Below are 144179 nucleotides of genomic sequence, written 5' to 3'. Positions count from 1 at the left end.
GATAATGTAATTACTATATAGTTACCAACCATTGACATTATTTTTTATTACAAACATTTACGCTGAATGTTATAATGTAAATATTTTTTAAAACTTTATCTCAACTGCTCAATTGAACAATGTAAATACTGTATAGTTACCAACCTTTGACATTATTTTTGGTTACAAACATTGACGCCGAACATTACACCTTTTCTCCCTTAATTGTTACAATGTAAATATTTTTAAACTTTATATTTTCCTATGATTGCATCAACTGTTCTCCAGAGCACCACTGCCGAACTCTACTTTTTAATTTTACGCATTGGTGCTGACTTTTCATCTATAAACCCATATGTTCAACCATCACTTTTGTACAACTATTTCCCATACTTAATTTTTGTATGTGTATTGATAATATGTGTTATTTTGTTCATGTCAACTACTAACCAAGTACCTGATTTTTTGCCTCGAGGTGATAATTTGACTGATGATGCCCTCAATGAAGGGCGAACATGTCTCAAGTGGAATCAATAATAAATTCCTAATTTATAAAATTTATATGTATTGAATAGGTGATAAAACAAACCTTTTAGCATCCTACATACCACTTAGTCGAGCAGCTCTTCTTCTTTCTCTCAATTCTTCCCAACCCAAACATTGCAACATTTTTGTAACGCTACTCTTCTGTCGGAAATCACCCAGAACAAATCGTGCTGCTTTTCTTTGGATTTTTTCCAGTTCTTGAATCAGGTAATCCTGGTGAGGGTCTCATACACTGGAACCATACTCTAGTGTGGGTCTTACCAGAGACTTATATGCACTCTCCTTTACATCCTTACTACAACCCCTAAACACCCTCATAACCATGTGCAGAGATCGGTACTCTTTATTTACAATCCCATTTATGTGATTACCACAGTGAAGGTCTTTCCTTATATTAACACCTAGATACTTACAATGATCCCCAAATGGAACTTTACCCCCAACAATGCTGTAATTAAAACTGAGAAGACTTTTCCTATTCGTGAAACTCACAACCTCACTTTTAACCCCATTTGTCATCATACCACTCCCTGCTGTCCATCTCACAACATTGTCAAGGTCATTTTGTAGTTGCTCACCTACTCTATTTTCTAGAAATATAGCAACCCATTCAGTCACTCTTTTGTCTAGTCCAATTGCACTCATTTTTGCCAGTAGTCTCCCATGATCCACCCTATCAAATGCTTTAGACATGTCAATCGCGATACAGTCCATTTGACCTCCAGAATCCAAGATATCTGCTATATCTTGCTGGAATGCTACAAGTTGAGCTTCAGTGGAATAACCTTTCCTAAAACCGAATTGCCTTCTATCGAACCAGTTATTAATTTCACAAACATGTCTAATATAATCAGAAGGAATGCCTTCCCAAGGCTTACATACAATGCATGTCAAACTTACTGGCCTGTAATTTTCAGTTTTATGTCTGTCACCCTTTCCTTTATACACAGGGGCTACTATAGCAACTCTCCATTCATCTGGTATAGCTCCTTCGACCAACAATAATCAAATAAGTACTTCAGATATGGTACTGTATCCCAACCCATTGTCTTTAGTATATCCCCAGAAATCTGATCAATTCCAGCCGCTTTTCTAGTTTTCAACTTTTGTATCTTATTGTAAATGTCATTGTTATCATATGTCAATTTTATTACTTCTTTGGCCTTAGTCTCTTCCTCTATCTCGACATTTTCCTTGTAACCAACAATCTTTACATACTGCTGACTGAATACTTCTGCTGTTTGAAGATCCTCACATACACACTCCCCTTGTTCATTAATTATTCCTGGAATGTCCTTCTTGGAACCTGTTTCTGCCTTAAAATACCTATACATACCCTTCCATTTTTCACTAAAATTTGTATGACTGCCAATTATGCTTGCCATCATGTTATCCTTAGCTGCCTTCTTTGCTAGATTCAATTTTCTAGTAAGTTCCTTCAATTTCTCCTTACTTCCACAGCCATTTCTAACTCTATTTCTTTCCAGTCTGCACCTCCTTCTTAGTCTCTTTATTTCTCTATTATAATAAGGTGGGTCTTTACCATTCCTTACCACCCTTAAAGGTACAAACCTGTTTTCGCATTCCTCAACAATTTCTTTAAACCCATCCCAGAGTCTGTTTACATTTTTATTTACCGTTTTCCACCGATCATAGTTACTTTTTAGAAACTGCCTCATACCTGCTTTATCAGCCATATGGTACTGCCTAACAGTCCTACTTTTAAGACCATCCTTTCTATCACATTTATTTTTAACTACCACAAAAACAGCTTCATGATCACTAATACCATCTATTACTTCAATTTCCCTATAGAGCTCATCTGGTTTTATCTGCACCACATCCAAAATATTTTTCCCTCCGGTTGGTTCCATCACTTTCTGAATCAGCTGTCCTTCCCATATTAACTTATTTGCCATTTGTTGGTCATGCTTCGTGTCGTTCGCATTTCCTTCCCAATTGACATCTGGCAAATTCAGATCTCCCACTACAATCACATTTCTTTCCATGTCGTTTCCCACATAGCTGACTATCCTATCAAATAATTCCGAATCTGCATCAGTGCTACCCTTTCCCGATCTGTACACTCCAAATATATCAAGTTGCCTATTATCTTTAGAAATGAGCCTTACACCTAGAATTTCATGTGTCTCATCTTTAACTTTTTCGTAGCTTACAAATTCTTTTTTCACCAGAATGAAAACTCCCCCTCCCACCTTTCCTATCCTATCTCTACGATACACACTCCAGTGCCGTGAGAAAATTTCTGTATCCATTATATCATTTCTCAGCCATGATTCAACTCCTATTACAATATCTGGTAAATATATATCTATTAAATCACTTAATTCTATTCCTTTCTTTACAATACTTCTACAGTTCAACACTAACAATTTTATGTCATCCCTATTTGATTTCCAGTTCCCTGTTCCCTTATCACCGCTCCCTAGGCTATCCCGTTTCCCTGAATGTACCTCCCTATTACCCTTCCAAACAAATTTCCTAACTTATATGTACCACTGCGGTTTAAATGAAGGCCATCCGAGCGCAGATCCCTATCTCCTACCCACCCATTAGGATCTAGAAATTTCACTCCCAGTTTCCCACATACCCACTCCATAGTCTCATTTAAATCCTCAATCACCCTCCAGTCAGTATCCCTTCTATACAGTATGCTGAAGACATTGCAGACGTGAAAATTGGTACTTTAAGTCTCCTTTAAAAATAAACAAACATGTATTTTTTGTTTTTGGAAAATCCACTTGAGTGTGGGTGGGGGAAGGACTGATAAAGGGGTTGAATTATTTTTTATGGGGATACTTTCATCTCAAAAACTGAGGATGTTACAGATATGGAAATAGGTATTTGGAATCTCCTTTAAAAATAAAGAAACTTTTCATTTTTCGACTTGAAAGAAGACTTGATATAGGCTTTTGGGCTTATACAATGTCAAGGAAATAAGGTGAAATTCTACACATTTTGCAGAGAACTTTGCTCTAAGTATTCAGAAGAAAATCTTGACTGTTCACAAGAGAGGCTTCTCAAACAATGAGGTTTGAATTTTGACATTATAATAGAAGTGGAAGTGGTATGTTAATTTGTCACCAGATAGCTCACTAGACGCGGTACAGCACTAGCATTGAAAGTGGAAGCTGACGGAACCATCAAGGGGTTGGGTGAATGAATTGGAAAATTAGTTGAATTCTTTAAATGGAGATACTATTACTTTTATCAATTTATGAAATCCATGTGAGCGAAGCCACTGGTAACTGCTAGTCATTCATATGAAGCCATGTACTTATTTTACAAATCCTTCCAGGAGAAAATTCAATACGTCCTGTATTCATAATGAATCATTTGCAACAGAGTTCTAATTAAATATTCTAGACCAGCTATGCCACAATCTGGTCTACACAAACTATCCAGAACTAGAATTGGCCATACTTCAAAATATCAATACAGAGGAAGTGGAGAAAACAGTTGGCTTTGAAGAAAAGAAGAGATGATACTGGTTCAGTGATCACCATCATAATCTGCTCAACCCAAAGATATGTGGGCAATGTGCAAGTAATGTATTGGCTGTGTTCTTTCAGCCATTATTTTGATTTCATGATAGTTATCCTTGTCTAATGCTCTCGAGGAATGCTGCTCCAGGTCTTCCTCCGAGTACTCTGCCTTCTTGACATCCTTCCAGTAGTGTGGTGCACCATTTGGAGTATCTTATCAGATGCCCGATAAGTTGAAGTTTTCCTTTTCTCAATGGCAATGAGGCTGAACCTCTCTTGTATTAGAAAAATACTTGTTTATTCTTTTTTTTTCCATTCTATCCAAGGTATACATCACGAGAACCACTTCAGATGCTCTTAGTCTGTCCTCCTCAGTTTTCCTGAGGGGTCCATGTTTCCAAGGTATATGAAGGACCACGTATATCTCTTCCATGTTGTTATCGACATAGTTTTAGATGACAGTAAAATGCTTAAATGCTTGTCACCCCCTCCAACCAGATGTCAGATTTGATGATGACAATGAGAAAATCTTAATTAAGCCTTATTAGTGCTAATGATAGGATATCTACTTATCTCTTGTTGCCGGGCTGAGTGGCTCAGAGGGTTAAGACGCTGGCCTTCTGACCCCAACTTGGCAGGTTCGATCCTGGCTCAGTCCGGTGGTATTTGAAGGTGCTCAAATACGTCAGCCTCGTATCAGTAGATTTACTGGCATGTAAAAGAACTCCTAAGGGACTAAATTCCGGCACCTCGGCGGCTCCGAAAACCATAAAAGAGTAGTTAGTGGGATGTAAAACAAATAACATTATTATTATTATCTCTTGTTGAATATCCATCTTCCAAGAAGAAAAAAATTTATGTCTCTTAGAACTAAAATGGAAACTGAGAACAACTGGTGGCAACAAAAAGCAAAGAAACTACAAACCTTGTCACATGCCAGGAACCTACAGAATTGTTGTGCAAGCTAAAAGAGTTGTATGGACCTGTTCGTTCCTCTACAGGAACTCTGAAAACTGCGGATATACAGACAGATAAGACACCTTAATGCACAGGAAAGAATATTTTAGTGCACTTTTAAACCATAGTTCCACTGCTGCTGATGACTTCCTTATAAATATCTCACTATATCCTCTACAACATTGGATGGTAGCCCCATCAACTTTTCTGTGATTACAATAAAGCCCTTCCTAGACTGAAATTTAAAAAGGGCTCCCAGACCAGACAGTATTCCTCTATGACTCATCCTAGGTGGAGGCTTACCTCTGAAAACCAGGCTCATTTCCCTGATTCTTTTATTATGGCAATCCAGTATCTAACTACTATATGAAGAATTTCACCACAGTCACTATCTTCAAAAAAGTGGTCAAAGCATCTGTGGTAATTATCATGGCATCTCCATGCTCTCCATAACAGGAAAAATGTTTGCTACAATCCCATTGAATGGATTTCAAACTATCTGAGAGAAAATACTTCCTGAATCTCAGTGTGGGTTTCATACATCTAGAAGCACCATCAACTTGATATTTTTTGCAGGACATCTGCAAGAGAAGTGCAGGGTGCAACAAAAACCTCTGATTTCATTGTTCTATGACTTGGAAAAGGACTTTAATACTGTGCCTAGACAAGCTGTTTGGATTGTTTTAAAATGCTTTTGCTGCCTTGAACATTTTGTAGGACTAGTCACAGCACTTCATAATGGTACAGTTGGACAGATTCTGTATCAAAATGCTACATCAAGAGAATTCTCAATTACTAATGGGCTTAAGCAAGGCTTGTGTCCTTCCTCCTGCTCTTTTTGCCCTGTTCATTACAGCCACACTGTATGAGATATCATAGACTAACTACATAGGTGTGGAAATCAGATATCACTTTTATGTTGAGAACTTTTAATCAGACCAGACTCCATTCAAACCTAACCAAGGTTGTCCAGGTAACTGAATTACAGTATGCAGATGGTGTTGTTTCTTCAGCTCGCTCACCTACGGAGCTGTAAATATCAGTCAGCTGCATCAAGTGTGCATATGAATGGTTTAGACACTCAAAAATCTGAAGCACTTACCGAATCTGCCCCCAGAACTTCTTTCCAAAATCTTTTTGTTACCATTTCAAGTACCATATATACAGAAATAATCCTCACTGCTGAATAATTTTAGGAAGGGAAATTTTAAAATTTCATTTTGTAGTCATATAGCTTTGTTAACACATGGGTGACAGGCCCTGAGAATTCTCGTAGTTTCTTGGGCGACTGTACGTGATGGGCTACGAGAATTCTCATTTTTATGGACCTACAATCTGGCGGTGAAATTATAAGTTTTAAATGGTGTAGTCATGGAATACATAGTATAAGGCTACTATTGCTCCATCAACTTCTTTTCTTTAAACCTTCATAACAAAATAATATCAGAAATGTGAAGCAATTCTTTGGGGTTTCAGTGCAGCTGTCAACATGGCGTGGCACATGCAGTTGCTAACAGATATGGATATTTGTGATGAATTATGTGCAGAGCGGTTATCAGATATACTTATGGTTATCAGATGTAACTAGAAACAGTGAATCAGATATTTCTAATTATGTGAGTGATTCTGACAGTGCTTTTAGTCCTTCTATGTCAAATCATGGGCAACAATCTTGTGTGTTGGAATATAGCAAAGACTCAGATGCACACAAGTCAAGTATAGATAGCACTTGTATGTATTAGGTATAGACACAGTTAGCAGCTTCTCAAAAGAAAATCCAGTTCGTAATTTAAAAGTCTGAGGTCGATATCTAGAATAGTTTTTGCTTTACATGAATTTGAGTACAGCTGTGTAAATTTGTTCTTGCAGGCTTGAACTATCCGGTCAGCAGGGTGTAGTAGCCTCCATTCAAACCCAGTCACCAATGTGTTAAGTATACAGTTCAAAAAAATTAGGGGAACATGTTTTGTAACGTCTGGTATGTGAACGTTAATGTGAGATGGAGTTCCAGTTGTCGTACAGCATACCTTGAGAACTTAGCTACTCAGTGTATGTCAAATCGAAGTTATACTCCATGCATTAAACTGTCAGGTTACCCCTCAAAACAAAGTGAATAGCGGTGCGTCCTTGTGTCATTGTGAGGAACACAGACTACTGCAGTCATTTGAGCACATTGTACGTCAACCAGCACATCCCATGAGGCATCTTAATGAGGTTCATGTTGCAAGGACCGTCACTGTGATCCAGGAAGGATGGACACTGTGTCATATTGCTGTGGATCTCAATGTCTCTCAGTCAGTTATTCAACGCTTGTGGAATTGCTACAGTGTGACAGCCCAGTTCACAAGGAGGGTTGGACAAGGTTTTGCATATGGTGTTGGCCCTGAATTTGTACTCGTGCATGACAATGCCAAGGCTCATGTAGCGCATATCACCATAGCTGTCTTGCGAGAACTGGACATTCAAGAGATGAAGTGGCCAGCAGTGAGTCCTGACCTTAATCTCATTGAGCATGTGTGGGATAGGCTTGATAAAAGTGTTTGTGGGCGTCCTGTTCCACCACTGACTCTCCAAGACCTTGAACAGGCTCTCATTGAAGAACGGGACATGATACCGCAACGTGACGTCCGTCAACTTATACGGAGCATGCCACGTAGGTGCCAGGCTGTGATAAATGCTTGTGGAGGACATGCACCATACTGAAGCTCTCCAACTGTGATAAAAATCCACCCTGGAGGACTGTTATCTCTTTGTTTTCGACTCTATTTGGACATTTCCTTTTATGTTCTGAAAATGAACACAAATCCATCTATGTTCTTTTGTATACTTCAAAGGTACAGAATAAAGGTTTAGTTGGTAATATACTTGGGTGGGAGGTATTGTTTTGTGGAGCCTGGCATATGTTCAAAAACATGTTCTCCTAATTTTTTTGAACTTTGTATTTATATTAAAAACTGAAAAAAACTACAGTACAATAAATTATAAAATTATGATACATCTCATAATGTCATAATCTTCAAAATATACTGACATCTGGTCTGCATTACCAATTTGCAAGAGTACACACAAATTTCTCTCGTACAAAGTGACAGGAAATCTGTGGAAACTCACAATCGCTTCTTCATAATTAGCTGGAAGATGTTGTGTAATGCTACTTTCGCTAAAAAATTTAAAGTTATTTTGTTCAAAAACACATGTGAGCCATCAACAATTAGCCTTAAAACCCATCATTTTTAACTGTCATGCTATAGCTTTCAATGGACACATTTTACTTATGACTGCATGTCCAAACTGTCTTCTTTCAGTCACATATTCACATATCCTGTTTTAGATTTCTGTAAACTTTCTCCACTAAATGCCTGGTGGTTACCGTTTGTATGTTTTATTTTCTTTCAGTCACATACTGCAGCTCTTGTCCACATTGTACTTTCTTCCCACAGTGCAGTTATCAGTTTGTTCTGTCTCTTCAATAAAGTTAGTTTTCCTTGAGCTCTGAGCAACTTCTACTTAAAATAATGCCATACAAATAACAACAGTATCTTTATGACACACTTCTTACCTGTGATGGGAATAAAGTGGACAGAAAGTATCACCTTCCAGAATTTTGTATGTTGGGAACACTGTACGAACCTTGATGCAAATAGTACCCACACCCCAACTTTTCACCACAGGATTTTGAAAAATATGTGTGGGGATTGTTTGCATATATAGGGCATGTCTCCAAAATAAATGAAATACTTCTATCTTGGAAGTATCCTCTCCAGTTGATGTACTTGGGTGAAGGATGTGGCAAACAGAATCCACACTGCTGATTGCAGCTTTTGGACATCTTTTCCATTGGGTTTTTCTGAATAAAAAACTGATGATATGCACTAAACTAATCGTGTATCAAGCTGTTTCCGAAGGCCCATTCTGCCCCACAACCTGGTCTACACAAACTATCCAGAACTAGAATGGGCCATACTTCAAAATATCAATACAGAAACAGTGGAGAAAACAGTTGGCTTTGAAGAAAAGAAGAGGCGATACTGGTTCAGTGATCATCATCATAATCTGCTCAACCCAAAGATATAGTGGGCAATGTGAAAGTAATATATTGACTGTTTTCTTTCACCACAGGATTTTGAAAAATATGTGTGGGGATTGTTTGCATATAACCATTAATGTTTTCTTTCAGCCAATATTTTGATTTCATGATAAAGTTATCCTTGTCTGATGCTCTCGAGGAATACTGCTCCAGGTCTTCCTCTGGGTACTCTGCCTTCTAGACTTATAGATTTGCTGGCATGTTAAAGAATTCTCTTTCAGAATAAAATTGTAGCATTCCAGTATCTCTTAAAACTATCAGCAGTTACAAAAATGTTAACTCCAATGAACGGGGCTTATAAAAGTACAACAGAAAGTGTTCATGACATATGTACAATTAAGAGGATTGCATTTCCTATCAACTTCAACACATTTTAACTAACTTATGATATACCATTAGTTTTATATCACACTCACTGCTTTTCGTATTGACTGCAGGATTCCACGTGACATGCGCTCAGTGGTGTACTGTATGGCCATCAAGCATGGAGGTGAACAGGAATGGAATTTTGCATGGCAGCGTTACCTTAAAAGCAATTTAGGTGCGGAAAAGCTGTCACTACTGAGCAACTTAGGCTGCACCCGTGAAGTCTGGTTATTGCAGAGGTAAGCAAAAACTTTTTTTTTTTTTCTAAGAAGTTTGGTATTGATGATTTTAAAGAATTGATCACATTAAGTACTTACAAAGTTTAGCTGTCACTTAAATGAGTTGTTCTGACATTAAGGTAAATTTATTATAAATGTTGCATGGTAGACTTCTTTCAAACTTCAACAAGACACTGTTTTATAAATACAAGGTTTCAAGATTCCTTATCTTTGACATCTGGGATATATTTTAATTTAAAGTATTTCTGAATCATGCTGCATGTTGGGCAATTTGCATTTTCCAAATTAATTATGTATTCAGTTTTAATTTGACCACATTATAGCTACTTTCCATTAACCTGGACACTGTCTAGGGTTGGAAATTTCACCTGGCATCAGGAAGGACATCTTGCCATCAAGACATTTTGTAGTCAAAATAATTCTTTAACATTATTTTCATCTCTGTATAACTGGAATCATCAATCAACTCATTCATCAAAAGAGTATCTCTGATCCATTTTCAATCACTCTTGGTTTGAAACAAGGGTGTGTGCTTGCTCCAACACTCTTTACCTAGCTGTCATGCTATATGGAACATTTACAGACAACCAAGGTGTAAAGGTCAGATATCACTTCAATGGTGGACATTTGATCTGGCTATGCTTTACTCCCAAAAGCTCACCAAGATTACCTTTATTATGGAATTGTAATATGCAGATGACACTGATGCACCTGCTCTCACAACCAAGGAGCTGCAATAGTCAATCAATTGTTTCAAGAGTGCTTGCAGTTGTTTTGGTCTCCAAAGCTAGAACGCTTCCATCTGCAAAAAATTAGATCCATTTCGAACATCAAATGGGAGGACCGTGTCATAAACTTTGCAGTTCTTAAGAGAGCACATGCTATAAGCATTGAGACTACCCTCACTGGCCATCGTCTCAGGAGGATAAGGGACGTCTGTCAAGTGACTGATACCAGGCTTCCTTATCAACTCCTGTATGGTGAACTCTGCTCCGGCACAAGACTTCATGGAGCCCCTTTGAGGCAGTTCAAGGATCAGCTAAAGAAGATTATGAAAAGAGCTGGAATTAACACTCAATCCTGGGATACGCTTGCTGAGAATTGTACACTTTGGCGTCACACTGTTTCTATATTAGTTACTGTGTTTGTAGAGGAATGACATAGACATGAAGGGGCTAAACGACAAGCACGGAAGCTCCATTAAGCTCATCCCCACCCTCCCCCAGCCATTCCATGAGATTTGTGTGGACATATGTTTCATGCCTAAGTCATAGGAAACATATTCACAAAGCACTGCAAGTGTGAAAATGTAAAATGCTGATGCATATGTTTACTCAGATACGAGTTGCAGCCAGCAACGATAACTAGCATCAACACTGAAGAGTTCTTAAATGTTTCTGAACCTTACATAAAAGTGTTCTTTGAACAACCAGAAAATATTTCATCTTCATGAAATAGAACATTTTTAACCACATGACAAATACTCAGGAAAATTGTATTATCATTACTGCAGAAGAAGATATAAATGTTATTGCCCTTGTTCAATAGACTACAAATAGTGTCATTTGAAGTATGAAATTCATGGAGTTACATTGTCCATGAGAACTCATGAGAATCACAAATGAAAAAATAAATTGAAAACAGTTGCACACTAAAATGAATTCAGATAAAGGAATAGAAAACTTACACTCCACATGAGAATAAATGATATTTAAGTTCATTAAGTCCTTTGAACTATCAGCAAAGTTAGTCAGAAAGCACTCTGCTGCTGTAGGTTCAAACAAATAACCAAAGTTTCATGTGAACATCGTAAAAACAATATGGAGACTGAAAGGAGCATGAGTTGACTAAGCATATCCTTTGTGGTTTCTTTTGCCTCAGAATCTCCTGAAGAAAATCAATTAGATATTGAAATAGACAGGTAGACTATAAGACTTGTATGAAGTTACTAAAATGCAATGAGTTCCATTAGGGTAACCTAAGAGGTACTAAATGGGACTGAAGTGTCTTTTTGAAATGAAAATATTATTAGCAACCTTAATTTCTCAAAGCTTCAAGACCAGCCAACATATAAGATTGTATCCTACATGTGAATCTTCCATGGTCTATCGAATTATTTAGTTCTTCTTCCAGATTGAATAGTGCTGTTTTTTGTAACTTCAGAACCCAAGAAGAAAAGTTCTGTCAGTTTTGGAAAACTGTACGGATCATAGAACAAAACATGGTTCAATCTGGAAGAACTAAATAATGTAAAATTATATTTTAGTTTTGAAATAATTTGAGTCGAGCATACCCTTTTAATATAAAAAGCACCATGATCACTGAAGATACCAGGTAGAATAATTTCAAAGGAAAGATGAGTTGTAAAATATAGAAACTGAGCTGGAAAATAATACAGAAGAGTAATATAGATACATGTGAAAATCATCTTGGAATAATTCTATATTCTCTGCTATAGCACCATTAACTAGAACCAGGGTTTAAATAGAGAAACATGTACTTAATACCTACTGAAGTTATTTTTCAGTTAGCACGAAGAAGTCCATTCACTACTAGTATATATGCCATGTGAAAAATAGACAGCAAAACATTCTGTCTGGATTACACATGTGTTAACTAACTTCTTTTTATTTTTAAATCTACAGTAGAAGTCCGCTATAGCGAGTATGGCATATAACGAGAACTCTGTTATAACGACGATATTTTTCTGTCCCTTCAAAATTCCTATATTAAACTATGTATCGTACTTCGGTTACAGCTGGAACCCTATCACTGGTGCATCCGTTATTACGAGCGATTAAGCGCGCGCGATTTTTTCCGTTACCGATATTTATGCACCCCAGCGATGATATTGCATGCGATCGATTACCTTCGGCATCGTTTCCTCGCTATGTGCACTAGCAATTTCTCTCGTCGACATTCGAAGGCGATGTTGGAGTCGATTAGTAATATCCGTCGACAGTTGTTCTGTAAAGAAAATTCGAAATGAAAGAGAACATATTTTCGTAATAAATGCATAAATAACGTGTCCGATAACAGTTGTTAACTCGTTAACATTAAGGCTGACTAAACGACCGCTTAATTTTGAGGCTAAATACTGCAGTTAAGTAAGAATGGGATATACCTTGAGATATGGCAGAGTGCTTAATTGATTTCAGAGGTTAGTTTATATTTTGTCGCGTCTGGTTAAATTACGGAAAGGCTATTGTGAAAATTTATAACGAGAAAGGTATTTCTCTACTGGCGCTTGAAGTGTGTTTTCATCATACGTATAGTACGGTTAAGTTAGGATACGTGACGCTGTTTGAATAAGAAAATTGAAACGTTTGCAACAAAATGCCATCGATCATCTTCGGTACGGTATAGTTTTCTCACTTTGTGCATTTGCGAGCTCTCTCGTTGACATTCAAAGGCGATGTTGGAGTTTAGTAATGACTGTTGTTATCTAAAGAAAATTCGAAATGAAAGAGGAAAACACGTTTTCGTAATAAATGCGTAAATAACATGGCCGATAGCAGTTGTTAACTCGTTAAAAATAAAGACTGACGTAAACGATATTTTAATTTTAATGTTATATATACGGAAATTAAGTAAGAATGTGATACAGCTCAAGATATGGCAGAGTACATCACTGATTTTAGAGGATATTTCACATCTTCTCTCGTCTAGTTACGGCTATTTACATGTAAATTTTTCGCGAGGAGGTTATTTCTCTACATGCGTTTCAAATATGTTTTCATGATAGGCTACATATACGGTTAGGTTAGGTGACGCTGTTTGAAGAAGAAAACTGAGGCGTTTGCCACAGAAATCTCTGGAGTGATACCGTATTTCTCCGAATCCAAGACTTTTTTTCTCAGAGTCTAATGCGAAAACTCGAGGGTTGTTGCATTCGCGGCCTAACAGGAAGTTAATGGATACCACTGGCAACTATCGCGGTAACCACGCTGCTTCTTTTCACACGCGCACAGAACTCGTTGACAATAAACGACCGCCTCTTTACTACACATCGCTAGCCGCGACAACCGGTTGTACAGAGCCTGTGTGTTTCTCAAATCTGCAGAATGGCATCAAAGCATGCGACCCTACTAATTCTTAGAAAAGCCATGGCTACTCAGTGGCAGAGTCATAGCGCTTCTATTGTACTTGACGCTTAGTAAAATTAAGGTTTATAGACAGCAGGAATATTTTAGTGATGAATAGTCGTATTGTTAAGATACGTGGAAAAGGTATTGCCGGCAAATTTTCAACGGGTTCTAGTCGATATTATGATGCCAATTATAAGTTAATGTTTATTAAACACACGGAAATGTAGAATAATTGTGCAGCCGCAAGAAAATGCTGCATAGGCCTAACTAAAGCCAATATTTGGCGTTAGCGTGAAGACAAAGAGCTAAAAAATGCGTCCTGTACAAAAAATGCATTCAGTGGTCCGCAACAAGGACGCTTTAAAGAAGTCGAAGATGAAAAATGTGAAATATCCTCTAAAATCAGTGATATACTCTGCCATATCTTGAGGTGTATCACATTCTTACTTAATTTCCGTATATATAACATTAAAATTAAGATATCGTTTACTTCATTAAAGTGTTGTTCGAGAGTTTAGACATATTTAATTGTGGGACAGTACCGTATAGTCATAGGCTATGTGTCTTGTATTGCAGGTGCTATTCAAGGACTTAGACATATTTAATTGTGGGCAGTAGAGTCAAACATGTTTCATATAGTACCAGCATGGTATTTTCAAAAATTTGGCAACCCTACAAATCAAGGTAAAATATTTGAAAAAAGAATTAGAGAACGTGTGGAAATACAACTTCAAGAAAAAGAGTTTGAGATGAGGGATGCAAACGCAAGGCGGAATGGCCATACCGTGGCGCAATAAACTCGTTCGTTGACATTCAACGTTCGCGATTAGGCCAATACATCGCTAGCCGCTGAATTTGGCCGAACCCGGCAAGCGAGACGTGCGTGTAGCGGCAGCCGGTTATATCTGACGCTGCGTAAAAGTAACAGTTTTATAGACAGCAAGAATAATTTTCTGATGGATCGTTGTAGAGACGCATGGAATAGGTATTGCCGGAAAATTTTCAACGAGTACCCTTCGGCATTATGATGTCAATGTTGAGTTTTTGGTCCTTAAACCCGCGGAAATAAATAATTGTGCAGCCGCCAAAAAAAGAAATACGGCGTGACGAAAGTCAATGTTCGGCGTCTAAAAATCGTCTAAAAATGCGTAGGCCTACTGTAAGACAAGGCATTCATATGATTTTACAAACTTCTTTTTGAGTCTGATTTACATTTTTTGAAGGAAAAAGTGGGGTTCATCTTGGATTCGGAGATATACGGTACTATATTTTTTTTAGAATGAAATTAAACATTCACGTAGTATCGGATTATGAAAAATAACAAACAAGTAAGCCGTAGTGTGGATATCATCTACGGAAACGCAAGTTTTGAACAAACTGATTGACGTTTCATACTGATTTTAAAGTGCATGAAGGGTTTTCCAAATTTTATACAAAATCGGATATAACGACAATCCGTTATAGCGAGTAAATTTTTCGATGTTATGAATTCTCGCTATAACGGACTTCTACTGTAGTTAGATCACTTCAGTTACAGAGTCAAATCCTTTCAGTCAAATTTTCTGACTCTGTAACTGAAGTACCTGTACTTCTTATTCTGTTAGCAGTAAATACAGTAAATATTTCTGTAAGGATTAACTTCACTATCTTCTAGCTTCACTTCCACTATCTTTTTAAGTATAAGGAGTGCCAAGAAATAACTTGACCACTTGTGTTACTTGAGGATTTTGGCTTTCTTCATTAAAATTCAATCATTAACACCTCAAAATTCAGCCCACTTTTCATTTCTTTGACAGTTTGTTTAGTAAACTCAAAAGAACTCTATTAAGTTCATTGCTATTTTTTAGGCAAATTTGATTTTCATGTCCCTTATGTTTTAATACTGGAAACCTATTGCCTGTCCATTCCAGTCCTTAATGCCTGTGTGGGGACAGAAATATAAATAGAGGGACAAAAGTAATAGAAGTTCAAGAGAACTCATGAAAGCAGGGATGCAAGTTAACTTGAATTTTAGTTATAGCATTATTTGAAATAATTAAGGCAGATTCAGCATTGTTAGGTATTGCTAAAAAGAAACAAAATATGTATGATATTCATAACAGTTTATGTATCCACTCTTCACCAAGAGTCAACAACTTTATTCTGTCACTAACAGCACTACAGCACTTACAGCTAAACATAAATTATTAATTTAAAATTATATAGTTTCTTGTCATTAAAGTGTTGTTCGAGAGTTTAGACATATTTAATTGTGGGACAGTATAGTCATAGGCTATGTGTCTTGTATTGCAGGTGTTATTCAAGGACTTAGACATATTTAATTGTGGGCAGTAGAGTCAAACATGTTTCATATAGTACCAGCATGGTATTTTCAAAAATTTGGCAACCCTACAAATCAAAGGTAAAATATTTGAAAAAAGAATTAGAGAACGTGTGGAAATACAACTTCAAGAAAAAGAGTTTGAGATGTGGAAGATCAAAAATGGAACATAGTTCTCTAATTTGAGATAATTCACTGACTTAGGACCAGAATGGCATGTCTACAATAATATTATTTTTCAGAAAGCAAGAAAAACTGAGTAGTTTACTATTGATTTGTGTATAACTCGTTATATATATTGATTTGAAAATCACTCATTTTTTTAATATATCAACATATTCCCAAATAATGTTATGTACTTATTTCTTACATCCAATGTTATATTCTGTAATATAGAATTTTTTTAATGACCTACAACAGAGATAGGCTTCTTTGGCTCTAATCATTTTTCAATTAAAATTATTTTACACTAGCGTATGTAAGACACGTAATCATAAAACAATCAAATTCAGTCCAAGTGAACATTTATTATGAATTATTTTATAACCACAAAGTATCATTTGACATTGCCTGTTAAAATTGCAAGTGTAATAGGTATCAAATCAACAGTGCATCAGCAAATTAACTACAATGCTGAGCGCAAATGTATTGTGTATGTCTTATTATTTTCCAAGGATAATCATTAAAAAGACACATTATTATGCCAGTATGGATTAATTTATTCACCAGCATCACTCATGCAGTCAGTTATGGCGTAGGCTGAAGTGATCTGTAGAATGGGTGGTACTGCGCTCTGATTATTCCATTGTCACATAAATCAATAAGATCATTGTACTTATCTGTTGAAATGAGAATTAGTCCTTGATACGATGGCTTCAGTTTCCAAGTCATTTAATGGGACATTACATACTCTCCTAATCACTTTTATTTTTTTAACTCCTCATCACTTATGGCATAATAAAAAGATATATACTCTGGATCAACCTTTCTAAATTGCAGCCATGTACCTTTTAGCCAATTAACTTCCTCTCCATTGGTGTCAATCTTGCTGTTTTTCACCATTATTTTCCTCAACAGGGTAAATCTATAAATTTGTCTTGGTCCATCTCTATTACTTTAAAGGGGTTATTCTTCCGAGCCAATCTGATTAAAGTGTAAAATCCTGAAGGGTCAGATATGTCAACAGCACTTTTTTCCTTCTCACTCTGTGCATGTACACTATCAGCCTCCATATGCGAGTGTCCTGATTCAGAAAACTTATGGTTAATAACAGGAATGTCAAAACATTGCACACAGTACATCAACAAAGTAGAAATATTCATATTTCTGTTCTGACCACCACATGTATCAGACATCAATGGAATTCCTTTTCCATCAGCTATATTTTGAATTTTATGGATCAAATCAAATCAAAATCAAAGACAGGACCCTACTTCACTTGAACCTCTCTTTGCCAACCCTCATGCCAGCAGTAGCAATGTGCAATGCACGTTATTAGAACCCAAATCCAACACAGTCAAGTTGTGCAGAGGCAATAATCGTTTATAAACAAGCACCTTTGCGTTAGTTGATGGACAGTAAATCAAATTCAAGAAAATGCTCCTGCCTTTGTCGGGTCCTCTTCTTTGCTTCATCCCTGTGTTTCCTAGAAAGGTCCTTGTTTTCCAAATGTTCTTCATGGATTGTTTAATTCTCATCCTTTTCTGCTTCACTCATGTTTTCGTAAATGTAACAGGTATCACACATATCCTTCTTTTACAAATGGAAAGCTATGTTGAAATCGGTGTTAATTACTCTGTAAAGCCATTTCTTTTCACACATGTAATTTTTCTCATTGCATCATTCAACATACAGGTCATACATTTTTGTCAATGATAGCTCATTACTTAGATATTCTTTTTTCGAGTCTCTTCTGCAGTAGTATGAAGAGACCCAAGGGAATGTATTTATATGGTCATGAATCAATTGTTTTTCATCCTCTAGTCTCATGTTTGGTGGTGTACGCTATCATCTTCTTTGTGAGCTATGTTGACCGTATTTCTTTTACTCAGTGCAGTTTTCACAAACATTTCACTGATGTTTAAAGTTGCTTTGAAAAATACTTGGCAAACTTGTAACCGGATGTTATACTTAATCAAGTGATAAAAGAATGTATTTTGCCTTCTCGGTTTTCCTAACACTACAGTCATCCTCTGAGTACATTTTAGTTTCACATCAACTAGGGACATGATGTTCATACATTGATTATGTACATCCAGTAACTTCAAAAATGAGGAAAATATTTTTTGTCTACTTTCTTCATCAAAGTTACTTGTACACTTTCTAAGGCAACTCGAACTGTCTTTTCATTTTAAGAACCTACCTTGTTGCTTGTAGTTTAAAGGGGCCTAACTTCTAAGGTCATCGGCCTTAAGAAACTGCTTGGTTTCAGAATGTTCCCATCACTTTTATAGTGCTGTCCACTTTGCCTGTTCATTTTTTGTTTGTTCTTCTTCCACCCAGTTGGTTGAGCATATTTTCTTCTCATTTTTTTCACAGTTGTATTGCTGTCATAACTTTCTGTAGTAATAGTCTGTTCCTTAATTAGACGTACATTTCTGTGAGTGCTAATTGTATCACATCTCCTACTGGCCAATGCAACATCAGTACTGATTTTTCTTTTCCTCTTAATAGTGTGGTCTTCCATATCATAAATTTCATCATCTGTTGTAATACCATCAGAGGATGATGACGCAAACACATCTTCTGAAGTTTCTGATGTTTCACCATCACTTTTGTCACCCAAATCAATAATAATCCCTTCTTCAGCAGTGATTTCTCTCCCTTTACGCATTGTTGTTCTTGATCTGGTAACATTTTGAATTTTTTTAGCTCTACTGTAATTGTAGACTTAAATATAACACACAAATTTCATTCCACATCTTCAGAAGGGTGATTTTTTTTCTTCACCAGAAACATTGTTGAGTTCAGCCAAAGTTTTCTCATGGAATTAAGTTCTGATTCTGTATCACTTCCAATCTCACCTTTGCTATCCATAGGCACAGGAATCACGAAATGCAGCTCTGGAAAAAGATACCAACATGATTTTTAGTATAGTCATAGCCTTTTAGAATAGCATACATTTTATAATTTAGTGATAGCATTAATAAAGATCCAAGATCACTGACTTTACCTTCCTTCATCTCAATTATAGAAACCCAGTACGCAATGACCTGGCAGATTCAATGCAACCATAATGCTCTCAGCATGGCTTAAATAGATCACAATTATTTAAACTTCACATAGTAATGAGCAAACCCGCCAACAACAGAAAGAGACTTAATTCCGTTCCTAGTGCTCCAGTTTCATGACTCGCCTGCTGTGCTGAACTTTCCAAAGAGCTTTTTCACACACGGTCATTAGAAGTGTGTTGACGGAAATGTTGAGGAATCTCATGAAACCACGGTGCATTACCAGTTCCCACAATTCAGCAAGCTGTCAGCATTTTGTTGACAATCTTACATGTGTGTATTTCTCAAGCAGACATAGTTTATAAACATTCCATTCAGGTTAGAGATTATTTATAATCGAGCTCTCATCGTGTCTCTGCTTATCGCGGAGAAGTTTCGCAATGTTTGAAAGAATGTGAAATTGGAGTATGTTAGAAATTAGGGAAGCTAGTACTGTATTTACTATCTAGAGGTTCAGAATAATATTCTGATGAATGTAGTAGTGATAATCAATCCGAGAATCACAAAAACGTGAACAAATATTGTGTGAAGACCAAGGGACAGGGCTGCAGAGAAATATTACTAGTAATATCACAGTTATATTTCTAATGAACTGGAAATATCGGAAAAGAAAGCTGGTTCAAATTATCATTTACTTTCAAGTTCAAAAAAAAAATTTCAATTACTTGCAGGATGAGAATTTTATGAGGTTGTAGTAATGCAGACTAATATTCACAAAAATAAAGTGGTGCTGTTGATACCACTTGGAAAAACATTATGCTGATATATGGACAGGCAATGACACTGAAATGGTATAGGAAACTTAGACAATATTTAGATTCAAAATTAAGGTGAGTACAAGATAATATAAAACGACTGAGCATTTAGAAGCAAAATGCAAAAGAATATTACATTTGTATCTTTATTCATTTGACTAACTACTGTGTTGTTTTCTTTAATGGGTGACGTTTATACTGCTGCATCTATTGGGATTTAAATGCACCTGCCAAAAAACACGGTAATTCAAGCCGTGCAGCTAACCGTAAATGGGGAACGGCAAAGGGTTGACACTACAGCATTATTGTAGTAAGGAAAAAGGTGGCAAACATAACAACCATTTAGTGCACACCAACAATTCAGTTAGAACCCAAGTAGAATATCTACACTTACGCTAATACTGCTCTATAATTTTCTCATATCCCTTAGCAGCAAAGCAACGTATCTTAGATTTTTAGGCTTAAACAATATTTTGCACAAGTTAGTTACGCTAGAGGCTCATTTTGAAAAATATTAAAATTACACTTATGTTGTTTTGGCTGTAAATAATTTCATTCTGAATAAGAAAACCCATGAAATATGCCATTTTAGCTATTTTTGTAGATAGTCTATTTTGGTCCTAAGCCAGCAAATTGATTGTTGTTGTAACCACCGATTAGAGCTTGTACACACATAAATAATAATAATAATAATAATAATAATAATAATAATAATAATAATAATAATAATAATAATAATAATAAAGGTAAACTCGTGTCCTCATCCCGAGGTGGTGCAGCTCTTTTCAGGCACACCACCATTGGAGGTGAGCTGCATGTACCATTTCAACCACATACCAGCCCTCCTGCCAGTCTTAAATTCCTGACAGTACCGGGAATCGAACCCGGGCCCCCGAGGACAGCAGCTAATAACACTAACCATTACGCTACAGAGGCGGACATAATAATAATAATAAAAGTTGACATAAAATGTGAATCAACAAATAGTACAATGATGGAGTGGTGGTGAATTCACATCAGAACATGGAAACGTGACGAGTATCTTTCGATACGCAATATTAAATTAAATACAAGGGAACACTTACAGGTCTAAAAATGACAACTAAGAGAGGAGAGTGGAAGATGCTGGAAGCCCTATGAGGTCCATGGCAATGTATGACGTTATGGGGTAGAAAAGACTTACAATAATACACCCAACAGACAAATAATTATTGAAAAAATGAACATACAATTATAAATCAACACATAAATAAACTGCGGATTAACTGATACTTGAGACACAAACAAAGGAGTGTAAGGGAAACAATTAAGCTCTTTGGTCATGAACAAACCTTGGCATAGAGGTTCACATTAAAGTTAAATTTACGGAATGAACAACTTTGACATAGAGGTTCACATTAAAGTTAAATTTACAGAATGAAAGGAGGCAACCTCAAATGAAACAAATTAATTACACTATTCAAGAAAGTGTTACAGTTACTTACAATTACAACTAGAGTTAAAAAAGAAGGACTGCCTCTGAAAACAACACGTTACGCACTAGCATAATCGCTAAGTCATATAAATGCTCTATTTTGTAAAATGTGGAAAACTAGAGGAAACTCCAGCACACAAGATGAGATTCTACATAATTACTGAAGTTACATTAAGTGGGAAAGGTCCGAAACACAAGAATGCATTTAAATAACATCAAGCAATAACATAGCGCTTACCTTTGCCGGCTGAAGACGTGGACAAATTAACTCGCACACGCGAGGAGCCGCAAATAGGAAATCGAGTGATTACAAATAACCAATAGCAACACTCCTGTTTGCCACATTCACCAATTAAAAATCCTAATATACTGGCCAATAAAAAACATTTGTATTTTTGTATTTTGGCCAATGAAAATATACTTCTAGAATAATCCTTTCTGCTGAATTCGCATATTAGATAATATTACAAAATGACAGGAAAGGGCCACTTACACGTGGCACACCCTGCCCCACAACTCATGTATAAAAATGCACATCCCTTTCTATACTTTACAAAATATTACAATTTAAATCAGGAAATGTAAAAGAAAATAAATCTTCTTTATAGTCCATTTCTTCGTAGGCCTAAATATTTAATAATTTTTAAATAAGAAAACTACATACAATAATTTGCTTTGCATAAACACTTCAGTTCTTTAAATGTTTTTCTTTACCCAGCATGATGACAAGACAAAATTAAATGATAACAAGGACATCTGTTGCTTCACTGATTTCTTTTCATTGCTGTTCAACAACGGCCACAGTTGTGATTGTTGTTTCAAGGAGCAAAACAATGGGATTATCAGCTGTTAGTCATGAGACAAAATATGGTAAAGCAATAGTAAAATGGGAAGGATCTCATAATAGATTATATTGATTTGGAAAGCCATTTCAATTCAGTTACTATTGATCTGCATTTAGGGCAGTCGCCCAAGTGGCAGATTCCCTAGCTGTTGTTTTCCTAGCCTTTATTTAAATGATTGCAAATAAATTGGAAATTTATTGAACATCTCGCGTGTTAAGATATTCCAATCCCTAACTCCCCTTCCTATAAACAAATATTTGCCCCAATTTGTCCTCTTGAATTCCAACTTAATCTTCACACTTAATCTTTACTTAATCTTCCTACTTTTAAAGACACCACTCAAATTTATTTGTCTATTGATGTCATTCCATGCCATCTCTCCACTGACAGCTCGGAACATACCACTTCCCAGCCCAAACTTTGCAACATTTTTGGAACTCTACTCTTTTGTTTGAAATCATGCAGAACAAATTGAGCTGCTTTTCTTTGGATTTTTTCCAGTTCTTGAATCAAGTAATCCTGGTGAGGGTCCCATACACTGGAGCCATACTCTAGTTGGGGTCCTACCAAAGACTTGTATGCCCACTCCATTACATCTTTACTATAACCCTTAAATACCCTCATAACCATGGGCAGAGATTTGTACCCTTTATTTACAATCCCATTTATGTGTTTACCCCAATGAAGATCTTTCCTTATATTAACACCTAGATACTTACAATGATCCCCAAATGGAACTTCACCCCCAACAATGCTGTAGTTAAAACTGAGAATACTTTTCCTATTCGTGAAACTCACAACCTCATGTTTAACCCCATTTGTCATCATACCACTCCCTGCTGTCCATCTCACAACATTGTCAAGGTCATTTTGTAGTTGCTCACAATCTTGTAACTTATTTATTACTCTATACAGAATAACATCATCAGCAAAAAGCCTAATCTATGATTCCACTTCTTTACTCATATCATTCATATATATAAGAAAATATATAAAGGTCCAATAGGCCTAATACTGCCTTGAGGAATTCCCCTCCTAATTATTACGGGGTCATTAAAATCATTTGCAAGTGGTAAACCTCGAGGTCAAATCTCTTCTTGATATAGACATATGCAGTTTACATACAGTGAATTGAGCCATGAAAACAGGGATCTCCAAAATTGACTGGGACCTTTCTAATTTTTCAGATCTCAGCACAATCTTTTTAAAGATAGCCCTGCTTGACATGCTAAATATATAGACATAACATCAAGAACTGCATTTCCTTACATTTCCAATAAGTTGGAAAATGGATGCTGTGTTGATCAAGCTCTTAAAATACATGGTCACATTGACATATCTGTGAAAGAGTACACTGAAAGAAGAAAAAAAACATTCTCCTCTCTTAAGCGAATGATGAAATACATCAACAGTTCCTTTTATAGGCCTCAGTCGCTCCTCTCTCATGTTCTTCTCATCTCACGGTTTTTGGAGAAGCTGAGGTGTCAGAATTTAGTTCTGCAGGAGTTCTTTTACGTTCCAGTCAATCTACCAAATGAGGCTGACGTATTTGAGCATCTTCAAATACCACCGGACTGAGCCAGTATCGAACCTGCCAAGTTGGGGTTAGAAGGCTAGTGCTTCAACCGCCTGAGCTATTCAGCCTGGCAGCCGTAATTTTAGTTTTGTTGTACACTCACAGATTAATCTCGGAAATATTCATCCTTGGTTGTAGACGTTGTACCATATTATGAAAGGAGAATGAACCCTACGAGGAACTTTTTGTAAAATGGTTAAGTTATTTTGTACTGATTTGTATTCTACTTATTCTACTTTGGTACTTTTGAGGCGTGAACAAAAATGTTGCTGTGAACCCCCTGAAAATTTTGTCATGAATTACCACTGCTTTTAAAGATCCTCGCATACACACTCCCCTTGTTCATTAATGATGCCTGGAATGTCCTTCTTGGGACTTCTTTCTGCCTTAAAGTACCTATATGTACCCTTCCAATTTTACCAAAATTTGTATGAATGCCAATTATGCTTGCCATCATGTTATCCTTAGCTGACTTCTTTGCTAGATTCACTTTCCTAGTAAGTTTTTCTCCTTACTTCCACACCCATTTCTAACTCTATTTCTTTCCAACCTGCACCTCCTTCTTAATCTCCTTATATTTCTGTTATAATATAGTAGGACTTTGCCATTCCTTACCACATTTAAAGGTACAAACCTGTTTTCACATTCCTCAACAATTGCTTTAAACCCATCCCAGAGTATGTTTACATTTTTATTTATCATTTTCCACCGATCATAGTTACTTTTTTTTAACTCCCTTATGCCTGTTTTATTAGCTGTATGGTACTGCTTAATAGTCCCTCATTTAGAACCTTCCTTTCTATCACATTTATTTTTAACCATGTCAAAAACAGATTCATGATCACTAATACCATCTATTACTTAGGTTACTCTATAGAGTTCATCGGGTTTTACCATCACCATGTCCAGAATATTCTTCCCTCTGGTTGGTTCCATCACTTTCTGAATCAGCTGTCCTTCCCAGATTAACTTATTTGCCATTTGTTTGCCATGCTTCCTGTCGTTCGCATAAACTTCCCAATTGACATTTGGTAAATTGAGATCACACACTGCAATCACATTCCTTTCCATGTCGTTCCCCACATAGCTGATAATCTTATCAAATAATTCCGAATCAGCGTCAGTGCTACCCTATCCCGGTCTGTATACTCCAAAGACATCAAGTTGCCTTTTATCTTTAGAGATGAGCCTTACATCTAGAATGTCATGTTTGTCATCTTTAACTTTCTCGTAGCTTACAAATTATTTTTTTCACCAGAATGAATACCCCCCCTCCTACCATTCCTATCCTAACTCTACGATAAACACTCCAGTTCTGTCAGAACATTTCTGCATCCATTATATCATTCTCAGGCATGATTCAGCTCCTATTACAATATCTGGGAAGTATATATCTATTAAATTACTTAATTCTATCCCTTTCTTTACAGTACTTATACTGTTCAACACTAACATTTTTATGTCATCCCTACTTGACTTTCAGATCCCTGTACCCTTATCACTGCTCCCTACACCACTCCTTTTCTCTGAATGTACCTCCCTATAACCCTTCTAAAGAAATTTCCTAACTTATAAGTACCACTGCAGTTTAAGTGAAGGCCATCTGAGCGCAGATCCCTGTCTCCTACCCACCCAGGATCTAGAAATCTAATCCCAGTTTCTCACATACCCACTCCATCGCCTCATTTAAATCCCCAATCACCTTCCAGTTAGTACCTCTCCTATACAGTATTCCACTGATAACAATCTCCTCTTCCTTAAAATTCACCTGTGTTGCATTTACCAGATTCCACACATCCCCAACTATGTTGGTACATACCTGCTTGCCTTACATTGTTTGTATGAACGGGAAACACTCCCACCTTCTCCTTTCACTCCTCCTTCTCTTCTATTTTCTTGAACATCTACCTTAACCTAATTCCTGGATAACACTCTACCCTGGTTCCCATTCCTCCATACACTTTCCCCACATGTCTAACAATGTAATCCCCCATGGCCAGAGCCTCAAACCTGCCCACCTCATGGTGGTCTATGATAGAGTCCCTGGAACAAATTTTCGGGGAAGTCACGTGCTGGAACATATTAGAAAGGAAATTATAAAGTTTTAGAAACAATGTATTTTAATTGCTGCAGTTGTGCTGTTTCAAATGAGCAAAATAGGGAGGTTTATTATTAAGTTTATTACTTGTAACAAAACAGTGAAGTCTGATAGTGAAACTGGACTGGGATTGCTAAGTATTCCATCACCTATACGGTACTGTTTATAACTAAAATATGAAGACAGTAAAAGCAGCATATGGAGATTTCATCTGATGATACTGTGATGTCGAGAGGAAAGATGAAGATTGAGAAATCTTGAAATCGAGAGTCAATATTACAAACACAAGAAAGACAAGAATGATGACAAGAGGATGAAGGGAAAGAAAAAGAGCTGTAAAATTCAGAGACTATGTTTTTTTTTTTAATTAACTTGCAAAGTGAATTAATGGAAAATTCAAGACTGGATATGGAACTCAGCAAAAGGATATATCTTACGAGTGTTTTTTAGGGCTGCCGCAAGGACAAAGCATAACAGAGGCACAAAATATGGTTATACAATTGCTGGTAAAAGATAGGACAATAAACATTATTAATTTTTTTTAATATATCATTCGCTGGGGCCATCAAGGACCACATTAAATCTTGTTGCATTTGACACTGTCTTTTCTTCGGTTGCTCATCTCGATTTAGCCCGTTCATCAATATTTTCTTGCAGAAGTGATCTCTGTTAAGGGCGTCTTCAGCTGAGGTCTTCTTTGGTATTATTATTATTATTATTATTATTATTATTATTATTATTATTATTATTATTATTATTATTATTATTATTATTATTATTATACGTGAATGGTCCCTTTTGGAACGCACGAAGCTTTATTTATGATTTTGTTTGCGGAGGATCCAGGATGCTTTCATCTGTTGACTAAAGATCCTTTTCCGTTCTTCCGTCCACTTGGTACCTGCTCTTTTTGGTACTTCATTCTCTGGAGTAACTTCCCACTTGTCAATTTTCTTTCTATATATATTTTGATTCAAAATGTCTTCAGGTTGAATTTGTGTGTTCTTCATGTCCACTTTTGTTTGTTGTATCCAAGGGAAATTCTTCAGTTTATCAACTCTTTCAAGAACTTGGTGGGTTAGTCTATTTTCTGGAAGCCTCTTAACATGTCCATAAAATTTCAGCCTTCTTTTCCTGAGGTCTGCCGCAATATTAGATAATTTTTCTGTGGATTTCCGGGTTAGGAGGCGGTACCCTTCTGCTGTGTGTATCTTGGTCCTAAAATTTTCCTCATGATTTTTCGCTCTTCTTTTAGGATATTTTCCAGCTCGCCCTTTCTATGAAGCGTTAGAGTTTCCCCTGCATACAAAGCCTCAGGTTTGATTACAGTATTGTAATGTTTAATCTTAACGTGGAGAGACATACATTTTTTGTTGTAGATTTCTCTTGTTCTCTCATAAGCTCTTCTGAGTTTTTGGACACGGTTGTTTTGGGCTATTTTCTCTTGTCCGGTTGGTTCGAGAATTTCGCCCAGGTATTTGAAGTGAGGGACTCTGTTGATTTTTCCGTATTTTGTATTGAGACTATGGATGTCTAGTTTTGCACAGAAAAATTCCGTTTTCTGGAAGGAGATATGAAGTCCGACCTTTCTGGCACATTCTTGGAGAATTTCAACTTGCTTTATTGCTGTGACTTCATCGCTGGACAAAAGGGCCAAGTCATCCGCGAAGACTAAGCATGGAATTTCAAGCTTGTTTTTTTGTGTCCCGATGTTTACTGGGTTCCAGCTACTTTGTGCTTTCAGTTCTTTTTCCCATTCCCTCATCACCTTATCTAGGATGAGGTTGAAGAGGAGGGGTGACAGTCCATCTCCTTGCCGGACATCAGTTTTTATCAGGAATTCGTCTGAGATTTCTCCCATGAATTTCACTCTTGACTTTGTGTCAGTGAGGGTCTGTTTGGTCAAGTTTAGTGTTTTGGAGTCTAGTCCCTGTTCTTTTGGAATGTTGAACAGAGATTGACGATCAATTGAATCATAAGCCTTCTTGAAATCTATGAAGGTACAGATGATTGGAAGGTTTCTGAGGGCCCTGAATTTTAGAGCGGTTTTGAGGTTGAAGATCTGTTCAATGCATGAACTGTGAGGGCGTAACCCAGCTTGATATTCACCAATCTTATGCTCTAGTTGTTCTTGTATTCTTTTCAACAGGCATGCAGAGAGAATTTGCAGCCAACTTCAAGGAGGGAGATTCCCCTATAGTTGTTCACATCAGTTTTGTCTCCTTTTTTGTGCAGTGGGTGAATTAAGGCACATTTCCAGTTTTCTGAGAGTTTTTCGTTTTTCCAGATTTTCTGTATGATTTCTGTAAGTTCTTTGAGTGAATTTGAACCAAGATTCTTAAGGAATTCTGCAACAATCCCGTCTCTTCCTGAGGTTTTGTTGTTCTTTAGTCGTTTAATGTGGCTCTGAATTTCTTCCTGGTTTGGTGGAGGTGATTCTGGGTGAGTGAAACTGGATGCTTCTTCAAGAAATCTTTCAGTGGGTTCGGGGCAGTTAAGATGTTCTGAGAAGTACCGTGCAAGTTCTTGGCAGTTTTCTTTATTAGTAAGCGCCAATTTTCCGTCTTGTTTCCTGAAACATAAGTTCTGTGGAATGTATCCTCGGATTTTTTCTGTGAATGTTCTGTAGAAATCCCTTGTGTTGTGGTTTCTAAAGTTTTCTTCAATTGACTCCAGTTGTTCTTTCAGGTGCTTTCTTTTCTCTTGCCTGATGGTTTTGGATACTTGTTTTCTGGTCTCATAAAATTCTCGTTGAGTTTTCTGGGATTTTCTACTGTTGTATTTCTGAAACGCAGATTTTCTTATCTCTAGGGCTTGGTTGCATGTTGAGTTCCACCAGGGGTGTTTTGTATTCCTTTTTAAAGGTACCATTTCTCGTGCGCATCCGGGAGATAGTAGGTTCGAATCCCACTACCGGCAGCCCTGAAGATGGTTTTCCGTGGTTTCCCATTTTCACACCAGGAAAATGCTGGGGATGTACCTTAATTAAGGCCACAGCCGCTTCCTTCCAACTCCTAGGCCTTTCCTATCCCATCGTCGCCATAAGACCTATCTGTGTCGGTGCGACGTAAAGCCCCTAGCAAAAAATAAAAATTCTCGTGCCTTCTGTATGATTTTGGTGTGGAATTCTTCCCATGTTTTTGCTGGCTGATTTTCCCACGCTTCTTTCAGATCCGTAACAGGAATCCATTTTATGTCAAATTTCTGTTGTTGGATTTTCTTGGGGTGGTATTTTCTTGGAGTAAATTTTACTTTAACTCTTGTGAGATAGTGATCAGAGTCGATGTTTGCTCCTCTTCTCACTTGTACATCATGTACCTCTTTCTGTAGCTGATACGAGATAGCTACATGATCAATCTGAAATTCACCAATGGATTCAATGGGGGACCTCCAGGTTTTTTGTTTCTTGGGATGCTTTCTGAGGGATGTGGACATGATTTTAAGGTTGCACTGTTGACATAGTTCAATGAGTCTTGAACCGTTTTTGTTGGTAAATTTGTGCGCCGGGTAGAGTCCGACAGTTTTTCCGTGTTCCTTTTCTCGGCCGATTTTTGCATTGAAATCGCCTAAGAGGATTTTAATGTCATCCTTTGGAATTTTTGACATTACTTTTTCAAGTTTGTTCCAAAATTTGTCCACGTTTTGGGGATTCTTCTTGTTGTCTATATTTGTAGGGGCGTGTGCATTTATTAATGTATATTTTTTATTTGCACACTGAATCCTCATGCGATTGCTGATGGAATTAACTTCCCGGATCAAGTTCAATATACTTTTATGTACTACGAAGCTCATACCAAATAAAGGGGTCCTATTTAGATCTTTTGGTGTGTTTTACTTTTGAATATATGGTAATTTCCATAATCCATGGTGGCATCATCAGTAAATCGAGTTTCCTGCAGGGCAAGGATAAGAATATTTTGCCGATCAAGTTCTGTGACTAAATTTAGTAATTTTCCAGGTTGTATCAAAGTGTTGATATTGAATGTACCAATGTATGTGGGGGTTTTGTGGAATAGTTTACCAGAGAGCTCCGACTCTCTCCCATGTTTTCGTGGTTGTCCAGGCTCCCCAGAATCCGAAAGCCTGGTTGCCGTCTCATTACGACTGGTGGATTGGATACCACCTGGGGTAATGTTGTTACTACGCTCACGAATCATGTTTGGCTTGTAATAGGAGATCCAGCAGTGCTGGGTGCTTAGAACCAGGAATTGTTAGTTCCTGGAGCTTGGTATTGCCGCCGCACCTACAAGGTGTCAGATGCGGACCAGAAAACCAGTGGATACCACTCAGATGCACCTGGATTTTAAACAGGCTTTTTATTACTATCCCAAAAAGCAAGGGTGCCTCCTCCGCCAGTTCCACTGTACCAATGATCTTCATCTCCGCCTTCACTGCCGTTGCGGTCTTCACTCGTAACGCTGATCTGGGACCCTTACCAGATGATACACACGGGTTAGTGTGCTCTGAGACTCACATAGACATGGGGCGCCACTCCCTGGGCAGGGCTGCCTCCGAAGAGGGTCCCTACCTGCTACCTTTTTATTATTATTATTATTATTATTTATTTATTTATTTACATTTTATGGCCTTCATTGGACCACTCTCATCATCATCTTCATTTCCCGTTTCCAGCTTCCTGGGTAGGGTTGTGAATCAAGGACCTCCATCACTGCCTGTCTCTCCACCACTCTTCTCCTTTTTAAAGTACATCTTCTGGTTTTCCTCCCCTCTTCTCTATGCACTCCCACACTAAATCTGTCCACCTCTTTTGGGGTCTTCCTTGTGGTCTCTTTCCTGTTAGCTTCTCTGAAAAAGCTTTTTTTGGCACACTCTTCTCTCATTCTCATCATATGCCCATACCACTTTAGCTTTGTTGTTTCTGTCCTGTCTTGAAGTTCAAGATTCCTGTCCTTTTCCTTATCTCTTCATTTCTAATTCTATCCTTTCTGGTCTTTCCCTAGATACCTCTTAGGAATTTCATCCCTGCTGCCTGTATTCTACTCTCCTCTCGTTTTGTTGTAGACCACGATCCAGCTGCATAGGTCAGTATGGGTTCATAATAGGTTGAATATAATACTTTCTTACATTTTTTTGGGACATCTTGGTTCCACAAAATACCCTTTACACTCTAGTAGAAGCTGTTTGGTTGTTGTGTTCTTTCCCAATTTCCTTGGTTATCTTTCCATCTTCTGTGATCACACTTCCTAGGTACTTGAAACTTTTAACCACTTCCAGAATTTTTCCATTCAGTTTTATGTTTCCTTATTGTTTTACTTTTCTCTGTGCTTACTTTCATCCCTAATTTTTCTCTCTCTTGATTCCATACATCTACTTGTTTTTGCACTTCCTTGCACTTCCATTTCATCCTCACCCCATAGCATCAATATATCATCTGCAAACAACATAGCTTTTGTTGCCTGTCTTCCCAGTCTCTGTTTAATGTTCTTATGAATTTCATCCATGACTATGATGAACAGTATGGGGGATAGTACACTTCCCTGTCAGAGACCAGTTTCAACTTTAAACCATTTTGTTTTTTCTATACTAGTCTTCACAGTACTAAAATAAATTTTTGTACAAAGCTTTTTATCATTTGCACTTCCACAATGTTAACTTTTTTTTTCCCTTAATGTGTCCCATACCAACTGTCTGGGCATACTGTCCTAAGCTTTCTCAATGTCAATAAATGTCATCACTATGTCTTTTCCAAACTCTAATTTTTTTCTCCATCATATGTCTTAATGTAAAGATCAGGTCAAACAATAATCTGTCTTTCCTAAAACCATGATGTTCTTCTTTAATTTCTCCTTCTAGCTTCCTCCTCAGCCTTCCTTCCAATACTCTCTCAAATATCTTAGCTACATGGGCAATAAGTGTGATTTCTCTGTAGTTATTACATTCCTTTTTATCACCTTTTTAAAATATCAGGATAATTAAACCCTGTGGGAGTGGCAAACCCATCGTACAAACAGCCTAAAAACTGAGTGTGAGTAAATCAAGGCCTCATTGGACCACTCTAGCCAACTTTATACAAAGAATTTTTCAGTTTTCTGTCAGCCCAGTACTTCTTCATTCTCTCGGATCTTATCTTTCTTCATTGGAAACCACCCTTCCTATTGTCTGTTCATTGATTCTGATTTACTGTCTGGTTTGTTTGTGAGTTTCCTGATTTTTTAAGGTTTTTTTTAAGGCCTTCCACTGTAATTTATAGTTCATCCATATCTTCCTTGATTTCTGTAATCCACTTAATGTTGCACTTACTATTCCATAATTTTTCTATTATTCTCCTGATGATCCCTGTTCTCTGGTGTCCTGATTAGATGTCCAAAAAATGAAATGCATTTCTTCCTGATTGTGGTCATTACTGGTTCCAAGGGCGCCCATACACGGAGGCAAGTGGGGCTGCGACCCCCCTCTAGCTCTCAGGGAAAGACAAAAATCTAATGTAGTCAGGTGTTTTCCTTTCAAGAAAATTATTTAAAAGTCAGTATTACATAGAAGTGGTATTACCGTCTCCCACCAATAGGCAGGGTATACCATGGATTATTCTACCGCAGAATAAAAGTCGCCATTTATCTTCCATAATATTAAAAATACTACGAGCCCCCAGGTCTAGGCCCCCCACTACAAACTGTCATATGGGCGCCCATGACTGGTTCTATTTCTTGTAGACTGTTTCATTATTATTATTATTGTGATTATTAACACTAGAATGCCTGGGGTTTACAACTTCCTATAGCGCCCAATGGGAGCCAGTTGGGCTCTATGGTCGATTTTAAGCCAGTTGATATTATATGAATGCAATTATTTGCTTTTTCTGTTTTATATGATGTTTTTGGAACTTGGAAATTCATTGGACACAATATCCAAGTCAATTGTTGTAACAATTATGGGAAAATTGGAAGAAATAGTGCAAACAATCAAATAATGAAAAACCATTTTATTTTATTTTATTTTATTTTATTGAATATATATACCGTAAATGTTAAAATATGAGTTGCATGAATAACGTTTGCGAGTTTCTATGGAATGAAGACTACTTGTAAGCATTGTTACACATTTTAATTTTCATTGTTGAAAGGAATGAAATCTGAGTAGTTCAATGCACAACTAGAAGCCAATGCATTTCTTGCACTTTCCAGTACAGCTGGCTGAGAAAGAACCACAGGCTGCTTTATTGCATGAACATTTTCCCTCTTTTCTATTTTGTTTGCAGCTGTCCTTGATTTGACAGTATTTCGTCAATATCTCACCATCAGGCTGTTCCCCTGGGACAGCTGTTTGGCTGATTATGTTAGTGCTTGCCAACTCTTTGACTAGCTTCCAAAGAAATCATGATCTTGTTATTCTCTCTGATGTATCCTTGTAAATGATCCAAGCCTTTATTGCAGCTAGATCGAAAGTGTTAGAGCCTTGTCCCTGTTCTGGTAGAATATTTATGGGCCATCTGGTCAACTGCATCAACACCATACTTTGTTCCATTATAACACTCCACTATTGAAGGTGTTTCCTTTCATTGTCAGAGATGTCTACATCTGGGTGGAGTGTCCTCAGAAGTACCACATTCTTCCTCCGCTTACCTTGATACACAGTTAGGGTTATATCATCCTTCTTGTAGACTTTTGTTGAGTACAGTTCATTTTTCATAGTTTTGACTCCGGCTGGAATTTCCAGTCTTACTTTGCTTACTGTGCCCAAAAGGCTACTGTCTTTCAGCGTTTTTGCAAGCATAAAATAATTGCCTGTAGTAACGTTATGACCTTTTTTTTTCAAATATGAGCCCATTAGCTTCATAACAACATATTCTGATACACGCTTATCACCAGGACGAGAGTCATCCCTGCCAACATACGGGAAACCATTTGTTAGATATTTACTGTCTTTATCTACTGCAAGCTGATATTTTTGGCCATATTTATCAGGTTTAGTCGCAATGAACTGAGTAAATGGATGCCTAGATTTACTGGGAAAGAGCTGCTCATCAAATGTGATAAATGGCGCAGGTCGATAGCAAACAATTGAGTTCTCAATGAATTTGTTCCACACAGCCGAGAATAGAGCAAATTTATCAGTTTACAATCATAGAGAGCAGGTGGATTTTTCATCAAATCATAGGAAACATAAAATTGCACAGAACCTATTCCTTAATAAAGCTCTCGTGCATAAGGGTACATCCTAATTTTCCTCGCACAAGGCATGAAGATCCAGGCTGTTCTTTCTGGCGACACCTCTAGCATACATCATCACTCGAAAAGCCTCTAATTCCACAGCAATAAGAGAAAAATTAGTACCTTCAACCTGCTTTTTGGCTTCATCAGTTTTGCACTTGATTATATGTTTTAGAATAGAATTGTCAATCATCAGCCTCCAGGCAGTTGCTGGGCTGCCGGCCAGTACTGATCATTTGGCATATCCAGTAGGACACGGTATTTCTCTCAGCACATTCTTTTGAGTTTGACGACCTTTCACATGCTCTCCAGGCTTCATAAGAGCCCACTCTGTACTATCGCTGGCCACCAAAACCCAATTCTCACCTTCTTCTCCACCTCGGCAACATTGTAAAGCATCAGCAGTTGCAGTACAATGAACATGCCCCCGAGAAGCAGATTCTCTTGTGAACCTTGGGCATTTTCTCTCTTACTGACTCCTCCCGTGGCCTCATTTACTATAAACAAGCCTTGTCAGTGTTTGTATACATCAGTTATACAAGTGCAAATAAAATACAAGAATACTTATGGTGTATCCCGGTATTGCTATCTGGCAAAATTGTTTCATGTTCACCATCACTGTCTGGTGAACTTGATATCTCAATTTGCAGTAAAACGAAGTTTTCGTTTGAGTCACGGTCACTATTCTCAGATTCGGATATATCCTCAGGAATATCATTCAATTAGGCAACTATTTTCTGTGATTCCAATTTTCGTTGGAGCAACATTATTGAAATGTGAGGTCTTTTCAAAACAGACTAACTAACCCAATTCACAACTTGGACTGAACTTGGCAGGTCGATACGCGCTCGGTGGTACTCAGGTCACCAGTCACTGGTAGTCCCGCTTGGATGTAGCAGATATGGTTCACGAAGAGGACTAGACTGCACAGTTCTTACTTTCAAATTCTCCTGACACATTGTTGAAACAAATTACTATCACGTCACCCAAAACAATAATGCAACTCGGTCGTTTATGTGTTGCACCCTACACAATTATTGACATGTTATGTAAGACGAAGTAACATGACAAAATATATTACTTGTAAGCATAAAACTCTAGGAGTCAAAATGACTCCATTTGGGCATTTAAGGTAAATTAAAAAAATACAGGCATAATTTTTAATGAAGAATAAAATACAAGGTTTGTGTAATTAAACTCTTTATGAATGATGAAAAGTCATGGAACAGATTTTTTGAATTCAGAAAATTAAAAGCTACAGCAAACTTAGAAGTAGGCTGAGGAGTCAAAATGACTCCATTAGGCATTCTAGTGTTAAACAACTTCCATATACATCGACCAGGACTCAAACCAGTCATAACACAGTGATAACACAGCTGTTATGTACCTAAGGCTAGAGAGATCATGTACAAGGTATACCCGGGAAACTAGACCAGAGACAAGGAAGTATTGAAATCAGATAGAAGCACAAAAATAACATTTTTGAAAGTATGTTACAGAGATATCATTGCCATTCGGCCTTTACAGTTAAAACAATTATGGGTGAAGCTGCAGCAGATAATTCTAGTTATATTATAACGGTTGTACAAATCTGAATGAAGTGAACTTTGTTTCTATAGTCCCTGTGGACTGTGTTACTATGATTGTATATACCTATGCCCACTGTTTTTAACTCTTCACTAGTTGAATTTTAGATGTGTGTTAATAAAATGCCCTTGAATATCTCATCCTATTTATATTAAGTTTAATTCATTCTTAAAATTTACAAGCTTTCCAGTCTGTCTAACAATATAAAATAATCTCTCTCTTAATAATGGGATTTATAGTTACCCTGCGTACCCTTTTCAAGGAAAGATGAGGAATTTTATCATTCTTCAAACTACATAGATGAGTTCTTTTGTCTTCATTGAAGTACAACTTATAAGTTAAACTCAAGATGCTACAATGTTCTTAAATAAACATAATATTACTTTATACCAGTAAAATATTTGGCATATTTAGATAGTAGACTCTCTGAACACCACACGAAAATTCCACATTCACTAGTAATGTCTTCATATGACAGCACTGAAAAAGGATTGCTTAATAAACCACTAAATTCATGGTAATTTACTGCACCCCAAAAAAGCTCATGATGTGTGTTCAACCCATAACAACAAACTAAACCACTGACGGGTGCTGTGAAGAAAGAGAATTTGTGGATTCATTCCCTGAAGATATTTACAGTTAACTGATAGCCTGTTCTAACCGAAGAATATCACGAATGGCCATCTTATGGCTGCATCTCAAATAGGATTTTCTTCCACTGATATTCTGTCTGCTCAAGGCAGACAAAGCCGTGCCAAACAGAACTCAAAGGGGAGTTTCCGCTGACTAAGGCTGAAACCATAGATATTACTTTAGTGCATACAGTAAAACCTTGATTATCCATCCCACGATTAACCATTCTGCGGATTATCCATCACCAGAAAAGAAATCTTGATTTTATTAAAAGCAATGTACAGTCGCTCCAAAACTGAATGAGAGTACTCTTGATGTCAATAATAATAATTTTATTGGCTTTACGTCCCACTAACCACTTTGATGGTTTTCGGAGATGCTGAGGTGCCGAAATGTTGTCTTACAGTTTTTTTTTACGTGCCAGTAAATCTACTGACACAAGGCTGACGTATTTGAGCACCTTCAAATACCACCGGACTGAGCTAGGATCAAACCTGCCAAGTTGGGGTCACAAGGCCATCGCCTCAACTGTCTGAGCCACTCAGCCCGGCTCTTGAAATCAAGGTATCTTGATACAGTATTCTGTTTTGGAGCTACTGTACATTGACTCTCCAATTCCTGAGTCCACGATCATAACGTACAGTAACTACTGTACGTACACACGCATAGACCGGAAATCGGCATTGGAGACATGACTTCATACATTTTTTACTACGTAATTTTATGTTGTGTAAAATTATTGTACTTTTAACTGTTACTAAAGGAGAGGGGGTGCTATTCAAATTCAACAGCCATAAACTTTATTATCCATTCCATTGTTGACGAATAACATACTGTAATATGCTCTCTCCCAGCTCACGGAGTGTAGAGTATGGTATGCTGGTCATTTCTACTTCAGAATGATACCTACAACTTATTTGGTAGCGTGTAATATCTCCGAGTACCATATGTAGATCTTTCCTATCATTCTCTGTCAAGGTTAAATATTTTCACCACAGGCTACTGCATCGTAAATATTTCACAATGCACAGGAATCGGAAACCAGCCTAGCGGTCCGTCATAGTCAGCCTCCGGTATTAGTAGACAGGTAGGCTACATTCTGTATTGTAGTGCAAAGTAAGGAAATGTGAGTGTGACTGATAAAGTTGAACATTTATTTTCTGTTCTAACAGCCGGGAAACGTTGAGATTGAAATCAAAAAGAAACATGTAGTTTTAACTGTACAAAATAAAGTTAATATAATCAAACTGTTAAAGAAAGGTGAACTAGTCTCAAATTTAGCATCAGAGTTTGGTGTGGGTGTGAAAACAGAGAGGGTCCTAATGAAGAATAAAGACAAAGTGTTGCAGTTTGCAGTGAGTTCTGACAGTTTGCATGGTCTCGCTGAAAGAAAAACAATGAAAGCATCATCTTTAAAAGAACTGGATGCTGCGTTATTCATGTGGTTTCAGCAAAAGAGAGGCAAAGGTGTTCCTATTAATGGTCCTATGATAACAAGGCAGGCACAAATTATTCATGAAAAGATAGGACTCTAAGGATCCTCACCAGCGTCCAATGGTTGGCTACAGAAATTTAAGGACAGATGTGGCATTCGAGAATTAAACATTGAAGGAGAAAAACTACTGTAAGTGGTGACAGCAGTGCAGCAGAAAACTTTAGAGTGAGTTCTGACAGTTTGCATGGACTCACTGAAAGAAAAACAATGAAAGCATCATCTTTAAAAGAACTGGATGCTGCGTTATTCATGTGGTTTCAGCGCATAATTGAGGGATACAATTTCATTCCAAGTCAAGTGTACAATGCCGATGAAACTGGACTTTATTGAAAGTGCTTACCCAGTAAAACTCTAGCAGCTGCTGAAAAGAAATCAGCTCCTGGTCACAAATCTAGTAAAAGAGCACTTTACCATCTTGTGCTGTGCAAACACTAGTGGCGACCATAAATTAAAATTAGCTGTTGGTAAAGCAAAAAATCTGTGTTCGTTCAAAGGAACAGTGATGAAATATTTCCCAGTAGATTATTGTCATAACAAATCTGCATGGTTAACACACGATATTTTCAGGACTTGGTTCCAAAATAAGTTCGTTCCGCGGGATTGAGATTTCTTGGCGTCCAAAGACTTGCCAATAAAGGCCGCCCTTTTTCTTGATAATGCAGTCTCTCACCCTGTTGATACAGAGTTGAAATCAGAGGATTGGAAACATTTTTGTGTCCTATTTGCCACCTAATGTAACTTCATTAATTCAGCCGATGGACCAAGACACCATCACAAACTTCAAGGTGCATTGTAAGCGGGAATTGCTAGGCCTCTTACTTTCCAAAGAAATGTTGATGGTAGAGGTCTGGAAAAAAACTCAGTCTTAAAGAAGCACTTTATCTTGCCCAGAAATCATGGGATCTAGTAACCACTCAGAACATTGTGGAGAAAATCATATGTTGATGTTGAAGAGCTTGTCAATGAATTTCATGGGTTCACTGATGAAGATGAAAATAAGGGATTGATGATCAAAGATATCCTGAAGACTATTGAAAATAACATTCAATTTGGAGAAGTAGATGAAAGTAACATTGAGGAGAGGCTTCATAGTGACGATGTATTGCCTGGGCATCACATTTTAACTGATGACAAAAGAGTAAATAAAAGCGTGAATGGGAACTTGGCAGTCAGCTGCCAAGTGATGAGCAAAAGTGAGGGGGATGGGGAAGAAGAGTGTGTCACAAATAATCGCGTACCCCTTCAGACCGCACTGGAGTCGGCTGAAATGTTAATGGAATTCTTGGAGCAAGAGGACGATACAGATTTTTCAGACATTCTTGTAATTAGAAAGCTCAGAATGGACATAAAGAAGGAAATAAGTTTTAAGAGAGTGCAAAAAAAGAGTTATGGAATTTTTTAAAGCAGCTTAAATGACACCAGGCAAATTAATTATTTATGGTCTGCTGGTATTTTAGGTAAATATTTAGTATGTATTGTTGTAGCTTTGACTACATTTTAAAGAGGGTTTTGTGCACTGCATTTTAAGGTTATATGGTATGTATTTTATGTACCTATTTTAAAGTCCATTAAAATTAGTAGTATGGATTATCCGGGTTTTTTAATAACCGTTCACCCCTTCCCGGGCATTAGAACGGATAATAGTGGTTTTACTATATATGCATTTGGTGAGATATTTTAATGTTCCTGTCTCTTTTGGAAGAGAACTCTTTTGGAAGAGAAGTTTAACTATTTGACCATTTTTATAACTTAAAGCATAGGGCCATGGCATGGCAGCACTGCCACTGAAGCCACCACTGAGTTGTGTTAGCTGAGTCAACACTGAAAGGAAACAGCTTCATTCTTAATAAATTAATTCATTTTGTCATTAGCTGTGTTAATATAGCACACAATAACTATTTAGTATTGTTTGACCTGCATTATGTACAATTGAGGACAGAAGAGTGCATTGCAGTAGTTATCTGTTTGGTCCCAACTTTGACTCTCAGGAATGTGGTCAACTTATATAGGGTTGTTCATCTTCCAGGTTAAGGTTATATTTTGATGAGTGCCAATTTTTCACTTAGGCCTATGTAATACTGTAATTTAACTATGGTAAAGTCTTCTCTTGGTAGTGAATACATTACCGTATGTAACTTTTCCAAACATTGATATTTTACATCCATCAGCATTCCTATCTTTGCTAATTTTAGTTTCTTGTGTTTGTTTCTTTTTATATAATATTTATACTCACATTACAGAAAATTGCTAAATGGATTAAAAATCATTTTTAAAATTCACTTAAGCAGATGAATGAAGTGACTAGAAACTTATACTGCCAATCTTCTAATTTCTTCCTCTTTTGATGTAAATAGTCTGGAACCATAAGAGGTAATTGATGGGTGAAATTAATTATTTTAATTGAAAACATATTTCATAATGTCATAATAATGATTAAGTTATACTCCCCATTTAGCTGTGGATAGACTTATGTTTCAGATAATACAAAATTGTGTACATTTATTATTAAGCTTAAAACTAAACTTCATGCATGTTCAAACATTTTGCTGAAATGTATACCAATAATATTGAAACAAAATGTGATGACTAAATGTATGCATATTGAACTAAAAAAATTACAGGATAGTTGCATTTCATTGGTCCAGTGGAATAAGACACAGGGAGAATACTATTACCGGTATGTCCAGGTTATCTCAGTTTAGTGCATTTTCAGTTATTATAATGGATCTCTTCTTCCCCAAGGGAACTATTCCCCAGTTTTTCCTGACGTGGTAGCAAAACATATTACTGTTATAAGTCCTTCAAGATCAAATTATCACCTGCATAGTCAAGTATTCAGTAGCAATACTTTAGTGTCATTTATACAGTATACATAGCACTTTGCTCATGTGTATAATGATAAGCATATTCTAAACATCAAGTTCAGTAACAAGTTTAAGAAGTACCGTACTACTGTAGTAGAAGAGGAAGCATCTACTGTATTTGGAGGAAGTGACCAAGTGAGCTGGGGGTGTGTAGCTGTTAGCTTGTATTCAGGAGACAGAAGGCTTGAACCCCACTGTCAGTAGCCTTGAAAATGATTTTCCATCAATTCCCATTTTTACACCAGCCAAATGCTGGGGCTGTACCTTAATTAAGGCCATGGTTGCTTCCTTCCCAGTTCTAGTCTTCTCCTAACCCATTATCGCCATAAGATCTCTGAGTTGGTATGATGCAAAACAAATAGCAAAAATAAAAGGAAAAAGAAAGAAAGAGTGAGAGAGATAATGGAGGAGAAGAAGAAGAAGAAGAAGAAGAAGAAGACATCTGCATACAAGAACTAAGAAGTGAACTCATGTAGAAGGTCAGTGGAATAAAATAGACCGATCAGCTTAGTGGAAACATCATTAAGCAATAATGCTAGAATGGTCATAGTACATATGTACTGCCTAGAACAGCCAGAGCAAGCATTTTGACCATGTACAGAATTCATAATACTGTAATATTTGTATATCATTGCCAAAATTACTGAAACCAGTGGTTTCCCTGTAAAACTGACATAGAATAATAATAATAATTATATGATTAAGTTATTATATTAATTGGTACCATATATTCAACTAAACACAGCAACAATAACATAGACTATTCAACGAAAGAAACATAAATTTCTAAAACTCTTATCAGTCAGTGTTTCCTACTTCCATACAAGTACTGGACAGAAAAGTCTTTACACTCTTTAGTTATTTACCTACAAATATTTCACATTATTCTATAACATTCAGATATCATTAAGCCTATATCATTCCTGGATAAGTTGGTTATATACTATGGGTTCTGGAGAGTAAGCTTGCATATGGAAAATGGTGGGTTCAAATTGCACCATCAGCAGCTCTGAAGAGAGCTTTCCACAGTTTCCTGTTTTCACAGCACATGAAATGCCAGGACTGTTCTCTATTAAGGCCATGGTTGCTTCTATCCCAGTCCTGGTCCTTCCCATCTCAATGATACCAAAAACCTACTTGTTATAATGAGACGTTAATCAGGTAGCAAAATTACATATATAATTTGAAAATATAGCATGACAAAAGTGTATTTCATGTTATATAATCTTGTCAGAGCAACAATATTGGAAGACTAGTGAACTCATTATTAATTATCAATAATAAGCACTTACTTACGGCTTTGTGCACGTTGAATTCTTTCCAGTTTGGTTTGAATTTCAAATAATATTACCTCATGTTGGGTTTTCCGTAAGACAGCGGCGGTGCTTTAGCTCTCCATGTGATTAGTATGTGAAGACTGTCAGTGTAAACGTAGCTGGCAGAAGCAACATGTATGTCAGTCCCTCGAGCAGATAGTTAATAGAAATATTAGGAGGTTTGAACCTTGTAGTTGTAGGTTATCTTTCACCGCCCTTTGCCTCCCTTGCTATGCAGTACCGCAGAAGGAGTAAAACCCCCTTCTCTCCTACCCTTTAGCTAAACACAAGCAATCTGAATTTGCTGTAGAAGCAGCATGAGTTTATTACTTGAACAATTCCTAAAGCGACACTACTGATCAAAAACACATATTGTAGCATAAATGATTGATCATTATTTAATTCTACTGCTTACAGTGTAATCCATTTTCTGAAATGCTTAGGTTTTTTTTTTTCTTGCAATATTGGACCATGTATTTTACCAACAATTCCTCAGACTCCATGCTGAATTTGCAGGCACCTTGAGCCACAAGCTCAAAATACTCCTATAACACATAAAAATTTAAATTTATGAAAAACCATTAGATGTATAAAGAATGCGCATATGAACATTAAATAGGAAAATCAATAGTAAATCATGTAAATGTGCTCCTTTTGTTTGCAAGACTAACAGTTTACTGGTTTAGATTTTATCAGATTAAGCATGTGCCAAAACACAGAAGAGCAGTTGTTCCTGGAAAACTGCTGGCATTAATAAAAAAAATCATAAGAACTTATTTTTAGAAAATTGAATTGTAAATACTGCACACTTGGTGGATTATATTTGTGAATAGGGCTGGCTGTTTAAGTAGCATATTCACTTTTAAGGGCCCCAGGTGCACAATTTTTTGAACTGCTCTACTTTCTTTAAAACTACTTCCTCCCCAGATAAGCTAGCATGATCATACACTGAGTGGTCAAAAGTCATGGGAAGACACTGAATGTGATGTTAATAATGAGTTGCTCCTCTGTAAGCCCCCAAAATGGCAGCAATGCAGCAAGGCTTTGACTCTACAAGGTGTTGGAATCATTCTGGAGGAATCTGGACCCACACATCTTGTACTACTACACACAATTGGTCTTGTTTAGTTGGCACGGGCTTCATGGAGCGTACACCAGCATCAACAGCATCCATAAATGCTCTATTGGATTAAGATCGGGGAATCTGGAGTGCCAATCCATGGTCGTAACTTCACTGGAGTGTTCCTCCAACCACCTGCGTCCCACCACGGAGCGGTGACATGGCGCATTGTCCCGTTGAAACATGGCATCTCCATCAGGGTACTCTAGGGCCAGAAAGAGATGCAGATGATCTGAAAAATGTCCACATAATGTGCACCTGTCAGCACTTCCTGCAGCCAGACAATGGGACCTAATTGCAACCATGAGAACACCACCCAGACCAGAACTGATCCACCTCCTGCCTGGACATAACCTTGTTGACACGCAGGGTCCATAGCTTCATGAGGCATACACCACACTCTCACATGACCATTGGCTCGATACAACTGGAACGGGATTCATCGGACCATATCACACACCGCCACTGTTCTGTGGTCCACTGCCTACGTTTGCAGGCCCATGCATGTCGTTAAGCTCTGTGTCGAGGTGTCAGCAAAAGGACATGAATTGGTTGTTGGCTGGAGAAGCCTATGCGGTGCAGTTGCCTCCTTAAAGACCTGGTAGAAATGGGTTCCTGACTCCCAGCATTCAACTGAGTGGTGATCTGACTCACAGTAGCCTGTCAAGCACCCAGTATGGTTCTGCGAAGGTGACATGATGCGGCGGTTTACACAGTCGGTAATATACTTTCTGCGATATTGAAGATCCACCCTCGACACTGCTGACCTCGAAAACCCGAATTTGTGTGTACTCTCTGCAATACTATGACCCATGCGCCATGTGCTGATGATCATCCAACGTTCAAAGTCGGTTAACTTGTGACGTGTTGCCATCTTCATGACACTGGTGTCTGTAACAATATAGTTGGTCTGTTATTGGACATTATTAAATTTTCCAGCTAACTCATTCCTGGTTGCCAGCGTTTCGCCCCACGGTATGCACTTGCCATGTGTCTTGGTAGGTAGGCTATTTACTTAGCACACTTAGCTGGAAAATGTATAATGTCCAATAACGGACCAATTATATTGGTATTATTACTCATTTGGGACAAATATTTCAGGTTCCCTATGGGAAACAACATCTGTATCAACTGGTGTCTGTGACAGAAGCTGCAGCTAGCTGCAACTCTCAGGGGTCATATATGGCACATTTTCTAAAGGGGGCACCCTTTCCCATGACTTTTGCCCACTCAGTGTGTATAGCTTATAATAAGCTTTCTAGTGGTGAAAGAATTACTGAAATCAGTTGGTTGGTTCCTGAGATTTTCCCACATATACAACACATTTTCTCTGTTATATTAGTACAGTTGAATTAGCAACTCCTCAGTTATCACTGCAGCAGTCTTCAGCAAGGAAGCAGCTATACTAAGAATGTTGCATTGTCTGTTCTCACTGTGTAGACTATTTTTGTCAACTTACTTCATAAGCAGGCATTGTTTCACAAGTGGCTTGTTGGAAAGATAGGAGCATTAGACTTATTAGGCAGTACATCTATCAGGAAACTGACCTTGATATTGAAGCAGTTGTAAGTTGATTTGCTAAGAAGACTCAAAGATGATTCTAACTTGATTTATAAATATACAGTACTTAAGTTGTGAATTAAATGCCACCTGAATTTTTGAAGCATTGTTTTCCTATATTATTCTCAGACCATCATACATCCTGTACATACTTGAATCAGATGTTATGAGACACGGCTCATCTTCTTACTTATCGGAGAAGGTGAAGTTTAGTATACAGTGAACATGACCATGTAAAAGTAGGGGCCTAATTCCCACAAAAGAGATGTATACAAGAGACAATAAATAGGATAATAGTTATATGAACACTAACAAAGAAGATGACTTTCTGGTGTAGCAAGTACATAGAATGCCCTAGTGTTTTGATGAACTAGGTACTTAACTACTACAGGATTAACAGTGGAGAATTAGTGATTCAGGGATTTTAAATGTTCAGAATTGTTTTAATAAATGGTATACCTTTATTCCATGAGTGCACTAGATCCAGTCTGTGCCAGTGGATGGATTATTTAAAATACAGCACAGTTCATTTCAATGTTTTGTCCTCTTCAAGATTAGAAAAAACTCATTTAAGAGATCCAGTTGCACAACCAGAAGCTTAATAATAATAATAATAATAATAATAATAATAATAATAATAATAATAATAATAATAATAATAATAATAATAATAATAATAATAATAATAATAATAATAATAATAATAATAATAATAATAATAATAATAATAATAATAATAATAATAATAATAATAATAATAATAATAATAATAATAATAATAATAATAATAATAATAATAATAATAATAATAATAATAATAATAATAATAATAATAATAATAATAATAATAATAATAATAATAATAATAATAATAATAATAATAATAATAATAATAATAATAATAATAATAATAATAATAATAATAATAATAATAATAATAATAATAATAATAATAATAATAATAATAATAATAATAATAATAATAATAATAATAATAATAATAATAATAATAATAATAATAATAATAATTGTTCCGAGGTATCTGTGGAACAGCAGAGGTGAAAGAAGGTGCGGGCTGGAATGGGTCTAACTACAAGTCCAAAAGATGAATTTTAAAATTTAAATAAAGGTTATATTTTCAACTGATAACAATTTTAACAATTAACAATTTCCACTAGGTGAAACACAGAAAATCAGGTACAATGCAACTTTACAAAGAAAGTACCAGTTAAGGGGTCTTTACAAATTCTGGGCTACGGGTCCACATTCATCAATCCTTGAGCTCTCAGCTCACAACCACAAAATACCAAAGGGCAGAAAACCCATAATTACATGGAGCTCTTGCTCCCGCTTAGTAATGTCAAGCCTCCTAGAGGCACCTTCCAAAATATCAGAAAGAGCTGACCTGCTCTCAATTTTACAAGCCTATAAAAGGCCACAACAAACTTTACTTCTAACTGCCCTCAAGGCACACTTACAAAGAAACAGGGGTATTTGTACCTAACCTACAGGGCCTTTGCATGAAGAAAAAAAACATCAGGTTAAGTTACTGGCCCAAAGTACAGAAAGGACTGGAGGCGTGAACTTGCACCCCTAAATACACATTTAAAACCTAAGTGGCACAAGGCCTATACACAGGGGCTAATCCCAAGCTAGGGAGGTGACTCGTATGAGAAACCTTAATACATTAAGGAAGAGAAGAAATGGTCACGAAAACGTAGTCACCTCAATTTCAAATGAAGGGGAGCTCGAGAGGGTAAAGCACTCTCTATCCCCGAATTAAAGTTCAAGAAAACTGAAGTTTACCAGGAAAAGGGTTTACATGTTTAATAGTTTACATATTAAAGGTTTCGAACCTTCCCCGAGAGTTAAACTGCTGAGCTAGCAAGAAATAAAGATGTTAAAAGGCCATTACCTTGTTGAAGAGCTGCTGCCTGAAGGAAGAGGCGCTTCCCGCCCCCTGCTACATATTCACACACTGAATTAGATGTTATACGAGTGGCCTGGAGACAAGAAAATCAGCAGTTTTATACCCTCATGGAAAATTCGAGACCTTTCAGGAATGAGTAGACACACCCACTCAATTTTTATTAGTTGACTAAGAGTTACACATGGAAATTCGGAGAAGAAAGCTATGATTGGAGGAAAATTAATTACAGAAATTACTGATTGGCTAAATTCAAAACAGGCAGAAGGAAAGGATTAATATAGCCAACCCAAAAACCACAGAACAAAATTTAGTAAAGACAAAACTTATGAATACAACATTTCTCCAAGAAGGTTCATTCCTTTAGACCAAAGTGCGTTATCATAGTTTTTGGTAGAAACATCTGTTAGAGAATGTCCACACTTCTTGATCAATGAAAAACAAAAGCAAATCAAAAACACACAGTGACATCTTCTGATAACCAGTAGAGTTGATTCCTTTTTTAAAGTTCAGAGCTTCTCCTGTAGAGGAGTTTCAATTGGTGCAAGATTTGAACTTGCATCGTAGAGGTGTACTGCCCGGTACAATAATAATAATAATAATAATAATAATAATAATAATAATAATAATAATAATAATAATAATAATAATAATAATAATACCATTTTACATAACAGTAGAGAAGAATAAACAAAACAAAACACACTAAAAAGAAAGTTCAATGGAGTATAAATAGAAAAATATGTACAGATATATACACAGGTTATATTACAGTAATCACAGGAAAGTAATAGTCAATTGTGGAGATTATGTAAGTGATTTCTCAATTTTGACAATGAGCAGTTAAATACATCAATATCCACTTTGTTTAGAGATCTTGACATTCGTTCAATTGGCCCATTGAATGCGTAGTTAGTTCTATGCCAGTTTGTAGACAACGTATTCTTGAACCTTGTGCGTCTGTCTGGTACATGTACGTTAATTTTTGCAAGGAGTTGTGGACAATTCACCAAGGAATGAAGCAATTTAAAAATGAAGAGTGTATCCAATAATTCACAGTGTTGTGACAGGCTACGCAGATTTAAGGACTGTTGTAAGGATGTATAATCAACATTATCATATCAGAATCCTGCTCTAAATGAATATAAATGAAGAAATTTATGTTGTACTGAATCTAATCTATGGATAGAGGTCTGATGAGAAGGGTTCCAAACAGATATACAGTATTCTAGTATAGGGCGTACCATAGACACATACAGCAATCGATAGGTAGCTAAGTTTGAAAATTCTCTAGAATATCTAGTAATACAACCCAATCTTTGAAATGCTTTCTTACAAATATTTTCAATATGTTCATTAAACGATAGGTCATAACTGAATAAAACACCAAGGTCATTAACTTGTGAAACAGGAGTTAGAATGTTGTTATTACTAAATTTGTACTGAAATGATATTTTCTTCTTGTTTTTAAAAAACGATATTATTTTACATTTCTCATGATTAAGTTTCAACCCATTTTGAATACAGTACTTTTCCAGATGATGCAAATCTTCTTGAAGTTTTAAACAATCAAGTGGACAATTAATTTGCATAAAAATGTTTGCATTGTCAGCAAACAAAAGCAATTCAGAATTCTTAAGTATATTTTTAATGTCATTTATGTAGAGAGTAAAAAGTGAGGGTGCAAGGTGAGACCCTTGAAGAACTCCACAGGTAACAATAATAGGCGCAGAAAAATGATTCCTTATTTTACCAATCTGCAGGCAAAGGGGAAAGTGATAATCAATGTCATAATAAATAAACTTATTTTCACTATTCAAAATCTAAAAGAAAACTTCTGAAGAAGAGGCAGCAGATTTAGCAGGATTTGTTGGCATTTGGAACAACTACTTCTCAGCTCTAGCTATCTGTAAAAGTTATATCATCTTACTGTCATTTATTCACATCAGTTGGAGGAACAGGAGTTGGTTCAATAAGCTTCTCTGTTAAAGAATTGATGGGCTCATAAGTAGGGCCAACATCACTATCAATCTAGTTTTTATTTTTACATTCCATCTTTCAGGTTGTTGTATAATTCACTAATATCACTTTCTGCAGAACTTCAGTACTTTTTATCCAATTCTGGTAACCACTCAATAGTTCCATTTTTATTGCTTTATTTCACATTACTATCTCGTGGAAGAAACTTTAAACTACTACACAGTCATAAACATTTATGTCTGAAACAAATTGCTTCATGTAGGTCAATAAAAATTACCCAGAAACCAGCATTATATTGACTGATTATATGTAATTATATGTAATACTTATTTGATTATTGTTTGGTTGAAAGAGCTATACCAAATGAATGGGGAATTGCTATAGTAGCCCCTGTGTATAAAGGAAAGGGTAATAGACATAAAGCTGAAAATTACAGGCCAGTCAGTTTGACACGCATTGTATGTAAGCTTCGGGAAAGCATTCTTTCTGATTATCTTAGACATGTTTGTGAAATTAATAACTGGTTTGACAGAAGGCAGTTTGGGTTTAGGAAAGGTTATTCCACTGAAGCTCAGCTTGTAGGATTCCAGCAAGATATAGCAGATATCCTGGATTCAAGATGCCAAATGGACTGTATTGTGATTGACCCATCTAAGGCATTTGATAGGGTAGATCATGGAAGACTACTGGCAGAAATGAGTGCAATTGGACTTGACAAAAGAGTGACTGAATGGGTGGCTATATTTCTAGAAAATAGAACTCAGAGAATTAGAGTAGTTGAAGCTTTATCTGACGCTGTAATAATTAAGAGGGGAATTCTTCAAGGCAGTATTATTGGACCTTCATGTTTTCTTATGTATATCAATGATATGTGTAAAGAAGTGGAATCAGAGATAAGGTTGTTTGCAGATGATGTTATTCTGTACAGAGTAATAAATAAGTTACAAGATTGTGAGAGGCTGCAGGGTGACCTCGATAGTGTTGTGAGATGGACGACAGGCAATGGATAAACGGGGTTAAAAGTCAGGTTGTGAGTTTCACAAATAGGAAAAGTCCTCTCAGTTTTCATTACTGTGTTGATGGGGTGAAAGTTCCTTTTGGGGATCATTGTAAGTATCTAGGTGTTAATATAAGAAAAGACCTTCATTGGGGTAATCACATAGGTAAATATTATTGTTAATAAAGGGTACAGATCTCTGCACATGGTTATGAGGGTATTTAGGGGTTGTAGTAAGGATGTAAAGGAGAGGGCATATAAGTCTCTGGTAAGACACCAACTAGAGCATGGTTCCAGTGTATAGGACCCTCATCAGGATTACTTGATTCAAGAACTGGAAAAATCCAAAGAAAAGCAGCTCAAATTTCCGACAAAAGTGTAGCGTTACAAAAATGTTGCAAAGTTTGGACTGGGAAGATTTTTGGAAGAAAGGAGACGAGCTGCTCAATTTAGTGGTATGTCATTACATGTAATAAATATCATTTTTGATCTGTAATGATGATATTTGATTAGAATAATAACAGTAAGTTATTTATTAAATTGACCACCTAATCAATACAATAAAATACATAATTAAGTGGTATGTTCCAAGCTGTCAGTAGAGAGATGGCGTGGGAGGACATCAGTAGATGAATAAGTTTGAATGGTGTCTTTAAAAGTAGGAAAGATCACAATATGAAGATTAAGTTGGAATTCAAAAGGACAAATTGGGGCAAATATTCGTTTATAGGAAGGGGAGTTAGGGATTGGAATAACTTACCAAAGGAAATGTTCAATAATTTTCCAATTTCTTTGCGATCATTTAAGAAAAGGCTATGAAAACAACAGATAGGGAATCTGCCACCTGGGCGACTGCCCTAACTGCAGATCAGTAGTGACTGATTGTAATGTTAGAAGAATACTGAAGAGGCAACTGTATCAATGGAATTACTTCAACTGCATGTGCAAAAGTTGAATTTTTCATATTTATGAATCATGAGTATATGATTTGATTCACCTTCATCTACAGAAATATGCATAGAGACTAATAATCTCATAGTTTTCGCACTTAAAGTGACAAACACCACCTTCATCAAAATTCAACCTAAAGAATTATGAAAAGTATTCAGAGTGCATGAGAAGAGATTTGAATAAAGTTTCAAACTTGCTAAAATATCTTCAGGCCATTACATTACATATGTACAATTATTGTTAACATAGCTACAATATTCCTAAAGAGCTCCAAACTATTGCAATGAATGTCATGTTGCTGACTTACAGATAGAATGATAATAATAATAATGGCATGTGACCTCCACTGAAGACGGCAAACACACACTCACACGAACGCACACACAGCTCCTGAACCATCGGAATTAACCAATGAAGGTTAAAATTCCATACCCATCTGGGAATCGAACCCAGGACCCCTTGGACCACTAACCATTTAGCCATGGAGCCAGACAAAGTAAATTCCTGTCCTCATCCCGAGGTGGTGCAGCTCTTTTCATGTACACCCCCAGTGGAGGTGAGATCCAAATGCCATTTTAACCACATATCTCCCGTTCTGCCATTCTTAAATTTCTGGCAGTACCGGGAATCGAACCCAGGCCCCCAAGGACAGTAGCTAATAGTGCTAACCATTAAGCTACAGAGGTGGACGATAGAATGATGAAAAAAGGATATATGCTCTTACAGTTGTATTATCACACAGCTGTTTAGACTTATAAGTATTAGATGCTATTTGAAATTTCTCATATAGTGTATATATAGAGGAGTCAAAATAATGTACCTTTGGCTATTCTAGATATTGCAGTACTTCCGAACTTATGAAAATATGGATACAGGTATTTAATATTTATATAAGCATAAGTTATCTGTGATGTAAAACTCGGTAAATAGTAGACAATTTAAAGAAATAATAGAACATTCAAACTGATACCTTGGCCATTCTAGTGTTTGCTTGGAGTGATGGATATAATGCAGTACCTTACTGAGGCATGGTATACTACACACATCTAAAACAGAAATGCTTTACAAAGATTACCAATTTTCAAAGAGTTCAAACAGGCTAAACTATATTCAGTCATATGAGAACATGCTAAATCAGTTTTCCACAACCTCCTTCCCTTCATGGTATACCATAAGTTTCCTATAACTTACCATAGCACATAAGAATTGTAATTCTCTTAAGAGCGTACTAGATTCTGATACTGTTGCTAGAAATTTGTTACAAATATGAATATTAGTCACAGTATCAGCTCTTAGATGATGATGATCTTCATTAAATAGAAATCAGCACATGCTTTTATTTATATTTTACAAACATAAGACCAGTGTAAAATGTACAAAATACAAGAAAATATGATTCCCAGATACCTTTCCCAATTTATTTTACCCATAGGAAGACTTCCCAAAACAGTTTTTCCAAAACATCATGCCCAGTGTAGTTTCTTCTAATTGTAATGTTTATCAGTCTGCATATTCCATTTACAGAGTTTTCCTTCCCCACAAATAATAAATAACAGGAACCCTAAGAAATTATTATCTCTTGTTATTTATTCAGGAACAGATTATTTTAAATGTACAGAATTACAGAGTAAAAGTACAGCATTTATTTGTTAAATAATCAGAAATTCTGATTTCATAGTAATTAATCTAATTCTTTTCTTGCATCCTCAACAATTTGTTTTCTGGCTTTTCTCCTATAACTTGGCCGAGAGAACTGTGAAATGGCTGTTTCTATATCATTCTGTTCATTTTGAAATTTGTGGATGGCTGAATAATGCCAGAGGTGATGTGTCTTGACAGCAGTCTGAAATAAGATGTCACCCCTCACTTAAGTTTTTGGTATGACGCTGTCCTGTTAAGGCTGCATCATTCATGTTCCATCTCTCTGGTGGACACCGTGGCTGCACTGGATGCATCCTTCCTTGTCGTCTACCTAACTCTCTCATAATATAAGCATCATTATCTGGCATGGTCTGAAGTACTAGGCGTGATCATTTTATGCCATTAAAATAAAATAAACAGTGGAACCTAGAGTGCTGTCTGGTGAGAAATGAAAGTACTATTCCCTCAATCGAATAAGTGATGCGTATTTCAAACTTTTTGACATTACTAGAACCATCATTATTGACTTCAAACAATGCAGAAGATTTTTTTGTGAAATGTTAAGTTTCCAGCTATTTGTCTTATTCCACTCAGCAGAAACACAAACATCTATCCTGTCTGATAATGATGTAGTAAAAAGACTTCGACAAAGTTGTGAGGTGGATTTTCACCAAGAGGAAAAGTCCTCTCAGTTTTAATTACTGTGTTGATGTAGTGAATGTATCTGATGGGGATTACTAAGTACCTAGGTGTTAATATATGAAGATACTGTAATCACATTAATGAGGTTGTAAATAAAGATTACAGATCTCTTTATATGGTTATGAGGGTATTTAGGAGTTGCAGTAAGAATGAAAAGGGGAAGATAAATGTAAGTCACTGGTAAAACCCTAATTAGAGTAGGGTTCTAGTGTATAGGAACCTCACTAGGATTATTTTTCAAAAACTGGAAAAGATCCAATGGAAAGAAGCATGATTAGCTTTGGGTGATTTCAGACAACAGAATAGCATTACAGAAATGTTGAAAAAAAAAAAGCTGGAAAAACTTTGGAGTAAGTAGACAAGCTGTTGGACTGAGTAGTATGTTCTGAGCAGTCAGTGGAGAAATGTCATGGTATTACATTAGTAGACAAATAAGCTTGAATGGAGACTTGAGTAGGAAAGATCATACATGAAGATAAAAATGGAATTTATCAGGACAAATTGGGGAAAATATTAATTTATAGGAAGAATTAGGGAGTGGAATAATTTACTAAGTACTAAGAGAGATGTTTGATAAGTTTCCAACTTCTTTGAAATCGTTTAAGAAAAGATTATGTGAACAGTTGATAGGGAATCTGCCACCTGGGTGACAACCCCAAGTGCAGATCAGTGGTGAGTGATTGATGATATGGTAGCTCACTTAAAGTTTACTCCCTGAGTAAATCACATTCCACATGAACCTAGATATTATAAACATTTGTCCTGCAAACCGGCAAACTCTCTTCCCTCATCTTCTCTTAATGCTTTGCTTTTAAAATACTGTAGTAGAAATAAATATATATGGTGTACATTTATGTCTTTATGAAGTTTAGTAGACAAAAGTATATTAGGTAATTATGTATAGGTGTGTGTTGTTCCTGCCTCAGAAAGTAACTGTTCCTTCTTTGTTATTTCGTTTAACTTGTAAGTCCATTTAATTTCTCTAATAGATCTTATAAAAAATTTTGATGGAAAGAACTATTCTTTTAACTTGATAGCCTATTTCACACAACTTACCAGTATTACATTCTTGGTTTTTACAGTAGTTGTTGTGGTGGTGGTGGTGGTGGTAGTCATAATCTGGGAAGTGAATGATGATAGAAGCAGAAAGGAAAAAACAGCTGCTACAAAATATGAAATGGTTAAGAAGAAAGATCAAGAATGGAAAAGTTTCCCCTAACACTAAATATGAGTTCTTATCTTAGCATCTGTGTGTTAGTGGGTATGAAGAATAACTAAACATTACTACAGCCTGGAATAAACTTCTTAACTCTGGATTTTTAGCCCTCTAGTGAAACTTACCTTAGAAAACATGGCTATGGAGGTAGGTAGAAGAATACCAACTTCGTATTGGAGAAAAAACAGATATGATTGAAGTAATTCATAAATTGTTAATCTTTTTTTATACCTGACAGCAGCAAGCCCACTGAATTATTTTGTTTCATTCACACATCCTTAAGCTAGTTACAGTCTAGATTCCTGTTTCTTTCAACACCTGCTGGTGAAGCAATATCATGACTGTTTAACTGTTTAAACATTGCCACAGTCTCCTGGTCATTCCTTATTTTCAAGTCAAATAGATTCCAAGAGTCCTGCACGGTCACCAATTTTATCATTCTCAATATGATTTTATTTTGGTGTAAATAAATATCGCAAGAGATACATTCACTTCCTTACATAAAACCACTTTATTGCCGCCATGTCCATTCCTTAAAAACACCCATTGGTTCTCCGTCTCATAGAGGGGGTCCCACTAGCTGCCTCCGTCTCCTGGCATATTGTCTGAGCCTCCTCGTAGTTCTGTTTCATGCCAAACATCTTCCCTGGGTGGATTTCGGCACCATGGAGCTTACTGTAGCTATCCGCCACCTCGCGCTTTGTGTCATACTGGTACAGCCCATCCACAGTCGCGTCACCTGGTCATTCAGTCTCGGTGTTCTATCGGCACGCCAAGTCCTCTCCTGCAGCTGGACTCGGTAGTTGGCTCTCGGTTGTCTACAGTTGCATCACCTGGTCGTTCAGTCTCGGCGTTGAATACCCACAACGTTTTATTGGCGTGCTGAGTCCTCTCCTGCAGCTGGACTTCGTAGTTGGCTCTCGGTTGGTGGACGCTGCTGCGCCCGTTGAATTCCCCTACAGTGTCCTCGCAGGTCGAACATGGCTGGGGGCTCCATCATACTTCCACCTCCTGCCCACTTAGTCTGGCAATCGAGTATTCGGCTCCCTCTTCTGACATTGATCCGGTCTCAAACTGGGCCCAGCATTTTACCCAGGAAGTGATCCTGTTGTCCCGTGGAGTTGCCATCTTCACAACGCCGGAGCCACCCTCACTGCTTGTAGGCTTACCTCATGTCTCCGTGGCCGCCGTACTTTTATGTAGGGCACTCGGTTCCTCTGCTGGGCCTTGAACTCCAGACTTCACAACCGCGAGCATCACTTCGGACCACTTCCCATCCGGTTTGTTGTCGTCCTGCGCGTTCTCGGTGATCACCTTGGTTCCGAGAGAGTGCACTTTGTTGTCCAAAGAACTGATTTGGTTCTTTATTTCTTGAAAATGGATCTCAATTTTTTCATCGAGTTTTTCGTACTGGGTCTGAATCAAGGAAACAGTCCTCTGGTCATTCCTTATTTTCAAGTCAAATATATTCCAAGAGTCCTGCATGGTCACCAATTTTATCATTCCCAATATGATTTTATTTTGGTGTAAATAAATATCACACATGATATGGTCACTTCCTTGCATAAAACCACTTTATTGCCATTATGTCTATACCTTAACAACACAGGGTTATACACAACACTACACTATTAAGGGAAACACACTGAAGCAATTTACTATTGATTCTGTCAAGTACAGATATCAACAAGTCTATACACTGGTTATTCACTTTGACATTACAAGGCAAGACTGACTACCCTCTCACTCAAGTCTATTCTGACAGACACAGATATCAACTCCCTCTAACCCACACTCTACATTCTCTTACTGCACTGCCCCACTGACTGACTTCACCACGGAGTCCAACACTGACTCCACCATGCAGCCCAACTCTGACTGACTCTCCGAGTCCAATACTGACTGATTGTCGGTGTTTGCTGGGGGAGAGAGGGATGGCGAAGCCAGCTCATGCCATGTGGCAATCAACACTAATCTACATTGCCTCCAATTTGCTATTATTCCTAAGGAGAAAAGAGATAGCAGGGAAGAGTGGGAAAGAAGTACTTGCCTGTTTGCACATCAGATGCGTTACCAGGCAAGGTTTGTGTTACCAATATAAATGGTCTGTTATTGGACATTATAAATTTTTCAGCTAACTCATTCCTGGTTGCCAGCATTTTGCCCCAGTGTGCTAAGTTGGGCTCATCAGTTGGTAAATAGCACACCCACCAAGACGAATGGCTAGTGCATACCGTGGAGGCCCACTGGCAGTGCCAATGCACTATGAGAGACTTCTTCTCATTACCAAAAATTGATGCCTGTCTGGCCATCAGATGATATAGATCTTGATTCCCATAGGGAACCTGAAATATTTGTCCCGAATGAGTAAATTTATAATACCAGTATAAATGGTCGGTTATTGGACATTATAAATTTTCCAGCTAACTCATTCCTAGTTGCCAGTATTTCACCCCAGTGTGCTAAGTCTGGCTCATCAGTTGGTAAATAGCACACCCACAAAGATGCATGGCTAGTGCGTACCATGGAGGCTTTTCTTTTCAAGCTTTCATTCCCTGCCGGAAGGGTAGGGCGGGCCCCCTAGATCGTTATGCGATCTCTCGGGCCAAGAGCAGTGAAAAGAGCAGTGTGACACTTGTAGATTTAGGATATAGGTAAGCAATGTGAAGATATTATAAAGGAGTAGAAAAGATGAGGCCTCTTGGCTATGGTAAGTTGCGAGGGAAAGGAATAAGGTTATACAAGCGTGCCGGGGTGTAGCTTATTGGAAAGGAGTGTGGCGGCTATCTGGTTTAATGAAGTGGTGAAGAACCGGAGGAGGGCAGCTTGCAGAGTTAAGGGGAAGAAGGAACTAATGAATGGAGGTGGTGGGCAAACAGTATAGCTAGACTGAGGAGGAGGGGCTGGCCGGTTGCGACGTCGTATGTGTCTTGGAGATGTGCGAGGAGGGGAGCGGGAGGGTTCAACTTTATGGCAATGGCTGAAAATGTAGACTGTGTTGAGAAGAAGATGGTGGACGTCTGCTTCCGTAGGTAGTTGTAGCCGGACCGAGAATGTAGGTCCAGTAGAATTCTTGATTCGAAAGGCTCTGTGTGCCAGAATGCGTGCAGCGTGGAGTTCTCGTAGTATGGTTGATACAGAGATGCCAGGGTTGACACCTCGGATGACACAGCTATACATTTCTGGAGGAGACTGAGATGGCGCTGGCAGTGATGGTAGTGGTGCGTCGGTGATCTGAACTTGTGGTGTAGCTGGTGCGTCTTGAAGTGGCTGACGTTGCAGATGAGGGGGACGGTCCAGTGACATAAATAAAAAGGAGGACATGATCGGGGAAGGATGAGAAGACATAGTCGTGGTGAGAGAAGCAGAAAGATGGACGTGACTGGAGGTTGTGGTTGTAGTGGTGGTGGTGGTGGTGGTGGTGGTGGTGATGGTGGTGGTGGTAGTGGTGGTGGTGGTGGTGGTGGTGGTGGTGATCATTGTGGTAGGAAGGAAAAGATCGTAGATGGGGAGGCCAACTACCAGTGCAGAGTCAGCCTATGTGCTTTCTTGGGTTCAGCGAAAGCTGCAATTAAAGATGAAGGGCCACCCGGCCGAGCACGGTACGCACTGGCCATGCATCTTGGTGGGTGTGCTATTTACCAACTGATGAGCCCGACTTAGTACACTGGGGCAAAATGCTGGCAACCAGGAATGAGTTAGCTGGAAAATTTATAATATCCACTAATGGACCATTTATATTGGTATTATAAATTTACTAACTTGGGACAAATATTTCAGGTTCCCGATGGGAATGAACATCTATATCATCTGATAGCCAGGCAGGCATCAATTTTTGGTAATGAGACAAAATCCCTCATAGTGCACTACCGATGGCTCTAAATAGCCTATGCAGTGTGTGTTGGTAAGGTGGAATTGAGGCATGGTATTAAGGGTCAGGGGAAAACCACATAGGCGGAAAAAGAGCCTACATGTAAAACCTGACAAATTGTGACAGCACATGCAAGGATGTGGTTTCTGGATAACAATATTTTAAAAATTAAGAGTGTTCCTCCTATTCAATACAAAGATATTTATTAATGTGAAAGAATCACATATCGTTCAAATGAGGTACTAGTTTCGGCACCAGATATGTGCCATCATCAGCCACAAAGTCAAATCGGGCAAACACAATAAAACCCTAAAACAACTTTATACACACTATAACATCTGCATGGGTGAATATGAAATATAACTTTAAAACAACTTTAAAAACACACTATAACATTTGCACAGATGAATATAAAATAAAATATGGTAGATGAAATTGCATTCCATTTTAAAATCCGTTAAAATAATGACTCCGTTGTTGTACACCCATGGCGGTTTGTCCAGCTTATATACAACTTTAGTTTTCTAAAACTGTTAAATTATGCTTTTATGTTTTATGTTTTAGAAAACTAAAGTTATATATAAGCTGGACAAACCGCCATGGGTGTACAACAATGGAGTCATTATTTTAACGGATTTTAAAATGGAATGCAATTTCATCTACCATATTTTATTTTATATTCATCTGTGCAAATGTTATAGTGTGTTTTTAAAGTTGTTTTAAAGTTATATTTCATATTCACCCATGCAGATGTTATAGTGTGTATAAAGTTGTTTTAGGGTTTTATTGTATTTGCCCGATTTGACTTTGTGGCTGATGATGGCACATATCTGGTGCCGAAACTAGTACCTCATTTGAACGATATGTGATTCTTTCACATTAATAAATATCTTTGTATTGAATAGGAGGAACACTCTTAATTTTTAAATATTGTAATCCCACTTCAATACGGATCATGAAATTTCTAAATATTAATGGTTTCTGGATAGATCCAGATGGTTGTGTTAGTAGAGTAAAGGTATCATATGCCAGCCATGATCCATATCCTCGCCAGTCCAGTTATCAATGGATCATTCTGTCTGGGCACTGCCATGACTAGCGCGGCCCTTGCCAGTTGCTGAGTGAAGCGTCAACAGCCAGTAGGGCCCGCCGCACAGCGCTGCCCCCTTGGGGTCCTTCGTACCCAGTCTCTGATCCCAGAGAATGAGGCCAAGCCTGCCTGGGCAGGGGCCTCTTGGATGGAGGTGGGTCATGACGCCGAGCTTCCTTCCTCTCTGCCCATGCCATGGCCCGGTAAACAGGGCAATTGCGATGAGAGGCTGGGTGGCCCCTCACACAGTTGGTCCATACCGGCGCCTCTTTTAGTGCTGCGCATGCCGTGTAGTGGTGATCACGCCACCAACGGTTGCACCTCACTAAGAGCTCACACCAATCCTGATCGTAGTCCCACCTCAGGCAGTGGAAACACTGCAAGAGCTGCCGAGGTGGATGTTTTGGTCTCACCTGATTGACGTTTTTCGCTGAGATCCTCTTCTGATTGGCTGCTTGGTCGAGTGCTGTCCTGGGAGCAGTCCTGAGCTGCGGCTGGGTGGCCGTCTCCTGGTGGGCCGGTGATGTATTCTTCTTCTTCTTCTTCTTCTCCATCTTCTTCTTCCTGGTGTGAGGACGGCACCTTCTTCCTGGTGCAGGGGTGGCACCTGCTTCCTGGCTGGGGCAGTCTCCTCTCGGCTGGGGAGGAGGCTGGTGGCCCTCCTCCCGGCCTGGCGACGCTGGGCTTGCAGGTGGCCTCGCTGCAACGCCAGTTTCTCCCTCCTCCTGGCTGGTGGTGGCAGCATCGGTCATTGCTGACACCTGATTGCGTTCCCTGTTCTGTGGGGCACACATCAATATCTGCAACATGACAGATTCGCTGGCAGGCTGGACCTTTGTAGCAGCCTCTGAACGCCAGGGAGTGTCCGTCTCTACTGCCGTCTGCCATCTGGAACACCTTCCTGGATTTTGCCCTGGTGGTAGGCCCTCCTGGTAGGCCTTGGTCTGTGTCCCATTGCAGTGCTGAGCTGCTCGGCCTGGTTGCACAGTCGCAGCACCAGGGGGTGGTGTGCTCCACCTCCGTGGTGGCGTTGCTGGTCTCTGGCGTGGATGGCAGGGCTAGGTCAGTGTTAACCACCTTATTCCTCGTCCATCTGTCCTTCCTGGCCATCTGGGCAGCGGCTTCTCTGGTAGACAGCTTCCATGGAAGGGCATCAAACATCCGTAATGCGTCGTCTCTCCCTGATAGCCGGATGACCTGGTATATCTGAGAGATCTCCCTCGCGATATTGTCCAGGCGCTCCTGCCTGTGGTCCCTGATGATTAAGCCTCCAGGGAGGAAGCTCTTGACGTGCTGTATGGGAGATCCTGTTTCCTTGGTATAGGGGTGGCGCATCATGTGCAGGACCATGTCTCGCTCAGCGACTGTGTCTTGACCCGGCCTATAGTACACGAGGAGAGCCTGGTTCACCGGGGTTGCGCAGCTCTCTTGGAACACAAAGCCATTAGGGGGGTCACCCCTGCCCCTGTAGGCTCCCCTCTCCATCTCCTACTCCACTGCCATCATCATGGTCCTCTTGAAATAAAAACCTGAAAAAGAGCTAGCACTGAGAAGTGCTTTCTGACTATGCTCGTACGGCGTACTTAAAAGTACAAACAGTGAAAAACGCTCTTTCGGAAGATGCACTATAAAGTACAGTTGCCTGGCTAGTACTTGGAAAGTACATATTGCCTGGCGAGGAGAGTGACTCAGGGGGAAGCACGTACGTCCTCTCGCTGTGACTGCCAAGCTCATCCTCCTGACGACCTGTCAGTTCAATATATATACTGTTTGACAGTCTAGAAACATTGACTTTTGAAAATGTTCTTGCAACCAAGTTGCAACACTCTAAATGGACTACACAAGGGACAATCAATTGACTGGCCTCTCAATTGGAGTAGATCAAACTCGAATGTTCGATTACCGTTTATAAACACATATGGACATATCTTCAACATCCTTAATATTTCTACATGTATATGGAAAATAAATCGTTACTGTAAGTTTCCAGAAATCTACATATGTAACAGAATGATAGTGGATTGTACCCAATATACAAGTATTACAGAGTTTTCTACAGTTTTCGACTACACAGATTTTGAGGTTATACAAATGTACAATACATATTTACAGAATATGGTCGTACTTAACATTTAATGAAAGATAATTTAAATATATTAACAATATGTATTTGAGGTTACACAAATGTGCAATACATATTTACATGGTATAGTCATACTTATCATTGAATAAAAGGTAATTAAAATATATTAAACATAATAATTGAAGGTTTTAAAAAAGTTAGGTCATGTGTAGGATGGGGTATATATGACAGACTAGCCCAGTTGTGTGATGCTGGCAATATTTTTGCATGGCTTGTTAGCCGTATGACAATAGAAAGAAACAAATTAGTAGACCAGACTGCAAAATAGACAGTAACACTGCTAGGCAGACTTGTGAACATGTCTGTAGGGAATATCTGTTCTGAGATCTGCCAAACCATCTTGACATCTTGGGAATCAGATGGGCTAGCTAATGAAACTGGGAACAGTGTGGCTAATGGAACATTTTAACATGATGCAATGCATCTAAGAATTTCAATCAATCAATCAATCAATCAATACTAATCTGCATTTAGGGCAGTCGCCCAGGTGGCAGATTCCCTATCTGTTGTTTCCCTAGTCTTTTCCTAAATGATTTCAAAGAAATTGGAAATTTATTGAATGTCTCCCTTGGTAAGTTATTCCAATCCCTAACTCCCTTTCCTATAAATGAATATTTGCCCCAATTTGTCCTCTTGAATTCCAACTTTATCTTCATATTGTGATCTTTCCTACTTTTATAAACGCCAGACAAACTTATTCATCTACTGATGTCATTCCACACCTACTCTCCGCTGACAGCTCGGAACATATCACTTATATAAATGGTCCGTTATTGGACATTATAAATTTTCCAGCTAACTCATTCTTGGTTGCCAGCGTTTCGCCCTCGTGTGCTAGGGTGGGCTCATCAGTTGGTACCTAGCACACCTACCAATACGCTGGCTAGTGCATACCGTGGAGGCCACTGCGTAGGCTAACTGGAGCCACCGGCAGTGCCAATGCACTAAGAGACTTTGTCTCATCACTAAAAATTGATGCCTGCTTGGCCATCAGATGATATAGATGTTGATTCCCATAGGGAATCTGAAATATTTGTCCTGAATGAGTAAATTTATAATACCAATATAAATGGTCCGTTATTGGACATTATAAATTTTCCAGCTAACTCATTCTTGGTTGCCAGCGTTTCGCCCTCGTGTGCTAGGGTGGGCTCATCAGTTGGTACCTAGCACACCAGCCAATACGCTGGCTAGTGCATACCGTGGAGGCCACTGCGTAGGCTAACTGGAGCCACCGGCAGTGCCAATGCACTAAGAGACTTTGTCTCATCACTAAAAATTGATGCCTGCTTGGCCATCAGATGATATAGATGTTGATTCCCATAGGGAATCTGAAATATTTGTCCTGAATGAGTAAATTTATAATACCAATATAAATGGTCCGTTATTGGACATTATAAATTTTCCAGCTAACTCATTCTTGGTTGCCAGCGTTTCGCCCTCGTGTGCTAGGGTGGGCTCATCAGTTGGTACCTAGCACACCTACCAATACGCTGGCTAGTGCATACCGTGGAGGCCACTGCGTAGGCTAACTGGAGCCACCGGCAGTGCCAATGCACTAAGAGACTTTGTCTCATCACTAAAAATTGATGCCTGCTTGGCCATCAGATGATATAGATGTTGATTCCCATAGGGAATCTGAAATATTTGTCCTGAATGAGTAAATTTATAATACCAATATAAATGGTCCGTTATTGGACATTATAAATTTTCCAGCTAACTCATTCTTGGTTGCCAGCGTTTCGCCCTCGTGTGCTAGGGTGGGCTCATCAGTTGGTACCTAGCACACCTACCAATACGCTGGCTAGTGCATACCGTGGAGGCCACTGCGTAGGCTAACTGGAGCCACCGGCAGTGCCAATGCACTAAGAGACTTTGTCTCATCACTAAAAATTGATGCCTGCTTGGCCATCAGATGATATAGATGTTGATTCCCATAGGGAATCTGAAATATTTGTCCTGAATGAGTAAATTTATAATACCAATATAAATGGTCCGTTATTGGACATTATAAATTTTCCAGCTAACTCATTTTTGGTTGCCAGCGTTTCGCCCTCGTGTGCTAGGCCAAGCTGGCATCAATTTTTAGTGATGAGACAAAGTCTTTTAGTGCATTGGCACTGCCGGTGGCTCCAGTTAGCCTACGCAGTGGCCTCCACGGTATGCACTAGCCAGCGTATTGGTAGGTGTGCTAGGTACCAACTGATGAGCCCACCCTAGCACACGAGGGCGAAACGCTGGCAACCAAGAATGAGTTAGCTGGAAAATTTATAATGTCCAATAACGGACCATTTATATTGGTATTATAAATTTACTCATTCAGGACAAATATTTCAGATTCCCTATGGGAATCAACATCTATATCATCTGATGGCCAAGCAGGCATCAATTTTTAGTGATGAGACAAAGTCTCTTAGTGCATTGGCACTGCCGGTGGCTCCAGTTAGCCTACGCAGTGGCCTCCACGGTATGCACTAGCCAGCGTATTGGTAGGTGTGCTAGGTACCAACTGATGAGCCCACCCTAGCACACGAGGGCGAAACGCTGGCAACCAAGAATGAGTTAGCTGGAAAATTTATAATGTCCAATAACGGACCATTTATATTGGTATTATAAATTTACTCATTCAGGACAAATATTTCAGATTCCCTATGGGAATCAACATCTATATCAACATATCACTTAGTCGAGCAGCTCTTCTTCTTTCTCTCAATTCCTCCCAACCCGAACTTTGCAACATTTCTGTAACGCTACTCTTTTGTCGGAAATCACCCAGAACAAATCGAGCTGCTTTTCTTTGGATTTTTTCCAGTTCTTGAATCAGGTAATCCTGGTGAGGGTCCCATACACTGGAACCATACTCTAGTTGGGGTCTTACCAGAGACTTATATGCCCTCTCCTTTACATCCTTACTACAACCCCTAAAAACCCTCATAACCATGTGCAGAGATCTGTACCCTTTATTTACAATCCCATTTATGTGATTTCCCCAATGGAGATCTTTCCTTATATTAACACCTAGATACTTACAATGATCCCCAAAAGGAACTTTCACCCCATCAACGCAGTAATTATAACTGAGAGGACTTTTCCTATTTGTGAAACTCACAACCTGACTTTTAACCCCGTTTATCATCATACCATTGCCTGCTGTCCATCTCACAACATTTTCGAGGTCACACTGCAGTTGCTCACAATCTTGTAACTTATTTATTACTCTATACAGAATAACATCATCTACAAAAAAGCCTTACCTCCGATTCCACTCCTTTACTCATATCATTTATATATATAAGAAAACATAAAGGTCCGATAACACTGCCCTGAGGAACTCCCCTCTCAACTATTACAGGGTCAGACAAAGCTTCACCTACTCTAACTCTCTGAGACCTATTTTCTAGAAATATAGCAACCCATTCAGTCACTCTTTTGTCTAGTCCAATTGCACTCATTTTTGCCAGTAGTCTCCCATGATCCACCCTATCAAATGCTTTAGACATGTCAATCGCGATACAGTCCATTTGACCTCCAGAATCCAAGATATCTGCTATATCTTGCTGGAATCCTACAAGTTGAGCTTCAGTGGAATAACCTTTCCTAAAACCGAATTGCCTTCTATCGAACCAGTTATTAATTTCACAAACATGTCTAATGTAATCAGAAAGAATGCCTTCCCAAAGCTTTAAAGCCTGATTTTAATTTTGTTGTATTTTGCATGTTGTGCACATAGTTCATCCCAGATGTAACACTTTTTAATGTCATTTGTGTGTGTTTGTACATTTGTTTTAGTTATTGGATGTGTTTGTACAGTTTTGCATTAAGGCTGGTAATTGCCAGCCAAGGCCGAAACTAGTTCCTAGATTAGAACTGTAATGTAAACATTGCAATCTGTATTAAAAAAGGTGGACCAATACGACATAAGCTTAAGGATAAGGAAAAGCAAAAAATGTATCAGAGGGATGAGAATAAGATAGAAAGGTTACATGTGGAATACAAAAGATTGAAACTGAAATTAAGGAGGAGTATCAAGGAAGAAAAGGAGAAATGTTGGGGAGAGTTTACCAACAAAATTGAGCAAGATAGTTGAGGAAATCAGAAACTATTATACAGAGTAATAAAATCAAAAAGAATAAATCAAGAAAAAAATCAAGGCATTAGAGAGAGAGATGGATCCATAGTATATGACGAAAAGGGTCTTCAGAAGGTGAGGGTGAAGTATTTTGAAAAACTTTATAATGAATATGACTGCTCACAGGAAGAAGGAGATAAGAAAATGGAAATAATAGATGGAGAAAAAGAAGAGAACCCGATAACATGGTTGGAACTTGAAAGAGCAGTGAAAGCAATCATCAAAGGTAAAGCAAGTGAAAAAGACGAATTCAATGCTGATATGATTAAGGCAGCAGGAAGCATTGGACTACAGTGGCTATACAGAGCCGTCAAAGCCATAAGGAAGGATGAAAGGATACCTGAATATTGGCAGCAAGGAAGCATTGTACCATTGTTCAAAAAAGGAAATAAGAAGGAATGTGAAAATTATCACATGGGTTAAAAATAATGGAGAAAGTCATAGACAAAAGACTTTTTTTTTTTGCTAGAGGCTTTACGTCGCACCGACACAGATAGGTCTTATGGCGACGATGGGATAGGAAAAAGCTAGGTGTTGGAAGGAGGCAGCCGTGGCCTTAATTAAGGTACAGCCACAGCATTTGCCTGGTGTGAAAATGGGAAACCACGGAAAACCATCTTCAGGGCTGCCGACAGTGCGATTCGAACCCACTATCTCCCGGATGCAAGCTCACAGCTGCGTGCTCCTAACCGCACGGCCAACTCACCGGGTAGACAAAAGAGTGAGGGATATAATAGAAACATAGAGGAAGAACAATATGGCGTTAGACCGAATAGATCAACAATAGACTTGATATTTACAGTGTGAACGATAATGGAAAAACATCTAGAAAGGAACAAGGAAATCATATTCGTATTTTTGGATTTGGAAAAAGCTTATGATACAGTTAAGAGAAAACATGCATGGGAATGCCTACTGAAAAGGAATATACCAAAATCATTAACAAGATAAAAATGTTGTATTATGATATTAGAAGCAGTGTACTAGTGGGGAGTGGTGACTCTGAAACACTGTATACAAAAAAAGGTCTTAAGTAAGGAAGTGCACCGTCGCCATTATTGCTTATTATATTGATGGATGAAATCATAAAAAGCGTAAAACAGAGTATCAGTAGTGAAGAAGTGAATGTTTTGGTATTGCAGATGATGTTGTGATTTGGGGAAAGGGAGAAAAGGAAGTACAAAGGAGACTGGACATTTGGAATGAAAATCTGAAGGAGTTTGGAATGGTAATTAGTAAAAAGAAAACTGTAGTCATGAACTGTGGAAAAGAGAAAAAGAGAAGCCAAGTGAACATAGATGGAGAACAGTTAGTGAATGTAGAACAGTTTACATATTTGGGTAGCATTATTAATGGAAGTACACAAGAACCTCATTTATCTGGCCCTCATTAATCCGGATCTCCGGTTTATCCGGATCGGGAATAATAAAAATTTATTTTTACTTATACAGTATTTCTGTTATGGGGTCGATTCTTCTTGAATGTCTTTTCCGCCAAGGATAGTTAAGACAGGAATTGGAAGTAAGTTGGCCGCGACCTATCAAAGGTACCATCATTTGCTTGGAACTGAAAATGGGGAAACCGCGGACTCTTCTGAGTTCCTCGACACATTTGCACACATTCCCAGATGCTCAGACGTAGATGTGAACAACGTAAATGACTGGTTGAAAAATGACTGGAATTCATGCTGCAGCATGATGATAGATGAATAAATTATTGCCTCTTATTCCTCGGCAGGTAGTGACGAGAGTGATGGTGAATCCGAAAATGAAACCGATGCTCCATCAAAAGGAACAATGACTTGTGAAGAAGCAACAATGCAGCTGGACAAACTGATGGTCTATTTAGAATCCCAGACTGAAACCATACCGGCAGAACTGATGTTGGTAAAACGTCTTCGTGATCATGCTGCGTGCAAATGCTATACAAATGTAAAACAGAAAGAGTTTACACATTATTTTAGCGCATAAAACAGAGTCGTAAATGTAAGAAAAGTGTTCTTATATTTTTTTCAGTTACTATACAACTTATGTTAATATATTATACAACATGTACTGCATTTGTTTTTTTAGTTTTCTGGTTTATCCGGACTTTCGATAATCCGGATCAGTTCTGGTCCCACTTAATCTGGATAAACAAAGTTCTTGTATAATGAAATCAACCCTGAAATTAATAACAGCCTAAGTAAAGATGTAACATTTGTCGACCGAATATAAAAACCGGGCTAAGTGCCAAAATGTAAGTTCTGAGATAAACAGAAAAAACATTGTCATTTTCACAGTTTTTTATTTTTTCTTCCTAAAAGGCATAAAAAAGTCAGAAGCACTTACATTATAAACACTCATGAAAACTTAATGTTACCTAAGGAAATTTATTCTTATAATTACCTCTTTTGTCTGAACATTTTATGAAATGTGGTATGTGCCAACCCCTGTTCCTTTAAAACCGGGCTAAGTGCCGTTAAAGTATCACAATAATGAAAGGCAAAATTTACAAGAGCAGAGTTGGCAAACAACAGGTATGGATAACATTTCGATAAAGAAAGGAGAAATTTTTTAAAGTGAATTTTATTTATAAAACAAAAAAATGTACTCAAGTCATAATAATAGTAGGCCCTAAGTAAAAAGTAGTGTTCTTGAAAACTTTGTTGTTGAAACAATTAATTTGAAAACAATGTAGTGTACAGTATCTTACTTTTCTTTAGGCTATAATAATTGTTATACAAATATTAAACGATTTAATATGTAAACAGTGTTCTTGAAACCATGACTACTGTGTTAGTTCAGTGTAAAAAGGTTTGTTTTCTTCCTTTAGGTATGGAATCATCTTACTCAGATCTTCTTTCTTTTCAGGCTTCAATCTTGATGCTATTCCCAACCATGGCAGTTCAAAGTTTTTTATAGTTTCATTCGTTACCCCTTTTTTAAACACGTTTGTTTTTGCCCAAAGTTCAAAATCACTGAAAGTTTTTTTTTGTGTATACAATTCCTGGATTTTTCTTGGAAACTTTGACCCAAACAACCTTAGAAATTTCTAAAGTTGTCATATTAAAGCAACTTTTAGCTGCTGCGCTGAAGTCATAAAAATCTTCTTCATCCATCAAAGTTGTTATAAATGGTTTTTTTGTGCAAGCTGTACAGAGAAGTCTGACAACATCCAAGAGAACCTCACATTTCTCAACTCTTTTTCTTTTTTCTACGAGACCAAAGTCGCGGTCGCAGCTTAAATAAGAGTGGCCTGGGACAACATACTTATGTTGAACCTCATCAGCATAGTTGTTAGAAACCAAATATATCCAAAGAACAGTAGCATCTTATTCTTATTTTAGCCCACAGTTGTCACTCCATACAATTAGTTTTTTCTTGTTTGTTATGTTACTTTTAATGCCTCTGAATATGCAACTGGCGATTTCATTGCCTCCCTGGCAACTCAAATCCACATGCCAAACAAACATAAATCCCTGATTGTTGTCAGCCATGTGCAAACCCAGATTAAAACAAGACAATTGTCGTAAGTCATATATTTGGCAGTGGGTTAGTGTTGGTAAAGAAAACACTTGCTGCAAGTCGACTGAAATTGTACAGGTATCACTTATGGGAGCAGCTGATTCCTTGTAATCTAATTTCATCATTTCTCTGGCTCATTCTGCTTTCCTGTGGTGAATTTCCAGTGAGGTTCAGTGTAGTTCGTTGTTCCTCTGGTCATTTTGTATTTTGTTGTGCAACAAATCGCAAGTATTACACGTGTCTGTTTTCAGTTTCCAAAATCTTAGGTTTGGAAAGTATTTTCTCACCATTTCTAAGTAAAACTGGTACTGAACTGTAGTATCATGATGAAGTTCTCTAAAAGCTGTATGCAACTTATTATAGTTCAAATCTTCACTTAAAAACGAATTTGAACTCCTGGCCCTAGTATAGTGTCTTTCCTCCTTTGGTCAACTTTCAATATGATCAATTATTAGCTTCACATCTTGAGCAGTGTATTTCCTTTCTTTAGTTTTGTTACCCCTATGTTCAATATAGGTAACATCACCCCGCTTTTTTGCTGCAATTAGGGTTTCGACTCTTCGCTTTGTGATACCGTGAACTTCAAGGAATGTTCTTTTACAGACCTGTGCATGTTTCCCTTTGCCATCAGGAAGTGAAAAGTAAACACTTGCCTGCCGACGACTTTCTTCTGGAGCTGTGAACGAACCATGCTGCCTACGTTTAACATCACTAACACCTAAGAGTCCCATTAAACATGAATTTTGCTTCACGTGGTCTGCCGGGCTGTAAAACTGGTTAAATATATTGATCTTTTGTTCATAACCAATGGTCTTACATTCATAACGGCACTGGCATACAACCTAAAAGTAAAAGTAAACCAACAAGGCATTAGAGGCATTACTATTATTGCCAAAAATAATCTGTTTGCTAAGTTACTCTGCATTGTATAACTAAAAAACTAAAGCCTTAAAACAATCTTGGGCCTACTCACAAATTCTTGGAATAAAGATAGTCTATAAGGTTAACATTAGCTTTCTAGGCCTTTTGCAGGAACTTTGTTTGTTATTTCCCTCATAACTTTTCCTCTCTGACCACCGCTTCTTCTTAAATTGGGAAGGACTTCCTTCTCCACTTTTATGGCATTTTTTAGGTGCACCCATTATTAAAACACCACAACACACTTAAAACACTGAAATCACGCCGAAAAGCAGCACACAATAACCTGCAAGATGTCCCTACAAAACCAGTCACATGGCGCTTGGCACATAGCCCGGATTTTGATACAGGGTAGGTGGCACTTAGACCCAGGCGAATTCTTGTGGCTATAGTTTGAACTACTTGCAGACTGAATATCACATAGCCCAGTTCTTACTGCACAGGCATAGGCACATAGCCCACGTTTTAGCAATAAAATGGAATTTGATTGTTTTGGCACTTAGCACGGTTTTTATATTCGGTCGACATTTTATTATCAAGTCAGAGAGCTTTTATGGGATGACAAAGTACCCAAGAGAACGAAATTAATATTATATAAACAGTATTTCATACCAATTGTAACATACGGACTAGAAATGTTGATAACTAATAAGAGACAAGATTGTAAGACCCAAGCAGTAGAAATGAAATTTTTAAGAATATTGGTTAAAAAGACAAGAGGAGATAGAATTCAAAATATTGAAATCAGAGAAGAGCTGAATATAGAACCGTTAGTATGGAAGATACAGAAAGCAAGACTGAGATGGTTCGGACATGTAAAAAGAATGGGAAAGGAATGGGTAGCAAGAAGGGAATTGGAAAGAGAAGTTAAGGGAAAGAGACCAGTTGGAAGACCGAGAAGAAGGTAGATGGATCAGATCTGGAAAGACATTAGAGAAGCTGGATTAGATGTGGCGGAAGTAATGGAGCAGGAAAAGTGGAAGGACAGAAAGGAGTGGACGAGGCTTGTAAACCACACCCGGGCGACTGGAGTGGGACATTGATGATGATGATGATGATGATGATGAATAAAACAACTGTAACTCCATTGAGTTCAGAAGACAGTAGTATAATATTCACAAGGAAAATTCTCAAATTGGAGCATCCTTTTCAAACTAATTACAAAGTTAGTTCTTTGAACATACTCTTCAACATACAGATAATTTTCTGTTCAACGTTTTTCCTGTTTTCCTGCATAAATCCATACTGGCAATTAATGGAGCAGAAAGGGCATACTTGGCCCAACCGAAAATATAGCTAAAATAATAAAGTCATACTGGCAATCAGAGCAAAAGAGCATACTGTGCTATGAGCCTGACATACTCAGCACGTACAGAAATCACAAGCATTTACCATATTCATATGCCCAATCACTGCCATAAGCACCAAGTTTTCATTCTACATACACCCAAAACTTACATTCTGATGCTTGTAGCTCAGCAGCCTTGGGTTCGAAAGGAACCCCTAATGAGACAAGTGAATTGTCTGGCAAATAATCTGAAAATGAGGCAGCCAGCCACTACATTTGAGAAGGGAAGGAACAGAAGGGGAAACAAAAAACAAGGAAACAGAACCAATAATAACGCAGAATATATTCTCAAATGATCATGTAGGCACACTTCCAAGTGTCTTTTAAGCATCTTTGGGTTACAGATAATATTTTGATAATATTTGCTATGCGATGTTTTGAGATTACTTATAACAGTCATGGAAAATACATCTGTGACAATGTTAAGTGTGTAAGATGAAGTAGATAGTCAGTAAATCTTAGAATTAATTGCTACCAGTTGTTGGTGCATATTTATCTACCTTGTCAACACATACAATATTTACCAGATATTTTAAAAGGAGTTGAATCATGGCTAAGAAGTGACAGTGTGGCTGAGAAAATGTTTTCCTGGTACTAGAGTGTTCATCACAAAGACAGGATAGATTTCATAAGAGGGAGACTGTTGGTGATTTTTAAGCTATGAAAAAGGTGTAAGGCTCATCTTCAAAGATAACAGGCAACTTGATATTTTTGGACTAGTCAATAGTGTTGGCTACTGAGTGTATGATTTGAGGCAGTGCATCGATTCATTCAAGTGTCTGAGTGAATCGATTCACAGGAACGGCGAGCTCACGGCACATGATTCAGTTGACTCGCAGCAGACAGTGCAGAGTGGCTCACTCACTGGTCAGTGAGACACAACACACACACAGTTCATTACCGGCACAGTGGACATTAAACGTGATAAAATTCATTTTTGGGTCTGTATTGAAAGTATTTGTATCAAATAACACTTGTATGTTTTATTATTCATTCACCTATTCAATACAATACAATATTAAAAATTAGGACATTGTCCTTATAAAAATTGTTGACATGAAATTAAAATATTAGATGGTACATGTTTCGCCTATCAATAAGAGGCTTCATCAGCCATATTTTTCATCTTAAGAATAGATCAGGTACCTGATTGGAAATAACTTATGAATGCTGTTAAAAACTATTTCGTGTAAAATGTATTAGAGAACGTACCTCAATTAAGGCCGCGGCCACTTCCTTTCCACTCCAAGCCCATCATCGCCATAAGGGCTGTTGGTGTCAGTATGAGGTAAAGCAACTTATTTTATTTATATTCAATATGTAGGCTTCTTATTGCAAACACAGGTATTTTTACATCTAATTCTGTATATATAATAAAGTTGTGTCTTTCAGAGAACAGGGAAAACCATAAGTTAGTGTATAAAATTTGAGTTATGTCAGTTCTTCTTCTTCTTCTTCTTCTTCTTCTTATTATTATTATTATTATTATTATTATTATTATTATTATTATTATTATTATTATTATTATTATTAACTCTGTGAGTTTTGTACTGTAATATAACAAGCATGTATAGTACTGCACAAGTGCCTACTTTTTTCCTGCATTTCATTTTTAACTTATTGTTTTGTGTTGTGTACTTACCATGAATACAATGAAATTTCCATGTTCTGTGAAATCATTTAAGAAAAGACTAGACAAACAATTGATAGGGAATCTCCCACCTGGGCGACAGCTCTAAATGCAGATCACTATTGATTGTGCATACAGATATTTTTCCATCTGATTCTATATACTAATTTAATGGAGTTGTCACTGTAGGGAAAAGGCTTTGTAACATCAAAATTTGATGCGAAGAGGTGACTGCCAAGAGAAATCTGAATCTAAAAGCTGGATGCCACGTAGGAAAGCAGTTCATAGAATGAAGACCAGATGGCAGCAACAAGCTTTGAATATTGTTGCTGCTGTCTTATCAGTAAACACTACACAGATTTAATAGGAACGGCGACACTAATGTGCCATGAATTGGATCACTGTATCGAATCAGTAACATGAACGGAATCAAATGAATTGATTCAGTAAAATGAATCAAATATCCCATCACTATTAGTCATAAGAGTGGCTGAATGGGGGTTAAATTTCTAGAAAGTAGAACTCAGATAATTAGAGTAGGTGAAGCATTATCTGATTCTGTAATGATACAGACAGGGGTTTCACAAGGCAGCATTATTGGACCTTTATGTTATACCTATAAAAGTGATATGAGTAAAGAACTAAAATCACAGATAAAGTATTTGCAAATGATAGTATGATGTATAGAGTAACAAATAAATTACAGGTTTGTGAGCAACTGAAAAAAACCTGAACAATGTTGTGGACTGGGAAGACGTGGGAGTAAGAAGACGAACTGCTTGACTAAGCAGTGTGTTACATATTACAAATCTCATGTTATGGTTCGTATTGAAATGTACTTATGGTCAAATAATAATATTAGATTATAAATTCCATCTAATATTATTATTTGATATTAAATTATAAATTCCATCTAATATTATTATTTGACTATAAGCGGTGTGTTCCAAGCTGTCAGCATTTGGACAACAAGAAATGACATCAGTTGACAAATAAGCCTAAATGGAGTTTTTAAAAGTAGGAAAGGTCATGATATGAAGATAAAGCTGGAATTCAAGAGGATAAATTAGGGTACATATTTGTTCACAGGAAGAGAAATTAGGGGTTTGGAATAATTTTTCAAGGGAGATGTTTAATAAATTTCTGACTTCGTTGAAATAATTTAGAATAGACAAAAGAATCTGCCACTTGGGTGACAGCCCCAAATGCAAATCAGTGGTGATTGATTGATTGATTGATTGATTGATTGATTGATTGATTGATTGATTGATTGATTGATTGATTGATTGATTGATTGATTGATTGATTGATTGATTGATTGATTGATTGATTGATTGATTGATTGATTGATTGATTGATTGATTGATTGATTGATTGATTGATTGATTGATTGATTGATTGATTGATTGATTGATTGAAAAAATGATCAGTTATAATCTAATATAGTTGTATTATATCAGGCTGGCTTTGTCATTTTGGAAAATGTGACAGAAATAGGCTGATATCCTGTGTTTTAAGAGGATTAAGACTTTATGTAATTTTCTGATTCAACAGAGTACCTCTCATTTGGGACATTGTCAACCTTTGGGATCTTGAACTTTCTCCGATACATTCACATTTCAAAGAGCTGCAGTGAGTTCATTGACATAGCCTTTAGTATACATCCTTCATCGCTAGTAACACAGAACACTTGATGACAGTTTCAAACTGGAGGCCAGGGTTGCACACAAAATATTTTAATTACAGAAACACAAGCCCTCCTGGTGGCCCTGATCATTAAGGTCTCAAAGTCTATATGGTCTGACCAGCATGGTTAGCCGTTGGTCGAAAAAGATTTCACCATCAGAATTGTGAATAGTAGGGTTGGAGTGGTAGTGGCGTACAATTTTTAAATTACTATATTGTGTTCATATGGAGCGAGAGTGTATGACACTGTTGATGGTAATTAATTTATTGGATGGGGTTGTTAATCCTAGAGCAGACCTCTTGGTGCTGTTTGACAGTAGTAGGCTATGTACCAGTGCAGTGTTTTACCCTCTTCCTTCCTACTATCATATATATCTCATTAATCATTCATTTTATCTCATTAACTCATCTGATGAGATTGATGTCAGGAAGGGCATCCGGTCATAAATTCTTGGTACAAAGATTCATCTCAGTTCATATTGGACCCTGTAGAAAAAATAAACAAAGGTTGGACGTACATACATTCCTGGCAAAGCCGATTTTGGTTTTGATTCTAGATCTAAATTCCATTCCTAGCAAGGCAGTATTTTTGACACCATTTGCAAATTCCCTCACACAAGAACTACTCCTCAGCTTCCTTATTTGTCAGAAGTAAACTTGTCTTCCATTCTACATTTCATGAGTATTATTATTCTGTGTTTGTAATTCAAGAAAATATTGATATAAGTTTGGCTCCTTGGATGAATGGTAATTGTAGTGGCTTTTGGTTTACAGGTCCTCAAGATAGATTGCTGGCTTGCTTGGAGCCATTTCTGGTTAATTTCTCTGACTTGGGGACTGTGTGTTTTTATTTGTCTCAATATATATCTCTTCATACACTCACAGCAGCATTCTGCACTACCAACCACCACAGAAACGCTCTATAGTGAATATACCCCGGTGACAGGAAAGGCATCCAGCCATTAAAACAAAGGCCAAATCAACATGTGAGAGACATTTTGCACCTGCGATCCCATCAGGCTGTGAGAAAGTGACAGAAGGAGATTCTTTCCATCACTAAAATGTATAAATGTAAATATTAAGAAACAAAATGACATTTAAACGTTTTTCTTTTATTAATCTAGGATAGGAGCAGGAAAAGTAAAATTATTCTGTTTTTCAGTATATTGCAGTTTATATAAAATTTAGTTTAGGTGACAGTTGCTAAATGATTTCATACTAGTTCTGTTTCAGATTTCTAGAATGGTCACTTGATGAAGAAACTGGAATAAGGCGACAAGACAGCTTTTCTGTGTTTGGAGCCGTTGTTCGCAATGAAGTGGGTTATACTGTGGCCAAGGATTTCCTCTATAAACACATAAGTGATGTATTTAATTTGTAAGTACATACTAGAATATTCATTTTAGTCTGCTATACATTTTATCGTCTTGTGCAAGCCTTTCTGTATGAACTACCTCCTTAATACTCCATTCTTATAAATCTGTAATTTTTCTGCCTGTCCTGGCTTTTCTCTAGCCAGTGCAAGTTCTTCTAATCAGATTTCTTCACCACTCTTCCAATAATATGAATAATGGTGGATTTGACCTTCGGAGAGGCCTGTTGCAGGTATTTCGAGTTGACACCCATGAGCGACCTGCATGTCTGTCCTCTTCTATGATTAGTGTCATGACATGCTAAGAATTGTCCCTTTAAAACAATAACAATGCTACCATATCTACACTATTGAAACCATTATATTTTTAAACCAACTATTGTAACCTATGCCCTTCACCCTTTAAAGTCAATTCTATTAGTCTCATAGGTAAATTATATTCCTCCAATTTTCTCAAATCACTCGGGCAGTTGAGTTGTACACCTTCAGTGCTACCATATCTACACTATTGAAACCTTTACATTTTGAAACCAACTATCATAACCTACCGGTATATCCTTTACCCTTCAAAGTCAAAGTCTCAGAGGTAAATTATATACCTCCAATTTTCTCAGATTACTCGGGCACTTGAGTTGTACACCTTCAGTGTGCTCATGCCCAACTTTGGCCTTATCTGCATATAAGAGATTTCCCCATATATTTTATGCTATATGTTTGTAGCAGTAAATATCCTCTGAGCTTTCATTGGCTTATACATTCCTAGGTTGTATATAAAGTCTTTGTATTTATTTATCTTTTAAGTTGCTAGGCAAATATTAATAATTTGTTAGTGGTATTATTTTGAAGAATGCTTCAATACCATCGCTTATTGTTTCAAGGGACAAACTAATGAGATACCTTAATTGAAGACAACTACCTTATATAACTAGACATTGTTTGCATCATCCATGGGTTATGTTTGAAGGACAAGGATTTATTTTGTCAATATACCACTTCAGCTGGAAACAATCACAGATACATTTACTTGAGTATTCAAATTCAATTATTCTCTGAGTAAAAAATGTCTGTCCATGTTGCAGTAAATAATAGAGCTAATTATTTAACCTCATTCAATAATCTAATATTCTACAATATTCTTGATCATTGGAATAATAACCCATCAAGTAAATCTGAAATTGTGACTCCTCAATTGCAGCACGTTCTTGACGTTTTCCAGCCTACTCACTGAATTGCAAGTACCATCTCTAGAACACAGATGGCAGCAGATTTTTTTAATGTAGGGTCTTTCATGCTAATAAAATTTTTAGGCAATTCCACAACGTTCCACTTACCAATATCTCATCACTTTCAAGGGTACAAAAATGCCCAAGAGCTACATGGCCAGTTGGGATTGACATTGGTAGCTTGTGTCATAAGTTGAATGTGGCAATAGGTGGTTGTCCCATCCAGACCCCTGGATGAGGCTCCTCCACAGCTCATGGCAAAATATACAGTTATAGGGGGGAATCTTGTATCAATGGGCACTACATTTTTCAATTTATATGGATCAGTTTTTGTACCAAAGAAATTAACAAAACTTTTATTAGGGCACCTTAGAGAACATAGATAAATATAAAAGAAACAAAAAATCTAGATCTTGATTCCCATAGGGAACCAGAAATATCTGTGCTAAAAGACTGAATGCATAATAATTCCCATATAAATTAAATTAAAAATTTTCCAGCTCACTCGTTCTTGGTTGTCAACGTTTTGCCCCAGTGAGTCAATTTGCACTAGCCTCACGTCTCAGTAGGTGTGCTAGTTACCAACTGACAACTGGACAGTCACACCAAGTTCATCTTTAATGTATCATTGGATGTTTCTTTTGAGAATGTCTTTTCCTTATACAGTACTTGAATACACTTATCACATTCATAATACAAGGTTGTAGTTTAGAAATTAGTACATAATTTACAAGTGCCAAGTCATTTAGAGCACGTTTTATATTGTCTTCTGACCACTAGCCCCTTCTGATCCCGTGTTCTCTCCGTGGCAAAACCTGTAACAACAGGAACTGAATTATTCCTGTGTCCATTGCTACCCAACATAGCAATGTCTGGTCTTACCCAATATGCACACTGATTGAATATATTTCACCCTATATACAGTTACTTCAGTTTTCAATTAAAAGTCTGCAATTGCCTTCATTGCACAACTGTACATATAACTGCAAAGCATTGAAGTAAATAATTCACCCGACTCTTAGCAGTGATGTCGTAAATAATGAAGTGGACATGAGTCACACAAAGAAAATAACAAACAGCGACGTACCCTCTAACCTTGAAGAGATACACATTCACACTGCTGGTTATTTAATCGACAAAAGGGGGCTTCAAGATACACACAAAGAAGTGCTCCCATCTTGTGGAATTTTCCAGAGAATTAGTAAGTCTGGACATAACCACCACCTGATTCTACACTACTCTCTCCTATCTAAACTATGGATCAAAAGTAAGAATGGGCTCCTTCATAATTTGCAGAGCCCCATTCATCAATATCAAGGTAGTGACTGGTATTCACACACAACTCTAGAGAGAATTTTGAATGCTTGGTTAGTTTATGACATTGTCACCACCAAGATTTTGCTAACTAAGGTGTGTAGCACATACAGGGTGTATTCCTATTACGTACTTTGAGGGCTTACTGAGGGGACAGAGCATATAACGTTTGGAATAAGAACCCATGTCCAGAAAAGTACCATTTCCCCGCTACAAGCAAAACACCACCACCAGAACAGATTACGCACATTGTTATTGCAGTACTTCTGTATCCATTTACAAGAAAGGCTCAACATGACAAACACCCACTTCGATACAAACATTGTATCTGCATATCATGTTCTGGTACCACTCACTTGCAAACACCTGGTAATCAAACATCCACCACTGCAATAACCCACACAAGCAAGACTCCACCAGGGTTTTGTAAATCTGACTCTCCTTGTAAATTCTTGTAAGTGGATGCAGAAGCTCTGCAACAACATCATCCTTTGTACTCTGCTCTGCTCATTGATACAGCAGAAATGGGACATTCAGAAACTTTGCATAGAACTATTTTCATGTTTTTTACTCATATTGAACTTAATACTAATTGTTACAATTCTTGTTTTATTTTCCACCTAATTCAATACATAAAAATGTTTATTGTCTATAGAAGGACACATTATTACAATACAACACTAACAGGGACATGTTTCACTCGTTATATCGAGCATCTACAGCCTCATTTGAAGAAATATCTCAAGGTTAAGTCTTTACATTGAACCTTCATATAAATAATTTGTTTGTTAAAATTATTTTATACCAATAAAATGTTACCACTGTCTAGTTAACACATAATTAAGAAGAATTAACAAATTAAAATATGTAGCTGTGATGGACTAGACATTGATCACAATTTGCTGATGTCCAATTCATAGTAATGTTCTAAATATCTGTAAGATTTGGCTAAAAATCTTGTTAGTTCCCAGATTTTACTGACACTATTTAGTGCTAAGTAACTTTTCTAAATTTAAATGTCCTATTTGAAATTAATGGTATTAGAGGTTTAAATTTGCGATGTTTTTCTTCTTCGTTATACTTTCAGTTTAGTTGAGAAACCACTACTTTATTAAAGATTGTGTTTTGAATGTTTGTGATGTACTGGAATCATCACACTAGTAGTCTTCACCAATCTTCACTATGGTTTCAGTCAACCTATTTTTACACTGATCTGTTTGTTATTGAAGCGTGGTTAAAATGGACACCAATAGATGGTACTTAGTTGCTAGTGTGTTGTTTTACTGCAACATTTGTGGATGAATGTGTCTGTAACAAAAGAATATTATGAGTGTATTGTTTGTAGTTGTTACGAGAAATTCTTGTGGTTGGAATTTCACTTACCCCTTTATTCACACTTTAGTGCCTAGCTGTGCTTTTTGGAGTACTGAGACTATTTGTTATCGTGTCTCTGCTTCTTGTGTTATATGCATGGGCCGGGTGTGGTGGAGGGCGAGTAGGAAGCATAGGGGAAAGAACTGTGGGTGGAGCAATAAGCACTGGTGTAACGTGTGGAGAGCGAGTAGGGGGCGTATGGGAAGGAACTGCGGGTAGGATGTTGGATACTGACCTAGCTTGTGGTGGAGGTCTCTATGTGTTTTTGAGGTGGGATTTGTATTTGTTAATGTGTTGGAAGGTTTATAATTGAATACTTTGAAGATTTTACTATTTTCTGATTTGAGAACTTGTAGCAATTTTGGCAATTGCTCTATTAACGGGCTTTTTATTTCAATTGTATCACTTAGGTTTCTTCTTTATTGAAATACTGATCCAAATGTAGCTATGTTCTCATACTCGGTCATTCACTTCCCTTTCTCGATCCTTTTTATTATTTTGAGATCCCTGTCTATTGTATTAAATTGGTGGCCGGTCTCTTTCATGTGATTGCCCATTGCGGAATATTTATTATGTTTTAATGCGTTATAGTGTTCCATGTATCTTGTAATAAAGCTGTGCCGAGTTTGGCCAACATATAAGAAATTCCAGATCCCTGATTTTCATCGTTTTTTTGAATTAACTGTATTATGGTTGAATAAAATGTTTTTATTAGTGTTATGTGCAAATCTTGTTTATTCAAGGAATTTGTAATTTGGTGAATCACAGGATTGATTGATTGATTGATTGATTGATTGATTGATTGATTGATTGATTGATTGATTGATTGATTGATTGATTGATTGATTGATTGATTGAAAGTTTCACCATCAATGCTGCTGGAGCGCTGGCCTCCTAGTCACTGACAGGAAGCTGTATACCGCAAATTGCCGCATTTCCAGTTTTATTTATATGGTTTTGCTGTCGTAAATGTTGGCAATGTGTTCGCAATGAGGTGCTTGTTGGCTTGATAATTTGAGCTGATAGTTATGCGCTAGTGAGTTTAATTTTTTATTGTGTAGTGTGGTGATTATATTTTTTTAATTGTGTTTACAACTCTTGGAATTTGTGACATTATTGTGTGCCTTTTTGTCTTTCGAGCAGAAATTTTCTGCAAACAAGAACAAATTTAATGAGTGGCTCAAAGTGTTTTCTCGCTGTAACTTTGTCCTAAACAAGAATTATAATTTATGCGCTAATTCATTTTTTTAATGTTGTAGTGATATGCTTTTTTTAACTGTGTTTGGAAATATTCGAATATGTATTGCTGTGTGCCTTTTTTGTAATTTGAAAAGAAAAAAAAAAAGAGCAAAGGGACACTTCATTTCATGAATTCTCTGTAGACCAGGACAAAACTACGGAGTGGCTCAAAGCAGTTAGCACTTTCATCTTAGTTTTCCATTTCTATTTCGGGTATTTATCTTTTCTTTCTTAATATGTTTACCCCTCCAGGGTTGGCTTTCCCCTCGGACTCAGCAAGAGATCCCACCTCTACCACCTTCAGGGTAGTGTCCTTGAGCGTGAGACTTCAAGTTGGAAATATATTTAAGAAAAGGCTAGGAAAAAGACCACCTGGACGACTGCCCTAAATGCAGATCAGCAGTTATTGATTGTGATTGATTGATTCCAGCCAGTAGATCACAAACATTCAATACACAATCTTTAATAAAGTAGTGGTTTCTCAACTAAACTGAAAGTACAACGAAGAAGAAAAACATTGCAAATTTAAACCTCTGACATCATTAATTTCAAATAGGACATTTAAATTTAGAAAAATAGCACTAAATAGTGTTAGTATAATCTGGGAACTAACGAGACTTTTAGCCAAATCTTACAGATGTTTAGAACATTACTATGAACTGGACATCAGCAAATTGTAATCAATGTCTAGTCCATCACAGCTACATATTTTAATTTATTAATTCTTTTTAATTATGTGTTAACTAATTGTAACATTTTATCGGTGATGATGGCGCTAAAGGAACGCTGAAACTAGTACTGCTAAATATAGTCAATATGTTGTAATACATTCAGGCAACGTTGTTTTGTATTGTATAAGTGGAACCTCCAAATACTTTATAAGTATTTGTGATCTAGGTTCATTACGGATAAAATAAAAGATGAAATTTCTTATACCCAGCCTTGACATTGGAATAACTACGTCCGGGCCATTCTGGATTGAGTGGGGATGGGACCGGGATCAGGAATGCGCCTTAAGACCTGACAGATGAGCAACCCTGGTCAAGTAGGAGAGGGATTGGTCAGATTGTGAGTAGAACAGGCCAACCCAGCCCAGCTATTGTCTTATGGATTGGCAACAAGAATTTTTCAGCCATACTCGACTGCCAAGCAAGCCATTCATTTGTCAACGGCACTGTCGCCAGATTACAACCACCTATGAAGTCTCACCATCTCGGAAGGGTAGTGGGAGCAACGGACGGGGTAACCTATTTCATCGAAAGACAGACTAACCTAACCGCTAAATGTATGAGAATGCCTATTGTAATTCACGTTGCAGTGATTCAGAACCTGACACCTGACATCATATTAAGTTATGACTTTCTGGTGGAATACAAGGTGATCCTAGACTGTGCAGCTCATGAGGTCTTTTTGGGAAAAAACAGACATCTGAGGGTCACCTGGCACAATGGAAATCTCCGGAGTCGCAAGGATACGGAAGTCGTTGTAGACCTGGGAGATATCCAGTTAACGCATCTTCGACTGAGTGAAGAAGAGGAGCTGAGACACACCGTGAAGAACTTTCCGGAAGTCATCACCAATAAAATAGGATGGACTACCATGGTAACACATACCATTGAATGCAGTGCTTTCTCACCCATCAAGCAACGTCCATATTCATTCAACCCAGATAAGCGCAACTTCGTCATCCAGAAGATTCAAGAGATGTTTCACCTGTCGTCCTACCAAAGCAGAAGAATAATGGGGAGTATCGACTGTGTGTGGACTTCCGCAGGTTGAACGAGAAGACCGTTAGTAATGCCTACCCCATGCCTGACCTAAAAAACTCTCTGAAACAAGTGGGTCTAGGATTTTCAGCATGCTGGATCTCAACTCCGGATATTGGCACGTGAAGGTCGAGGAAAGTTCTAGACCACTGTCCACTTTCATGAAACCAAGAGGATTGTACCAGTTTGCAGTAATGCCTTTTGGATTGAAGAATGCTCCTGCCACTTTCATGTGATTGATGGATAAGGTATTATATGTTGGGAACTTTTGCCAAGTGTATCTCGATGACATTTTAATTCACAGCAAGAATTTTCAAGAACACCTTGTGCATCTGAGGAAAGTGCTGAAACGACTGAAGATTCATGGACTGACTTGCCAACTGGAGTAGTGCCACTTTGCTCAGTCCCGCGTAGAATATCTTGGCCATGTCCTAATATCTGAACGCTTAGAAAGGCAATCGGAGAAGAATTGAGCTATCGAAGAAGCTGAACGCCCGCGGACCAAACGTCAGGTACGTCAGTTCCTTGGCTTGCGTGGACAGTATAGCAGCTTCATACCACACTTTGAAGAGAAGGCAATACCACTCACCGATCTACTCCATAACAACCGCCCGTTCCGATGGACCAGCAAGGAAGAGCATTCCAAGGCATTAAGGCTGCGATATGCAATGCTCTCAGTCTAGCCCATCCTGATCCTCAATGGAAGATGTGCTTGCAGACAGATGCCAGTCACTCCGGCTTAGGAGCAGTGTTATTCCAGGAGAGGAGTGACGGCGGAAGGGACATCATCAAGTATGCCAGCAGGAAACTATCTCCCATCGAACAATGCTGCTGCACTGCTGAGAAGGAAGCCTTAGCTGGGTGTGGGCCATGGGCAAATTATGAGGCTACTTGGAGGGAAGGAAGTCCAGCTCTATACTGATAACGCTGCTCTCAAATGGTTGAACTCAATCTCTGGCTCAAAATCTAAACTGATGCAATGGGCTCTGTTAATCACAGAATTTGATTTCGATATGTGTGAAGTCGCAGGATTGATGAACATAGGAGCAGACAGCTCATCTAGGCACCCGGTGAGGGAACTTGAAGCTAGGAGCACCATTGTCGAGAGATAGTTCCCACAAAAACTCCAGAGTGAGTCTAAGGAACCTGTCCTTATGACCATAAAGAAGGAACTTGATCTGGGAGTGATCAAACAGTGGCAGGAACAAGACAAGCCCTGTAGGACCATGACGCAGTGGATTAGGAGACAGAACACCAATTGTCAACTCATCCCGAGGGAATTCAAGATGTGCTACAAGAACTTCCAGGTTGACGGAGGACTCTTGATGTACAGGTTGCACCTCTTCAACACGCCTGCAGTAGTGGTGTTCCCCAGACAGCACACGATGGACATCCTCGAGAAGTTCCATGACAGCACTGAAGCCAGATTTCCATGAGGTGAAGAGACGTACCAGTCTATCCGAGGAAGATTCTTCTGGGTCAACATGTGAAAAGACACCCTGGACTATGTGAAGGGGTGCTACATCTGTGCCTGCATCAAGGCAAGCAACAGGAAGGCAGATTCCAGCCAACGAGGAAGAAGGACACAACGCCCATGTGAGGTCATAACCCTGGACTTGATGGGCCCTTATCCTAGAAAACCATGGGGTAAAACAGGTTTCCTATTAATCACCAACCTCTTCACAAAATACCGATACCTGAAGCCACGACAGTACGTATCACCAGCCTGCTACAATACGAGGTATTCAGCTGCTACGGTTATCCACAGTGTATTATGTCAGACAACGGGAGTCAGTTCACGTCGAGAAAGTGGCAGCAAATGATGACAGAATGGAGTGTGGAGCACTGGGCCACCCCTATCTACAACGCAAGGGCCAAACCAACAGAACGACAAAACCAGGAGCTGAAAAGAATGCTATGGTTCCACCTGATAGTCAAAGAACATCGACTGTGGGACCGCCAGATACCACAGTCACTCTTTGCCCTGCGACGACGCATCAAAGGTGTCACCTATTATTCCCCAACGGAGCTATTCCTTGGTTGACAGCTATATGGCACCGGGGATTGGGAGATTCTTCCACCAGCCACTCCTGGTCACGATGATGCAGCTGTTTTCCTGGCAGAGTGGCAGCAGCAGCAGAACATCAAGGAGAAGCAAGCTTTGGCTGAAAAGAGATCCCTTACCCAGGCCAAGGCTCTAGATGTTGAAGAGACTTAGATCTTCCTACCAGGCCAACAAGTACTGTGACATAACCACCCAGTCAGTAATAAGATTGGACGGTTCCACACAGGTCTCGCACCTAAGTGGGTTGGTCCCATTGGGGTGGATAAACAGCTGGGCCATGGGATCTACTTACTAAAGACCAACTCTCCTGTCAAGGTCCACGCATCGGAGTTGCGCTGAGTCACCCAACCACTGCACATACAGAGTAAGCCTGGAGGAGAGGCTACTAATGACACAGCACAGTCAGGTCATGAGGAGAATGCATCGATTATCATCGAGGAAGAGGCTGGCGGCGAGGCAACCCTGACCCCTAATATGGCACAAGCTGGTCAAGAGGAGGAGAACACATCCAGTGACATCGAGGAAGAAAGAATATACAATCTACGTCCAAGGCAAAGTCGATGAGTGTGATAGACTGTAGGAATTGTTTCAAGTTATAGGTGGGATATTAATGCAAGTGTGATAAACTGATATAACTTGAAAACAATATTCTCTCACCCATGGGTAAATAATGCAATTATCGAGCTCAAATTATTATTATTATTATTATTATTATTATTATTATTATTATTATTATTATTATTATTATTATTATTATTATTAAGATTATTATTATTATTCCCTGTAATGTACATCCACTTATTATTATCATTATTAGTTTACAATCACATTATTTGTGAGTTTATGTCATGAAACATTTGTTGTATATAGATATTTATATGAGTTTAGTTAATGTAAGAACCTGTATATAATTTATTATTACCTGTATTAACGATTTGTAATCCACTATAAAATTGTGAAACACACTCTAACATCTAGAATGGTACTGGATAGACACGTACTCGGTAGAATATTCTGTACATAATTTCTGGGGCTTGAACACACTAGAATTTACGAGAAAATGTATCTTTCTAGAAGCCTGGCCAGGCAAATATATAAAGAGGTGATCTTGGTGGTAGAGAAGAGTTATTGTTTAACGAGTGTTTGAAGTATGTGAATTGGCTTAGTAAAGTTGGTAGCTGACATGCAGTGGTTGCAGTCTCCATGTTGAAGTGATAGGCAGTTGCTAAAATGGCAGCATTGTTGATGTTCTTGGAGTGAAGTGTTTTGTTTGTGATACAGTGATTAAGGTTATGTGCATTCAATTTGTAAATAATTGTAAATAAATCCATGTACACAAGTTGACAGCATTTTGTGTGCGTCATTGTGGATACATCTGTAGTAGTGATCTCCTCAACAGATAGCAATCTATGCCTATGTAGCTTTGCTTCCAAGCATGGAAAAAAAAAAGAAATTGCATGGTGCAAGATCAGGTGAGTATGGAGGGTGTGACAAAAGGGCGACCTGTTGCCTTACCAGTTCCGTTTGGACAGATACAGAGTGATGTGCAGAGGCCATCATCTAGCAACAGCCAGTTATTCCTATGCTACACTTCAGGATGTTTAATTGTGTAGAGGTAAAGGATCTCCTCATAGTTGTTGTTGCTACAGTTGCTCCAGTGAATCCATGTGTAGAATTCCTATAACACAACAAAACAGTTCAAGCAACACATTGGCTTTTGACCAATCTTGTCATATTTTCTTTGTCGGGCTGATACAGCCAGTTTCAGCTTCATCATCTGAAATGTTGTGTTAGTGGATTTGCCTAAATTTTGTCAGAAATGTGTGTTTGTCTGTTGCTTGAACTGTGACATTCTTTCTTTCCATCAGTTGCAATTAACTACCCTTCACAACAGACACTATAGTTCTGAATTGGCTCTTGCTGGCACGTCTGAAGAACTGTCATGGTACCATCACTTATCTGCTGTAGTGTACCACAGTGACACTCTAGGTTCGTTCCATCATTCATCAAACAAGTATTGGAAGGTGGAAACCTCCTTGTAACATAAGCTTGAGTTTTGTTGAGCCAATACAGGACAATATATGAGATTTATAAGCTCTAACCTATCCACCGAGCTTGATAGCTCCAGTCGCTGAAGTGTGGCCAGTATCCAGTATTCAGAAGATAGTGGATTCAACCCCCACTGTCAGCAGCTCTGAAGATGGTTTGCCATGGTTTCCCATTTTCACACCTGGCAAATGCTGGGCTGTACCTTGATTAAGGCCACGGCCACTTCCCACTCCTTGCCCTTTCCTGTCCTATCATCGCCATAAGGCCTATCTGTGTCGGTGTGACGTAAAGCAACTTGTGTGTGCAAGTAACCTATCCAACCTCCCTTGGTTAACTCTTGCTCTTTTCTGACTCAGATGGTATTTGAGCATTCGAGGCCTAAGGAGTCTTTCATTTTCACGCTCTTCATGGCCCTTGTCTTTTTTGGCCGATACATTCATTTTTTTAAGAGTCGGACCCCTTCCAATTTTTCCCTCTGATTAGTGTACTAGAGGATGATTGTCCAGTTTTACTTCCTCTTAAAACAGTAATCACTGCCATCTCATTCGAACACACAGTTCATTACATGTTATAATTCTCATGTTAGGTCCGTATTGAAATGTACGTAAATACAAAGTATGTTACAAGTGTTTATTTATATATCCACCTATTCAATACAAAGAGATCTTTTTAGAAATTAAATATTATTATAAAATGTTAAGGGACATGTTTCGCCCATATTAAGGGCATCATCAGCCTCAAATTCAAACCTGTATGGTGAAAAATCAGGATCCTGATTGCTCTTACAAGCCATAAAAAGAGGATATCATTATAGGTGTCAGTCTAAACATACAAAATATTAGAATGTCCTTGGCTAAAATTGCAGTATCAAGCTGCATGTCATAAGTTCACATGAATATACTTTCCGGAGCGTTGAAAAACTTGTTGAGCTGTTTACTGCCCTACCCCAACAAGTTTTTCAATGCTCCGGAAAGTATATTCATGTGAACTTATGACATGCAGCTTGATACTGCAATTTTAGCCAAGGACATTCTAATATTTTGTATGTTTAGACTGACACCTATAATGATATCCTCTTTTTATGGCTTGTAAGAGCAATCAGGATCCTGATTTTTCACCATACAGGTTTGAATTTGAGGCTGATGATGCCCTTAATATGGGCGAAACATGTCCCTTAACATTTTATAATAATATTTAATTTCTAAAAAGATCTCTTTGTATTGAATAGGTGGATATATAAATAAACACTTGTAACATACTTTGTATTTACACACAGTTCATTTTCAGCAAATGGACAATTTCACATATCACTCTATACACATGCACTGTGGTTACAGGACTGATACATAAATGGGCTGTGTTGGATTGGTTTCTCACATCATTTAATGAACTGGCATGGAGGAATATCTTTGTTTCCATGCAATTGGAGTAAAACAGTCCAATGATATAAAGGAGAAAAGAAATAAGAAATGAAGTTTCCAATTTTAGTTTTCACTATTAGTATAGAGCAAGGTTTGAGACTCAGATTAAACTAATTTGACCATTTTTGGTCCATAGTTGGTCCGTATTGACTAAGTTCATATTAACATACTACAGGTAATAATTTGGTCCACCCTGTCAGTATGTTATCAATTTCCTAATTTTATACAATTATGCCTCTTTTTTTTTTAAGACATGTTTCGGGAACCACCACTCCCTACATCAGCAATTTCTACATCACAAAGCACGATTTGCCATACCTTAAGATCTAACAACATTCAGCTATACATAAAACATTATTAACACGTAATCTTGATTTAACACATAAACACACAATAAACATATCTTGATAATGTTTGTTATGCAATAGAATACTTTAAAAAACTTTTTTTAAAGTTCAGCTGGTTGTTCTTATTTAATATAACTGTAGCACCTGTGGAGTGCGTACACCAATAATAATAATAATAATAATAATAATAATAATAATAATAATAATAATAATAATAATAATAATAATAATAATAATAATAATAATAATAATAATAATAATAATAATAACAAATACGCAATGTTGCCGAACTTGGGTACATAGACATAAATAATAACAATAATAAAAATGAACTCTGAAAATACACTAGAGTCCCGTTAATCCGAAACTCCGGTTAATCCGAACTGAAATATTCAATTTTTAAAAAAATTATCCTTATTGAAATGAAAGAATATAGTATAGAATACGGAATTACTTGCATTTTATTAGTCATATTTTACTAGAATAACTTAATGTAAACATAATTACACATCATAAACCATCAAATACAGTTCGTATATCTTTACGAAGTATGTTAGTTTCTTTTGCCGTTGTGATTGGAACCTACTTGAAGATGCAGTGTTAAACCAGCGTCTCATAAACTTCATATCAGTGGGCGTAGCAGGGGAGTGTTGCTTGACGTAGCGTACGGCAAGGTTAGTTCTAAGGCAGTCACAGCATCTGAATGGGACACTAGTTGTTCATTGTGGTCTTCTTCATCGTCACTCTGTTCCTCATCAATTCCAGATTCTTTCTCCACCATAGCTACAATTTCTTGGTCTGTTTGCAATTGATGACAGTCAGCTTCCATCCAATCACTATTAAATAAACATCACAAGCAGCTCTTCGCATCCCGGGCACAATGCAAAAGTGTAAGCCATTACTGTTTAGGAAACAAGTTTTAACCTAGTTTTAGTCGTTTTCTCCTCTACGGGTTCTTAACTACCCTAATGTAATTTTATACAGTATTTTATTGATGTAACTGCTAAAGAATGGACATTTCAAATTACAGTATATACAGTATTGTAGAAACTATTTTCCTCAGACAGTTGAGGTGCTGGCTTTCTGACCCCAAATTGAAAGGTTCGATCCTGGCTCAGTCCGGTGGTATTTGAAGGTAATCAAATACGTCAACCTCGTGTAAGTAGATTTACTGGCACGTAAAAGAAATCCTGCGGGAGAACATCCCGGCACCTAGGCGTCTCCGGAAACCATAAAAGTAGTTAGCGAGACGAAAAACAATAACATTATTATTAGAAAATATCTTCCGGTTAATCCAAAAATGTCGTAATCTGAACAGACTCCGGTCCCAATTAGTTTGGATTAACGAGACTCTACTGTAATAATAATATGGATGAAATATGAATTAGAATAAGAAAAACATGAATTAGGCCATGAGCATGAACACATAATAATAATAAAATAAATAGAGAAAATAGAAAAATATCAAAGTAGTGGCATTACACATCTAAGCATAGGAAATAAGACGGTTAACTTATCAAACACGGAAAATAAAACCATACGCAAGGTATACATGGGTTACAGGCCTAATGATGACTACTACGGACAGGATAGTGGAAGGTGAAGGAAGCCCTATTGAGGTCCACGAGAAAGTATGACGTTATGGGGAAGAAAAGGTTCATGATCATCCACCTTGAACTCATAATATTGACAAATTAAAAGATATAATTACAAATAAATGGCAGAGTAGTTGACAATTAATTTTTAAAATAAATGCAATAAACTTTCACAAAAGATTCACAGATGAATGGAGGCATTCTCGAAAGAATGAAAATTAATACAATACTTTATTAAAGAGAGACTGTTACGTTTACCTGTAATAACAAAACATTGAGCCAGAAAACGTTTGCCTCCGAAGACAACATTAACGGATTAGCCTAACAGCTAAGTTCTACTGAAACTCAATTATGGTGAATATGGTAATCTAGTGGAAACTCCAGCGCACAAAATAAACTCTAACATTATCATGGAAAGTTACGTTAAAGGTGACAAAGGCCGAAACATAAGAATGAATTTAAATTAAAGAAAATACAAAAGAATTAGAAAAATAGCGCTTACCATGAGAGGCAGAGCCTCCGTGGCTCAGACAGCAGCGCGTCGGCCTCTCACCGCTGGATACCGTGGTTCAAATCCCGGTCACTCCATGTGAGATCTGTGCTGGACAAAGCGGAGGCAGGACAGGTTTTTCTCCGGGTACTCCGGTTTTCCCTGTCATCTTTCATTCCAGCAACACTCTCCATTATCATTTCATTGCATCTATCATTCATTAAGAAATCACTTTGGGAGTGGCGACCCCATCGTACTAACAGCCTATATCTGCTTCATTCATTACATCCCTGACCCGGTCAATGACTGGAAAACAGGTTGTAGGTTTTCATTTTCACCATGAGAGGCAGTTGGCCCCGACAGAGCTAGACCTCAAGCACACCTGCTCGCGAGGACGGTCAGATGGTAAAGACATGGGCAACATGCATCACACACACGAAGCCGGCAGAAGGCCGGAAACGGGCCAATCACGAATAACCAATAGGACACCTAATTTTTCGCCAATTGGAAAGGTCGTTATTCTGACCAATCCAATTACATGATCGTATATGGTCATTTTATAAACTACTGATGCAAGAGGAATTGCATCACCTAATCTTTCCATGTGCAGTACCTACTGTTCCAAAAGTTATGTACCGCACATGTTTCGCCAGAGCACAATATTACAATTTTCTTCTAATTACATTAAAAAATATTTATTCAGTGTCCAGAATGTCTTTTTTGAATCTTCTTGAAAATAATTTACATGACACACAATCAAACACAACTACATGAAAATTAAATACAAGAATCACTTCAAAAATAATTCTTACAATGTAAATAATTTCTTGATCTGTTCAGAAAATTTTTAAAAAGTTCATAAGTCCCAAATTATATTCTTGAGGTTTCCCTAAATTGCATTTAAAATATATATATTACAATAATATTCAAAATATTCTAAATAACATTTTCTCATCAAACATAATTTTCTTCTAGTTACAATAAAAAAATTCCTGCAGAGTCCAGAGTCCATATTTCTTCATTTTCCAGACTAAGTAAAATATACTAATTTTTTATTAAAGACCAAAATGAAATTCTTCTCTCCTTTCTTGATGACACACAGGTCACAATAACACTTTAAAACACATATTAAAACATCAGCTGGTTTCCTTGGAAAAAATCAAACAAAGTTAAAATGTTTCTTGCTACTGGTTTGTTATGTTTGTTCATTGAAATAATTGTACAAAATTAGGAACTTGATAAAATATTGACAAGGTGGACCAAACTATTACCTGTAGTATATTTATATAGGTTTTAACTGGTGAGAAGGAAACAGAAATATGGATGGTAAGTATTTTATTTAAATTCAACACAACATAATTATTTTTTAAAATTTAAATTATAATTTAAGAGCATATTTGCATAAAGTTTAAACCAAGCTTTTATATCTAGCAATTTATACTTTATCTGTGTATTTAAACACAAAATATGAAATGAAATAAGTAAATGGTAAAAATATGTTTAATTCTATGCGTTTTAGAATCATTCGAATCCCTCGCATTGCATGAAGAACCAGTAGGGATCTCCAGTGCCAGTACTGAAATTATAGTATGGTGTGTAAATGGCACTATAGCTCTATTATTATTATTATTATTAGTGTATGGTAATGTACACAAAACAATACAAAGATTAAATATACATGAACAACTATTATATACATAACTAGCAAGATACCCGTGCTTCGCTATGTTATTGTACCAAAATTTATAATTGAATGCTTAAGTTTTATATACAGAATCTGCCAAAATTGGCGATCTGACTCGTTTTCTGAGAGAATCCGCCAAAATTCGCGATCTGACACGTTTTCTGAGATATTATGGTAAAGTTCCTCCCATTTTTCAATCTTTCTTTCCAGCAATCAATTTCATACTGTCCGACCTAGGTCCAGGTATTCCTCCCAGTCAGTTGGGTCCCTAAATATATTTTCCTATAAGCATTTTTAATATCGATCAAATCCTTGAGGAGATCCGGCATGGTGTCGTCTTTGGTGCCTTGGCGGTATTGAACCCGCGGCCAGACTGCATTCGTAGTCATTACCCGTCCAGGTCCCTTTTCCAGCGCGGTACGCACATTTTGACGATGGTCCAGAACATCATAATTATTTTATTTTATTTTTTCGCTGGACCCCACAGCAAGATGCAAGACGGCTACTTGGCGGTAAATTACATTTGCTGCCATTGTCATTGTTGACAATGTGACCAGCACCACTGTCGCGCGTAGGCAAGTGCGCGGGATTTCTGGTGATACGAATGACATACTTCCGTGCATTATTGACCTTACTATAGAGGTGAACCATTGTATAGTCAATCTCATTCCTATCGTTTATTTCAAATGTGTTTAAATTTTTATGTATATGCCAGGAGAATCTACTGTAATCTAAGAACATTCTCCAAAGGAAAAGATGGTTCTTGGAAATGAACCTAGGAAAGTTTAAAAATGATAGGTTTATGATCAGAATAAGTACACTGAAAATCCACAGACTGTTTCCAGTCATTCGACCGGGTCAAGAATGGAATGAATAAAGCCCCCATCTAGCGGCGAGGATAGGAATTGTGCCAGCTGCCAAGGCCTGTCGCACTCCTCTGGGGCAATGATTAATGACTGACAAATGAAATGAAATGATATTGGTGAGTGTTGCCGGAATGAATGATGACAGTGAAAACCGGAGTAGCCGGAGAAAAACCTGTCCAGCCTCCGCTTTGTCCGGCACAAATCTCACATGGAGTGACTGGGATTTGAACCATGGAACCCAGCGGTGAGAGTGGCACACTGCCGTCTGAGCCACGGAGGCTCCTTATAAGTACATTAAGAACAGTAAAATCAATTGGTCTCACCTCTTTTTTCACTCCACTGTTACGTTGGAGGCGCGTTTCTTTTTGTTGAAAAGAGATTCCAAATACCAATGTTCACGTCTGTAACTTTCAATTTTGATATATAATTATCCCCATGAACGTAATTCACTTTTTTTACTTCCTTTCACACTACCCCTTTTAAGTGAATTATCCGGCAAAAAAATTCTTGTTTCTTTAATAGTAAAGGATATTCTAAATACCAACTATCACGACTCTAACATCTTTAGTTTTTGAGATAGGTGTCCTCATGAAAGGAGTTTAATTCCTTTTCACTCCTGCATCCCAAAATGGTTCTCCCCCCACTCCCCTACCCAAAACACATTTTTCTTTGTTTTTAAAGAGGTCCAAATACAAATTTTCACGTCTGTAACAACTTTAGTTTTTATTAGATGTAAGTATCCTCATACAATTAATTCAATTAATAATTTTTCAATTCTTTCACCTCCCCCACCCCCTTCATTGGATTTTCCGAGAATATGTGTTTCTTTACTTTTAAAGCAAATTCCAAATATCAAATTTCACCTCTGTAACATATTCAGTTTTCAGATATCAGTATCCTAATTAAAAGAATTCAACCCCATTTTCAGTCACTTTTACCCCCTCCCCCTCCTCCCCAAGTGTTCTTTCCAAAAACTAAAGAAAATCACTTCTTTATTTTTAATAGAGATAAAAAAATACCATTTATTATTCTGTAACATGTTAAGTTTTTGAGATATACTGTAGAAATTATCATTTTAAAATTTCAAAACCTTTTTCATTCCCCTTAAGTGGAGTTTCCAAAAACAAATGACCTATGTTTCTTTACTTTTGGAGGAGATTCCAAATACCAATTTTTACGTCTGTAACATTTTACGTTTCTGAGATGTACTGCAGATATAATCTTTCTAAAAATTAACCCCAATTTGTCATTCCTGTATAACCCCCATTATTTGGATTTTCCTAAAACAAAGAATACGTGTTTCTTTATTTTTAAAAGAGATCCCATATACCAATTTTCAGGTCTGTAATATCTCCAGTTTCTGAGATTTAAATATCCACACTAAAGGCTTTCAAACCCTTATTCACCCTTTTTCACCCCTCCTATTAGAATTTTCAGAAAACAAAAATGTTTTTCTATTTTTAATGGAGATTCTAAATATCAATTTTTATACCTGTAAACTTTTAAAGTTTTGAGATATAGATATACTCATTTTAAAAATTCACCCCCTTTTCACGCCACACTATTTGGATTTTCCGAAAACAAAAAAATACACATTTCTTTATTTTTAAAGGAGATCCCAAATACCAATTTTCAGTGAATATTGAATTTTCACGATCGCATTGTAATCGAAACAGACTTTCAACATATTAGTTCGTGTTACATACCTGTAGTACATGTTGAAGAGATGTTAAGTACAGAACAAAAATGGCCAGCCGGACACCAGTGGGATCCGAACCCACAACCTCTCGATTTCGCGTCGGTTGCTCTACCAATTGAGCTATGGTGGACTAGGCCATCTTTGTTCTGTTTGAAAGGATCTGAGATACAGGTCTGGCACTGCTGCTAGCACACTGTAGAGTGCGTTTAAGTCGCCCGTTGTGGGGCATGTCAATGAATATTGAATTTTCACGACCGCATTATAATCGAAACAGACTTTCAACGTATTAGGTCGTGTTACGTACGTATAGTACGTGTTGAAGAGATGTTAAGTACAGAACAAAAATGACCAGCTGGACACCAGTGGGATCCGAACCCACAACCTCCCGATTTCGGGTCGGTTGCTCTACCAATTGAGCTATGGTGGCCTAGGCCATCTTTGTTCTGTTTGAAAGGATCTGAGCTACAGGTCTGGCACTGCTGCTAGCACACTGTAGAGTGCGTTTAAGTCGCCCGTTGTGGGGCATGTCAATAAATATTGAATTTTCACGACCGCATTGTAATCGAAACAGACTTGGGATCCGGGAGGTTGTGAGTTCGGATCCCACGGGTGTCCGGCTGGCCTTTTTTGTTCTGTACTTAACATCTCTTCAACACGTACTAATGTACATGACATGACCTAATACGTTGAAAGTCTGTTTCGATTACCAATTTTCAGGTCTGTAATATCTTCAGTTTCTGAGATATAAGTATCCTCATTGAAGGCATTCAGCCACTTTTTACCCCTTTTCACCCCTCCTATTGGGATTTTCAATAACCAAAAATCATATGTATTTCTTTATTTTTTAAAGGAGATTCCTAATACTAATTTTTACATCTGTAAATTTTTAAAGTTATGAGATATAGATACACTCATTAACAAAATTTACCCCCCTTTTTACTCTCCACCCCCCCCCCCCCCCCATTATTTGGATTTTCCAGAAACAAAAAAATACTTGTTTCCTTATTTTTAAAGATGATCCCAAATTCCAATCTGTAATATCTTCTGTTTCTGAAATATAAGTAGCCTGTTAAAGGCATTCAACCACTTTTTCACCTTTTTCCACCTCTCCTATTGGGATTTTTCAAAAACAAAAAAATACGTGTTTCTTTATTTTTAAGGGAGAATCTAAATGCCAATTTATACATCTGTAAACCTTTAAAGTTTTGAGATATAGATACACTCATTTTTTTTTATTCACCCCCCTTTTAACCTCCTTAGTGACAGAATATCAAAAAAATCCTCCCTTAGCGAGCACCCACATGTTAATATGAATGTATCCCCAAAATTTCATTTCTTTATGTCCAGTAGTTTTGGCTCGGCGATGATGAATCAGTCAGTCAGTCAGTCAGTCAGTCAGTCAGGACAAGTTCTTTTATATATATATAGATTACAAGATATACACATTGAAAACAATCATGCAAGCAAAAGGGTTCAAAGAGTAAGATCTAAATACTCTAGCCACTGTATGGCCTCAGTAGACATATAAAAAAATACAGAAACATGTGTGTAACCTTCAAAATAAGGTCAATAAAACAAACATGGAAGGTTATAGCAGAAGCCCTGACTCAGCTACTAAACAGGAAAATCACAGAAAGCAAATGTGAGAATAGATGGTGCATTCTAGACAGACATTATAAGAAACATACTGAGGTAACAAATTCAACAGGGAGTGGTAGAAGATATTTTGAGTATGATAAAGAGATGGAAGAACTTAACCAGAACATGAAAACTCAGAAGCACTGGCAAACTCAAGAGAAACCGAGACCAGTTGAAAGACTAAAGAAGCTAATGGACAAAAACAATTAGGCTCAAGAAGAAGAAAATTAGTATTTTGAAGCAGATCAGACAAGACAGGATAGACTATCTGAACAGGAGATTAAAAGAAGAAGAATGAAAAATTCCTTTGCTCGAAAGGAGAGTTCTTCTTTTAGAAAAATAATTTACACAACCAGCGACTGAAATAAAGATGTATTACTGTGTTTAGTATTTTTGTACATTACATTTAGCATCACATTTATTACGAAGGTGGATAAAATATAAGTGAGAATTTGAATATACTGCTGCTATTAGTAATAATTCTGAGGTAGGGCTTTGCCAGGATATTTGTGGGGGTGTCTGAAGAAGGGGTTTGCATGCACGTACGAACGACGGTGGAGAGCTGGGCTGCTTCAGTACGCCATGAGTAAGTAAGAGGTGCACATCTCTGTTGTGCAAAGCATCATTACCAAATTTCTCCCAAAAGAGGGCACTAAACCTTCCAAATTTTTGAGAAGGCTGCACACACAGTTTGGGAAAGAAACACTTTTGCAGATTCAAGTGTATGAGTGGGCTAAAAAATTTGTGGCAGGAAGAGAAGCTGTGGAAAATGAACCACATGAAAGGGGACCTTAGACAAGCATCACAGCAGACAACATTGTTGCCATTCGTGACATTATTGGCAAAGATCAGCGAATAAAAATTTTGCACATTGTTTTAGCTGTAGGAATAATTTATAGAAGTGTTCAAACCATCATCCGGGATGAACTCCATTTCAGAATGGCATCAAATACTTATCATCCCAATGAGAAAATGTTTATCTATGTAGAAAAGTGATTTTTATATGTGTATTTTTGGCTGATACAATAAATTTAAAAAATAATTCCTGTTTATATTTGATCTGCCCTCATTGCAGCTATTTTTGAAAAGAATATGTGAGAAAAGAAACAGATAATATAGCTTATTTGCTTTATTGTCTTTATTCCTTTGTGCAACATCACCTTCCCCTTCACTTTCCAATAAGGGAAGCAATGGATTTTCTAACATGTTTTTTTTTTTCTAGGCCAACAGCAAATTTATTATTTATTGCAATATTGTGCAAAAAAACCAAACTGGCCTTATAATGTTAGTAATGATAAAAATGCTGTTTGAATTTTATGTGGTACATTTGTCTGAATTTCTGTTTTAAAATCTGAAAGCATACTCCACCACATGGCAATTTCATTGATAGGTTTACACTGTTAGTTGTTTTTTTGTGGAGTATTGTTGGGATCTTAAATGCATGATATTCTTCTGTCTCTTCTACAGTTATGGTCCCAGAAGTGATAAACTATCCAGATATCTGAGTTTTCTGGGAGAGCAGATATATAGTCTACAAGATCTGGATGAGGTATGTTTGCATTCACAGGAAACTTCCTGATCAAGGATAGGGATTTAGTTCATGCCAGCCATTTATTTGTTCATACTCTTAAGTTTGATACTCAATGAATCTCTTCACATCCATCTATGCAGGCTGATTAACAAAGAGTGAAACTTGTTTTTCCCATAGCTTACTGCACAGTTACCTGTTTGTAACATGCATATTTTAGATGAGTAATGTTTTATACCTAATGCCCATAGATAGCAGCACATTCTATCATTTAGTTGGCAGCCAAGCTCTCTGTTGTAGGAACTGTTTGTATCTTATATACCATAACACAAAATGGAGATGACACAGGAGGAACAGTATGCATCAATAAAATCTTGTTTTCATTGAAAGCATGCTGCCTCAGAAACGTGAGAAAAGTTGCATCAAGCTTACATCAAATATGCACTACTTCATGCTGCGGTCTTTCTGTGGTTCAAGGACTTTCAGAACATGAGACTTTTCAATGTTAAGCAAGATTTTGTTGCCGAAATCAATGTCAATACAGCTGTTGTTATTGTTGTGCAGATTGATAACACTGCATTAACTCGGCAAAATCTTGAGAGTTCCAAGCGATAACACCTTTCACAATTATAATAATGCATATGATGCATCTTTGTGCCCTTCGTTCCCATATCTATTGATTGGTAATAAACAATGGTTATTCAAGTGGACACAGTATGTTACATCCCTCATGTGGCCCCAACCCAAACTGCTGTAACATTTTCCTATGTGGGGCCATTGATCTGAGGACTCATAGACAGAATTAAAGAAACGTGAATCAATTCTCAACAATCTTACATCATGTGTTTGAGGACTAGAAGAAACCATCAATCAATCAGTCGCTACTGATCTGCATTTAGGGCAGTCGCCCAGGTGGCAGATTCCCTATCTGTTGTTTTCCTAGACTTTTCTTAAATGATTGCAAAGAAATTGGAAATTTATTGAACATCTCCCTTGGTAAGTTATTCACAGTCCCTAACTCCCCTTCTTATAAATGAATATTTGCCCCAATTAGTCCTCTTGAATTCCATCTTCATCTTGTGATCTTTCCTACTTTTAAAGACACCACTCAAACTTATTCATCTACTGATAGCCTCCCACGTCATCTTTCCACTGACAGCTCGGAACATACCACTTATGATACAATTCCTACATACCACTTAATCGAGCAGATCGTCTCCTTTCTCCCAAGTCTTCCCAGCCCAAACTTTGCAACATTTTTGTAATGCTACACTTTTGTCGGAAATTTGAGCTGCTTTTTTTTGGATTTTTTCCAGTTCTTGAATCAAGTAATCCTGATGAGGGTCCTATACACTGGAACCATACTCTAGTTGGGGTCTTACCAGAGACTTATATGCCCTCTCCTTTACATCCTTACTACAACCCCTAAATACCCTCATAACTATGTGCAGAGATCTGTACACTTTATTTACAATCATATTTATGTGATTACTCAAATTAAGATCTTTCCTTATATTAATACTTAGCTATTTACAATGGTCCCTGTTACGGGGCTACCCTTGGACCAGCAGAGGTGAAAGGTGCCGGGGTGAATGGGTCTAACTACTATGTCAAGAAATAATTTAAAATGAAATGGAAGGTTATATTTTTGAAAAGCAACAAGTTAACAAATTCTCACTTAGAGAGATAACAATAATACATCAGGTACCATGACAAAGTTTAGACAAAGCAAGAAAACCCAAAATTTAGTGACTGTTTAGTAATCAGGGCTTCCAGCCCCTCGCTTTACATTTCCTGAGCTCTCAGCTCTACTTTACGAAAAGAGCACAATTTTACACAAGAGCAGAAATCCCTCAATACCTGGAGTGCTTGCTCCCCACACAATATCAAGCCTCCCAGAGACACTTTTACAACACTAGAAATGAGCAGACATGCTCTCAGCTTTCCAAGCCTACCTAAGGCAACATTACATGAAAATCTACTAATCACAGGCCTTACAAGGCAGTATTTACAAATTTGAAACAGCGGTATCTTGTACCCAACCTATTGGGCCGTTGCGGAAAGAAACAGGTTAACTAAATGGCCCGAAACACAAACTGAATGGAGGCGAGTACCTGCACTCCTAAATATGCATCCTTAAAACCTAAAGGGCACTAGGCCGATGAAACAGGGGCTATTCCCAAACTATGGAGGTGACTCGTATAAGAATAATTTAAGACTTTACGGAAAGGATGGAAACCAGTTACAAAATGTAGTCACATCAAACCAATATGAAGGGGAGCTCGAGAGGGTACATAACTCTCCATCCCCGATTTACAGTTAAAGTTTTATGAAGGTATTACAAAAGCCGGCAGAAGTTACATTTACAGAAAAGTAGGTTACATAGTTAAGGTTTTGGACCTCTCCCTCGGGTTAAACTGCAGAGCTAGCAAGAAATAAAGATGTTAATTGGCCATTACCTTGCTGAAGAACTGCTGCCTGATGAAAGAGGCGCCTCCTGCCTCCTGCTTGACACACAAACTAAGGTGACGATCAAATGGCCAAGAGATGAGAAAATCCGCAGTTTATAAACCCTCGGGGAAAGTTTGAGACGTTTCACGAATAAACTAGCCACACCCACTCAATTTTATTGGAGAATTTAAAAGTTACATTCAAAATCAAAGAAGAAGATGGTGATTGGTAGAAAATTAATTACAGAAATTCTTGATTGGTTGGATTCAAAACTGGCAGAAAGAAAAGATCAATATTGCCAACCCAAAAATAAGGAACATTAATTAGTTTTAAAAAAACTTATGAATACAAAACTTCTTTAAATCAAAGTTCATCCACTTCTCACCAGGGTGCATGATCATGGTTTTTTAGCAGTGACCTCTGTTGAATAAGGTCCAAACTTCTTGATGAATGGTAAACAAAACACATAGAATTTCATACAGTACATGAAACTTAAAAATAACAAATCAATCATTCACTACTGATCTGCATTTAGGGCAGTCGCCCAGGTGGCAGATTCCCTATCTGTTGTTTTCCTAGCCTTTTCTTAAATGATTGCAAAGAAACTGGAAATCTAGTGAACATCTCCCTTGGTAAGTTATTCCAATCCCTAACTCCCCTTCCTATAAACAAATATTTGCCCCAATTTGTCCTCTTGAATTCTAACTTTATCTTCATATTATGATCTTTCCTACTTTTAAAAACACCATCCAAACTTATTCGTCTACTGATGTCCTCCCACGCCATCTCTCCACTGACAGCTCGGAACATACCACTTATAATAGTCCGTTATTGGACATTATAAATTTTCCAGCTAACTCATTCTTGGTTGCCTGCGTTTCGCCCTCATGTGCTAAGTTGGGCTCATCAGTTGGTCCTTAGCACATCTACCAAGATGCAAGGCTAGTGCATACCGTGGAGGCCACTGCATAGGCTACTTGAAGCCACCAGCAGTGCCAATGCACTATGAGAGACTATATCTCACTTCCGAAAATTGATGCCTGCTTGGCCATCAGATGATATAGATGTTGATTCCCATAGGGAACATGTAATATTTGTCCTGAATGAGTAAATTTATAATACCAATATAATGGTCCGTTATTGGACATTATAAATTTTCCAGCTAACTCATTCTTGGTTGCCTGCGTTTCGCCCTCATGTGCTAAGTTGGGCTCATCAGTTGGTCCATAGCACATCTACCAAGACGCAAGGCTAGTGCATACCGTGGAGGCAATGGTCTCATGATATTGGTATTATAAATTTACTCATTCAGGACAAATATTACATGTTTCCTATGGGAATCAACATCTATATCAACATACCAGTTAGTGGAGGCAGTGGTCTCCACGGTATGCACTAGCCTAGCATCTTGGTAGATGTGCTAAGGACCAACTGATGAGCCCAACTTAGCCCATGAGGGCGAAACGCAGGCAACCAAGAATGAGTTAGCTGGAAAATTTATAATGTCCAATAACGGACCATGATATTGGTATTATAAATTTACTCATTCAGGCCACTGCCTCCACGGTATGCACTAGCCTTGCGTCTTGGTAGATGTGCTAAGGACTAACTGATGAGCCCAACTTGGCACATGAGGGCGAAACGCAGGCAACCAAGAATGAGTTAGCTGGAAAATTTATAATGTCCAATAACGGACCATGATATTGGTATTATAAATTTACTCATTCAGGACAAATATTACATGTTCCCTATGGGAATCAACATTATATCATCTGATGGCCAGGCAGGCATCAATTTTTGGAAGTGAGACATAGTCTCTCATAGTGTATTGGCACTGCTGGTGGCTTCAAGTAGCCTATGCAGTGGCCTCCACGGTATGCACTAGCCTTGTGTTTTGGTAGATGTGCTAAGGACCAACTGATGAGCCCAACTTGGCACATGAGGGTGAAACGCAGGCAACCAAGAATGAGTTAGCTGGAAAATTTATAATGTCCAATAACGGACCATGATATTGGTATTATAAATTTACTCATTCAGGACAAATATTACATGTTCCCTATGGGAATCAACATCTATATGAACATACCACTTAGTCGAGCAGCTCGTCTCACAAAATTTCATTAGATTTCTGTAGTGACATCTTCTGAGTAAATTTACAAGTTGGTCCAGTTTCAAGTTCACTGTTCCTCCAGTAGAGGAGTTCTATTAGGCACAAGATTTAAATATGCGGTGTAGAGGTGTACCTCCCGGTACAGTCCCCAAAGGGAACATTCACCCCATCAATGCAGTAATTAAAACTGAGAAGACTTTTCCTATTTGTGGAACTCACAACCTGACATTTAACCCCGTTTATCAACATACCATTGCCTGCTGTCCATCTCACAACATTATCGAGGTAATTTTGCAGTTGCTTACAATCTTGTAACTTATTTATTACTCTGTACAGAATAACATCATCTGCAAAAAGCCTTATCTCTGATTCCACTTCTTTACACATATCATTGATATATATAAAAAAACATAAAGGTCCAATAATACTGCTGTGAGGAATCCCCCTCTTAATTATTACAGGGACAGATAAAGTTTCACCTACTCTAATTCTCTGAGTTCTTTTTTTCTAGAAACAGGACCACCCATTCAGTCACTCTTTTGTCAAGTCCAATTGCACTCACTTTTGTCAGTAGTCTCCCATGATCTACCCTATCAGATGCCTTAGACAGGTCAATCGTGATACAATCCAATTGACCTCCTGAATCCAGGATATCTGCTATATCTTGCTGGAATCCTACAAGTTGACCTTCAGTGGAATAACATTTCCTAAACCCAAACTGTCTTGTAACAAACCAGTTATGAATTTTGCAAATATGTCTTATATAATCAGAAAGAATGCTTTCCCAATGCTTACATACAATGCATGTCCCACGAACCCCTAGTACAACAGAGGGGGGAGAGTGCATAGGCTCTGGCGTAGCAGGGGGAGAGGTGATACTCCCACGCGGCACGTCCCAGGTGGCAGATAGGGGGGTCCTAACCGGCTTGCCGGCAGACTTGAGGGAAGAAAAATACCTCTCGCGGACTAAACACTCTACCCCCTGCGGGTGGGGGACGCACTTGTAAATACACTCTGGGTATCTCCTGCCTGTCGTAAGAGGTGACTAAAAGGGGCGACCTAAGTGCGGATATGGAATGCGGTTTGGTATAATGTGTTGGACCTCCTGTGGATGGGAGGGGTTGAATACATTCACAGGTAAACCCTGCCTGTCGTAGAAGGCGACTTAAAGGGTCATGGGGCCATGGTCCCCTCTTTTTTTATTATTATTTTTCCGAGGGTCAGTTGTAGACCATTCAAAATTTTGATGTGCGTGCTGTTCGGAGATGGGCCTCTAACATGTGCGATTATGCCCAAAAGCCCGCAATTGCCCACCCAGGAATCTTGCGGGTGGGAGCGCCATGTACCTTGGCAGTAGTATCTGCCTGACAACACAGGTCCCCGCACAGCCGAATGCCAGAAGGACATATTCTTCCCCTTATTTTCCTTTTATGACCACATAGGATCACTTTAGTCAGTCTGTCGTTCAGGTCTCTTTGAAGGGATTTTTCGGGCTTTGCGGTCTTCCCAGTACTTCTTCAGATGCTCCGATCTTCGTGCCCTTTCCTCAGTTGAAAATATGCATGTTGTTGGTTTTTTTTGTGTAAGGGTAAAGCGGAGGTTTGTATTCTTGAGTTTTGTATTCAATTTTATCTTATTTGTGGTGTCCTCTGTTGTAAGGCCTATTTCCTTTAGATCCTGTCTTACTTCTCTGATCCATTTACATCCTGTTGTGGTATTTTTTGAAATGAGATTGTGTTGTACTAGTTGTTTCAGAAGCCTCGAATCCTGCATCCTCATGATATGTCCGAAGAATCCCAGTCTCCTCTTACGCATAGTATCTGTAATGGGTTCTAGCTCTTTGTACATGACTTTATTAGGTATTAACCGCCACTGTCCATCCTTCTGGTATTTTTTGTTGATGCAGGTTCTTCCAATCCTCCTTTCAATTTTCTGTAGTCTGTCAGTCTTTGATTGTTTATTCAGGTGAATAAGTGTTTCTGCTGCATATCTAGCTTCTGGTTTTATAACTGTGTTGTAGTGTTTTATTTGCATTTATTGATAGACATTTCTTTTTATAGATATCCCATGTTAATTTTTGTGCTTTCGCTAATCTATTTGTTCTTGTTTGGATTGAGATTTTTTCATTTAGGTTATGTGTTATTATTCTCCAGGATATTTAAATTGAGTTACTATTTTGATTTTATTACCATTTATGGTAACTTCTTTTAGTTGTGTTGGTTTTTGGGCATAATTTCTGTTTTTTCAAATTATATTTTGAGGCCAATTTTATTTGCAATGTTTTGAAGTTCTGATATCTGGGTTTTTGCTTCTTTTATGTCCACTGCTAGTAATGCTAAATTGTCAGCGAAACCCAGGCAATTTGTTTTGATTTTTTGGCCAATCTTTATTTTGGGGGGACATTTCCTAAACCATTCCCTCATTACCATTTCTAGAGCACAATTAAATAATAGTGGTGAGAGCCCATCTCCCTACCATAGTCCAGTTTTAATTTCAAATGTCTCTGATGTTTCACCCCTAAACTTCACTTTTGATTTGGTGTTAGTGAGAGCCAATTTTATCATGTTTATTAATTTGGGGTGTAGTCCAAGGTGTCTTAAAATTTTGAACAGAGATTCTCTATGGATGCAATCATAGGCTTTCTTGAAATCTACAAATGTTTTCAGCATATCTCTATTTCTTCTCCTGTTATAGTCCATTATCAACTTAAGACTCATGATCTGATCAGGACAGCTCCTCCACGGTCTGAAACCTCCTTGATATTCTCCTAGTTCTTTCTCAAGTTGTAAACTTTTCCTATTAAGGATCATTATTGAAAATATTTTGTATGTTATGTCTTGCAGTGAAATTCCCCTGTAGTTATTAGGGTCGGTTTTGTCTCCTTTTTTGTGCAGTGGGTGAATGAGGGCTGTTGTCCAAAGTTCTGGTAGTTCTTCTTTAATCCAGATAGAGACAAGTTGTTGATGGAGGGCAACTTTTGCTGAGTTTCCTGCATATTTCCAGATTTCCGCAAAGGTCTGATCTTCTCCTGGCGCTTTGTAGTTTTTTAAGTTATTCAGAGCGTGGTAGACTTCCTTTATTGTGGGGGGATTGATGTTCTCTGGTGGTGTTTTTATCGGGGTGTTGGTGTCCAAATGAAGGAGTCCTGTAGGTTCCTCACAATTTAAAAGCTTGTTGAAATATTTAGCCAGAATTTCTGTATTGTCTTTATTGTTATGAGCCACCTTTCCATTTTCATGCTTCATCAGTAGGGTTGGGGGTTCATATTTTTGGAGCTGCTTTCTGAAGGTTTTGTAGCAGTCCCTTGATTGAGTTTTATTGAATTGTTCTTCAATTAACTGCAGTGTGTCCTTATGATGTTGTATTTTTATTTTTCTTAAGACTTGGGTAGTTTCTTTTCTCTGTTTTACTAGATTTTGATAGGATATTTCTGTTTTTTGGGACTGATGTAATAGCCATGCCTGATGTCTTTTCTCCACTGTTTCATCACATTCACCGTTCCACCATTGGTGTTTTTTATGTGGTTTAATTGGAGCCAGGTCTTCTGCAATTTGTTTAAGGTTGTGTACTAAGCCTTCAAGTTTATCTGTGATTTTTATTTTTTCAGTTGCTTTCTGGTAATTTTTGTTGTTGATTAGCTGGGTAGGATCTATTTTTCTTTTAGTTTTAAGGCTTGCTTTTGCTGTCTCTTCTGGGGAGTGAGTTTAATTTTAATTTTAACTACGTAGTGATCTGAACCTGTGTCTATTCCTCAGAGGACTTTGGCATTGTAGATCTCTTTGTGGTGGTATTTGTCCATGCAGATGTGATCCAGTTGCCATTCTCCTTTAGTCTAGTCAGGGTGTTACCATGTTTTGAGTTTTTGAGGTTTCCTCTTAAAACATGTAGATTTTGAGATTAAGTTATGGTTTCTACACAGGTCAACTAGTCTCTCCCCATTTTTATTTGTTTTCTTGTGTACTGGCCATTTTCTAATGATGTCATGGTATTTTCTTTCTCTGCCTAGTTGAGTGTTGAAGTCACCTATTAATAATTTTACATGGTGTTTGGGGATGTTATCTATGGTCTGGTCCAATAGGTCCCAAAATTCTTCTGTTTCCTCATGGTCTTTTGAGGAGTTGCTTTTATCATTAGTGGGAGCATGGGTATTTATTATAGTATAGATTTTATTAGATGCCTTTAAGGTGAGCGTTGAGAGTCGTGGAGACTGTGATTTGAATTCTTGAACTGAGTTTATTATTTTAAGGCTGACCAAAAATCCTGTTCCAAATTGTGGGACATTCTTCATCACTCTCTTCCCAGGTATACCTTTATAAAGTCTGTATCCTTGAGATTCCAAGGCATCCTGGTCAGTGTTTCTAATTTCCTGTAATCCCATGATGAGAATTTTGTGTTGGTCCATTATGTCGGTGATCAGTTTTAGTTTACCGGTTTGCATGAGTGAAAGATATATTATTATTAATTATTTTTTTTATTTTTTTCTCTACATTTAGTGCTCTCTACACGCTATGGGGTACATGCTATTGCAGGTGACCGGAGGAAGGGGGTCCTAGTGCTCATTGCCTCAGTCATCCCGTATTAGGCATCGTCCAACATCGGACCCCGGGCAATACCTGCTATGACCAGGTGGGTTTTGCCTTGGCTGCTTGGTTCGGCTACAGAGACCCTTGATCGGAACAGGTGGCATTCGGGGAGGAAGTTTTCGGGCATGGCTTCCAAACGAAGTTGCCCCTCTCAAAGTGGTCCCCCACCAAAGTCTTTAACTTTTGCTTCCCTGATAGGTTCAACTCCCTGGGAACATGAGCAGCGTGAAGGAATGGGATCCAGCTTCCCTAGGTTTCTGGTCGCTACCAGAACCTATGGGCATGATTTTAAGCTGGTGAAATCGATCCTTTTTAGTAGACACATTGAAGACATCTACGGCGAACTTGAGGACCTCAAGAAAATACGCAACGGTAGTTTGCTTTTGAAGACTCGTACTGTACTGCAAGCTGATCAGTTGCTTAAGTGGAGGAGCACAAGTCCTTGAATCTGGTTCGCGGAGTCATCTTTCACCGTGGCCTTATTTTGAACACTGACGACGAGTTGATGGAAGACATGAAGAACCGTGGCATGACACACGTCCGGCGCATTACGCGCAAGGTCAACGGTGAAGATGTTGCTACTGGTGCCTTCATTGTCTCTTTCAAGTTGTCAGTGTTACCAGAGAAAGTCAAGGTAACAACTTATCGTTGCGATGTGAGGCCGTACATCCCGCCTCCTATGCGATGCTATCAATGCCAGCGATTCGGACATATGGTATCTCATTGTTCGAATCCGTCTGTACGTGGTACATGTGGACGAGTAGCTCACGGCGCGGAGGAGTGCACAACTCCGTACAAGTGCACTAACTTCTCTGGTTTTCATTCTCCTCGGGATCGGAACTGTCTGACACATCTGAGTGATCCAAGAGATCAAGACCCTGGATGGTCTTTCCTACCAGGAAGCGCGCCGTAAGTTTAACTCCACGAATACACCTGCCCGTACACTCGACTATAGTTTGATAGCTGAGAATCTTCCAGGTTCGTCTTTCACGACATCGTTACTCGTATTACAAGTTGTCCATTTCATGACCGTATCGATGAGTATAATCGATTAGGTGGTTCTTTATATTAACTTCTTGATCGTTACCTGTGTCGATCGCTGCTGTGGTACGCACTGTCCAATGAACACCGACACTTTCTTCTGTGTACTGACTCCTCGAGCTCACTACAGTCTATTGATACTTGTTTCCCTCGACACCCTCTGGTGCAGTGGGTCCAGGACCTGCTGGCCAGGTGTTCGGATGCCGGCATCAGAATCACATTTATGTGGGTCCCAAGCCACATGGGTGTAGAGGGAAATGAATTAGCAGATCAGGCTGCCAAGAAGGCAGTTACACTGCCCCCGTTGTCTTTCAAGGTTCCAGTATGTGATATTCGCACTCAGCTGAGACATCTGGTTATGTCCTATTGGGAGATGGAGTGGCAGGCCATTCCACTTCCAAATAAGCTGAGAGCAATAAAAGGAACAACGAAGATATGAAGGACTTCCCTTCGGGCTTCACGGAGGGAAGCCGTGGTATTACATCGTCTTTGGATCGGCCACGGTATCCTGACTCATTCGCATCTTTTGAACGGAGAACCTCCTCCGGTGTGTACCTGCGGTGATCATCTTACCGTGGTACACATCCTTACAGAGCGTATGGACCCGGTCGATCTTCGCCATAGTCTCAACCTCTCGAGTACAATCTCCCATATTTTGAGAGATGACGAGCAGTCGGCAGACCACGTCATCCGCTTTATGAGGAATAGTTGTCTGTTTTATCGTATGTAATGATGTCCTTTGTGCTACTGTCTTTGTGTCAATTGCGCATTTACCCTATTGACTTCATTTTAGTTTGTGTTGCGTATTTTAATGTGTTATTTTAACATCAATGTAAAGTATGTATATATATCTGTACTAGCAGGCAATGCCTTATTCCTTTGTCTCCTGTATTTTCTCTTATTTTATTACAAAATAAGGCATTGCGAATTAGATCCACTGATTGTTTTAATCTCATACTCATTTTTCATCACCATTTTCTTAACTCTATTCAGTGGATACATTTAAAAAATTTAATTGTCATATATCATGTCGTCCACCTCGTTCCATTAGGGGCTATTGACCTTCAATGTTAGGCCCCTAAAAAACAAGCATCATCACCATCATCATCAACAATGCATGTCAAACTGACTGGCCTGTAATTTTCAGCTTTCTTTTCCTTTATACACAGGGGCTACTATAGCAACTCTCCATTCATTTGGTATAGTTCCTTCATGCAAACAATAATCAAATAAGTACTTCAGATATGGTACTATATCCCAACCCATTGTCTTTAGTATATCCCCCAAAACCTTATCATTTCCAGCTGCTTTTCTAGTTTTCAACTTTTGTATCTTAATGTAAATATCATTGCTGTCATAGGTAAATTTTAATACTTCTTTAGTATTCGTCACCTCCTCTATCTGGACATTATCTTTGTAACCAACAATCTTTACATACTGCTGACTGAATACTTCTGACTTTTGAAGATCCTTGCATACACACTCCCCTTGTTCATTAATTATTCCTGGAATGTCTTTCTTGGAACCTGTTTCTGCCTTAAAGTACCTATACATACTCGTCCATTTTACATTAAAATTTGTATGACTGCCAATTATGCTTGTCATCATGTTATCCTTAGCTAGATTCAATTTTCTAGTAAGTTCCTTCAATTTCTCCTTACTTCCACAGCTATTTCTAACTCTATTTCTTTCCAACGTACACCTCCTTCTTAGTCTCTTTACTTCTCTGTTATAATATAGTGGATCTTTACCATTCCTTACCACCTTTAAAGGTACAAACCTATTTTCACATTCCTCAACAATTGCTTTAAACCCATTCCAGAGTGTGTTTACATTTTTATTTACTATTTTCCACCGATCATAGTTACTTATTAAAACTCCCTCATGCCTGCTTTATCAGCCATATGGGACTGCCTAATAGTCCTAATTTTAATACCTTCCTTTCTTTCACATTTATTTTTAATTATGACAAAAACAGCTTCGTGATCACTAATACCATCTATTACTTCGGTTTCTCTATAGAGCTCATCTGGTTTTACCAGCACCACATCCAGGATATTCTTCCCTCTAGTTGGTTCCATCACTTTCTGAATCAGATGCCCTTCCCATATTAACTTATTTTCCATTTGTTGGTCATATTTCCTGTCATTCGCATTAGCTTCCCAATTGACATTTGGTAAATTGAGATCACCCGATACAATTACGTTCCTTTCCTTATCGTTTCCCACATAGCTGATTATCTTATCAAATAATTCTGAATCGGCGTCTGCACTACCTTTCCTTGTCTGTACACTCCAAAAACATCAAGTTGCCTATTATCTTTAGAGATAAGCCTTACCCCTTGAATTTTGTGTTTGTCATCTCTAACTTTTTTGTAGTTTACAAATTCTTCTTTCACCAGAATGAATACTCCCCCTCCTACCAATCCTATCCTATCTCTACGATACACCCTCCAGTTTTATGAGAAAATTTCTGCATCCATTATATCATTTCTCAGCCATGATTCAACTCCTATTATAATATCTGGTAAGTATATATCTATTAAATTACTTAATTCTATTCCCTTTTTTACATGACTTCTACAGTTGAGCACTAACATATTTATGTCATCCCTACTTAATTTCCAGTTCCCTGTTCCCATAACACCACTCCCTAGGCCACCCCGTTTCCCTGAATGTACCTCCCTATAACCCTTCTAAACAAATTTCCTAACTTATATGTACCACTGCGGTTTAAGTGAAGGCCAGCTGAGCGCAGATCCCTATCTCCTACCCACCCATTAGGATCTAGAACGTTGTAAACATTGCAACAAGTACGTTCAAGTTGGTAATAAATATCAGTGAATTAAAAAACGCTCTTTGTTGATCGGTCCTTATCATATTGGGTTTTGAATAGACCCATAATAATAACAGTAGAACCTCAATAGTTCTAAATCAGTTAATTCAAAATCCCCCCTTATTGGAAGGAGCTCTCGTACCCAGAAACATGGGGTACAGTTTTGCATGCTATTTAAATTGTGTATTTGGAATACGGATAATTCATAATTCGAAGTACAATGTCAGTCCCATTACCGAAATTCAGACTGTTAATTCAAAACTGCCTTTACATTTTAAAACAAAAGTATGTTACAGAATAATTTAAAATCAAAAGTTATCCATGTAATGACACAACGCGTCTTCCGGAAAGTGCAGGGGTACCTTTCCTCACTTCCACTCACTTTGGTGTGTCTACAGTGTGCTTCATATTTACTAGGTTCGAATGAAATCGTACCAGTACTTCTTTTGTATTCAGCATTTTGAGGAACGCCACAATATCAAGTAGCAGGCAATGTGTGGAGAAGCAGAATCCGCGAACACTGGGGATGCTGACAGTTGACGAAAAAGCATGGTTCATATAATCAATTCATACGCACCGAACAATATTTTCAGTGGCGATGAAATTGCATTCTTTTAATGCTGAGCCCAAACGGAGTTATAGTTTTAAAGCCAGGGAATCGTATAAGGGTGGGGGTCATTGTACTGTGCTGCAATGTACACGGATAAAATTGAAATAATTGATAAATAGATTCAACCTATTCAATACAAAAGAATAAGAAATGTAGTAAATTACATTCCCATTTAATAATAAGTAGAAATGGTACCGGTTTCGACCCTAGTCCAGGTCATCGTCAGCCGATTAAAACATGAAAAACAATGCATAGGAAAAGGAAAAGATTAAGTACACTCCAGATCAGTAGAAGAGGCGATATAAATGAATGGGGGTAGACACTGTAAAACTCAGAAGTAAAATGAAAGTCAGTCAAAAGAAAACAGTGCGCAATTCTCTGAGCGGCAGCATGGCACACGCAGCGCTAGGCAAAGTCCCACAATGTTTACGAATAGTGGAGAACGGTTAAATGAGCCAGTTTTTAAACACTGTCAGGCACAAAGTCACATCACAATCGAACACATACGAAGATCCATAATCGTGCAGGAGTTGAAGACGAGTAGATCCATTGAAGCAACTTGCCAGCTCCCGGTGATCAGCGTGACACATTCAATATCAGGCACTGTGGTTTCAAACACCAAAGTAAAATGGTAGTTTAGGGTGGGTTAGGAGGGTGGGTTATAGGAGGTAGAAAATGTGGGTAGGATCTTTTTAAGGCATGGAAAATAGAATTGGGGTTTTGAAATTTAGAATTTTTGAGAAGAAGAATTAGGAAGTCGAAAAGGATATTGGGTTTTTCAGAAATGTTGTTTAAATTGAAATTAGGGTTGAAGTATTGATCAAGGTGAATAAAGCAATTATCAGTAGTGTTTAAGAGGGGGCCTTTGTTTATGATTTTAAGTATTTTCATGTCTTTTTCAATATTGGTGAAACTATGGTTGGAGTCTTGTATGTGTTGTCCTATGGCGGAGAATCTATTGTATTTAATGGTGTTGATATGTTCGGAGTATCTGATATTGAAGTTGCGGCCAGTTTGTCCGATGTAGGAGGAGTTGCAGTTGTTACATTTGAATCTGTACACTCCGATTTAGAAAACTAACCCTCCATCTATCTCCCTATCTTATTCTTCCTCAACACCATTTTAATTTCAATTTCTTTTATTCTTATCTTATTGCACTATTCCTCTTCCTCTATTAATTTATTCTATCTTTTCTTTATTAACAAAAAGAAAAATCAATTCCACCTTCATTTCGGTTCTTCTCATTCATACTCAACTCCTGCCTTGCACCGATTTCGACTACTTCAATCAAGACCTGAATTTTTTACGTTTTAAAAAATTGTGCACTGTGCATATACGTTTTCATTTGTTTCCGGTATTGCACTTTTTACTATAATTTTTTCTCTTCTCAATTCTTTTTTTACGTCAACTGTTCTAATTATTCTATAGGAGCACAATTACTTATCCAATTATATTGAATTGTATTATATTTATCTATATACTTACTTTCCCGCGACCAAGGAAAATTACTGGATCTTCAAGATATTCTCCATTTTACTTTGGCATTTGAAACCACAGTGCCTGATATTGAATGTGTCGCGCTGATCACCGGGAGCTGGCAAGTTGCTTCAATGGATCTACTTGTCTTCAACTCCTGCACGATTATGGATCTTCGTATGTGTTCAATTGTGATGTGACTTTGTGCCTGACAGTGTTTAAAAACTGGCGCATTTAACCGTTCTCCGCTATTCGTAAACATTGTGAGACTTTGCCTAGCGCTGCGTGTGCCATGCTGCCGCTCAGAGAATTGCGCACTGTTTTCTTTTGACTGACTTTCATTTTACTTCTGAGTTTTACAGTGTCTACCCCCATTCATTTATATTGCCTCTTCTACTGATCCGGAGTGTACTTAATCTTTTCCTTTTCCTATGCATTGTTTTTCATGTTTTAATCGGCTGACGATGACCTGGACTAGGGTCGAAACTGGTACCATTTCTACTTATTATTAAATGGGAATGTAATTTACTACATTTCTTATTCTTTTGTATTGAATATGTTGAATCTATTTATCAATTATTTCAATTTTAACTGTAATATTCTTCAACACGGAACAATGATTTTTTTAACTTTAAATGTACACGGAAGCGAGAAACTTTGTCCCCTCGTCATAGGAAAGCTCGATAAGCCATGATGTTGTAAGGGCGTTGGGCACTTTCTGTGCAAGTACAAGGCATCTAAAAAATGAAACAGTACAGTAATCCAAAAAATAAAGCATTTGCACAGGGGAGCCAGCATAATTTGTCCTCATCTTTGAATCGTGTTTTTTTCTTTTGTTGCATGAGGTTATGTTTGTCACTGATTTATCCAAGTGCATTATTTGAACATTGTAAATGCACCTTGTAGGATACATTTTGGATTTTTCATGGCATTTCGAATGTTTAAACTGTGAATCAATGTGATTGCATGTGTTAATGGATCTTAGAATACTTAGTGACGCGGCAAGGGTTAGCATTTCTGAATAAAGGGAGAAGCGCCATGGTGGGAAATCGTACAAGAACAGAGTGACTATATTGTGTTGTAATGCAGATGGAAGCGAGGGACTTTCTCCCCTCATCATAGGAAAGTTTGATTAACCACGATGTTTTAAGGGCATCGGGTAATTTCCATGCAAGTATAGGCATATAAAATGCGTAGAGTACAGTAATCCAATGAATAAAACACTTGCACAGGGGAGCCAGTATAGATTTTTTCCTTGTCTTCAAATCATGCTGTTTTTTCTTTCGTTGCTTGAGGTTATATTTGTAAGTGAATTATCCAAGTGCATTATTTGAATACTGTAAATACATCTTGTTGGATACAGTTTGGGAATAGTTCTTTTTCCATGGCATTTGAAAAGTTTGAACTGTGAATCAAGGTTAATTATTGCATGCAGTAATGGATCTCAGAATATTTTCTGATGCGGCAAGGGTTGACAATTCTGAATACAAGTTGGTGGTTAATTCGAAATCACATAATTCGAAGTCCAATTTTTTAGTCCCAATGACTTCAAATTAATGAGGTTTTACTATAATTCACAGGCAGAACATGAGCCTAAGCAGATGTGACACCACCATGATGAGCCAAGATAAGAAAGAGGTGAAGGAGATAATGGCAGCTATCATGCAACAGGCTGCAAAGATGCATCTGCAGTTCAACAAAAACAAGACTAAATACATGCTGATGTCAAGATCCAAGCAAGACCAGGTCCCATTATTTGAAAGCAGAATAAGCTTTGATCCATGGATAATTGCAAGTAGCTGGGAGCATGGTTTATCACACATGACAAAGTGGACTTCAACATAAAGGGGAGGATCCAGGCAGGAAATAGGTGTTTCTTTATCGTTTAGAATACACTAAGATCCAAAGCCCTTTTGTGTTGAACAAAGATCATTTGCCCGATGATATTGTATGGCTCTGAAACATGGACAGCTGGGTAGACTGAGACAAGATCGATATCTTCAGAAAGAAAGTGATGCAGTGAATCAGAGATGGAGGCAGAAGATAAACAAAGAGAGATATACACAGTACTGTAGTATGTTAACTAGATATCAGATCACAAACACCATAAAGTGCTTGTCTTGCAGTGAGGATCCAAGAAAAGGCAATATTCAGAAGTATGATGGATGGGAATACCATTAGAAACTTAACCCCTTGATAGACCATGGCAATGGTGTGTTGATGCGATATAAAGCAGATTGTAAATAAAAATTAAAAAATACCATCATTGCTGTGATGGCAGATTGAGCTGGAAAAGGATCTAAACCAGCTGGGTGACATGGGAGACTGAAGGAAGAAGGACTTCATCTGCAAATATGGACGAAACTTGTCAAGGTAGCACTTTGTTTTCAGGCCCATAATCACTAAATGATGATGATGATGATGATGATGATGATGATGAGGCAAGAATATTTTAAATCTGTGGTTGTTGCAAAACATTGCTTTTGGAAAGATATTTGAACTGTCAGTTCATAGAGAATGTTGTTTCTTTTGGATATAGTACGTATGTAAATAGTTTCATATTGTTCAAGAATATCAAGTATATGTCCTATGGAGTTAAAATGAAGAATGTTGATGAATGTAAGGAAAGGTTACCTCGATTCCTATCCCAATTAGACCATAGCACAATTTAGACAGTAGGTAGGTCTGGGTGGAAGGCAAATTTCAGTCACTCGAATCCCTTCCTTCAACTTCTGAATGTTTGTTCTGAGGAAAATGAAATTAACAATTCTTCTAAAGTGGTAGATGTAAAGGGTGAATCACTCACCAAGAATAAAAAGGATATACATTTGAATTTACTAAAACTTTTCTTCTTACATAATTGTCAGTTGAAAGGGTATCTATCTACACCTACAGTGTAATATAATAGCTGATAAGCAAGGGCATGATTAAGTATGCCTGACAATGTAATCAATTTCAGTTCAATTTGTAACACATGTATATAGCCACATCATACAAAGTTCCATAAAAGCTGTAATGGGGGCAATAGGCACAGAACTTCTAAGTATGATAAATGCTAAATTCAAGGGATAAAATACTTCTGCAAACCTAATAAAGGTAGTGTAGTCAAGGAAGTTATCTATCATACATTATTATTATGACATAAACTTTTGGGGTAACTAATTCTAACGAGGGAACGGTACAAAGTCAAACAGCGAATTTCGATTCGATTTTTACATATTCGTGAAGATCTTTTTAATTTGAAACAGGTAATGGAGGTCTAAATTTTTGCTGGTCCTTTCTAATGGGGGCATTTGGTAGCTCCAAGTTGGCAGTGTGCGCCTTGAATTGTACAGTACATGCCAGCACATGTCAGCGCTCACAGCCAGCGGCTGGCTTGCCTCGCCTTCCCTCTCCACTGGTTCGGTTCTCCACTATCCCCCACCACATATGGCTGCCTACTGTTGTGTATATGGAACAGTGAGTCCTATTCTATACGGTCAAATTCTCCACAACTGATGGCTATTCCACATATAGGCATCACATTGGATTATTTGCTTTGTTATGACTACTTCCAACATTATTGCAGCTCTTAATAATGCGTACGGTGTTAGTAGAAAGCATATAGCTGGGAGGGGGGGGGGGGAGTGCATTGAAGGCGGTTGTTAGTTGGACATTAAACTTAATATTAAAAACACTTATTAGACTAGTTCAGGAAGCTACAGAGCTTTATGATAAAGAGCAAATCATGTACATACAATTAAAAACAACGTTTGATGCAATTTTGGAAGGAAAATGCGAATTTATTCAGGAGGAAGAGGCCATTTCTGTTGATTCAGAAGATGAAGATGGCATTGAGGAAGGGATAACATCACAAAAAAAAAAAAAAAAACGCAAACACGGAGATGAGTTTAACGAAGATAACATGTCTTGTGATAACCGAGGAAGACCCTGTAAGTCAGTGGAAGATTATGATTCCAAATCATTGTTGAACACGATTCAAAAAAAAAAATAAAGGAACAAGGACCTATGTACACTGTATGGAAGTACAAGAAGGCTTGGAGACAAATTTATGGAATCGTCAACTACGTTGAACACAATGGAGAAAGTAGGAAATATGCAGTGGTTCGAGCTTACGTGAAAGAAGAGTTCACCACGGCAAGGATGCGTTATTTATGTCACAAAATCAGACATTGAGAGTTGGATTGGTGAGGGTAGAGAGTTGTATTGCCTCAAACACTCTCCTCCTTGAGCGACTCCTACTTAACAAACCTTAAAAGGCATTTGAAAATTTGACTCCAAAAAGTAAACAAACTAGTCAGTAAACGTTTAAAACAGAAGAAGTAGTGTGACATGAAGTGGCTAGAAAGTTTGTAAAATTCATTAATGAATTGCAAGAAGAGAAAGAGATACTGGATGCCAATATCTGGAATTCGGACCAGTCCCGATTCGAGTACGAAATGGCAACACAGAGATGTTATGATTTTCGAGGTGTGAAAGACGTTCTTCTATGCTTGTTTGCCAAAATAGTTTTGCGCACTCCCACACAGTGCAATATCACATTTCCAAAGCCAGAAAAATGGGACATTTGTTCTTGATCGTTTTCCAAGAAATTAATGGAAGGTTTGACCTGAGGTACAAGAAAGTATCAACGCCTACCCAGTACATGGATGCCTTTAAATATGTCATCATTGATTGTTCATCTTCCGGGAAAATGGGGAAAGGGCTTGTACGTGACTGATTCCAAAGCGTTTTCCATCTGCAATTACAGGAAGATGGAAGAAATCATCTTCTCTTAGATTCATTCAGTGACCAGGGCAAAAATGCACGACTTGAATCTCTGATGAACAAACTATGTACAAATTGAATACATACCAAAAGGAACTACAGTACGTATCTTTGCCAGCCATGTGATCTTGGACTCTTCCGACAAATAAAATGTTAGTCTGTTCAATGGAAAACATTTGCCGAGTAAGGAATTTACATGGCCAGTTGAAATTAAAACCCAAAAACGGACTTTTCATTATAACTAGTCAAATGCTTATTACAGACTATCCACTTCATTACCATATCGATATTGTAATCCAATCAATAAATGAAAAAAGGTTCCACCTAATTGATACTTTCTCTTTTTTATTTAGCCTTGGGCTATTTATAAAGACATTAATAATCACAGAACATGTTTCGATTGCTTAGCAATCATCATCAGCTGTTTACATGTAGCTTAGGTAAAAATAGCATAAAATCAATCTCTTAATTTACATTAAAACATTAAAAACAGGTGTTAGTAGAAAGCGTATAGCTGGGAGGGGGGGGGGGAGTGCATTGAAGGTGGTTGTTAGTTGGACATTAAACTTAATATTAAAAACACTTATTAGACTAAAATGTCTTAGGTTCACTATAAGTCCTGAGAGCTTTTCCAATAAAATCACTTGCTGTTAAAAACTTGGAGATTTTTGGTAAAATATTCCTGTTGGAATGTTTGTGAAGTGTTTATGTCTTCTTAAAATGTTTTATGGTTTTCTTCCCATTCACTTGTCTCTTATTAGGTGGAAAAGTGTGGCCCGCTGTTGAATGAAGTCTACTATTTGGTGTTCGAGAACTTGTTAAGTTAGATCGTCTGTATTATGACCTGTAACCGGCAGAAAAAGATTGCATCAATTAGTAGTAGTCGCCTAGAAACGTGTTGCATAGGGAGGCTATTTAGTATTTATTGATTGTAGTCAAATGCTAGCACATAACCAATACAAGTTCATTGTTTCGTACCAATCCTGAAATATTCTTGGAAAGTGGGTGGTTATTCCATTACTGACAATATACCACAATTTCATACTGTCTTGCAAACTAATTTTCATAATTTGACTGATAAAAAGTGTGCTGGAAATGATTGTGCCAATTTTTCATTAGAAGGTGTGCACATTGTTTTCTTTTGTTTTGTTATTCACATTTTGTGTTAGATTTTCACTAACGTGCCATGAACAATTTACCATTGCCAGACTGTGTTAGAATAAAGCCATTTCTTGAGCACTTTGAATGTCATGATGATGCAGATGATATTTGATTATGTATTATTTGTATGTTAAGTAGTGATTTGTAAACCATTTTTATTGTTTATTAACCTCTTAACATGAAAGCCCGAGTATACTCGGGGTTTTATATATTTATTATAAAATAAAATCCCGAGTATACTCGGGAATGTTGCTCATTGATCGGTACCTATTTTAAAAGCCCGAATATACTCGTTTCTTGTTTTTCTCAATATTTCCACCAGATGTTTATGAAATTATTACTTTAGGGTCCTGTTTTTGCCAACAGATGTCTCTGACTCAACCATAGTGGATGTCGGTGACTCAGGCATTCGTTTTCGTGGCTTTCCCATATTTGTTGCTATCTAAGTGTACTTTTTTCTGTTACGTTTAAATGGAGAGTGAAGAAGAGTTTGACTTTGAGTTTAGTGAGTCTGATAGTTCTGAAGAAGCTTTTGAGGACAGTTCAGAAGAAGAAAGTGGTAGATCTAGTTCATCTGACTGTGATATTGCAAGTGCCAGGCAGTGGTGTGAAATTGATACTTCCAGAACACTACCACCTGCCCCACCACGTTTTCCTTTCAAGGCTAATTCTGAAATACATTCCCAGCCGTGTTGTGAGGATGTTATGCACTATATTAGTCAGTTCATTGACGATGATTTTATAGATATTTTGGTGACCGAGACTAACAGATATGCAAGACAGACTAATGCTCCGGAATGGAAGGACACAACAATTGATGAAATGTATATTTTTATCGCGCTGACAATACTGCAAAGCATTGTAAAGAAACCTACATATCAAATGTATTGGAGCAAAGCACCTATATTAGCTACACCCATATTTCATCAACTTCTTCCTTTTCGAAGATTTCTTAACTTGAAGAGGTACCTACATTTTTTGGAAAATAGTACATATGTTGCAGAAAATCATCCACAACCTAAACTAAACAAAATTTGGCCTATTCTGAATCACATGTCTATTAAATTTGGAACTGTGTATACCCTGGAAAGGGATGTGACAACTGACGAAAGCTTGCTGCTGTATAAAGGACGATTGGGCTGTGTGAGTCAGCTACAGGTTATGTTTGGTCCCTGATCATATACACGGGCAAGGGCTCTAAATTTGATGATGACTACAAACATCTACCCATGTCATCACAAGTTGTTATGACACTGATGAAACCCCTGCTGAATAAGGGGTACTGTCTAACTGTGGATAACTATTACAGTTCTCCCCAACTAGCCGACATTCTGATTACCAATCACACAGATATGTTAGGCACTTTGCACCCCAATAGAGCAGATATGCCTCCAAATTTCCGGAGCACAAAACTCAAGAAGGGCAAGATTGCAGCATTCCAGCGAGGTAAACTGACTGCAATAAAATGGAAAGACAAGAAAGATGTCTGCATCCTATCTACCATCCATAATACAGAAATGGAAAGATGCGGAGGACGGAAAAAGGAAGTTGTGAAACCTAAATCTGTGTTCGCATATAACAAAACAATGAGGAGTGTTGATAAAGTAGATCAACACACTTCTACTAACCCCCTGCCACGGAAGAGAGGAAAAAAGTTTTATAAGTATTTTTTTCACCTTTTGGAACTAGCAGTATGGAATGCTTTTGTCCTCTTCAAAAAACATGGAGGAAGGACAAATGCTCTTGACTTTCGTGTGGCTGTCATTGAGAAAATGATTGCACAACATCATAGAGAGGAATTTTCTCCAAAAGCAGCAGATCGTCCTTCAACAAAAGCAACCCCAATGCGACTTATTGGACGCCATTTTCCTTCGGTGATTCTTCCGATGGATAAGAAGCAAAACCCAACAAGGATGTGCAGGATGTGTAGAAGTGTGTGCGATGCTAGAGGGAAGAAGGCACAGAGGGAATCCAGGTACCTGTGTAAGGAGTGCGATGTAGCATTGTGTTTTGATCCTTGTTTTAGGGCATTTCACACAGCCGCAAACATATGAACAGTATTGAGTGTCATGTTGTATTACTTGCCATCTGTTTAGTGCTGTGTTATTTATTTCAGAACCCGAATATATATCACGAGTATACTCGGGATTTTAAAACAGGAACTTTTCAGTGGCTTCTATTTCATTGTTAAGTTCGAAAAATGTGTTTTCATTGTTACCACTCTCATTAGTTTTCAATAAATAGCCCATTTTAACAACAAAAAAAAATAGGTAAAAAGAGATCACAATTTTGTAAATAATTGGTATGTTAAGAGGTTAATTCCATAATGAATTAATCTTTATAAATAAAATATTCCAACTAACGTCAGTCTTAATACGCCTTCCCATGTACACAATAGTAGGGAGCCATATGTGGTGGGGGATAGTGGAGAAACGAACGAGTGGAGAGGAAAGGCGAGGTTAGACAGACGCTGACTGTGAGCACTGACATGTGCCGGCATGTACTATGCAATTCAGGGCATGCACTGCCAACTTGGAGCTCCCAAATGGCCCCTTAAAAATTGACCAGCAAGAAATTAGACCTCCACTACCTGTTTCAGCTAAGGGGAGTACGCCAGCCAAAATTGGGCCAAAAAATCAAAATCGTGTTTTTGGTCGTTTTTACTTCTTTGATATATTATTAACATTATGCTGAAAGAAGCAAAGCACAAACTCAGTTTGAGTGCTTAAATATTAATCAACTCTCAAATGTGACACTTGTAGCCATGCCCACTTATATACTGTCAGCGACTCGAGTGATACTTATGGGAAGTATACTTGACCTATCTTGACTATCTTCTAACAGCACCCAATACTTGAAGCAGAATGTTTCGTCCATACTACTGGTAGCATTTGGAGACAATTGAAAGACATGTGGTGTCTGTAGCCTATAGAGGGAAAAGTTTATTCACTTCCTCCATGTTTTGTTGTGCTGAAGTATTGTGCTTTTGCCAGTTGTACTGGCATCCTGAGAAGAGAAGAGACTATTGTAGTGTTTCTAATCGTCACTTGTGAATGTTGGTATGGTTCGAATAAAAAAGTTTGATAAGCGCAAATTTTCTGGAAACTACTGGACTGGTTTCTCAAGTAAAGACGATGTCGGTGAGGTTATGGTTACAGAGGCTGAATCTACACCATTGCCACATAAATAAAGCAGATGGAATTATGAAAGAAATTGAGAAGTGTTCAAGAAGGAAGAGAAGAAACAAGAAGAGGTCCAGAGAGGATGAAGAGAACAAAGACTATGAAGCAGGGCAGTTTTAAAAGTAAGATTTCTGTTGCAAAACTTTGAAATTATTTTTCTCAGTTCAACATTTTTCTAATTCTTGGTACAGATTTCTCCTACATTATTAACACTACAGGAATTAAATTTCTACAGCTTGTTCTTACAGAGCTACAAAAATAAGAAGTCAATTTTCTATAGAATGTATACTTTCCAAAATATGGTAATTTAAGGGAAATTGTTTTTTGTAAAAAATATGACTTCAGGGAAAAAATCATATCCTGGCAACTAATAATTATTTTCAAAACTGCTTCTTACTCTTGTCAAGGAATGTTCAAGCTAAAATTGGTAGAAGTTACATATCTTAGCTCAATTTTAAGAAAATGGTACCTGAAAATTGGACAATTAACATGGGCGAGATAGGGCAGGCTTACTCCCCTTAAAAAGACCTTCACGAGTATGTAAAAATCAAATTGAAATTCGCCATCCGACTTCGTACCGTTCCCCCATAAAATCTACATTGTGGATCTTGATGAGCATATTTTACCACTACAATGATGGTAGTTAATCTGTTGTTCACTACAGTCACTGAAAGCTTTGTCTTTCGGGAAGTATCGTTCATATAAATTGACTTAGGCTGTATCTACCTTGGCCTTTTTGACTATTTAGGGACTTCCCAGATAGCTCTTTTCTTAGTATGATCAACAGGTTGAGATTCCTTGGGTTCCATTAATTTTAACAAGCTCATTCATTCAATTTGATGAGTTCATTCTACTTTTCACTACTGACACTTCAATGTGTGCTGAAATTATTAGGAAACATTTCTTTATTTTAATCATGACTGAGTATGAATCCAAAGAGTGTAGGGTGTGAAGGTGGAGTAGATCCTTGATCTTTCACTAATTTTGTTATATTTTGTTTCATTTTACCATTTGAAAGTTTTGTATCATTATCTAACATTGTTTGTTGAAACTACTCGCATAGAGAAATCCCAGCAATGTACAAAAAAATCCCATAATCACTAATAACTTGTCTAATAACATTCTGAAATTCTAGATTATTTGTAGTGTTCAGAGTTATGATGTATATATCAAACATTTTTACCAATAATTTATGTGTATACAATTATACATTGTCAATTTTCTTTTTTTTTTTTTTTTTTTTTACAGTTTCAGCAGTTCAACAAAGCTAATCAACAATTTCTGGGTAATGTTCAGTTGTCAGTAAAACAAGCTCTGGAGAAAGCAAGAATTAACATTCAATGGCACTCAAGAAACTATAAGAGATTTATAAGTCTCTTAAAATCATATATATGATGATTGTTCTTTGCTGTTATTTATCTTCTGCATATTTTCTATAATCTACTTAAATAATTAACTTAGAATAAATAAAGAAATAATAACCTAAATTGAGTATATTTCTTATCTCATTTTTACAAATACCTGTAGAAGGTCTTATCCTTCAAAGATGAGCTATTCATTCTAATTCCTCTATAAGTAAACAGTTTGAGCTCATCGCATTTATTTATTTATTTATTTATTTATTTATTTATTTATTTATTTATTTATTTATTTATTTATTTATTTAATTAATTAATTTATTTATTTATTTATTTATTTATTTATTTATTTATTTATTTATTTATTTATTTATTTATTTAATTAATTTATTTATTTATTTATTTTATTTATTTATAGTTGCACTAGCATATCACAGGTTTTCGGTGACACAAGGATGGGAAAGGGCTAAGATTGGCAAGGTAGTGACTATGTAATTAATTAAGGTACAGCCCCAGCATTTCCCTGGTGTGAAAATGGGAAAATACAGAAAACCATCTTCAGGGTTGCCAACAGTGGGATTCAAACCCACTATCTCCCAAATACAAGTTCACAGCTACACAACTACAACCGCATGGCCAACTCGCTCACTCATCCCTATTTTCTATCTCTACTGAGTGTGGTGAACAAGTGCATCATCTTCCCATCTGAGACTTCTCTCCTCCACATCTGATTTTACTGTTTCTTGAATTAGTCATTTTACAGCCAACTTCTTGTTCCGATATTCTTGTGCTCTTCAATTTCTTCCTAATTTTTTCTATTGCCCATTTTCTTGTTTTATGTGATCTAATTTTCTTTTCAGCATAATTCTTCCTTTTACTGCTGTCTTCACCTGCTCATTCCACCAAGGCATTCCCTTCTCTATTGATGTTACATATGTTTTCCCACAGATTTCCTTTACAAGAGTTCTTTGAACAAGGTCCATTCTTCTTGAACCCTTCCAATCTCATTTTTGGGTAATATCATTGTTAACCTTGCTTGGTAATTCTTTTTCTTCTCTGAATCCTTCAACAAGCAGGTCTTGAGCTGTGTCATTTTCTTGGCTTTGGGAACACAGGCACCTTTAATATCATTTATTAATAGCTGATGGTTGCTATCTACATGAAATTAATTTCATTATGGTTCCATATTGACGATTATGTTGTGAGGTTGCTATCTAGACACTCACTGGGTATGAATTTAACATCACTAACATACCGACCAGCTTAGCCATTAGCGATGGTATTGTCTATCTGAGAGGATACCGTCATTTTTCCAAAGACAGAGTAGCTATGGATGGTGCGGCAACTGGGGGCGTTTGTACCCTAGTTTGCTCCGACATCTTCAGCGAAGAAGTACCGCTCCATACTCAGCTAGATGCAGTTCACACTCCGTTGCCAGTAATGACAACAGTTTGCAACGTGTACTTTCCACCGGACATTCGTGCACTACAAGATTTGATCAGTCAGCTGCCTACTCCTTTCCTCATGCTGGGAGACATGAACACCCGGAACATACTATGGGGTTCTCCGTCCTCCTGTTCTAGGGGGAGGATGCTCGAGCGAATTATCAACCTATTTGATCTTTGCGTGCTTAATACAGGGGAACCAACACATTTCAGCAGCGCACATGGCACATTCTCACACCTGATGTCACTTTGTGCAGCCGTGCGCTAGTTCCCCTGCTACGGTGGCAAGTACACGACGACCTCTGTGATAGTGACCACTTCCCGATAATTCTGTCTCTCTTGAATCAAAGACAGTCCGAAGTACCCAAGCGCTGGTTACTTCGGCGGGCAAACTGGCCAGAATTTACAAAACACGCAGTGATGGCTGGAGTCTGTTGACGATCACGTTTCTTCCATTACTACTGGAATTTTGGCTGCTGCAGAGGAAACAATTCCTTCCTCGTCCAGTATTTGTTGCCGGAAACAGGTCCCATGGTGCACGGTTGAAATTGCAGCAGCCATACATGATCGCCGACGGGCTTTTAAGCATTATCGTCAGAATCCTACGATGGCCAGTCATATCACGTTTAAGCGTCTGCGTGCGAAGGTCCGTTTTTTGATTCAAGAAAGTAAGAAATCTATGTGAGAAAAGTATGTGTCATCCATCATGGCACATACTCCGTCATCACAAGTGTGAACAAAACTCCGCCGTATTGTCGGAGTACAGAATGTGCCCTCAGTACCCGGAATCTCCATTAATGGAGATATAGTTACGATTCCTTCAGTCATTGCCGACCACATCGCGTCACATTTTGCAGATACGTCCAGCTCTAGGAGATACGACCCTGCATTTCTTCCAATTAAGCGTGAAGCAGAGGCACACCATCTCTCTTTTGCCTCTAGTGCTTCGCATCCCTACAACATGTCCTTCACGAAGTGGGAGTTGCGGAGTGCACTTGCACTATGCAGAGATACGGCTCCTGGACCGGACAAAATCCATAATCAAATGCTTAAACATTTGAGTGACAGATGTCTCAAGGATATCCTCACCCTATTCAACAGTATATGGAGTGAGGGAGTGTTTCCAACTCAGTGGCGTGAGGGAATTGTGATACCAATTCCCAAGCCAGGTAAAGATCCAAAACTTCTGGATAGTTATAGGTCAATATGCCTTACAAATGGCCTCTGTAAGCTATTTGAAAGGATGGTTAACCGGCGTCTTGTGTGGGCGATGGAAATGGAGGGTCTCTTTTCTAACTACCAGTATGGTTTTCGCTCTCATCGGTCGGCCACTGATCATCTGGTCAGACTGGAGAGCGCCATTCAGGAGGCCTATCTCCGGAAGGAACACCTAGTCGCCATGTTTTTTGACCTGGAGAAAGCTTACGACCCTACCTGGTGATATGGGATTCTCTCCACACTACACCAGTGGGGATTTCTGGGAAATTTGCCAACGTTTATTGAGAACTTCATGTCTCTCCGTCTCTTTCGAGTCCGAGTAGGGAATGCATTTTCTCAATATTACGTTCAGGAAAATGGAGTACCTCAAGGATCGGTACTGAGTGTCACGCTGTTCGCAATCGCCATCAACGGCATAGTTACCGCTGCTGGGCCTGCAGTCGTTCCTTCGCTGTATGTAGATGACTTAGCTCTACATTACAGCTCCAGAAGGGTGGCGTTTGCTGAAAGACAGCTACAGCAAGCTATTAACCGAGTCGACAGATGGGCCCTGCAACACGGTTTTCGGTTTTCAGCAGCAAAAACCTCTGTTGTACACTTCTGTCAACATCGGCCTGTGCATCCCGAACCAGAGCTCCGCTTGCGAAACAGTGTCTTACCAGTGGTTGACACCTGCAGATTCCTGGGTCTTCATTTTGATAAGAGACTTACGTGGCAGCCCCACATCCGTCAGTTGAAGGTTGCCTGCATGAAGAGACTTAACATGGTTAAGTTTCTCAGCGGCACTTCGTGGGGGGCTGACCGTGCGGTAGTGCTGCGATTTTACACGGCTACGGTCCTCTCCCGGATTGACTATGGAAGTGCGGCTTATAGCTCAGCATCAAAATCTACGCTGAGCCTTTTAGACAGTATTCACCATAGTGGAGTAAGGCTGGCAACGGGTGCTTTCCGTACTAGCCCCATTCCCAGCCTACTCGCTGAAGCGGGAGTTCCACCTTTACGAATAAGGAGGCAGCAGTTACTCCTCATGTACACTGCCGAAATTCGTGAAATGCCACTACATCCAAGCTATCAATGCATCTATCGTACCCAGTACCACCAGCGGTGCCAAGACCGGCCGAATGCCACACGGCCAGTTGGGTTTCGGATTGATAGCTTGTCTTATAGTTATGAATTTCATTGGTTCCGTATTGAAGTGGGATTACAACAAAATTAAATTTCTTTTCAAGGTCCACCTATTCAATACAATGACGTTTTATTGTGATTCAATCACATGTCAAATAGTCAAATGGTACCAGTTTCGGCATCTATGTGCCATCATCAGCCTTGGGTACAAATTAAAACAAGATATACATTCCTAAAACATCTAAAACACATTTTAACACATTATAAAATAACATACAATTAATGTGGTGATACATGAAATACGATAAAATTATGATACAATTGGTATGATATAAAATTCTTAAAATTCCGGCTGTTCGTTACATAATTCAGTCTGTGTGCATCCGGGTGAATTTTTACAGTTGTATGCTGTCTATGTGAATGACATTTGTTCCTTTAGATATTAGGTGGTTCCAGGGAAGTTTACTTTGATCATGTAAGATCGCGATGTATTTAGAGATGACTTCCCACTTCAATTTGAACCTGAAGAAGAAATTAGCTAAGTTAGATGTTGGAAGCAATGTATGGAAGTTACTGGAAACATTAGAATCGTTCTAATGTTTCCAGTAACTTCCATACATTGCTTCCAACATCTAACTTAGCTAATTTCTTCTTCAGGTTCAAATTGAAGTGGGAAGTCATCTCTAAATACATCGCGATCTTACATGATCAAAGTAAACTTCCCTGGAACCACCTAATATCTAAAGGAACAAATGTCATTCACATAGACAGCATACAACTGTAAAAATTCACCCGGATGCACACAGACTGAATTATGTAACGAACAGCCGGAATTTTAAGAATTTTATATCATACCAATTGTATCATAATTTTATCGTATTTCATGTATCACCACATTAATTGTATGTTATTTTATAATGTGTTAAAATGTGTTTTAGATGTTTTAGGAATGTATATCTTGTTTTAATTTGTACCCAAGGCTGATGATGGCACATAGATGCCGAAACTGGTACCATTTGACTATTTGACATGTGATTGAATCACAATAAAACGTCATTGTATTGAATAGGTGGACCTTGAAAAGAAATTTAATTTTGTTGATAGCTTGTGTCATGATTTGAATATTGATATCGGTGGTTGTCTTGAACGAACTCTTAGCGAGGTACCTCCGTGGTCGGTTCTGCGACCGGATATACGTCTAGATCTGCTCCGTGGACCCAAGGTGAACACGGATTCCTCCGTTTATCGGAGGTATTTACAGGACTTCGTTCACCAATATTCGGCTGCGAGACTTATCTTCACGAATGGTTCTAAAATCGGAGATAAAGTTGGTTGCTCTTTCGTCATTGATGATATGAGCACGAAGATCTCGCTCCCTAAAGTATGTAGCGTGTATACTGCAGAGCTTTATGCCATCTTAGAGGCTCTGCAGTTTGCACTGCGTGACGAAAGAAGCCACTTTCTTATGTGTACCGATTTGTTAAGCTCTCTGCAATCTATTGAAACCTGTTTCTTGCAACACCCACTGGTACAGCAGATACATGACCTTCTAGCCAGGTTAGGGAATGCTGGCACCAGAATCACTTTCATGTGGCTTCCGCGTTGGGATTGCGGGAATTGAATTTGCGGATGAAGCTGCAAAGGAAGCTGTACTTTTACCTCCAAGACCAGTCAATGTACCTGCTAAGGATATTTGTTCTCAGGTACGTCGAACCATCTTGGTGTCCTGGGAATTGGAGTGGCTAGATATCCGAACTCCCAACAAGTTGAGAGCAATTAAGAAGACAACTACCGTGTGGCGGTCCTCTTTCCGACCTTCACGGAGATAGGCCATAGTACTATGCAGGCTGAGGATAGGTCATTTACGATCCACGCACTCTTATCTCCTAAAGAGGGAAGACCCCCCAGTGTGTTCTTGTGGTGCTGACTTCACCGTGGCCCACATCCTCACAGAGTGCGCTGATCTCTCTGGCCTAAGATGGAGCCTCGGCCTGCAGGAAACACTCGAATGCATACTAGTCGATGACGCGACTACTGCTGATCTCGTCATCCGCTTTATGTGCGACAGTGGACTTATCAAGTGTATATAAATTACAAGTGTACTGTTACTCAGGGAACGTACGTTCCTTTTGATATGTTTGTAACCCTTTCGGCCTAATTCTATAATTGTTTTTTGTTTTATTTTGTACTGCGTTTCCAAATTCCTTTGTTGAATAAATAATTTTGTTTTATATTTTAAATTTCTTTTCCACTTATTTGTTCAGAGAGGATGATTACCTCGTTGTACTTCCTCTTTAAAAAAATCACCACCACCGCCACCACTGTCTATCTGAGCTTGTAATACTCTTAAATATATTATTATTAAAAGGTGAGAATGACTGGTAAGTGTTCTCATTTACTATTAATAATTAAAATGAATGCATATTCCAAAATTGTTGACAAAGGGCACTACAAAAGTTGATTGCATTTTGTCTGTAGTTTGTTCTCTTAAAAGTACTCTCCATTTGATGTGATGTAATTTCATTCCTGGCATCCATTTTGACCTATAATCCTTTGTCATGTACAATCATGTTAATAAAAACGGGAACACGTTTAAAGACTAGAGATAGGAAGTTCATATTCACAAGACATGTTCATTAGCATGTTCTGCAGAAACAATTAGCATTTCAGTCATCTAGGTTCAGCAGGTGTCCTGTTGCCTAGTAGGCACTGGGTCCTCCATGGGCACTGATAACTTGTTCCATGCGTGATGGCATTGACACATGTAAGGCGTGATTGGCGTCCTGGGGTATAGCCATCCATGCTGCATTCACCTGGTTCCACAGTTCATCTTTGGTGGTTGGCACTGGGTCACAACACCACACCCGTCGTTTCACCATATCCCACACATTTTCCATTGGTGACAAGTCCAGTGATTGGGTGGGCCAGGGCAACAGTCTGACATCCTGTGACAACAAGAAGGCACGTGTTCATGCAGCAACATGTGGTCCTGCATTGTCCTGCTGAAAATGTGGCATCTGGGGTGTCATTCAGAAAGGGTATGGCTACGGGTCACAGGATGTCATTCACATAGATCAAACTGGTCACAGCATCCTGGACACACACCAACTCTAATTGTGGTTGTACCCAATAGTACCCCACACCATAAGGCCTTGAGTTAGCATTGTATGTCTTGTAAGAATGCAGTCAATGTGATGCCTCTCCCCCTGTCTGCAGCAAACCAAAATGCGGCCATTATTTTCAAACAAACAGAACCTGGATTCGTCCAAAGACACTATCTGCTGCCATTCCTGTCCCCAGTGACGTCGTTCCATACACCATTGCAGGCTAGCATGTTTATGCACATTAGTCAAAGGTAGGCAGAGAAGTGGATGATGCGCCAGTAACCCAGACCGTAATAAACAGCGATGGACTGACACTCCTGATAGTGTACGATGTGTTACACTGTTCCATTATTGTGCCAGAATTGAGAAGGATGCAGATCTGTCCTGCAATGCCATTCGGATGAGGTGTCAATATTCTTGGGGGGGTGGTCTGGGTGGTACGACCAGACCCATCTCGTTGTGTTCTACGCCCTTCTGTGAACTCTTATGCCCACACCTGTTGCACTGCCGACACACTTTGTCCCACATGAGCAGCAATTTCCCGGATGAATGCATCACGTTCTCTCATGCCAATAATGTGCCCTCTTTCAAACTCACTCATTTAACGGTATGGTTCTCGCATACATCTGCGGGGCATCCTGCACATCTTTTCAAGTCACGCTGATCCATTACCTTTGGTTTATAGCAAAAACGAGAGCCACAGGCACATCTTACCAGTCAGTGGTGGTGCACCGATATATCGATTTGGACCTTGAACCTGAGTGCTGACATGGTTCAAATGCTAATCATTTCTTCAGAACATACTATTGCACATATCCTGTGAATATGAACATTCTATCTCTATTCTTTCAAGGTGTTTTTATGTTCATGAGTGTATGTATGATAATGTCTTCAGTAACATCATTGTTATAGTATGTGAAGCACTAGCCCAAGCTCCTACTGTGGATTGGTGATAGAATGTCAGCCTGCAGATCCTAACATCACACATTTAAACCCAGCAGAGGTAGTAGAGTTTTTGAAGGATGGAAGAAAGTCCATTCGACACTCCATGATATATGATGTCACCAAGTAGGAGATATCTGGTGACACATTTGGTGTTTACTTGACAAAATTAATTTAAACTCCATTATAAACAGAGATCTGGTTTATTCTGCCATCTGGTAGTGTAAAACTGAACATCAAAATTGATGTGGGGGCAGCTGAAATAGCATCAAATTTAAATGCCTGGACTTGGTAGCTCAGACCATACAATTACTATTATTTTATGCCAAAAAATTAAGTATTAAATGAGCTAGGGGGACTCTTCATGTCTTTATGACTATGGCAAATGGGATTGAAATTCATTGTTACCAGTCTTCTGCAACGTGAAAGTATTGGATTCAGCAAGAGAATTCATCTCACAGCAAGGTAAAATAGAGAGGGACACAACTGAGGACATAGTTATACATAGAGGCATGCGACAGGGCTGTGTCCTGTCCCCTCTCCTTTTTAATGTTTATTCTGGGGCTGTGTTCAGAGAATCTGTTGAGGATGTTACCTAGCATACCCTTCCTGGGGACTGGCTTTGCAGTACCCTACAGACTGGTTACAAGCATACTTGACTTCTCTTCACCCAATGACAGAACATGGTATTATCCTTCATATGCAACAATAGGGCATACTACCTGGTAAACTTCCATGTTCCTAACAATGACTCATATAGGAAAAACCCAGAGGTGGAAAACCTGTACCGGGATATCCTCACTAAAACCCTAGCTAAGGTCCTACATTATCATATGACTATATTGCTAGGAGATTTCAACCCCAAGATCAGATGAAAATGGAAATGCTAGAAGATTTTAGGTTGATACCGTGTCAAAAGGGAACAAACAAGCATAGGGAATGCTTGATCAGGCTATACACCAAGTATGGACTACTCTGCATGTCTACAACCTTCAAACACTCACCTAGGAAGGCCATGAAGTGGTGCAGACCAAACAGTATGATGGTTGTGATCCAGATTGACCCTGTAGCAACAGATGGCAACACTGCTGTGACATTATGAATGCCAAGGTGCTAAGAGGAAACAACATCAAGTCTGATCATTACGTATCTCTAGTTAAGACAATCCTAAAGTCACTAATATAGACTAAAGGTATACTAATGAACAACAAGGAGATCCTTAGATTTGATATCACCAAACTTTGAAGAGCTTGCAAACACTGAAGCAGAAATGCAGGGTCGGGAGATCAAAATTTTGAGCCTCAGTGAAGTTAGATGGCCTGGATAAGGGACACATACAACTGAACACAGGGTTCTATATTACTCTGGTGGAGGTAATCCTAAACATCAATATGGAGTAGCTGTACTCCTCTCTTGTGATCTGGTGAAGTCAGTCATTGATTTCATTCCACTTGGAGATCAAGTCATGCTTCTTAAACTGCAAACATCATATCGTGCCATGAACATTGTCCAGGTTTATGCTCCAATAGGAGGTACAGAACACAAATTGGTTGAGGAATTTTATTCCACTCTGGAGAAGGCATTGGCTCTTACAAAAAAAGGGGAGGTAATAGTGGTCCTCAGTGACTTCAGCACAAAGATAGGTCTTGGCATGGAGGATGACATTGTTGGGCAATATGGTCTCAGTCAGAGAAATACCAGAGGAGATCGTCTGGTTCAGTTTTGTTTAGAACAACAGCTCTCTGTTGTCAGTACCTTCTTCAAACTACATCCCTGGTGCTTGTATACATAGACATATCCTGTAGACTGCAATGGTCATATTGTCAGGAACCAGGTAGACTTCATCCTCATCAAGTCATCCGAGGGCATAGACTCAAACAACCTTGAAGCTTGAAGAATGGATGAGTGCAGTAAACAACTCAGGAATAATCTACATATATTGAATCAAAGTGGAGTGTCCTAAAGAACATACTCATTGATACAAAATAAACAGACATTTGGATATTCAAGCAGTCAGGGATGACAGATGAAATATTAGAACTTATGGAAGAAAGACAGAATGTGAAACACAGAGATAAAGATCAGTATGAAGAGATGAACAGAGCAGAGTAGAGAAAATTCAGGGAGGCAAAAGAACTTTGGCTGGTGGAAAGATGCAGAGAAATAGAATATCTCCAGGAGAAATATGATTTCTTCAACCTCTATAAGAAAGTCAAGGAACTGAAGGGGAAATAATGCAGGCCATATACAGATATACCAAGGGATGCCAATAGCATTATCTTGGTGGAAGTTGAGGTGCAGGAAGGAGTTTGTTGAGAATCTATTGAACAATATGCGGGCAGACAAACCACCCTTTATTGAAGAATGCAACGAAGCAACTCCTGACATAACAAAAGAGAAAGTCTTGTATGCAATCAAGCTTCAGAAGAAGGGTAAAGCTGTGGGCCCAGACAGGGAACATACAGAAACACAAAAACTCATTGCTCAAGGTAAAAGTTTGTCCCAGTTTGTCCTCTTGAATTCCACTTTATCTTCATATTATGACTTTCCTACTTTTAAAAGCTCCACTCAAGCTTATCTGTCTACTAATGTTATTTCATGCCATCTCTCTACTGGCAACTAAAAACATACTACATAAAGTACTGAATGATATAAATTTAACTATTTATCCATATTGACAACTTATCTGTTATTTTGAAATTTTCTATATTTCCTCCTGTTCAATAGAATGAAAGTTAAAATCCCCGACCTGGCCGCAAAAAAAACCCGGGACCCCTTGGACCAGGCCAGCACACTAACCATTTAGCCATGGAGCCGGACAATAAATATGTTACAAAATTATTTTTTAATCTTGTAAATGTTAGTCCTAAATAAAAACGTGATCGGGTAAACTATTAGAAACAACCACTGTAATGATATGCAAGTCTATATACTTAATCTAATTCTCTTGCGGTCATACTTCTTGCATACTTGATATGGCTTGAATTATTAACAGTATTGCATTGACAAATCATAGTCTATGAAAGGAACATTTAAGTAAATATAAACTAGGGTGAGGGGAACATCCAAATGTTCCAAAGTTCTGCCAGACTGTGACCTTGTAGTGAAGTTGTCATTGGCTGTCAATATGGATATTATGTGGAGTTGCGGCCAAAGTTTAGTGTTGAACATATTTGTGGATTGCTGTAACATAGAAATACTGAATTTGTGTAGAAATGAGAGAACAGGTGTTATAATAACTGAAATATTACACTTGCTCCTCCTTTGTCAGTAATCACTTAGAACAAATCATGCTGATTTCCTTTGGATCTTCTCCAGTTCTTGTATCAAGTAGTCCTGGTGTGGATCTCATACTGTACATTGGAACCATACTCTAATGAGGTCTTACCAGAGACTTATATGCTGTCTCCTTTGCATTCTTACTACAACCCCTAAATAGTCTCATAACCATGGGAAGAGATCTGTAACCTTTCTTAACAACCTCGTTAATATGAGTATCTCCGTGAAGATCATTTCTTATATTAACTCCTAGGTACTTACAGTGTTCCCTGTGAGGTACTATCACCCCGTCAACACAGAAATTAAAACTAAGAGGATATTTCCCCTTGATGAAACTTACAACTTGACTTTTCATCCAGTTTACCATCATACCACTACCCGCTGTCTATCTCACAATATTGTCAAGGCCCCCTGCAGTTGCTCACAGTCCTGCAACTCATTTACTACACTATACAGTATTAACATCATCCACAAAGAGCTTTATCTCTGATTCCAGTCTTTTACTCATATCATTTATATATATAAGTGTAACCAGTACCTCAGGGGTTACACAAACACAGGTAAAGGGAGGAAAGCAAACCAAATTATAATACAAGGTACCTAAACAGTATACACACCATAATCATGTAAAGAACTGTTGCAAGTTATGAGTCTCATTCCGTATTGACGGTTATCACTTTACAAAAGAAAATATTTATAAAATCCTCCTATCAATACAATTCAAGTCATCTGTTAGATGAAGCAAAGTCTATACATGTTTCAGCCTAATCTCAAGGCCATCTTCAGTAGTAAAACAATGATTACATAATATACAAACAAATTAAAAAACGTAATGATGTGAAGTGACAGTGATCATGATTAGTGAGTTAAAAACACATTGAGGTGCAAAGTCCTCTCGTCTAATAGATCTTGCTCACTGTTAAATAAAACACTATGCTGAGGAGTGTAGTGAGACCGTCAATACTACGAATAAAACGTGTAACATCTGTAATGAGAAAAAAGGAATATATGAGTGGATGAAGAACAAGTTAAAAATGATGTACCAAAAGAAAACTCATATGACTTACTTGTAACAAAAAAGTTGTCGTCTCGAATGGAGATGACCTTGTCGGTCTCAACTCACATTGACAACTAAGCCTGTGTGTGGCTTACTGTGTATCTGTGTCGATGTGGTTGGGAGGGGTAATGGAGGGGGGAGGGGCAGGGAGGGAGGGACGTTGTGATTCGCGGAAGGAGGGTGTTGATGGAAGGGCGGGTCTTGTTCTAGAGTGTCGGTAGTGAAACTCTTTTTTATTAATGAACTGTTCGCAGATGAGCGGGACAAAGGTTTCCAATAAAATATTTTTCTTTTCATTGATTTCATTTAAGTTATAGACGGGATTGTTATATTGGTCGATATATATATATTCTCTAGTATATTAAGTAAGGGACCTTTTTGTTTGTAGTGCAGGATCTTTAAATCTTGATCAATTGTTGTGTATTTATGATTTTTCTCTCTACAATGTTCGCTCATGGCTGAGTAGCGATTATACTTTAGGGCATTAAGATGTTCGGAGTATCTTACATTGAAACTGCGGCCTGTTTGCCCAATATACGTTGAAAGACATGATTGGCATTTTAATTTGTATATTCCAGAGTTAGAAAATTTTTTGCTGTTGACAGTATGAGAATTAAAAAACATTTTTGTATTGGAGTGAACGGTCTTGAAAACTACTTTTAACTTGTGCTTTTTAAAGATGTTTGAAATAGGATATATATTATTATTATTAAAGGTAAACGTGGTGAACTTCTCTTTATGGGAAGATTGTTTTTCTAAGGTGGTCTTGGGTTTATTTCTAAATTTATTGAGAATTTTATTCACGAAAGCTTTACTGAAACCATTACCTTCGGCTATTGCATAAATGGTGTTTATTTCCTTTCTAAAATTCTTACGGGATAAGGGAACATTAAGAGCTCTGAAAATCATACTATTGTAAGCTGTCTTCTTCTGTGTCCCTGGGTGTAGAGAAGTTTGATGGATTGTGTTTACTGTGTGAGTGGGCTTCCTGTAAATATGAAAAGAAATGGTTTTATTCTGATTGCGAGTAATAGTTAAATCGAGATAATTAAGGGAATTGTTGTTCTCGGATTCTATCGTAAACTTTATGTGTGGATCCAGGTTATTAAGTAATTCAAGAACGGTGTTGCTGTCAGTAATGTGACGAAAAACGGATAAAATTTGGATAAGAGAGGAAATTAAATTCCTTCAAAAGAAAAAAGCTCTGCTTAACAATAATCTTTACGACACTCATTTAGAAATTTCGACCTTATTATGTCCTCTCGAATGGACTTCTTTTCAGGCTCACGTCACCAATAGACTCGATAAGGTTTTATCGAAAAAACAAAGCACTCTTGACAAGAAGTGGAATAACTTAATAAAAGCTTCCCATAATACCCCAAACACGCAGAATCACGCGGAATCGAACGTTTTTCACCCGCCGGTAGTGAACCTCAGTCAAGTTGACCTTGATCCTAAGGACCTCAAGATATTAAATAAGGGACCAAAACATAACTGGGACACGTCCTTCAACCACGACGATTTAATCATTACGTTGGCTGAATCTGAATTAGCGATTAATAGGTTACCTACAGACGTTCAAAATGAGGTTAGATATGAAGTTAAGCGAAAGTTACCTTCATCTTTCAATCAGAAACATACCGGTTCTGGCAAACCCAACAAAGAACAAGTCACCAACATACGCAATCTCAAAAAGAAAATTAAAGATAACGATTTAATAATAACTAAAGCAGATAAAGGTAATGCTACTGTGGTTATGGAGAAAAGTGACTTCGTAAATAAAGCATAATTCTTCTTTACTAATAATAACTTTAACGTAGTAAAAAAAGATCCTACCAATAGAATACAAAGAGAGCTGAAAGCTTTAATTAAGAATTTTTTATTTTTGTTTAATGACGTAGAAAAATCAAAAGTGATCATCATGAATCCCAAGTTACCTACAGCGAAAGCGTTACTGAAGATTCACAAGGCGGATGTCGCCATAAGGCCCGTTATTAACTTCAGAAGTAGTCCGACATATAAAATATCCCAATTTATTCACAATTTTCTTAAAACACATTTTTCCTTTCAAGCTAACATGTCAGTTAAAAGTTCCCTGGAATTCTGCAATAGAATAAAAAATCTCACGTTACCGAAACATTACACCCTTCACTCTTTTGACATAGAAAATATGTACGCGAATGTACCTGTCAATAAAACCATCGAAATAGTAAAAAACAATCTATCCAAATTCAGTAAATTGACTATAGGGTAGATAGAAGAGTTTATTCAGATTCTCAAGTTTACATTAAATAATGGCTTCTTTACTTTTAACAACATCATATACCAACAGAAGGGGCTTCCTATGGGGTCACCGGCCTCGGGAATCCTCGCTGATATTTACGTAGATTTCCTCGAATACACTCACATTATAGGTAAAATTAATGGGATCAAACATTGGACTCGGTATGTGGATGATACTTTTATTATCCTGGATTCTCACATTACTGACAGCAACACCGTTCTTGAATTACTTAATAACCTGGATCCACACATAAAGTTTACGATAGAATCCGAGAACAACAATTCCCTTAATTATCTCGATTTAACTATTACTCGCAATCAGAATAAAACCATTTCTTTTCATATTTACAGGAAGCCCACTCACACAGTAAACACAATCCATCAAACTTCTCTACACCCAGGGACACAGAAGAAGACAGCTTACAATAGTATGATTTTCAGAGCTCTTAATGTTCCTTTATCCCGTAAGAATTTTAGAAAGGAAATAAACACCATTTATGCAATAGCCGAAGGTAATGGTTTCAGTAAAGCTTTCGTGAATAAAATTCTCAATAAATTTAGAAATAAACCCAAGACCACCTTAGAAAAACAATCTTCCCATAAAGAGAAGTTCACCACGTTTACCTTTAATAATAATAATATATATCCTATTTCAAACATCTTTAAAAAGCACAAGTTAAAAGTAGTTTTCAAGACCGTTCACTCCAATACAAAAATGTTTTTTAATTCTCATACTGTCAACAGCAAAAAATTTTCTAACTCTGGAATATACAAATTAAAATGCCAATCATGTCTTTCAACGTATATTGGGCAAACAGGCCGCAGTTTCAATGTAAGATACTCCGAACATCTTAATGCCCTAAAGTATAATCGCTACTCAGCCATGAGCGAACATTGTAGAGAGAAAAATCATAAATACACAACAATTGATCAAGATTTAAAGATCCTGCATTACGAACAGAAAGGTCCCTTACTTAATATACTAGAGAATATATATATAGATATCGACCAATATAACAATCCCGTCTATAACTTAAATGAAATTAACGAAAAGAAAAATATTTTATTGGAAACCTTTGTCCCGCTCATCTGCGAACAGTTCATTAATAAAAAAGAGTTTCACTACCGACACTCTAGAACAAGACCCGCCCTTCCATCAACACCCTCCTTCCGCGAATCACAACGTCCCTCCCTCCCTGCCCCTCCCCCCTCCATTACCCCTCCCAACCACATCGACACAGATACACAGCAAGCCACACACAGGCTTAGTTGTCAATGTGAGTTGAGACCGACAAGGTCATCTCCATTCGAGACGACAACTTTTTTGTTACAAGTAAGTCATATGGGTTTTCTTTTGGTACATCATTTTTAACTTGTTCTTCATCCACTCATATATTCCTTTTTTCTCATTACAGATGTTACACGTTTTATTCGTAGTATTGACGGTCTCACTACACTCCTCAGCATAGTGTTTTATTTAACAGTGAGCAAGATCTATTAGACGAGAGGACTTTACACCTCAATGTGTTTTTAACTCGCTAATCATGATCACTGTCACTTCACATCATTACGTTTTTTTAATTTGTTTGTATATTATGTAATCATTGTTTTACTACTGAAGATGGCCTTGAGATTAGGCTGAAACATGTATAGACTTTGCTTCATCTAACAGATGACTTGAATTGTATTGATAGGAGGATTTTATAAATATTTTCTTTTGTAAAATGTAAAGAACTGTGGCGAAAGCAGCTGAAGTAAATATCAGTGAGGACAACTTGGCGATAACAAACAAGGAACGGGGGAAGGTACTGGGAACCTACCAGGGGCATGGAGATGGTCTAGGTTGCAGTTTTCGGAAAAATCAAACAGTGATCTTGGATTTTCAAAAATATTATTTCACAAACGTACCTTACAAAATAATTTACAAACAGTTTCAGCAATGCGAAAAATACCGATACAAGTTGTAAAATACAAATTACTGTATGGTACATCTAATTACAAAGCAAGTTGGCAATACAATCTCGAAAATAAGAGGAAACACAATATGCTTTTACAATAGAGAATGAAGTTAAACTAAACTTTCAAAACATTTGATCAACATAATAGTGGCGATTAGGGCAATCTCCTGTGAATACACCAACGAAAACTAAATGGAACTTAAAACCGGACAGAAAGCAACAGCGCTTACCCTAAGGCAGCCCATTCTGGTAGCGAGACGACATCGACCACGTCAAAACTTCGGCAGGCCAAGACCAAGATGGCTCAAAGACTTAAGACTCGCACGAAAAGCTCCCTAGCCCCTTTTAAAGGGAAATCTGGCCTTGGAGTAGTCAATCAGAACACAGAAGCTTGCCCGGATTGACCAATCACAACTCTTTCTGTGGTCGCGATCTTTAAATCACTTTCTCGAATACATACGATCGCGAATCTTCCATTTCCAGAATAGTAAGAACATATTTCTAGAATGTATAACTAACAAAGGCCAACACACCATGTTCAAAAAATTCAGTTCACAAACTTTCTGGACTGTTCCAGTTAATATAGAAATGTAGTCTACTAGTTACAACCAACATATGTTACAAAAATATTCTTTACACTGTACAAGTTAGGTAGCTGAATGGAATACGAACATATTCTAGCACAACACTCCATATCATACAGTAAGTACTACTTAAAAGATTTGCGAATAAAATCTTCTACAGACACTTTCCACTTCCCATATATTCTACACCTGTGTCACTTCCCCCCCCCCCGAAAGTCGAGCCACGCTCGACCATTGACATAATATTACTGGGGGGAAAGGCAATCACTTTGGAAATGTTCTCTCTATAGTATAGATTAGTAAAGATACATAATAGTCACTTCACTAAGAACCAAGATTTTCTTTAAGTTGAGCTTCCAACAATAAAAACAAACTGTCACTACACCGAAGGTCCTTTCAGTAGCCTGGAGTTTAAATACCACATAAATGTCCACGTGGATAGTCATACTATACTTCAAAATGCGTTGTAAAATTGCTTCAACTATTTCAACTCTGTCCACAGAAAGGATGTACACTCATTCCTTGTACCCAAAAGTCAGTAATCCAGAACCTTTTCACTTTCTTGTAAGACAGCATTCAAAGCCTCCTTCTTAGCCAGGTTATGGACTAAGTATCTTGCACCACTTTTCACACCAGTCATAGGACTGAAGTTGGACAGTTAGAGAACAGGTTCTTGCTGATGATGTGGCTGCCGACACGGCTGTTTGCCACCAGCCTCCATCAGTTTCAGTCCAAACCAGGTAGCTAGGTAAGTTGCAGTCCAGTGGTATCTTGCACCAAATAAGCAGATGGGTGAGACACCGTCCAGTCAGACTGCCTCCATAGGACATTCGTCACAGGATTGTGGTGCCAGATGGTAGCGCCCAAGGCATACAGGTTGCTGTCAGAAGAAGTTGGTCACTGCAGCCACTGTAACATAAACCAAACCACAGCAGACAGGGGAATACTTGTGGCAAAACTACGCTACTGGGCTCTAAGATCTTGCATAGTCACCCAATGAGTGGTTCGATGAGTATGCAGTAGGGGCCACCTTCACACACCAGGGATATTAGGGCACCTAGCCCCAGGGTAAGCACTACCTACAATCCATGCATTTGACAAGTTTACGGTGTGGCTGAAAGGAAACCACAGGAGTTTACCCTAAGCGTAAAAGTTAGGGGAATAAATTCCACTCAGTGACCCTAAACTAAAACCTACTTATAATACTAAATCCATTACACTAGAGGATGCCTAAAGTATTTACCTACATAATTACTTACAACTACCTTACAACAAAACTTATTACCTTACTACTAAAATCTTACAAATAGCTTACAAGAAACTTGTCATTACCTTACAACTAAAATCTTACAAATACCTTACAAGAACTTATCACAAATTACCGTACAGTACATCTAATTATTTATTTATTTATTTATTTATTTATTTATTTATTTATTTATTTATTTATTTATTTATTTATTTATTTATTTAATTATTAGATACAGCCTATGGAGGGCCATTTTACACTAATAATAATAATAATAATAATAATAATAATAATAATAATAATAATAATAATAATAAGTTTAAATAAGTATAAAAGATAACAAAGGTATAAACAACAATATTAAGTAACAACAATAGTTAACAATTTTAACAGTAACAATGTAACAACAATGAAAACGGTAACTGGGAAGTGTCGGTTTCAGAAATTAGGAAGAAGAAAGGTCAAGGGTTGGAGGGACGGAAGAAAGTGAAAACCTGGAGAGGACTTCAAAGGAATCTTTTAATTTTTTGTTTGAAGGATGCGAAAGGTGTGAATATGTCGATATCGGGTAGTGAATTACCAAGAGTAGGGAGACGGTGGAAGATAGAGCGTTGTTGTAAGGTTAGGCGCGGATGGGACACATGATGGGTGCGCTGGTTGCGTGTAGGGCGGGGAGGAACGTGTATAGGGAATACGCTGGAAGAGAATTACATTTGGTGTAGCCATTGATTATTTTATGGAGGTAACATAGATCAGAGAACTGTAAACGGCTTCTCAGGTCAAGTATACCCAGGTAGTTCATAATGTCAGATTTAGTTTTGTTCTTAAAAACAGGATTGCGAGTCTTAACAATGAAAGTGAAAAAGTTAAAAATACTATTTAGTTGAGATATGTTTTTGATAGCAGATGAGGACCAAATAGGGGAACAAAAGTCAATAATGGGGAGAACATACGAGACAAAGTATAATTTTAAGGCGTTAATATCATTAATTTCAGTAAACCTGTAAAGAATGCCTAGAGTACGCATAGCACGGGATTTTATGGTGTGAATGTGAGCAGAGAAGGTTAGTTTACAGTCTATTATAACACCTAGGTCTCTTACCTGAGAAGCCGATTGCAATGTATTTTCGTGGATGGTATATGCAGTGTTCATTCCTTGCTTTAGCAATAAAAAGGAGATTGTATTGCACTTCTTAAAATTGGGAGAAAGATTCCATTTCTTAAACCAGTCACCACACGAATTGAGAACAGTCTGTAATTCGTCACAGTCATCAGGCGTAGACACTTCCCTTAGGATTTTCAGGTCGTCGGCGTACAAGAGGAGGGAACACTGACTATTTCGGGTGCAAAAAATTATGTCAGCGATATAGAGAACAAAGAGTAGGGGTCCCAGAATACTGCCCTGAGATACTCCTGATAACACAGATAACCATGATGAGGCAGATTCAGGGAGTACCACTCTTTGTTTTCTGCTGGAGAGGAAACTTGTTATCAATGACAAGACGGAGCCGTGGATATTAAATCTGGTAGCGAGCTTATGAAGAAGAAGTGCATGATCCACTGAGTCGAATGCCTTGGCCAGATCTATATAGATTGCATCTAACTGAGATTTATTTTCCATTGCTGAAATGATGTGGTGATTGAGAACAGTGCGGTTAGTGAGGCATGATTTTCCGGGAGTGAATCCGTGTTGTTCTTCAGATATGTACGGCTGTGTGAAAAAGAGGAGTCGGCGGTGGATTATTCTTTCGAGGACAGTGGATAGTATTGGAACGATAGATATTGGGCGGTATGATGATATATCATATTTGTTGCCAGATTTGAAAATAGGTGTGATATCAGCTTGTTTCCAGCTGTCGGGGAATGTACCAGTAGCTATACACAGGTTTAAAATTGTAGATAACTGTGCACAGAGAGATGCAGAAGTATTTTTGAGGAATATAGGGCTAATATCATTGGGCCCGGTGGAGCGGTTTGTTGGGAGACTATTGAGAATATTTTGTACTTTGTTAGGGGTCATTGATATTTGTGACAGTGAGTAACTGCAAACACTATTGATTTGTGGTAGTTCTGTGATAGGTGCAGGAGGGCTAAAGGTAGAGTGAAAGTACTCATTGAATTTTTGAGACCTTAATTCAGTTGGGACA

General features: G+C 38.0%; 1 long non-coding RNA gene and 1 other non-coding gene across 3 annotated transcripts; one reads left to right on the top strand and one right to left on the bottom strand.

Moving 5' to 3' along the window:
• The first annotated feature begins 41247 nt into the window (after window positions 1-41247).
• On the top strand, window positions 41248-123878 carry LOC136862066 (uncharacterized). 2 transcript variants are annotated; one of them, XR_010859053.1, is made up of 4 exons: window positions 41248-41292; window positions 75778-75921; window positions 98154-98235; window positions 123679-123878. It is a non-coding gene; the product is annotated as an uncharacterized lncRNA (long non-coding RNA). The 2 variants fall into 2 exon arrangements; XR_010859054.2 differs by lacking the exon at window positions 41248-41292 and adding an exon at window positions 54163-54370.
• On the bottom strand, window positions 95399-95475 carry TRNAS-CGA (transfer RNA serine (anticodon CGA)). The gene has a single exon. It is a non-coding gene; the product is annotated as a tRNA-Ser (tRNA).
• Window positions 123879-144179: the final 20301 nt, after the last annotated feature.

Source organism: Anabrus simplex, chromosome 1, assembly GCF_040414725.1.
Source record: "Anabrus simplex isolate iqAnaSimp1 chromosome 1, ASM4041472v1, whole genome shotgun sequence".
Taxonomy (NCBI): domain Eukaryota; kingdom Metazoa; phylum Arthropoda; class Insecta; order Orthoptera; family Tettigoniidae; genus Anabrus; species Anabrus simplex.
Note: the sequence above shows the minus strand (reverse complement) of the source record. Positions and strands in the feature narration are given on the sequence as shown.